The sequence below is a fragment of the Myodes glareolus genome, chromosome X (genome assembly GCF_982192425.1).
Source record: "Myodes glareolus chromosome X, mMyoGla1.1, whole genome shotgun sequence".
NCBI lineage: Eukaryota > Metazoa > Chordata > Mammalia > Rodentia > Cricetidae > Myodes > Myodes glareolus.
The window spans coordinates 2903507-3035451 of NC_142053.1; the positions used below are offsets into that span (position 1 = coordinate 2903507).

Below are 131945 nucleotides of genomic sequence, written 5' to 3' on the forward strand. Positions count from 1 at the left end.
TCCTGACGTTTCATGCCTTTTAAAACAAAAATGGTCCCATGCTAACTCACGATTCTGCATGGAGCCACTCGTGGTCCTGTGGTGCAGCAGCATTAAAAACAAGAGTGCCTTTGGCATCTCCCATTTTCTACAAGTGGGATTCGTTTCTCCACAGTCAATGAGAGAGCTTCCCCTCTGGCTGGAACCATGTTACTTCCTAAACTGTGAATTATCTAGGGGAACTTTCCCCTTTGTGAAAATATGTGTGAGTGTATGGACCTTCAGTACTGCTTCCAGCACTGAATATCTCCTATTCTTGAGATATTCTGACTATCAGTACCAGATGAAAAATACATTACCATATCATTGAATCCTGTGTTATTCGAATGTATACCCGTGTGTGTGTGTGTGTGTGTGTGTGTGTGTGTGGTGAGAGAGAGAGAGGGAAGAGAGGGAGAGAGGGAGGAGAAAGAATATTTTGGTATGTGGTACATGTATAAATGTGTTCCTATGTGTATCACTTGTGTGTGTGAATCCATGTGTGCATTATGTATGCAGGTGTGCGCATAAATCTTTTGGTATGTGGTTCATGTGTAAATGTGTCCATATGTGTAGGCACACTTGTTTTTAAATGCATGTGTACACCTCTGCATATATGTGCAAGTGTGTGTAAATCTTTTTATATGTGGAACACATATCTGTGTTCATATGTGTAGTACACGTGTGAATACGTGTGTGAGAGTGAGTGTGTTTTTGTATGTGGTACGTATGTTTATGTGATCATACTTGTAAGCGGAGACTTCACCTTCATTTCCCAGCCACCCAGACCCAAATAATCACACAAATGATGGAGGAGGGTTATCTGTCTATTGTGTTATTTTCATTGGTGAATAAAGAGACTGCCTTGGCCCCTTGATAGGACAGAAAATTAGGTAGGCGGAGTAAACAGAACAAAATGCTGGGAAGAGGGCTATGAGCCAGAAGCCATGGAGCCAGCCACCAGGTCAGACATGCTGAATCTTTTCCGGTAAGCCACCACCTCGTGGTGCTACAGATTATTAGAAATGGGTTAATATCAAGATATGAGAGTTAGTCAGTAACTAACTCTCTAGAGATAATGGGCCAGGCAGTGCTTAAATGAATACAATTTGTGTGTTATTATTTCTGGGACTAAGCTAGCCGTGCGGGAGCCGGGCAGGATGAAAAGCAGGCCTGCCCGCAGCACCCCTTACTACACACAAACACTTTTATTAATTACAACACAGTTTGACAGAAGGCTCAGGCATATTCCTAGCTAGGTCTTACATTCTAAATTAACCCATTTCTATTCATCTTTGTATCACACCGAGGCTGTGGCTTACCGGTAAGTTTCCGGTGTCTCTCTTCTTTGGCAGCTACTTGGCATCTGCCTTCTTTCTCCCTAGTTCTCCCACCTAACTTTGTTCTGCCCTGCCACTGATCAAAGAAGCTTCTTTATTAAAGAATGGTAATAAAACATATTCATAGCATACATAGGGGAATCCCACATCACATAGGTGTAGAACATGTGTATGAATGTGTGTGTGTGTGTGCACAAGTGCGTGTGCATATGCTGGAAGATGTGATTTTGCATGTAGAAGCCAGACATACTTCAGGTACCTAACTTATTTTGACACAGGGTAACTCTGTGACCATGGGGCTCACCAATTGGTCTAGAGCATTAGGCCATTGAGCTTCAGGATTCTACTCTGTCTCTCTTCTCCAGTGCTGGTGTTACAGACACTCACCATTGGCCTGAGATGTGGTATGTGTATCTCTCTGTGTGTGTATGTGTCTATGTATGTATGTGCAAATGTGTTTGTTCGGGTTCCCATGGAGGGTGTCGGACCCTCAGAGGTGGAGTTATCACTCAGTCTCAGGACACCTGATGGGGTCCTGAGATTTGAACTCAGGTCTTCTGCAAGAGCAACAAGTGCTCTTAAACACCGAGCCATCTCTACAGCACCCTGTGCTGAGGTTTTCAAAGGTTCTGGGGATCTGAACTCAGGTCTTCATGCTAGTTCAGCAAGCATTTTACCCTCTGAGTCATCTCCCCAGCTCCATGTACATATTCGTTTCATAGGCTTTGAACTCAGAAGTTTTATCCGTTCCTTGTCCACACTGATGATGCATACAGAACACATTCTGTGACAGTTCTCATTATTTCACTGTGTGGCATCTACACTTTGCAAATGTGGGTCTGCCTCCTGGAGTACATCTCAACTCCTATGTCCCAGTCTGTTCAGAGCAGGAAGGTCCTTGTACCCACAGATCTCCTTGGAAACCAGGAACGTTAAGCATACAGGATTGTCTTCTCAATGGAAAAGATGCAAAACCTGTTCTTCCATCCAGAATGCTGGGGATTGGAGGTGATTAACAGCCTGGTGATCTTCACTATCTGTTGGACCAAGCCATATCAAGCTCTTACAATCAGGATATGAAGGCATCTAGTAATCTAAATGGCTCTTATGGCCAGGGGCTCCCACAACCGGAAGCAGAGATACCTAAGAGTCTAAATGACCCTTACATTCTTTGTACAGCCACCGGCTCCCGCAAGCTCCCACAACCACGACCAGAGATACCAAATAGCCTAGATGACCCTCACATTCCTTGTACAGCCAGTGGCCCTTCCAAGATTTACAACCAGAACCAGAGTGATACCTAAGGGTCTAATTGGCCTCTATGCTATCAGTATGACCAAGACCAGGCCAGATCCTTCCTTAGGTCTTAAGATAGCACAGGTAGCCTGTCTGCAGAACTCATCTTCTTGGAAGACATGGCATGTACCCTGAGCTGAGTTTCGATGTAATTGTGCTTCCTCATGTACTGGGGATTGTATTACTCCAGGAGACTTTCCCCCTGATTATACTGTATTTAAATATGCTGGTAGCAAACCTGCCTAGAACCAAACTCCCTGAAGTTTGATCCAGGTTGACATAACAATCTGAACCAAATTTTCATTTAGTGACACCTGCAGAGACTCCCCCCACCTCCTTCCCTCCCTCCCTCCCTTTCTCCCCCCCTTTCTGTCTGTGTGTGTGTGTCCTATACAAACAAGTCACCACATATCCAAAGGTGAGTGACATCACAGGCAATAGGTGTGAGTTGGTGATTTTTACAGCTCACAAGCAATAGAAAAGCAATTACTCATTCATGAAGGTGGGTGCCCAGGGGCTGGGGTCTTTGGGCACACAGCTGAAAGTCAGCCCCGTGCGATGACACCACATCTGTCGCACAGCACTGTGTGAACCATAAGAAGATGGGTACAGCACATGTCCTTGCAGAGGATACAGACAAGACCAGAGCTGTGCTCTTTGTCCTCCACAGAAGTAGGACTGCAGGGAAATGATGTAGGAGTGGAGATGTTTGGGCACAGGCCGAATGTCTGTGTCAGAGGGCAACTGACACTTGTCATTAGCCTCTCTTCTGTGCCAGTTGGACATGCCCATCAACAGTGGCATGGCCCTGTTAGTGCAGAAATCTAAGTGATGCTTCCCAGAAAAAAATGCAAATGCCCAGGTCAGCAGTAAAGAAGTCAACTTTGCCCTTTCATGTGCAGATGATGTCCACTGCCACATAACACTGCAAGTACCCTGAGATGTAAAATTGGACTACGGATTCAGTACATCTTTAGGGTACAGACATTTAAAACCATCTCCATAGGCATCAGTTTCTTTTTTCATTTTTATTGCGGTTTAACTTTGCTTCTATGGGACATTTGTCTGCATGTATATTTTTATACTCTCTTTATGCCTATAAAGTCACAAGAGAGTGTCATATCCCTCTCTAACTGAAGTATTATATGGTTGTAATCTGCCATGTAATATTCAGAATCTAACCTGGAATCGGTTCAATTGGAATAGGAGCTAGTACTCTTAACCACTGAGGGGTAGAAGAAGCATAGGAGCCAGAGTCAGTGGATGATTAGAAGGAAACAGTGTTTTCTAAAGAGGTCAGTTGCTCCCATAAACTCACAGAAATTGTGACAGCATGCACCAGACCCATTCAAGCTCAAGTCAAACAAAATCACAGAGTGGATTGGGTTAGTGTCATCCCTCAGTGAGGAGCTATTGGTAAGTGATAGCTGTTGAGAGAAGGGGAGTTAGCTCTCTTTGTGAATATAACATGTGGTAGCCCTGCCATGCTCCAGTGAGTGACCACATACTTGATAGTATCTAGGCAGTACTCGAGGCAGTCAATGGATTTAAACCATTATACAAAGTTGGGTGGGTTTGGAAGTGAGTTTTGGAGTAGTGATGGGGAAGGAGACAAAAATATCCAAAATACAATGTATGAAATCCTTGAATAATTTATAGTTATTTCTTAGAAAATAAAACAATGGACTAAAGTCATGTCTCAGAGGTGAAGAGTACTTGCTGATCATTTATAGGACCCAGGTTCACTTCTCAGCACCCACGGCAAGTGACTCACAGTCACTTGGAACTCCAGTTCCAGAAGATCAATGCCCTCTTTTGACATCCCTGGGCTCTTAGTGTAAGTGATGCTCATACAGAGAAGCAGGAATGTGTGCATACACATAAATAAGAATACATGTAGATAATAAAGTATACTTAGAAAGTTTTGTTGACATTCTAAGAATGCCATTATTGAAATCAGTATGTATGTCAAAGCTACACCATTTTCCTGCTACGTCACCATACTGCAGAGATCCCTACACATCCATGTTTATTGTAAAATTATTAACAATAGACAAAATAGAGAATTAGCCTACATGATTATAAACTGATGAATATAGAAAATGTGGTATATTTACACAACTGAGTTTTATTCAACTCTAAAGAAGATTAAAAGTATGAGACTTGAAGTGAAGCTAGATGGAACAATAGGTCATACCGTTAAGTAAAACAAGGACAGTAGTTGGGTGGTGGTGCTGCACTCCTTTAATACCAGCACTTGGGAGGCAGAGGCAGGCAGATCTCAGTGAGGTCGAGGCCAACCTGACCTACAAGACCTAGTTCCAGGTCAGGCTCCAAAGCTACAGAGAAACCCTGTCTCAAAAAAAAAAGAACAAAACAAAACAAAACAAAAAAACCCAAGCACAATCGGAAAATATCACATATATGTAGTCTAGATTGCATATATGTCATCTATACAGCATGAGTATACAAGGGCATGAATACATATCTTTGTGTGTGAGAGAGAGAAAGACAGAGACAGACAGAGAGAGAGAAGAGAAAGAGAGAGATGGGACTATTTAGAGGGAAGAAGGAAAGCAGAAAGGAGAGATGTATGATAAGATATGGCAATTAGGACCTGGATTTGGATCCCTGAAGCCCATGTAACTGGTGCTACTGCACAAGACTATAATCGCAGAACTACAGACGTGGAGACAGATCTCTAGAACTCACTGACTAACCAGCCTAACCAAATCAGTGAGCTCCAGGTTCAGTGAGGAACCTTGTCTCAAAAAATATGGTTATGAGGTTGGATAGATGGCTAAGTGGTTAAGAGAACTTGCTGCTTTTCTGGAGGATCCATGTTCAGTTTCCAGTACCATACTGGGTGACTCTCAAACAGCTGTAACTCCAGTCCCAAACTATAGTAAATAGGAGCGGCAAGCTGCTTTCCTGCCGCCCGGCTCCCAACTGGCTAGTTTTACACCTAAAATAATTACATGGAAACTGTATTCATTTAAACACTGCCTGACCCATTATATCTAGCCTCTTCTTGGCTAACTCTCACATCTTAATTAACCCATTTCTAATAATCTGTATATCACCACATGACTGTGGCTTACCGGGATGAGTTTAATCTATGTCCATCACGGAGAGAAAAGCCATGATGTCTGTCTGACTCTGCTTTCTTTCTCCCAGCATTCTATTCTGTCGACTCCACCTATCTAAGTTGCTGTCCTATCAAAAGGCCAAGACAGTCTCTTTATTTAACCAATGAAAGCAACACATAGAAAGAACCCTCCTACATCACTAAACCTCCACAGATGTGCATGTGGTGCACATACATAAACACAGACAAAACACTCATACATATAAAATAAGCCTTTTAAAGTTAAAAAAATCTTTTAAAAATTAAAAAAAAATGGAGCACAAATGAGGAGGCCATCTGATTGAGCCTTCAGCTTTGACATGCATATATATCTCTATTCACAAACACGGCATCCACGCAAACCTCACAACCACAAAAATTACATAAATTAAAGACTGCCAGAACATACCATAATGGGAGTCAGGCGGTGGCAGTGCACACCTTTAATCCCAGCACTCGGGAGGCAGAGGCAGGTGGATCTCTGTGAGTTCGAAACGAGCCTGGTCTACAAGAGCTAGTTCCAGGACAGGCTCCAAAGTAACACAGAAAAACCTTGCCTTGACAAGGTTTGACCAAAAAAAATATATCATAATGAGTCATGCATGCAACAGATTGGCTAAAAGTGCAAAGCCGACAATATAAACATCTTTGGAGGACACATTAGAACTTCTGTAATCAGAGTGTAAACTGTCACATTAACTTTGAAAATCTGTGTGGAATTTCTTATATATAGCCTAACAATATGCCCTAGCCATTCTAGTCCTGACTGTTTACATAGAAGAAAGAAAAAAAAAATAACCACAAAGAGATCCAAGCAAGGATACTTGTACTGAATTTCAGCATTTCAATAACAATAGTAAACAGTGGAAGAAAAACTTGAAAACAAGGATTTTCCAGGACTGGCTTCCTAGTCTGGGGGCTACCATCATTAATTCACATACTCTGTTGAGTCTCAGTTGTACAACTGATTTTGTGTGTGTGTATTTGTTTTTGAAAGTCAGTTGTCTCTTGTTCTTTCCAACACCATTATTTAATTCCTTAAATAAAATAATTATCAACAAGCGTAATGTATTTGCACAAATTTGCACGCTTTTTTACATTCTTATATACTAACACACAAATATGTCATTCCTTCCTACTCATGCAACAACACACTCATATATGTCAAGCTCTTCACTCTCATGCACTCACATTCATTCATGAATATACTCAAAGTCCACAAATTCACAGATACACATTCATAGTCACATATTGGCATAGTACTATGCATTCATTAGCAAGCACCTTAATATTCCCATACACTCGTACAACAAACACAATTTTACCAACACTTGAAAATGTGTACTAAAACTTAAACATGTATATTCATTATATTGATACATTCACAGGCATCTCTCACATTTGCCCACATGTTAACAGATTCACTAACACAATACTGTTACACACTAACGTACAATCACTTGCTAGTCTGTTGAAATACACAGAAATCTAATAAACTGGACACTCACTCACACACAATCACTAACTGACATACACTTATTCATACATGATGTCATATCACACAGACAAGTTTGATATTCCAGGTCAGATACAGTAAGCCCCCAGTGCATTGTCAGGCATCTGGGAGCCTCAGGTCCTGCTTGTTGTCCAATGCCCTCCTTTAAAAGTCGAACCTACTCATTCCTGGGATCTCCCTGAGTGTCCTGGGGAAACCAGGAAAGCACTCTCCCTCCACCCATATAGCACCTAGTCACCTGACTCCCACTTACCCAGGGAACCACATAGGCCCACATGGGCTCTGCTTTGACCATATATTAGTGTTGCTCCCTCTAACTCACCCCATCCCCCTCTTCAGAAGAGGCCAGAAACAGCTGGAACATATATGAAGTTTATTGAACAGAGACATTTACTAAATATATTGAAGAGAAAGAGATGAGAACACAAATGCTCCACAGCACTAGAAGCAATGAAGGTTCTGGACCACCCCCATGGAGCTCCTCCGAAGGGTCTTGTCTGCCAAACACTCTGGGATCCCTCTGTTATTTTCTCCCTTCCCAAGGGCCCAAGAACTACCTCTTGCAATCCCCTCAGTCTTTGGTGAACCCTTACAAGGAATTGCCCACTGTGGGGTGGCCCTGTCATATTCTGGTACAAGATAGTCACAGGACACTGCAAAGCACAACAAGGAATACCCCATCAAACCTGGGAAACATAGTCACAAGTAACGACAGGAGTGGAACATTACAGCACAGTCCCCAGGTCCCACCCATCTCCGGTTCAGGTCTTCCTGTCTGTTCCAGATTAAAGTCAGTCATAAGAGAGTCAACCAGTCCCTTGTCGACATCCTTGCTTCCCGCTGGCATCCAGGACTGGGCCTGGGGGTTCTGGGGAGCACTTCATCGGGTAAGAACACACGCATCTGCAGGAGAGCAAGCAGAGGGCAGCTGGCCTAGATGTACACCAAGCAGACGAGGAGCATTCACAACACCGGTGGGAGGGGAGTTAGCGCAGCCTTGGCTGGCAAAGCAGCTCACAGAAGCTCACAACACGTGCCAGGGAGTAGGGGGCACTGACCAGGTAGTCAGGGCCTCGAGCTGCTCAAGTTAACACACACCTCACTCACAGCTTGGTACAGAAGCAACGGGTGGGGGATGAGACTCCACCAACCAGGGGAAAGGGACTCGGTGGACAGCTGGATCACTATGAGGTTAGCAGATAAGGGGGGGGGGAGGGTTCCAGAGGCGGGAGTAGCCTCCCTCGGGATAGCAATGGGGAGGGGGCATCCGTGTTGGGAGAGCCAGGCAGAACTCTTGAGGTGGCCTCTTCTGTAACTGCCACCTGTCTGGTGTGGGGGGGGCAGACGGAGGATGGCACCTCGGCAGCAGCGCCAGGCCACACTCTCAGGTCAGCAGGGTTGGGGGCCAGCCGTGGCAGCTGCCTGCTGAGTTGTATTCACCAGGCTCTCCTTGCTTGCTCTCTGGAATTCTCCAGCAGCCCTGGACAAAAGAGAGCAGAACAAACTACCGCCCCACCAAGTCCTCCTGCTGCTGCTCTTCCACCTCCTAGTTCACACCAATCTGTCCTGAACACTCACAGGCTCTCAGGCCAGCTGAGGGCACAAACCTTATGGTGCTGGGTACGCACCCCCAGCCCGGGACTCTTCTTGGGCACTGGTGTCTTCCCCCCACTCACAGTCCTGTCAGGGTGCCAAGATGGGATCTGCCTCCGGGTTGGCACTGGTCTCCCGGGGCCTTTGGGTCCAGGGACCCTGGTGTTTCACTCACGAAAGGACTCAAGGGTGCTGCCCTCGTGAGGCTCCCCTAGAGCAGTGTAGATGATCCTGAAGACAGGCTGGATCCTGCGGCCTCCTCTCCGGAGCACTGTCTCCCGGCCTTGCTGCACTTCCCCCCAGGCATTGGTTCTCTCTGGCCAAGACAGCCTGTGGCCTCCACACCCCATGGGGATTGGAAGTTGCTGGGTTTCTTAGAGTCACAACCTTGCTGTCTTCGGCCTCTGCTTTCCTGATGTCCCCATCTGAGTCCTCGTGGCTCCATGCAGTTGCAGCAGTTTCTGACTTCCTTCTATGGTACATCCTAGGGGCCTTGCATCTGGTCATTACTGTGCTGAATGTGGTGTACTTTTGCTTGTTAGAGTTTTCTCCAGCTGGCATTGGCTTAGGGGACTTAACTTGTGCCTGGTTATGTTGCCATTGTGCCCTACTAAGGTCCCCCGCCATTTCTCTGAACTGCTCTTTCCCCTCCTTCAAATATCTCTTTTGTCTCCTTGGCTTACGGGAACAATGGTTACCCTGTTCCCCAGAGCCTACTTGGTGCTGGGCTTGGGGTGGCTCTTGTCCCAAGCCCAGGCCCCGTTTCCCATCTCCATTGCAGCCCGTCTCTTCTGCTTCACTAAGGTCCGGTTGGATGGATTCAAGCAGTGTACTCTGATGTGGCCTTCTTCCCCGCAACTATAGCAGAATGTGTCATAATTCCGCTTTCTTGCACCTTGAGATCTATCTCTGGGCACACCTCCCCTTCGGTGCTGGCCTCTGCCCCTCCGACGACGGGAACCCTGGTAAGGTCTTTTCTCAAGACCACTGTCAAAGGCAGGAACAAATAGTGCTCTCTCCCTGCTGTCTATTTCCAGCCCCTGTAGGCAGCTATTCTCTGCCCCCCTAGTAGCCTCCCACTCCTCCTCCTCACGGAAAAACCTCATCAGGGCCAGGAAACCAGGTGGCTTCCGACGCTGTTTCATTAGCTTAAGTTTCTCTCGAAGTTTTCCAGTAAGGGTGGCCCCACCTAAGATTCGTTTAAGGCGGGTCTGATTCACATTCCTTCGTGCTATTGCCCTTTTCTCTAGGGCTTTTTGGAGTAGGGTCTCCAAACGGACCACAAAGCTAGAAAGTTTCTCTCCTGGCTCCTGATAAGCCTTACAAAATTTCATCTGGGCCATTCTGCGGCTTTCCACAGGCCCAAATACCTGCCGCAGGGCCTCCAGGCACTCCTTCACTGTGATAGCAGTGTTGTTGGCACGGAGCACATTGACCACTTGTAGAGCGGGGCCTCGCAAGCATTCCATCAGCCTCCGCCTCTTCTCCACCTCAGGTACCTGCCACATCTGTAACATCTCAGTGGTGTGCTCAAGCCAGGAATCAAAGGCCAATAACCCTGGGATTGACGATGTGTTCCCAGAAAAGACTCTTAGTTCTCGGTACAACATTTGTTCTAGCAGAGGCTGCATCACTGCACCAAGAGTCTCAGCCCAGGCCCAGAAATCTGCTGATATAGCTCTTTTGTTAGGTGAATAATTAGAGTATGTCCCAAGGAGCCTGTTCATGTCTGATACTGTGCGCCTCTCTTCCTCTAAGAAGTGGTTCAGTCTATTGAGAAATTCATCATCTGAATTAGGGGGTTTCACAATCACTTCCCAGGGCCCACCCTTTCCTTGTATTTCCCTGGGTACCAATGCATAGTCAAAATCACGTGCAAGTTCCACCAGAAAGGCCTGTGCGTTCTCCTCCCTCCTAAACATCCTGCCAATGATCCTATATCTTCCCAGATGCCTGAGAGCTTCGTGCAGAGTCTCCTCAAATTCATCCTCACTACAGTCCTCGGGGATCCCCAGGATCAGCATAGACCTCTGGGTGTTCAGATGTTCCCCCCTACACCAGTCCTGCAACAGGTTCAATGGCATGACTCCAACTTCAAGAGATTCTAATGTAGGGAGTGATTAGGGTTTGATGCGCATAAATTTGGGGCAAATTCCAGATCCGTAGCCCTCCCAGGCCTCCAGAGTCTGTAAAAAGGGTGAAAGGAAATTAATGAGCCCCCCCCCACGCGCGTCCCTTCTACGCCACCCAGCCTCCACCCACCTCCTGCGAAGACACTTCTACAGCCCACCCCGCTGCGTGCTATAACTCCCTCCTCACCCCAAAGACTGCAGCGGGGCCCCACCGGGTTGGGTCCCCGCTGTAGCCCCTTCCCCAACCCAAAGGCTGCGGCAGTACTACCCTACAGGGCGGAGGGGGCTGCCCAGACCAGCCGCTTCCTCCTGGGATCTGGTACCTCCTAGGTCAAGATGCTTCCTCATTCAGTGCCACAGTGAGGTTCCCAGACTGCTCAGAGTGGAGGCAGGGTCGGACACCATTCCTTTCCAGGGTCTCTTGCCTGCTTCCTTGCTCTCTCTCGCCCTCTGGTCCCGCACGTCGTCCAATGCGCTGGCGCGGGCTCGCCACCGCTCTCAGCAGTGCGGACTTGGGGCGGGGGTGCTGTGGCGCTGAAGCGCAGACCCTCTGCGTCGCCTGGGAGACCGCTGAGCCATTGGCGCATGAGGATCACGCGACAAGTCTGTTGCCTAGGCCTTGGGCAACCTGGGGCCTCAGGTGACGTCACCTGCTGCTGCCCACCCCCAACATATCCCCCGCTACTCCAGCACAGAGGACCCCACCCCAATTCTCTGAATCTGGGGTTTATGAATCAGTATCCAGTGTCCTCCTGCCTTTGACTGTCCCCAAGCTGTTCCTTATCGTGAATGCAGGTCAGTCCTGATCTCCCCGAGAACACAAAGTCAGGGCCCCAAAGTGCTCAGGGGTCTGCACAGAAGGGCACTAGAAATCTGTGTTGCCCCCTCCAGCTCTATTTCCTGATCAAGGCCAGGGAGCAGGGACTCTGAGGATTGTTCCCCTGGTGAGTCCTTATCTGGACCTAGTCTAGTGACAGAGCTGGACAAGCAACACCTAGTCTAGGTAAAGTCCCTGGAATAAACAGATAGCACATGAGCCCACACACCCCATCCCAGCACTCCCCACGGAGCGTGCACCATCCGGATGATGCCCATCCCAGTGGAAGGGGCTGCAGGCACTTTCACCACTGTGGGGCCTGCATGCCTTCCTACCCTTGGTGCCAGTGGCCAGCTCACAGGAGGGTCCAGCACTGGCAGGCCTTTCCTGCTCTGCATGCTGTATATCCAGGTTCTTAAAAAACTGCTTTTGAGATTTGAAGCCCAAGGCAGTTGTGACCCACAGGATGAGAACTACTGCTCCAAAAGTAGTGAGTCTCCTTTCATGACATATGGAATAGCCCCTTGGAGTGCCTACTTTGGAGATCAAGCATGTATATATTCCTTAAATAACATCAAACAGGTTTTTCCCAATTAATGTCTCCCACAAAACAGCTGCTGCCTTCAGGCCTCATATTTATCTCAGCTTTGTTACTCTAAAGGTTCAACTTGCTCCAAATCACATCTTTATCTGCTCAACCTACACTGTCATATGCCACACACGCTGGTTCTGGGACAGGAGAGATGGCTCAGCTGTTAAGAGCACTGACTATTCCTGCAGAGGCCCCAGGTTCTATTCCCAGCACCCACAGGCTGTCTTATAACTCCAGTTTAAGGAGATCTAATGTCCTCTTCTGGCCTCCATGGACCATAAGCCCCACAGTAAATGTTTTCATTCATCAGTTGAATTGGTCATGGTGTTTTATCACAGAAATAGAAAAGTAACTAAGACCGAGGGCTTTCACTAGAAGAAATAAGAATACAATATAGGCAAAAGGTAAACCCTCTGTGACAAGGCTATCACTAGACTCTCTTAGCATCATAGACTAGTAAGGTGCCACAAGAGGGAGATAATGGGAGAGTGACAATTATGATACCCGCCCCCAATGTGATAGCTAAGTCTTAGCTTCAAAAATCAGAGGAAGCCAAGCCTGGTGACTCTGGTGGTTTGAATGAGAATGCCCCCTATAAGCTCATATATTTGCATGAACTGTTTGTTAAAGACTAAGATGCAGGTTTGTTAGAGAAAGTGTGTCACTGGGAGTGCACTTTGAGGTTTCAAAAGTCAAGCGCTCTCGCTCTCTCTCTCTCTCTCTCTCTCTCTCTCTCTCTCTCTCTCTCTCTCTCTTTCTCTCTCTCCCTCCCTCCCTCCCTCCCTGCTACCTCTTTCTCTCTTTCTCTCTCTCTCTCCCTCCCTCCCTCTCTCTCTCCTCAAGGATTGGGATGTAAAGTTCCAGCTACCACTCTAGCACCCTGCCTATCTGCTTCTCATCACGATGATTATGTCCATAACCCTCTGTACTGGCTGGTTTTCTGTCAACTTAACACAAGCTAAAGTCATTAGAGAGGAAGAAGCCTCAACTGAAGAAAGGCCTCCATGAGATCCAGCTGTAAGGCTTTTTTTCAGTTATTGATCAATGGGCACACCCATGGTGGGTGGTGCTATCCCTGGGCTGCTGGTCCTGGGTTCTATAAGAAAACAAGCTGATCAAGGTCTGTGGTCCTGCTGCAGCTGGGGTCTGTGCTGATCTCCATGACCTGTGTCACCACAGGAGGCCATGTAACGATGTCTGTTGAAATCTGAGTGCAGCTGAGCTGTCTTTGCCCTTCACTGGCCCTGAGATAGCTGGCCCTACCCCTCCCTGGGCACTGCAGCAGGAGAGCTCTTCCAGACCCTCACTGGAGAGCTGACCCTCACCCCAGCACTTGGAAGAGATTGCCCCCACCACCCCAGCATTTGGAAGAGATGGCCCCACCCCTTACCATGGTCATGGGAAAGCTGGTTCTGTCCCTCACCTAAGGGGGGCAGTCCCAGTGGCCCAAAGCCCAGACTGACCAGCTCAGCTCCCATCCAGACCCACATCCTAGGCCTTGGGTTGGCCCACTCTAACATCTACCCCATCTATAACCTGCTGGAAAATGTGAAGGGACTGCTCATGCAGAATGATAGCTACAGGATCTCCAATACTCTGAACAACAGCAGGGTGTCTGAGAGGAGTTTTGGTGAGGGTCCAGTGATGATGGTGTGCCAGAGGCCTTGAACCAGTGATTCATTGTAATGAACATTTGCGGGTGGGTGGGGCTGATGTATGACACACGGCAGCCTCCAATGCACTAGGGCAAATGAAGAAGTATTGAAGAGGTGGGAAAGACGAGGTGTTTGTTTGTTTTTAATTAATTTGGGGATTTTCTTTTGGGGAGGATGCTGCAGGGGTGAGGGGCAGGTATGGAGGGACTGAAAGGTGAGTGGGTTTGGGGTGCATGATGTGAAATTCCCAAAGAATTAATAAAGAATTATGATATTTGTGTAATATCTTCTCTCTATATATGCATATATTTCTGAGCTATGATATATCATACACACACATACATATATATATATATATATATATATATATATATATATAGAGAGAGAGAGAGAGAGAGAGAGAGAGAGAGAGAGAATCAGAAACTGAAAGGCTCTGAGTAACGAAGAAGCACCAAGGCTTTCTTAACAACTTGTTTCATGCAAATCAGGATGGAAGACAGAGACCTGGAAGCTATAGCCTTTTGACCAGGTATATAGGTCTGTATCTTCAACAACATACAACACACTCATGGAATAGATCTAAAATCCAATCACAGAGTGGTTGGTTATGCCCAAATAACTTTCACTATTACACCAGTGATCACACATCCTAACTGGTTAGTAGTATAGGAGACATGTCGGTCTACAACTGGATAAGATCCTTGGTAACTTTTCTCCACCAGAAGTCTACACCAGTAATATGATCAATAGCCAGCAGTGAGAGAATCTCCAGCTCCTTCTTGCAGAGGATGATGTCTAATTTCCAGACACATAGCTGGTCAAAGTGTTGAGAATGAGTCACTGTTGCGTGCTCAACCCTGAACTAGACAATTATATCAACTTTTCCCTGTTCTCCAGGCCTAAGGAACATCAGAGAAGAGAGGAAAAAACTTAAAAGCCAGAGGATGGGGGTGAGGGGAGACTGTGATGAAATTCTGCCAACCAGATATGACACTGCATTTGCAACCATGCATACATACATATACAGCAGCTAGAGATAATTGTATGTAATTGGGCCTTCAAACTTTCATCCACGAACAGGGGAGGTGCTCATGTGGCTTCATTCTTCCTGCAGGAGCTATTGACTGTTAATGGTTATTAGAAGAGGAACTGTCTCTTCTCTAATAGGGCTAGGTGGGAAGAAGGGGGTCAGAGGGAAGGGAAGGGGGTAGCAGAGTGAAATGGAGGGGTGAATATAAGCACAACACAGTGGTGTGTGTGTGTGTGTGTGTGTGTGTGTGTGTGTGTGTGTGTGTAAAATTGTCCAAATAATAAGGGGTGATGATCTCTGCTAGGACCAAGTGGGAATGAATTCAGAGAGATGAGAAGGCATATAGCAGACTATAATGGGGAGTGGATATAATCACAGTTCACAATACACTGCAAGTGTGTATAACTTTTTTCAAAATGGTGTGTTTGTGTGTATGTGGGGAAGGGGTGTCTCTGGTTCTGCAATACCTGGACAGAACAATCTTCTTTCTGTTCTTCTCCTTTTTACATTTAAACAAAGAGAGACTCCATAACTACTGGGACTTGACAAAGTGTGACCCCACTGCTGGGCCTGAGTTATTAAATAAATGCACAGGGAAATTGAACTCCCCTATCTGGCACGGCGGAAGTTGGCTCAGTCTTGGGGAGTGGGGGAGAATCGGGTGTCCTTGAGATCAGCACAGTTAAGCACCTAAGCTGCCTGCCCAGGCAAGGACACCCTCTGGAACACCATGTTGGCCAATCACGGTCCTGAGACAGGGGAAATGGGAGTGGGGGGATGGGCAGTGGGAGAACGCTGGCGCAGTGGGGACTATTTGTGGTCATCCAGTGCCATCTTGCGTCTTGTGCGGGCACTGCCTCAGGAGAAGCTCTAAAGACACCAAAGCTGCCTTAGCAGCCTTTTCGCTGTTTGCACTGTAGCGTTCCCCAGGGTCCACCACTACTCGAGCTCAAGGCTGCAGGAAATGGCCGCTTGCGCAAGCGCACTCTTATCCAGGCGTCTGCTTTGCAGACAAGTCTCCGGACTGTTCATGAGGATACGCTCATACGGAGACTTGTAGATCACTAAAACTTAAGCATGCTTGATTACACTGCCGTAGAATTAACACACACAGTACACAAACAGATGTGTGTTTTCTGTTTCTGTTGCTTGTGTATCTGGAAATGTGAATGAAACATTGCTCCACTCTTTTCCATCATAAGTGTGTTTCCAAAGAGATCATGAACTCTAAAACTATAAACTAAAAAAAAATGTAAAATAAACTAGGAAACTATGAAAACTATGTCTATAGTGGGGCTTATATGTATACTTTCTGCCTTCCCTTTCATGTCTTATTTTTCTTTTTCTAAAACAGGCCGAGAGAGATTGAGTGTGAAGTTTTATTAAAAGGAGGGTATAGAGGGGAGGAAAGGAGAGAGAGAGAGAGAGAGAGAGAGAGAGAGAGAGAGAGAGAGAGAGAGAGAAACACCAAGACCCACTTTCCTAGGGTCTTGCTTGGTATCTTTCCTTGGAAGAGAGAAGACTGGGAGTGGGCAGAGCTTCTCCTAAAGGAACAAGGTACGATTTGCTATGCAGGCTGGTGCAGGGCATGAAGCACTATGATTCGGTGTGCCTGAATACTAACATTCCTTACTGTTTCTTTTACTAAAAAGCTAGGAGTTAGGAATGACAGGTTAAGGAGATGAGGGCGTCAAGCTCTCAAAACTACTTCCTGCTGATTTGTGAGTGAGCATGGAAATCTTGGGAAACCTGAGAAAGCTGGGATGCTGGCCATAGCCAGGGGTATCAGATTGCCCCACTGCTGTCCAGGCTCTGTGGAATTGTCTAGTGTTTCTTGGACCTGGTGAGGTGTTGGCAGAGCAAAGGACAAGGTTAAGTTTAGGAAGAAAAAAAATTTCTTTAGGTTCTGGTGATTGAAGAGGAATGTGTCAGGATCAGGGAAAGCTGGGAAGACTTGGGCTGCTTAGGGCCTGGTAATTGAGGGAGAAGCACATCTGACCTGTTTAAGGTGAATCCTCCAGAAATGACTGTGACAGATGTTTTTGCATAATGAGAAGTATCTTTTAGGTAGAAAATGACCAAAGAGAATATAAAATCTTGATCTTGCAATATAGTAGTGGAGGTATTCTGCCAGAGCTAGATTAATAGCTTATCAGAAGTTTATTGATTAGTGTTATGACTATAAATGACAGCATAATGAGGTGATGTGATGATTATGGGGTGAGTTGGGACTTTGGTGGGTGAGTGTCACAGGTGCAGGAAACAAATAGACTGTGGAGACAGAGCTTAGATATGAAGTTTATTGAGAAAAGGGTAATGGGGGGGGGAAGACCTGCTTGCTTCTTCAGAAGAGCAGTGAGAAGAGAGTGGGAGTAGGCAGGGCTTATCTCTTAAAGGGACCTGCATACAGTCAGCATACTTTTTGCCATGCGCAGAGGGGTAACTGCACTGTGCCAGGTTCCCAAGGGGGCAGGGACAAGATGTGCCTGGATGCTAACAGGGGAAACCTAATTTTTCTCAACACTCAATGACCAGATTCTGCAGGACCACCTGTGGATAGTAAAGAATAGACCACTTTGGAACAGACTGTGCCTGAAGGACTCAGGTTGGTCAGAAATTTAGTTAAAAGCACCTAGGGATGGTATGTGTGGGGCAGATGACTGGAAATCTTCTGGGACAGATATAAACTACGGACAGAAGTTAAAGTTAAGGAGAATAGGAGAATTTTTTTTTTATCTTGGGTTTACACTTGAAACTTCCAGGCCCATGGTTCCGGTAGATGGAGTGATTGATTCAAGTCTCTTGACTCCCTGAAGCTTATAAGAACTTTTTTGAGGGGCTGGAGAGATGGCTCAGAGGTTAAGAGCATTGCCTGCTCTTCCAAAGGTCCTGAGTTCAATTCCCAGCAACCACATGGTGGCTCACAACCATCTGTAATGAGGTCTGGTGCCCTCTTCTGGCCTGCAGGCATACACACTGACAGAATATTGTATTCATAATAAATAAATAAATATTTAAAAAAAAGAACTTTTTTGAGAAGTATTTTTATGTCTATACTTAGAAAACAACCAAGGGAAATTTAAAATTTTGAACTTGTGATAGTATCCTTGTTGCCAAACACCTGCACCAGTGCAGCCAGGCAGTCCTGGGCAGGGGTGTCTGGATTCTCTTCCAGAAGCTCACACAGGAAATCCAGGGCAGGGCCACCGACGCCATTCCGTCTCGGATATGTGGCGCCACACATATAGCATGTCATTGGCGTGGTCCAGCCAGCTCTCAAAAGACAGACCCCCACAGCCAGGCTCTTCCATCCCAGAGAAGTGACTCAGCTCCTGGTAGGCCATGTTTTCCAGGATGGGCTGGATGGCTTGGCTCCACTGCTGGGTCCTGAAGAATAGCCAGTCCCATAGCAGGGGACCTAGGTGGACAGCCCATGATTGGACAAAAGTGTGAGCCTCTGCAGTGGTCTGTGAGTGCAAAAGAGAAAAATGAACCCAGCCTCCACCATCTTCAGCAGTAGCCTGTGGTTGTTTAAATAAGAATGGCCCCCATAGGCTCATATATTTGAATGCTTAGTCAGGGTGTTGCAGAATATTCCTTTACACTGTGTGCAGATGTGTCACTGTGATTGGTTTAATAAAGAGCTGAATGGCCAATAGCTAGGCATGAAGAGGGAATTCTGGGAACAGAGAACTCTGGGAAGAAGAAAGGAGGTGTTGTGAGCCAGAAGCAGGGAGAACATGACATGCAGGAGGAGAAGTATATAGAACTCGTGGGAGGTGGGTGACGTGGAACGGCGACCCCCACAACCCAGGACCACCAGCCCTGGGGTGGCAACACCTACAATGAGCTGGACCCTCCCACATCAATCAATCACTAATTAATAAAATGCCTTCAGGCCAAATTTTATCGAGGCATCTTCTCAGTTAAAGTTCCTTCTTTTCACATAACTCTAGTTTGTGTGTCAGACTGACTTAAGACTAGCTAACACACCATCTATTATATCCACTATTTGCCAGTGTTAATCTCATGTCTTCCCAGGGTGTCTATTCTTTTTTTTCTCTTTTTTTCTATTACTTTTTTTTTCACCTGTTTAACATACCAACCACAGTTTCCCCCCAACTCTGAGTTCTTGAGAAAGTGAAACCTGCAGCTCCTTGATAATTTTCTCAGCTCTGACTCCAGGGATACTGCAGCCTTCAGATTGTGGAAATGATTCTGGAACTGCCTTAAAACCCTGAAGAGGAAATCCAAGAACACACTTAAGCCAAACATTCCAAAACTGCTGCATTTGGGGGAAGGAGAGTCTTCCAAATCTTCTGTGGATAAAGTCATGGTGGCGTATTGCTTCTAGAATCCCTAGGAAAATGAAAAAAAATCCCTGATATTTGTTCGGGGCTAATAACTGGACACATGCAGGTATCAGTGTTGCTATGACAACAGACCTGCATAGCAAAGGCTTTCTGTTAAGGTTTGGAGGATCTGGGAGAAATAGGTATATCTAGAGTCCTTCTACAAACAGAATGGTCCAGGAGATGTGGAATGGTTAGGGGCTGGTTCTGGCAGCTGGAAACTAGTAAGCAGCCAAGTGCTAGGATTACAGATTATGCCTCCACTCTTCCTCTGTATTTGCCAGACTACCTCATTATTCCAGGAACCTTCCTTAGGCAAAGGTTGCCTGTGTTCCTAACTCAGGTGCCATACCACAGCTTCTTATACTGCAGAGGCACTTATACTTTAACACCTATAGAGGCACTGAACTGAAGAGTGCTTATTTTAAGACAAGCAAAACTGCTGCTGAACATTCAGCCATCTTTCCTACTTTCTTAGTATTTTTTCAGAATTTTTATGAAGAATTCTGGAAAACATGAGACATTGAACAATCAGGCTTGGGAAATTGACATAAGATCACTGACTAAAATACATTTGTCTAATAATGAATTTTTATTCATATTTATTATCATAATTTATAAATAAGCATATATTCTCCTGCATGATAATAAATCAGCAGCACTGACAAAAACATTTGTCCTGCCTGGCCGTGGTGATTCATGCCTTTAATCCCAGCACTCAGGAGGCAGAGGCAGGCGGATCTCTGTGGATTCAAGGCCAGCCTGGTCTACAAGAGCTAGTTCCAGGATAGGCTCCAAAGCTACAGTGAAACTCTGTCTCGAAAACACCAAAAAAAAAAAAACCCATTTGTACTATCCTAGGATCATATAGTGAATTAGTTTATCATGGCACTAAATAGGGAAAATTAATAGAAACTGTTATAGTTTCCCTCACTATTAATTTTTAAATAATTCCATTATGATTTTATAAGGTACAAGTAATAAATCCCTATTTTTATATGTTAAGATTTGCTTTATGACCTAAAGTGTGATTTATTTTGGATAAATTTGGTTTTATTCCTGGAATGCAAGGATGATTAAATATGCAAAGCTTTAAGTGTACATATAATGAATCTGAGAAAGAGGCTAGGTAGTGGTGGCAAATGGTTTAAATCCCAACACTCCAGAGGCAGAGGCAGGTAGATCTCTGAGATTGCAGACAGGACAGTGACAGCTGTTACACAGAGAAACCCTGTTTTGAAAAAATTATAAAAAAGGAGGAGCAGGAGGAGAAAGAGGAGAAGAAAGAAGGAAAGGAAGGAAGGAAGAAAGAAAGGAAGGAAAGAAGAAAGGAAGGGAATCAGAGAAAACATGTCATAGCCATCTGAATAGATTATTTTATATTTTAATTGCAATATAATTACATCATTTACCCTCTTTCTTTCTTGAACTCCTCCCACGTCCCCACTCTAATGTTAAAAAGTCTTTAACAAAGTCTTTTTCTCTTGAAAGTGTATGTGTTTTAATACTAGACATCATACTTAAACTTTGTTGAGATTTATGGATGGTAATGTTTGTGACTTTAATAAGATGTGTGGAAATTTTCTTAAAATATTTTCTTGTACCTTCTCTCATCTTCTAGAATTCTGGCATTGTAGACACTAGACTGTTCCATGGTATCCTTAAGCTCTAGTCACTTTTTTCCATCTCAGTAATTGTCATAGTCCTATCTTCCAAGTGTACTGCTTCTTCATCTACTGGATCACATCTATGTGACATCCCTCTGCTGAGATTCACTAGAGAATCTTTCAGTTCTATGTTTTCTGATTAGTTTTAGATTTTCTATCTTTGACAAGTACAAATCTATTGGTTTATATTTGTTTGTTGATATATAAAAAATAACTGTAAATCCAGTGTTTCTCAGAGATATTTACTGTAAGTACATAATGAAATAGACACCATCATGTGCAAACATTTTGAAAACTTAGTCTATTGAAATTTACAGGTCTGAGCACAAAGTTTGTATTGTAAATTGTTACAACTAACAACTATTATTTTTCTTAATTTTTGGTCAACTATAAACTCAGAACTGGAAGATCTTGGTAGGGATTCGTTATTTCCAGGGTCCATGTTTGGGGTGGAGACTGGTGGGTGGACATCTGACAGGATCTTGTGTCCTGTCAAACTAATCCCTCCCTGTCTCTAGCTCTTGACTATTTTCCATTCTAATTTTATAACACATATGTAACAGTATATGATCATTGCGAGAAGTTAAGTACATTCCAGTATTCTTCTCTTGGACTTCCAGAACCATATACCCAAGTAAGAGCCATTTTCTGATAAATTATTCAAGCCTATTAAATTTGTTTATCACAACAGAACATGACTTAACTAGATTTCTAGTGTTATTCTCAGCCCACCATCTGAAAATGCTTCATATCTCAAAACTAGAAGAAATCTTTATGCCTTCTAATTGTTTATTTATTTATTCCAGTCTTAATGACCATTCTTTAAAAATTCATATTCCTGGGAGTATTGTGTTAAATGCTAGTAATTCCTTAATAGTTATTCATCCCACAGCACATTCAATGGCTGATGCCACTGGTCAGTTGGGTCCAGCCAAATCATTAAGGCCATCTCATCCCTAAAAAGTAGTTGGACAAATGTCAAACTCACAGTGACCCTTATTCTGTATCTAATAGTGTATAAGCACTCATTTGGACTGTTTTAGGAAACAAGAATGATTAAACAATTTGCACGTGGCCTTTCCTCTCCATAAACTCCCAAGTTCTCTTTGCCTGCAAGCCTGAACTTTTGGCGTCCATTCTTCCTATAGAAACCCATAGACTCTCCTCAGCCCCTTCTTGCAATCCATGACTTTCAGGCAGTGGGGACATCTGTCTTGAGGAAGATCACTTCACTTTCCTGGTAAGGGGTAAAGAGGGACATATTTCTCTGTGACCAGCCTAATTGTCAGCTTAGAGTCACATTAATTATGCAAGGGATCTATGACCCTTCTATAGAGCACTGTGTGATGCCTAAAACTGGGCTCTGGCAAATAATCTTCTTAAGACAAATACAGACCCAAAGACCACTCAGCATGACCAAAGTCTGAATTGAGAGTCCAAATTGAGCCAGGTGGTGACTGCCTGGAAAGAAACACTTCTCAGAGAGCAGCCTTGAATGCATTTTACAGGGTTCTTTTAAAGACAAAGAACATAGAGAAACTACTGATGTGGGATGCCCTTTTCTATGCTGTGAATATGTTTTATTACCATTGCTTAATAAAGAAGCTGCTTTTGACAATAACCAGACAGAATATAGCTAGAAAAGAAATCCAAACAAAGAGATGGAGGAAGAAGGCAGAGTCAGGGAGAGGCCCCCTGCCACGGGAGAAGTAGGATGTGAAGTAACACCACAGCCATGCAGCAATGCCTAGATTAATATAAATGGGTTCACTTAAGTTGTAAAAGCTAGTTAATAATAAGCCTGGGCTAATAGGCCGAACATTTTGTAATTAATATTAATCCTCAGAATGGTTATTTAAGAACTGGCAGGCAGGAGAGAAACCTCCAGTTAAAATTGTGCCCACTGTCTGGCATGGATCCACATAAGACCTACAACAACTTTATAAAAGAGGGCTTCTAGACCCTTAAAAACAAGAGTCAAGTGCAGTTTCTTGGTAACTGCATTTTATTCAGATAGGCTGTGTTTGCTGGTAGTGAACAGATGTGTGGCTCCTTTAAGAGATGACTTCCTGGTTTGTGCTGACAGCATGGATGGCTTTTTTCTGAGAGGTTGTGCTATAAAGCACTTGAATGAGGTTTCTGGGCAGCATGCTACAAGCTGCTTTATGGTGGTGTAGACCCGCTGCATTCCTAGAGTTGGAGCAGTAAGCATGGCTCCCAGAGCTGTCTGTGAACATACCTCCATCATGCTGGAAAGCTGAATGGGGTGGAGCCAATAACCGAAGCCACAGCCTTGGTCCTAGCCATGCCGGCTTAACATTTTTAAAAACTATCCTGGTCAGAAAATGACTACAGATACACAGTAAAGACTGATTCAAACAAAAAGGCCTCTAAACAAATCACAATTTGTTTGAAAAATATGCATAGGCTTCAGAGAGAGAGGATAGAGGATAGAGAGAGTCATAGATTAAAAGAATGATTTAAAAATAATAAACCTAGGTTCTTAAAAAGGAAATAAAGACATAAAGAGATAATAAGCCTTGGAAATGGAAAATATACAGAGATTCTGGATTATGTATATTATTGTATTTTCTTTGAATTTTTTAACTGTTAATGACCTAACTGCAGAAAGACATCATTTTGTGGGGGCTGCTAAGCTAAACCCACATAAATGTATCTTGACTTCAAAATTTGGGTCTACAGATATGTTTCTTTGGAAAAGAGGTTCTGCTTTTGTTTCCACAGAAGATGAGAAGCTGGGGATTACAGGCTAATATGATTTGATAGAACAAGAACTCCTGAGAAGTCTCCATGGGAGCAATGGCTCAGATGATCCAACATCTAAAACAGCTTTCAAACAACTGGCTGAGATGATACAGCTTCACAGAATACTCCAGTCAAGATTTAACCATAATTCTAAAATTTCTCAGGATCCCCATAAAATTGCCAGCACCCCCAGTCAGCAGGAAGTAATACAGAAAACTATTCCTAAATTCCCAAAATTTTGATTATAAATGTTTATTTTCACTTAAGACGGGTTAGTTATAAATGATTTATGGTCATAATCAATCTCTTTCTAAAGAAAAAAAGGAGGATATTATATAGAAATGATGGAAAAAGGTATATTATTGAATCTAATTTAATCCAAAAACAACTGTTAATCTCAAAATACATTGGTATGGATTTGGTTTATTGATACAAACTTAAGGTCAATATATATATACTCTTGTTGAAGGTATTATGTTCATACAACTCATTTAAAATACAATGTATAGGGGGCTGGAGAGATGGCTCAGTGGTTAAGAGCATTGCCTGCTCTTCCAAAGGTCTTGAGTTCAATTCCCAGCAACCATATGGTGGCTCACAACCATCTGTAATGAGATCTGGTGTCCTCTCTGGCCTGCAGGCACACATGTAGGCAGATATTGAATGCACAATAAATGAATAAATATTTAAAAAAAATACAATGTATAGTTAAGAGATACAAATTAAAAATCTATAATAGTCAAAATTATAGACATGTTAAATATGTTTTCTAGATATACAAAGATATATTTCAAATAGGTAATCTTCAAACACTTCAAAAGACCTACAGAATGTGGCATGCAAAATGTTTAAAAACTCAGACTTTTCTTAACAGTGAGAGTTGCCTGCTCCTGGCAACAACAACTGCTTCAAGAGGATGATGGGCATTGGGAAAGCTACTTAGGAAGTTTGCTTTCAGTGCTATAAGGGTAGCACTGAACTTGGGCAAGATACTGCTTTTGCCTGGACTGCTTGAACATATATAAACTGTATAAACTGTATAATTGCAGGACCCATAGGAAAGTGAATACTGAACTTGCAAAAGAAGAGACAGTCCTTCAGGGTTCTTGGTTCATGAAAGAGTCTGTAAAACATTCTGTAGGACACAGAAGAAAATGACTGATAAATTTTGCTAAAATAGGTGGGACAGTCCTTCTCATCTCTTCTTTCACTGAGAAATCTGCCAAACACTCTAGGCCTATGGACTGAATATGGATGCGCCAATGTTACAAAAGAACTTAGCTTGACTATCCAGGCAGTCAGATGTCTCTGCCAATTCTAGAGTTTTGGAAGTTTCTTATAATGCAATTGCTGTTTACTCAGATAATATATCCTTCTGGTTTTTCCTTTTCAGAGTAGATTGAATAATCTACCTTTTTATCCTATCCTATCTATATCCCCCTTTTTTTCTTTTCAAAGCAAGGATCTTGAATCTAACTTCATTGCTGAGCTTTTTTCCTGACCATTACCAATAATAATTTATAACCAACCCCCTAGACAATGACAAATATCAATAATCCATTGAATGACCGAAAACTACCCACCCCACCTCTTGGAAATGTGGATGTAGTTTTCCAGGATACTTCCTGCTCATTGGGGGCACTGATAATTTTATAGGGATCCAAAGAAAATTTAGAATTATGGTCAAGTCCTGATTGGAGTATTCTGTGAGGCAGATCATCTCAGCCAGCAGTCTTGAAGCTGTTCTGGATGCAGAACTCAGAAGACATTGCAACAGAGGTGCTCTGAAACATTGGCTCATCTTTGACAAATCTCATTAGAGATTTGTCAGGGGGTCTCCCTCAATCAGACATGACTTTTCTTAACCCAGAATGAATACACAGCTTCTCATTTTCTGTGGAATTAAAAGCAAAGCCTCTTCTCCAAAGTAACATTTTTTACTTAAATTTTGAAGTCAAGGCATTTTGAAAATATATATGTTGTATTAATCCAGCAGCATTTGTAATCAGATATGTTTTAGCAGCTGTTGCTCCTTCCTCAGCCATCAAACAATTCAAAGACAACACAATAGCATACAGTATCCAGATTCTCTGTGTATTTTTCTTCTTTACATGCCCTTTTTATTCTATTTTTTATTTTAATTTTAAGTTTTGAATTTTTTGAAACAGGGTTTCTCTGTGTATCTTTGGCTGTCCTGGAACTAGCTCTGTAGACCAGGCTGGCCTCAAACTCACAGAGATCCGCCTGCCTCTGCGTCCCAAGTGCTGTGACTCCAAGTGCCCTTGCATGTGCCACCACACCAAGCTACTCTATTTCTTTTTTTTAAGTACTTTATCTACCCTTTTTCTTTTCTCTCCCAAGTCTATGCATATTTTTGAACACACTGTAAATCGTTTAGGAGCTTTTTTTTTTCATTTGAATCTGTCTTTACTGTATCTTTTTCTGACCACATAAGTCTTTAATCTACTCAGTGTGTGAGTAGGATTAAAGCTGCAGCTTTGCCAGCTGGCTCTGCCACATTCCTTAACTTTTTGAGAGTCTAGCTTCATGGTGGATGTATTGGTGGGACCCACATTTATTGTCAGAACTGTGTAGAGTTTCTAGGTCTATGCCACCACCAAGAAGCTAAGGACAGGAGAGGAAGCTAAGCCGGGGCAGATGGGAACTGGGAGTGTTAGTTTTTTTCCGTACCCAAGTGGCTAGATTTGGATTTAGTTCTGGCCTGTGCTGGTGGCTAAAAACCCTCAGGCAAACAGCTTTGTAGTGAATTCATACCCCAAACATTGGACACCAAGTATAGCATGATTAATAAAAACCCAGACAAAATTTCTCACCTTCAACCTGAATATCAGAAAAGCAAAATAGCCAGCCACTGGCTCTTAACTCAACCTCAGTCTGAAAATGATGATCCTGCCTCCAGAAATCTCAGAATGAGATTGTGTCTGAAAGTTGTCTCCTCCCATCTTATATTCCTCTATAGGACAGGGATTAAGAGTGTACACCACTACTGCCTGCTTTCTATGTCAAGCTTGTGTGTAAACTAGTGAGGCTACTGGGATTAAAGGTGTGTTTCATTGTGGCTACTGGAATTAAAAGTGTGTGTCACAGCTGCCTGGTCTGTAAGGCTGACTAGTGTGACTGTTTGACTTTTCTGATCTTCAGGAAAGCTTTACTAAAAAAACAAATGAAATGCCATTACAGGGTGTAATTGTTACTCCAAATGCCAGTAACTTCTATCCAGACAGGAGAATCCCTGAAGCTTGCTGACCAGTCAGTTTTCAGGGATGGAGAGGGTAACAGGACACCCAGAGTCCACCTCTGGCTTCCCACTCAAGCATGAGTACATTCACCCTTCTACACATATACACATGTGTAATTGGATTATGGGATAATAGCTTTGTACTTGTGAGTTATTGTTTTTAGACAAATATATTGGTATTGATTCTTATATATTGATACAAACTTAAATTATGTTGACTATTTTAGGCATGCATGCTTCTACCTCTGTTTAAAACATTTTTATGTATTGACATATATCTATTGTATTGATATATGTATATTTTACCATATTGCATTGTACACTTCTACCTCTGATTAAGATACTTATATATTGTTTATATATTGATATATATATTTACCATATTACAATGTATACTTGCACATTGTTTATACTTGGAGGTCATATTGTCCCCATTTATTGCACAGTTGTTTACTATTTCAGTCTTTAAGTTAGATAGATATTGAGAATAATATAGATCAATAGTCATCTAAGTTTGTCATTTATAATTAAACTAATCAGGTTCTTTAGATACATAGACATTATATTCAGTATAGATAGATAATCTTCAACCTCTTCAAAGAGCTGTAGAAAATGGCCTTTAATCTAACTCAGAGTTCTGTGGTAGGGAGACACAATCGCTCCTGGCAACACTGATCTATTCCCGAGAGAATGTTGAGCACCAAAGACACTCCACCTGGAGCCTTTCTTCTTGGCAGAACTGGCCTTTGGGTAAAGAAATACCCATACCTCAACTACTGACAGAGTTACAGAGTATCCGTAAATGGATAAAACAGGACTGTCATATCCTGCCAAGACAGGATAAGATAGTTTTAAAAAGTTCCTTGCCTTTAAAAATGGTATGTCAGTTATGTTAGGCCTTAGCCAAAGTTGGTTGCTTCAACGCTGCAAACGTGATTTTGGGTGTTTGCCCAGGTAGCCAGTTGTCTATATGATTTGTTACATGTTCTGGAAGTTTGATTGCACTTCCTAATTACTCAGGTAACATTATTTCCCTTCTCAGATCTTTGATGGGATTAAAGATTATATAAACGTAGTTACTTTCTTTTCATGACATGGCCAAGTTATTTCTTATACAAGACTTAAGCTAGTTAGAATAGGATATTTATATTTATTGTATATAATTATGTAGGTTTGTACTTACTGTATATAATTTCATAGTAGGCTTAGAACTCTCTTACTTAAACAAAAGGGGGAGGTGTTGTGGGAGTAACTTCCGCTGCCTCAACCAATAGTCGCTGAAATATGAGCCCACAGTGCAGCGGGGAGCGACTTCCGCTCCGTCAGCCAATAGCTGCTGAAATACCAGCCCACTGGGGCGTGGTATATTTCTCTTTTAAAAAGAGAAGCATATCCGGACCAGGCTCTCTCTCGGTTCCGGCTCTTGGTTCCGGTGCTTGCTCCTGGCTCCTGCTCCCGGCTCCTGCGACTAAGCTCCCTTCCTGACGGTTTATGGTATATGTAAGTTTTACCCCCCAAAATAAATAACCCCTTAAAACATAACTGGTGTGGGATTGATTCGCCGATACACATGCATACACAACACACATAAGAGTAGGCGAGCTAATCCTGCTGCTGTTTCTTACTAACTGTAGCTCTTGAAAGAGTGGGCCCTGCACTTTGCCCAGGCAACATAGTACAGCTAATCTTTTTGACAAGGCCACAGGTAATTCATCCCCATGAAGGTGCATGGAAGATCTGGCCCTATCTCTCATCTGTCATACTGTGGCATGGGCAAGGGAGAGAAGACCTGCATTTCTCCCACCCCTCACCTGATGTGGTATTCCCTTCTGTATTCTGTCAATATGTTTTATTACCATTGGTTAATAAAGAAGCCACTTTGACCTATGACAGGGTAGAATATAGCAAGGCAGGAAATCCAAACAGAGATACAGAAGGAAAGAAAGTAGAGTCAGGGAGACACCATGTAGCTGCTGAAGGAAAAAAGTGCCAGAACCTTACCAGTAAGCCGCAACCTCATGACAATACATGGATTAATAAAAAGGGGTTAATTTAAGGTGTAAGAGCTAGCTAGGAATATGCCTGAGTCATAGACCAAACAGTGTTGTAATTAATATAGTTTCTATGTGACTATTCACATCTGGGTGGCCAGGAAACAAACATACAGTCTTTATTTAAAAAATGGCACCCAGAACTCAGCCTGGGTGGGCGTCGCGGCCGGGACTGGCGGGGAGTGCAAACGGAAGGGACTCCCTTTGTTCTAAAAGCCTGCCTGCAGCAACGAAAGACTGCAGGCAGGGAGACTTCTGACCAGCGAGTGGCTCTGATCCTGTAGCAGAAGATACAATGGAGGGGTAAGTGTGTTCCTGACTGCCACACAAGTTCGGTAAGGGAACACACAATCTTCCCGCCATCCTTATCTCCCTGGCTACTTCAAAGGGGTGGCTTCCCCCAGCTAAACCCTCTCTCCTCCTACGCCATCCCGGCTTTCTGCCTAGAAACCCTACCCTTCCTCTCTCCCTTTTTCGGGGCTTAAATTCCTCCAACTCAGCCTGGGTGGGTGCCACAGCCGGGACGGGCGGTGAGTGCAAACGGGAGGGAGTTCCTTTGTTTTAAGAGCCTGCCTGCAGCAAGGTAGGACTGCAGGCAAAGTGATTAATGGATAGCAAGGGGCACTAATCCGGTGGCAGAAGACCCAGCGGAGGGAAGAGCCATTGGAGGTCATCTGAAGGAAGAGATGGGCAGACACCAAGGCAGGAATTCCGCCAACAATCTGAAAAACAACATGAAAACACCAGATCCCAGCGATCTTACGACAGAAGGACTTGAACACCCTATTCCGGAAGAAGTGGAAAACAGTGTCATTATGAAAGCAATAGAGTCTCTTAAACAGGGTATAAATAACTCACTTAAAGAAATAGAAGAGAAATATAACAAAAAGATGGAAGAAATGAGTAAAGAAATGGAAGAGAAATATAACAAAAAGTTTGAAGAAATGAGTAAATTCGTAAATGATACCCTGGGAAACCAAGAAAAAACAATCAAACAGGTAATGGAATCAGTTCAAGAATTGAAAACTGAAATGGAGGCAGTGAAGAAAACACAAACCGAGGGCCGGCTGGATATGGAAAATCGAGGTAAACAAACAGAGACTTCAGGAACAAGCATAACCAATAGAATACAAGAGATAGAAGAACGAATCTCAGATTATGAAGACACCATAGAGAAAATAAACGCTCTGATCAAAGAAAACAGCAAATCCAACAAATTCTCATCACAAAACATTCAGGAAATATGGGACATAATAAAAAAAAAAAACCAAATCTAAGAATAATAGGAGTAGAAGAAGGAGAAGAATTGCAGATCAAAGGTCCAGAAAATATATTCAACAAAATTATAGAAGAAAACTTTCCCATCCTAAAGAATGATAATCCTATGAAGGTTCAAGAAGCATACAGAACACCGAATAGACTGGATCAGAAAAAAATATCCCCTCGCCATATAATAATCAAAACACAAAGCATTCAGATTAAAGAAAGGATATTAAGAGCTGCAAAGGAAAAAGTTCAAGTAACTTATAAAGGTAAACCTATCAGACTTACACCAGACTTCTCTATGGAAACCATGAAAGCCAGAAGGTCCTGGATAGAGATACTGCAGAAACTAAGATGTAAGCTTCCGCACTTTTCTGTGGACACCCGAACCTCGAAACAGGCGCGCGCTTTTCCTGACTCGAGCCCACGAGAACGGACGCATGTCCTAGGGGTTTGAACAGATGACACACACACAAAGAGACCGGCTCATCTGCCAAGGAGCAAGTGGCAAATGGCAGCTTTATTAAGCATAAGTTGGATATATATACTGTGGGGCAAAAGGACACCAGGCCCCATCAGGATCAAGGAAAGAGAAAACTCAGGGGGTCGCACCCAAGGTCGGACAGCAGCTGAACAGAGAAAAGAGGAAGCCAGGTGGGCGTGCTCAGGCTCAGAGAAAAGCTGACCCAGGAACCTTGCCTGCGGGCGAGAACCTTGCTTGCAGGTGGAATTACCATGATAGAAGAGTTCTCTCTGAGCTACACCCTTGGGCCGTAGGTGAAATTAACATAACAGGAGAGGGCAGTTCTATGCCACACCCTCAAGCTGATGCAGTGGAACCAGGAAGCAGAACAGCCCTGCATGGCGTCTTGGGAAAAGTGGGGAACTTGTGTACCTACACTAAGAGACCATGAATGCAAGCCCAGACTACTATACCCAGCCAAGCTATTGTTCACTATCAACAGAGAAAACAAAATATTCCAGGATAAAAACAGATTTAAACAATACGTAGCTACTAATCCAGCCTTACAGAGAATACTAGAAGGAAAATCACAACCCAAGGAATCCAACATTCCCAACACTGACTACAATAACTCAGACATCTAGCGATCCTTCACAAGCACAACTCAAAGAAGGAAAACACATACACTCTACTACCCCCCCCAAAAAATAACCGGAGTCAACAACCACTGGTCATTAATATCTCTTAATATCAATGGACTCAATTCATCTATAAAGAGGCACAGACTTAGAGATTGGATATGAAAACAGGATCCAACATTCTGCTGTTTACAAGGAACACACCTCAACCACAAAGACAGACACCTACTCAGAGTAAAGGGTTGGGAAAAGGTTTTCCAAGCAAATGGACCTAAGAAACAAGTGGGTGTGGCCATTCTAATATCTAACAAAATCGACTTCAAACTAAAATCAATCAGAAGAGATGGAGATGGACATTTCATACTCATAACAGGAACAATTCATCAGGAAGAAGTCTCAATCCTGAATATCTATGCCAATTATATAAAGGCACCCACATATGTAAAAGAAACTCTTCTAGAACTCAAGGCAGTCATCAAACCACACACACTAATAGTAGGAGACTTCAACACTCCTCTCTCACCAATGGACAGGTCAATCAGACAGAAACCAAACAGAGAAATAAGAGATTTATTGGAGATATTGAATCAAATGGACTTAACAGACATCTATAGAACACTCCACCCAAATAGGAAAGAATATACCTTCTTCTCTGCAGTTCATGGAACCTTCTCGAAAATTGACCACATACTCGGTAACAAATCAAACTTCCACAGATACAAAAAAATATTTGTAACCACTTGTGTCTTGTCAGATCACTATGGATTAAAATTAGAATTCAACAACAATGCTACCCCCAGGAAGCCAACAAACTCATGGAAGTTGAACAGTCAACTACTGAATCACTCCTGGGTCAAGGAAGAAATAAAGAAAGAAATTAAAGTCTTCCTTGAATTTAATGAAAATAAAGACACAACATACTCAAACCTATGGGACACTATGAAAGCAGTGCTAAGAGGAAAGTTCATAGCACTAAGTACCCAATTAAAGAAAGAGGAAAAAGCACACATTGGAGACTTAACAGCACACTTGAAAGCTCTAGAAAAAAAAAGAAGCTGATTCACAAAGGAAGAGTAGAAGACTGGAAATAATCAAACTGAGGGCTGAAATCAACAAAATAGAAACACAGAAAACAATCCAAAGAATCAATGAAACAAAAGCTGGTTCTTGGAGAAAATCAACAAGATTGACAAACCCCTATCCAATCTAATCAAACGGCAGAGAGAGAACATGCAAATTAATAGGATCAGAAATGAAAAGGGGGACATAACCACAGACACAAAGGAAATTCAGAGAATCATTAGATCTTACTACGAAAGTTTATATGCCACAAAGTTGGAAAATGTAAAATAAATGGACATTTTTTTAAATAAGTACCATATACCAAAGTTGAACCAAGAACAGGTGAACAATCTAAATAAACCTGTTAGTCGTGAAGAATTAGAAGCTGTTATCAAAAATCTCCCTACCAAAAAAAGCCCAGGACCAGATGGTTTCAATGCAGAATTCTACCAGAACTTCCAGGAAGAGCTAATACCTATACTCCTTAATGTAGTCCACAATATAGAAACAGAAGAGTCATTGCCAAACTTCTTTTATGAAGCTACAGTTACCCTAATACCAAAACCACACAAAGACACAACCAAGAAAGAAAATTACAGGCCAATCTCACTCATGAACATCGACGCGAAAATTTTCAATAAAATACTGGCAAACCGAATCCAAGAATACATTAGAAAAATTATCCATTATGATCAAGTAGGCTTCATCCCAGAGATGCAGGGCTGGTTCAACATACGCAAATCTATCAATGTAATCCATCATATAAATAAACTGAAAGAAAAAAACCATATGATCATTTCATTGGATGCTGAAAAAGCATTTGACAAAATTCAACACCCATTTATGATAAAGGTGTTGGAGAGACTGGGGATACAAGGATCATAACTAAATATAATAAAAGCAATATACAGCAAGCCGACGGCTAACATCAAATTGAATGGAGAGAAACTCAAAGCCTTTCCACTAAAATCAGGAACACGGCAAGGTTGTCCACTCTCACCATACCTCTTCAATATAGTGCTTGAAGTTCTAGCAATAGCAATAAGACAACATAAGGAGATCAAGGGGATTCGAATTGGAAAGGATGAAGTTAAACTTTCGTTATTTGCTGACGATATGATAGTATACATAAATGACCCCCAAAAACTCTACCAAAGAACTCCTACAGCTGATAAACACCTTTAGTAACGTGGCAGGATACAAGATCAACTCCAAAAAATCAGGGGCCCTCCTATACACAAAGAATAAAGAAGCAGAGAGGGAAATCAGAGAAACATCACCTTTCATGATAGCCACAAATAGCATGAAATATCTTGGGGTTACTCTAACCAAGGGAGTGAAAGACCTATTTGACAAGAACTTTAAGTCTTTGAAGAAAGAAATTGAGGAGGATACCAGAAAATGGAAAGACCTCCCCTGCTCTTGGATTGGGAGAATCAACATAGTAAAAATGGCAATTCTACCAAAAGCAATCTATAGATTCAATGCAATCCCCATCAAAATCCCATCAAACTTCTTCACAGACCTTGAGAGAACAATAATCAAGTTTATATGGCAAAACAAAAAACCCAGGATAGCCAAAACAATCTTATACAATAAAGGAACTTCTGGAGGCATTACCATCCCTGACTTCAAACTCTATTACAGAGCTACAGTATTGAAAACAGCTTGGTATTGGCATAACAACAGAGAAGTCGACCTATGGAATCGAATAGAAGACCCGGGTATTAACCCACAAACTTATGAACACCTGATTTTTGACAAGGGAGCTAAAGCTATACAATGGAAGAAAGATAGCATCTTTAACAAATGGTGCTGGCATAACTGGATGTCAACCTGTAGAAGAATGAAAATAGATCCATATCTATCACCATGCACAAAACTCAGGTCCAAATGGATAAAAGACATCAACATTAATCTGACCACTTTGAACCTGATAGAAGAGAAAGTGGGAAGTAGTCTACAAGATATAGGCACAGGAGATCACTTCCTAAGCAGAACCCCAGGAGCGCAGACAATAAGAGAAACAATAAATAAATGGGACCTACTGAAACTGAGAAGCTTCTGTAAAGCAAAGAACACTGTCAGTAAGACAAAAAGGCTACCTTCTGACTGGGAAAAGATCTTCACAAACCCTGCAACAGATAAAGGTCTGATCTCCAAAATATACAAAGAACTCAAGAAACTAGACACTAAAACTCTAATTAACCCAATTAAAAAATGGGGTACTGAAATGAACAGAGAATTCACTACAGATGAACTTCCAAGGGCTAAAAAGCACTTAAGGTCATGCTCAATCTCCTTAGCAATCAGGGAAATGCAAATCACAACCACTTTGAGATATCATCTTACACCTGTCAGAATAGCCAAACTCAAAAACACCAATGATAGCCTATGCTGGAGAGGATGTGGAATGAGGGGAACACTCATCCATTGTTGGTGGGAATGCAAACTTGTGCAGCCACTGTGGAAATCAGTGTGGCGGTTTCTCAGGAAACTGGGAGTCAACCTCCCTCAGGACCCAGCAATTCCACTCTTGGGAATATACCCTAGAGATTCCTTAACATACTACAAAAGCATTTGTTCGACTATGTTCATAGCAGCACTATTTGTAATAGCCAGAACCTGGAAACAGCCTAGGTGCCCCTCAATAGAAGAATGGTTAAAAAAGGTGTGGAACATATACACATTAGAGTTTTACTCAGCGGTAAAAAACAATGACATCTTGAATTTTGCATGCAAATGGATGGACATAGAAAACGCTTTACTGAGTGAGGTAAGCCAGACCCAAAAAGAGGAACACGGTATGTATTCACTCATAAGTGGATTCTAACCATAATTAAAGGTCTTTGAGCCTATTATTCGTGATCCTAGAGAAGCTAAATAAGAAGATGAACCTGATGAAGATTATTTAGCTATCCGCCAGGAGGTAGGAAACAGACAAGAGTCCCAGGTAACCTCGGGTGCATGGGGGGGTGGGAGGGTTGTCGGAAAGGGAGAGGGTTAGAGAGAAGGGAGTAGAGGAGGATTGGGGAAAGATCGGGGGACTGGGATGGGGGGGAGGGAGGAAGGATGGATATGGGATCAGGCAAGTATATACCTCAACTAAGGGAATCATTTTAGGGTTTACAAGAGACTTGATTATAAAGGGGATCCCCGGTCCAAGGAGAGATTCCCAGATGGTTCTCTGGACAGAGGAGAGGGTGCCTGAACCGGCCTTGGCCCACAACCATACTGATGAATATTTTGCATGTCACCATAGAATCCTCATCTGGCGATGGATGGAGATGGAGGCGGAGAACCACGTTGGAACACTGGACCTAGCTCCCTAGGTCCAAATAAGAGGCAGAAGGAAAGAGAACGTGAGCAAAGAAGGCAAGGGCAGAGGAAACCTTCATCCGACGTTGGATGGCGATACAGATGGAGACCCATATTGGAACACCGAACTGAGCACTCCACGGTCCAAATGAGGAACAGAAAGATGAAGAAAATTAAAAAAGTAATCAGGACTGCGAGGGATGCGAGCACCCACTGATACAAGGGAACTGATATAATGAGAGTTCACCAAGGCCTGTTGGACTGGGACTGAACGAGGACGTGATCCAACCAGATTCTCTGAATGTGGCTGGCCTGGAGCCTTTTTGAAAAGCCATTGACAATGACACTGGGACTTGCTTCCTCTGCATATACTGGATTTTGGCGCTCCAGTCTGTTTGGACTCTCACCTTTCCTGGACCTGGAGGGAGGGGGGAGGAACTTGAACTTCCCACAGGGCAGGAAACCCTGACTGCTCTAGGGGATAGAGAGGGAGGAGGAGAGGGAGTGGGGGGAGTGGGAGGGTGTTGGGAGGAGGGGCTGAAATGGAAACTTTTATAATTTAATAAAAAAAAAAGAACAGAGAAGTTGACCTATGGAATCGAATAGAAGACACAGATACTAACCCACAAACCTATGAACACCTAATTTTCAACAAGGGAGCTAAAGGTATACAATTGAAGAAGGAAAGCATCTTTAACAAATGGTGCTGGCATAACTGGATGTCAACCTGTAGAAGAATGAAAGTAGATCCATATCTATCACCATGCACAAAACTCAAGTCCAAATGGATTAAAGACATCAACATTAGTCTGTCCACTTTGAACCTGATAGAAGAGAAAGTGGGAAGTAGTCTACAAGACATAGGCACAGGAGGCCACTTCCTAAGTAGGACCCCAGTAGCACAGACAATAAAAGAAGCAATGAATAAATGGGACCTACTGAAACTGAGAAGCTTCTGTAAAGCAAAGGACACTGTCTGTAAGACAAAAAGGCTGCCTTCTGACTGGGAGAAGATCTTCACCAACCCCTCATCAGACAAAGGTCTGATCTCCAAAATATACAAAGAACTCAAGAAACTAGACACTAAAACTCTAATTAACCCAATTAAAAAATGGGGAACTGAAATGAACAGAGAATTCACAACAGATGAACTTCGAATGGCCAGAAGACACGTAAGGTCATGCTCAACCTCCTTAGCGATCAGGGAAATGCAAATCACAACCACTTTGAGATACCATCTTACACCTGTCAGAATAGCTAAAGTTAAAAACATCAATGATAGCCTATGCTGGAGAGGATGTGGAGTGAGGGGAACACTCATCCATTGTTGGTGGGAATGCAAACTTGTGCAGCCACTGTGGAAATCAGTGTGGCGGTTTCTCAGGAAACTGGGAGTCAACCTCCCTCAGGACCCAGCAATTCCACTCTTGGGAATATACCCAAGAGATGCCCTATCATACTACAAAAGTATTTGTTCAACTATGTTTATAGCTGCACCATTTGTAATAGCCAGAACCTGGAAACAGCCTAGGTGCCCCTCAATAGAAGAATGGTTAAAAAAGGTGTGGAACATATATACATTAGAGTTTTACTCAGTGGTAAAAAAACAATGACATCTTGAATTTTGCATGCAAATGGATGGAAATAGAAAACGCTTTACTGAGTGAGGTAACCCAGACCCCAAAAGAGGAATATGGTATGTACTCACTCATAAGTGGATTCTAGCCATAGTTAAAGGTCTTTGAGTCTATAATTTGTGATCCTAGAGAAGCTAAATAAGAAGGTGAACCTGAAGAAAATCATATAGTTATCCTCCTGGATAGTGGAACTAGGCAAGATTGCCAGGCAGGCTCGGGTGCATGGGGGGTGGGGGGTGGAAGTAAGGGAAGATGGTCAGGGAGAGGCGAGAGGGGGAGGATTGGGGATGGCTTGGGGGAGTGGGAGTGGGGGAGGGAGGAAGGATGGTTGTGGGAGCAGGGAGGTTTATATCTCAGCTAAGGGAGTCATTTTAGGGTTTGCAGGAGGCTTGATTCTGGAGGGGTTCCCGGTAAAAATTAAATAAAAAATAAAAAAAATAAAAAATTTAAAAAAATAAAAAAATAATAATAATAAAAAAAGGGAAACGCTTTACTGAGTCGGGTGAGCCAGACCCGAAAAGAGGAACACGGTATGTATTCACTCATGGATTCTAGTCATAATTAAAGGTCTTTGAGCCTATTATTCGTGATCCTAGAGAAGCTGGATAGGAGGGTGAACCTGAAGAAAATTCAGGTAGTTTTCCTCCTGGAGATTGGAAATAGACAAGAGTCCCAGGTAACCTCGGGTGCATGGGGGGGTGGGAGGGTTGTTGGAAGGGGAGAGGGTTAGAGAGAAGGGAGCAGGGGAGGAATGAGGAATGCTGGGGGGGGGGGCGGGACTGGGGGGGGGAAGGATAGATATGGGATCAGGGAAGAATGTATCTCAACTAAGGGAGTCAGTTTAGGGTTTACTAGAGACTTGATTATAAATGGGATCCCAGGTCCAAGGAGAGATCCCCAGATTGTTCTCTGAACAGAGGAGAGGGTGCCTGAACTGGCCTTGGCCCATCACCATACTGATGAATATTTTGCTTATCACCATAGATCCTTCATCTGGCAATGGATGGCGATACAGACGGAGACCCACATTGGAGCTCCGGACTGAGTCCCCAAAGGTCCAAATGAGGAGCAGAAGGAGGAAGAACATGAAAAAGGAGGTCGGGACTGCGAGGGGTGTGATCGCTCACTGATACAAGGGGACTGATCTAATGAGAGTTCACCAAGGCCAGTTGTCTGGGACTGAGCGAGCACGTGATCCAGCCAGATTCTCTGAATGAGGCCGGATTCTCTGAATGTGGCTGGCCCGGAGTCTTTCTGAAAAGCCATTGACAGTGACACTGGGACTTGTTTCCTCTGCATGTACTGGATTTTTGGGATCCAGTCTGATTGGATGCTCACCTTCCTGGACCTGGAGGGAGGGGAGAGGGGCTTGAACTGCCCACAGGGCTGGAAACCCTGACTGCTCTTGGGGATGGAGAGGGAGGAGGGGAGGGAGTGGGGGGAGTGGGAGGGTGTTGGGAGGAGGGGCGGAAGTGGAGACTTTTGTATTTTAATAAACTTTGAGAAAAAAAAAAGAAAAAAAATGGCACCCAATGCTGGATAGCATACATCCACATAAAGCCATAAAAATGGGAGTCAATTGAAGTTTCTTGGTAGCTACATATTTTCAGATAGGTTCTATCTGCTGGCAGTGAGCAGAGGCATGGCTCCTTTAAGAGAAGGCTTTCTGTCTCAGCATTAACAGCAAAAAGTGTGCGTCTCCTTAAGAAATGACTTCCTGGTTTGTACTGAGAGCAGAAATGGCTCTGGCTCTTTCAGGAGGTTCTTCTATAGGGCACTTAGGCTTTGTGAGCAGAGGGCTACAAGTTGATTAATGGTGACATAGACTTGTTGCATCCCTGGAACTGGGTTGGTGAGCACGGCTTGCAGAGGCAGGGAACATACCTCTGCCATGTTGACCAGTCCTAGACATGCCCACTTAGCATTTAACAAAAGTGCTCCTGATTAGAAAATGATTACAGCTATGCCCCTCACCAGTTGTAACATATAGGAGATCAGGCCCTACACCTTGCCTGGGCAATACACTAGAGCTGACCCTGTTGGCAGGGGTGCAGGTGAGCTGGTCCTGTTGATGTGACAGCAAGAGAGCAACACCTGCCTCCTCCCTCATATGCCACGTGGTGGCATTGGGTAAGGGAAATATGCCCTACACCCCCACTCCTTGCCAACTGCAACAGACAGGGAGAGTCCACCTCAGGGGCATGAGAACAGAAGAACTGGCCCTGTTCCTCATCAACTGCAGTAATTGGGACAGCAGGTCATATACCTCACTTGGGCAAAACAGCAGAGTTGGCCCTGGTGGTGTAGATGTGGGTGAGTCAGACCACAGGATGTGAGAGCAGGAGAAATAGTCCTGCTCCTTTCTGTCTACTGTATTGAGTGAGTTAGCTGGGGCAGTGCTAAAGTGTGTACCCTGGTGGTGACAACAAGTGAAAGAAAGTTGTCAGACTGACCAATCCAGCTACCACCCAGGTTCTGAACCAGGGCTATAAGGTAGCCCACCCCAACATCCACACTATCTATGAACTGCTGGAACAAATGAAGGAGTCAGTGCTGCAAATGCAAAGCTGCAGGATTTCAAACCCTAGCCCTGACATGAGACAACAACAGGACATCCAAAAAAAGTCTCAGTTATCCATTGGGTAGCAGAAGGCAGACACCTTGAGTAAGACCAACGATTCATTGCAAATAACACTTAGAAGTATAGCTGTAAGACTAAGGAGTAAACCGTGTGACTCATTGGGCTACATACAACTACCATACCAAAATTTTCTTTTCTTTTCTTTTCTTTTCTTTTCTTTTCTTTTCTTTTCTTTTCTTCTCTTTCTTCTTTTCTTTCTTTCTTGTTTGGTTTTTAGGATATATTTTAAAATTTTCTTTCTGTTTAGGGGGGAGGTCACAAGGGCAGAGGGTGGAAGCAAGGGGATGGGGAGATAAGTAGCATTGAGATGCATGATGTGAAATTCACAAAGAAGAAATACTTTTTTAATTAGTGTGTTGCCAGGGACTTAAGAGATAAGGTCCAAAGCTGATCATAATCACCATCGATTAGCTAACAACATCTCAATAAAGGTTGGAATAAATTATGACTTGATGACAAGATTTTACTTGCAAGAGAGAAGAAAAGGATGTTGCAACAATAGGAATAAAACTTGAATCATGAGATCTTCAAATGTCCCAAAGGTTAGGCCAAAAAAGGGATTTTTTTTCCCTTTAGTTTTACCCTGATGATATGTTATTGCCATAGTAATAAGTAATTTTTTTTAAGGGAAGAACAAACAGGCTGAGAGAGAACTCGTTATGGGCAGATAGATGATGGAAAGTTTTACCTGGGGTCTGCCTATTCTAAGAAGAGACCATTAAGGGTATCTGCTAGCTTTGGAGTCAGCAGGGCAAAGATCAAAAGTCTGGAAAAAGAAAATAATCTACCTCAACTGGGCAGGCACACAATATGCTTGTGTTCTGTGGGCCCATATTTCTTTATGGTGTAGCAGCCAGGCTCTGAAGCCATTGGGCTGATCTGAAATGATCACGTAGTCCTGCAGACAGCCTGTGTAGGCTTGACAAAGGTCAGGATGTTGGCTGCTCCCTTTCTTTGTAATTTAGATGCCTTATAGAGATGCTAATTCAAGCCTATGTGACAGCTAGCATACTCAGCAGACAGGTAGATGCGGATGTGACAAAAGGCGATTCACCTGGTTGCCTACATGACAGAATGCTGGTGTATTTTCCCGCTCAATTTATGTGTTGATATAAAAGCTGGCTGGAGAATAAACGGGAGATCTTCAGGGGAGATCTTCAGGAGAGATCTTCAGGAGGAAGACACCTGAGATGCCCTTTTCCGTAATAATGGTGTAAGCTGTGTCTGGTTATTCCTTGCTCCTCCGTATCAGTCCAGTTAGGGAAAATAGATATCTGTGTTGGGACCACATGGGCTCCTACAGTGTTTATCAGCGGTAACGAGCAGTTCAACTAATCATTTATGAGACACAAAGAACAGAAATTTAAAAGGCTTTGGGTCTGGCTTTCTCATGTGCAACCAAGGAAAGACTCCCTTGACTCTCTGTTGTATGGGGAAGGAAATTTCTTTGTGAGAAACCATTTTCTGTAACACAGAGGACTGACTTTGTTAAACCTTCAGTGATTCCAAGATCAATGGCTTAGGTAAAAGTCAGCATTGGTGCATTCCTCCAAAATGTTTTATTGTTGTTAAGGAAATATGTTGAGATGAAGCTATTTCTCTGCTAGTGAGAAGGAGAGGAATAGAAATCTCACCAGTAGAGCACTCAGTATTGCAGAAATGAGTGTAAACTCTTTATGTGGCATTGGCTGATTCTGGGACACACAATGTGCTGGTGCTCTGACAACTCCTGGGTAAAAAGACCTGCATGGATTTGGTACTCTCTAGCAGTATTATGTACCCCATGCATCTATCATCACAAACCTGAGGATGTAGCTTCAGTTTCACTTGCATTTACCGTGAATTCTAGTATCAGTCTTGTAAAAATAAACAAACGAGAGGTGGGGAGGCCGAAATGTCTGCGAATATATTTAGCAGTGACTCTTTTATTAAAACATTCCAGAGATGCCTATTCTGTTTATGTATTTTTTTTTGTTGTTTCAGGGTTTTTGAGACAAAGTTTCACAGTGTAACCTGGGCTGGGCACTTAGGCTGGCCTTGAACACATTACATAGCCTGGGTTGACTTTTCAAACTCTTCATCCTCCTGTTTCCATCTCCCAGATGCTGGAACAATAGGCATGAATGAGTCAATTCTTTTTTTTTAAATCTCAATTAAAGCAAAACAAATCTATTCTTCTGACAAAGGCCTGAAATATACATCTTGTTATATGTTTCCTATATCCTACCCATGGCCTTCTTTGGAGTAGAAATTTGGTGCTCCTGGCCAAACATTTCAGTCTTTCCACTGTGGAAGCAGACTTCCTTAGGAAAGGTTGGAAAAGTACTTAAAGTACTAGGTGAGCAATTTGTGACCAGGACGTATAGAAAATGAAGTGAATAGAAACTTGGAAGGGAGGGAGGGAGGGAGAGAAGGAAGGACGGAGGGAGAAAGGGAAGGAGGGAGGGAGGGAGGGAGGGAAGGGAAGGGAAGGGAAGGGAAGGGAAGGGAAGGGAAGGGATGGAAGAAAGAAAGAGACGGGAAGGGAGGCAAGAAGGAAGAGAAATAAAGAAAGGGAGAGAGGAAGGAAGGAAGGAAGGAAGGAAGGAAGGAAGGAAGGAAGGAAGGAAGGAAGGAAGGAAGGAAGGAAGGAAGGGAGGGAGGGAGAAAGAAAGGGTTAAAAAGTTTTCACTGTGTAGCCCAGGCTGAAACTCATGTTCCTCCTGTTTTTGCCTCCTAGTGAGTAAATGCTAGGATTACTGACACTTGCCTCCAAAGCCCAGAGAATGAAACATTTTGATACTTTATGTCTTAGTGAACCTGGAAAAGTTTTGTGGGCAGGAGAAATGCGAGAAGCTTTTGTAATATCAGCCTTCTAACTCTACATCACGGTCTAATAAATAAACAGGGAATATATAACATTCAGTTATTAAGTCCCCAATGGACATGCATTTTGTGTGAAGTCCTATATTCTACAATCAGTCAGCCTGTAGGGTTACGTGGTTACACCCACCGTTCACTATTTGAATATAGAAATAAGAGTAACTGATGACCATCACGTCACAGCTAGTAGCCAATGAGGCACAGACACATGAAACAGAGAAACCAATGGTTGCTGGGTCTGGCATCACACGTGACATGCTTGGTGGTCTCTACTAAGCCAAACTTCGGTCCACATCTCCTGCCACTCTTTTCAAATTCTTTGTCCCTCCTACTTGCTCCCCATGGAACCATCAGGATTGGGTGAGGCAACAGTATCCTCCTATTGGGGAGAGGGGGAGGGGAGGTGATGTCAGTGCGCAAAAGGGTCGTGCGCAACTCCACGGGATGGGGGTGGGGTGGCATTTATAAGATCTTCCCGCCCGGGTCTTGGAGCCCATTTTGTCCTGCAGCTGATGTGGTCCTACCATCTCCTGGAGTTTGGGTCTGGAGGCCTCTTCTGCAGGTATGGTACGGCCCTCCACCTGGCATCTTAAGGGTTTTTGCCATTTCTACACTTCGCCCATGCCATTAGTGTCCTTTCTTTTGGCCTTCTGCTTACTTTCACTATAGCCTTTTTGGGGGGAATATGAGATAAGGGATATGTGGAACAGAGGACATTTGTGATGGAGTGGGAAGCATAACAGATTTTTTTGTTTTCTGTTTGTGAGACAGCGTTTCTGTGTTTCATAGGTTTCTCTCAAATTTCTGGGTTTAGGTGATCTTCCTGCCTCCTAAGAAGTCAATGCACTGGATTTTATTTGGGTTTTAGGTGGGGGAGTTTAGGCATAAGTGAGGATGGTATTTGTCAGCATGAGTGACTTTGGGTTGTGGCTAGGATGTGGCATAGATGGATTGGGGCCTGGACACATAACTTGAAATGTATATTGGATGGAGCTAGGCCTGTTTCAGAACAGGAACAGAGTTGGCTATGGGTTCTAGGAATATGTCAGTACTGGGGGGAGGGGTATGCTTGGGACAGTTGCGAAGGTGCTGGAATTCAGATGGTTCAGAGAATAGTTCAAAATTGGAACTGAGATAGTGGATGGTCCAGGATGGCACAGGAACGGAGAAGGGGCGGTGCTTGGCATAGTCTCTTGTCGCCGGAACCAATGATATAGCGGGTGGTCCAAGATGTCACAGGAAAGAGGAAGGGCGTTCCTTGGGATAATTGTCTTGTCGCCGGAACCAATGAGATAGCTGGTGGTCCAATAATGCATGGGACAGGGGAAGGGGCGGTGCTTGGGGCGGCTGGCTTGTTGCCGGAACCAATGAGAGAGCCGGTGGTCCAATAGTGCATGGAACGGGGGAAGGGGCGGTGCTTGGGACGGCTGGCTTGTTGCCGGAACCAATGAGAGAGCCGGTGGTCCAAGATGTCACAGGAAAGAGGAAGGGCGGTCCTTGGGATATTTGTCTTGTCGCCGGAACCAATGAGATAGCTGGTGGTCCAATAGTGCATGGGACAGGGGAAGGGGCGGTGCTTGGGACGGCTGGCTTGTTGCCGGAACCAATGAGAGAGCCGGTGGTCCAATAATGCATGGAACGGGGGAAGGGGCGGTGCTTGGGACGGCTGGCTTGTTGCCGGAACCAATGAGATAGCGGGTGGTTCAAGATGTCACAGGAAAGAGGAAGGGCGGTCCTTGGGATATTTGTCTTGTTGTCGGAACCAATGAGATAGCGGGTGGTCCAAGAATGCACCGGACAGGGGATGAGGCGGTGCTTGGGACGGCTGGCTTTTTGCCGGAACCAATGAGATAGCGGATGGTCCAGGATGGCACAGGAACAGGGGAAGGAGCAGTGCTTGGGAAAGCTAGCTTGTCGCCTGAACCAATGAGATAGCTGGTGGTCCAGGATGTCCCCGGAAAGAGAAAAGGTGGTGCTTGGGACAGTGGGCTTGTCGCCGGAACCAATGAGATAGCTGGTGGTCCAAGATGTCCCCGGAAAGAGAAAAGATGACGCTTGGGACGCCTGGCTTTTTGCCGGAACCAATGAGATAGCGGATGGTCCGGGATGGCACAGGAACGGGGGAAGGGGCGGTGCTTGGGAAAGCTAGCTTGTCGCCTGAACCAATGAGATAGCTGGTGATCCAAGATGTCCCCGGAAAGAGAAAAGGTGGCGCTTGGGACGCCTGCCTTGTTGCCGGAACCAATGAGATAGCCGGTGGTCCAGGATGGGACAGGAACGGGGGAAGAGGCGGTGCTTGGGACGGCGGGGCTTGTCGCCGAAACCAATGAGATAGCGGATGATCCAAGAATGCACGGGACCGGGGAGGGGGGTGGTGCTTGGGACAGCTGGCTTGTTGCCGGAACCAATGAGATAGCTGGTGCTAGAGATGTCTCAGGAAAGAGAAAAGGTGGTGCTTGGGACAGCGGGCTTGCCGCCGGAACCAATGAGATAGCAGGTGGTCCTAGAATGCACCGGACCGGGGATAGGGGCGGTGCTTGGGACGGCTGGCTTGTCGCCGGAACCAATGAGATAGCGGGTGGTCCAGGATGTCCCAGGAAAGAGGAAGGGTGGTGCTTGGGACAGCTGGCTTGTTGCCGGAACCAATGAGATAGCTGGTGGTAGAGATGACCCAGGAAAGGGAAAAGGTGGTGCTTGGGACGGCTGGCTTGTTGCCAGAACCAATGAGCTAGCGGGTGGTCCAAGAATGCACCGGACCGGGATAGGGGCGGTGCTTGGGACGGCTGGCTTGTTGCCGGAACCAATGAGAGAGCCCGTGGTCCAAGATGTTCCAGGAAGGAGGAAGGGGGGTGCTTGGGATAATTGTCTTGTCGCCGGAACCAATGAGATAGCGGATGGTCAAGATGTCATAGGGACGGGGAAGGGGCGGTGCTTGGGTAACCAGGCTTGTCACTGTAACCATGAGATAGCTGGTTATCTAGATGTCTCAGGAACGGGGGAAGGGGCGGTGCTTGGGACAGCTAGTTTGTCGCCGGAACCAGTGAGATAGCTGGTAGTCCAATATGTCACAGGAAAAAGGAAGGACGGTGTTTGGGACGACTGGCTTGTTGCCGGAACCAATGAGATAGCGGGTTGTCCAAAATGGCACAGAAACGGGGAAGAGGCGGTGCTTGGGATAGCTGGCTTGTAGCCGGAACCAGTGAGTTAGTGGGGGGGTCCAGGATGGCACAGGAACGGGAAAGTGGCGGTGCTTGGGAAAGCGTTATTATCCCGGGAACCAATGAGATAGCGAATGGTCTAGGATGACACGGGAAGGAAGAAGGGGCGGTGCTTGGGAAAGCTAGCTTGTCCCCTGAACCAGTGAGATAGCTGGTGGTCCAGGATGGCACAGGAACGGGGCGGGGGGGGGGAGGGGGGAAGGGCGGTTCTTGGGATAGTTGTCTTGTTGCCGGAACCAGTGATATAGCGGGTGGTCCAAGATGTCTTAGGAAAAAGAAAGGGCGGTGCTTGAGACATCGGGCTTGTTGCTGGAACCAATGAGATAGTGGGTGGTCCAAGATGTCACTGGAAAGAGAAAGGGTGGTGCTTGGAACAGCTGGCTTGTCGCCGAAACCAATGAGATAGCAGGTGGTCCAAGATGTCACAGGGACAAGGAAGGGGCGGTGCTTGGGAAGATGGCTTGTTGCTGCAACCAATGATAACAGATGGTCCAAAATGGCCCAGGAACAGGGAAGGGGTGGTGCTTGGGGCAGCTGTCTTGTAGAGGGAATTAATAAAATAGCGAGTGGTCCAAAATGGCATAGAAATGGGGAAGAGGCATTGTTTGGGACAGCTGGCTTGGTGCTGGAACCTGGATAGGGGTGGGTTCTGGAAATAGGAGTGACACGTTGGGGTGGGTGGTGTCGGTGGAGGTAGGGTAGCAACTTTGTGTTAGCATTCTTTTTAGTGGAGCAGTTGCTCAAATCTTATCAAGGAATTTTTTTTAAAAGGTCTTACAATGTAGTGGTGGCAGGCTTCAAACTGACACATTTAACCTGTTTACCGCCTTCAAGTTCAGGTATTAAAGGTGTCTGCCACCATGCCGGCAAGGAGCTGTTTTTAGCTTCTTGTGCAGAGTCAGATTAGCACACCTTGCATGGGCAGGGACATTCAGAATAGACCGGATTAAATATTCCTATGCTTTGCCTTGAACAGATCAGTGCACAGGAACGAGCATCCCTGCATCACCTGTCTGAATAGAAGCCAGAAGACTGGCAGCATCAACTGCCAGTGCCAGCAAAACCGCTGTATCCAAACTTCAGCAAACATCAGGGTGAGCAGCTATTTTGTTTGCCGCAAAGAGCAGGTCAAGGGACTTCCTACCAAGGTTCACGGACTGCAGGATAGGACTATACTTAGGGTGACAGTGTCTTTACTTTTTGGGGCCTTTTTCTGCCTCTGATTGCAGATTTCATACAATTTTAAACCATAAGCATTTTTCAAATCAATGCCCATTCCTCAATCTCTGCTTACCTCCCCCTGAACCTGTCACCACCATCTTGTTGCTAAGATGCTTTATTGGATGGAGGACCATGACGTCACCTGCTGTTTCCCAAGGGCGTTAACCTTCCCACATGGCACTATGTGATAACCTATGGTAGAAACCCAGATCCACACTGGTCTTGTATCCATGGCAGTACTTTAGCTTGTCACACACAAACAGTACTTTGCATGTACCACTCTGATCATATCTGCTGATCTCCAGTCATCTTTGTCCTCTGCTGAACATTTCTTCAAGAGGAGAGTCTCCTATGATTGCCAGTCTTTTGGACACAGCAAAGAGTGGTCTGAACCCAGTATAGCCCCTAGTAGGTGGCAGAGTGCTCTTTTCCTGTCCTTTCCTCCACTGGGTCTTTTCCAATGTTTCCAGTTTTTGCCTTCTGACATTGACATTTTACCCACAGGTACTTGCAGAATACACGCTAGATTCCCCAGACTTCCAGAGAGGTTACCACGGCAAGAGGTCAGCAGGGTCCTGCGATTTTCAGAGAGCTTTGTGTGGGAAGACCCTCAAAATGATTTCAAGCCTGGGAAGGAAGACTGAATCTCTGGGAGTAGTAAAAGTGCCAGGAAGTATTAACTAAGCTCTTCATTTGCATTTCAGGTTGTGGGAAACCCAGGCCATGCTGCCCTTCTACGTGGCATTGGTTTTAGAATCTTTTGCATCTTAGGAAAATTCTTAGCTAATAAGTACCTTAGAATTTGGTCTTCTATAGAGAGTGGGAGCGATGGCTGTGGCTCTATTAGATGACTGGTGTAAGGGGATGGACCTGGATCCCAAGAAGGCGGTGCTCATTGTGGGCATCCCTGTGCAGTGCAGTGAGGCTGAGATAAAGGACACTCTGAAAGAAGGCTTACCTCCTTTGTGTGCTCACAAGGTGATAGGTAGAATGTTCAGGAGGGAAGACAAAGCTAAGGCAGTCTTAATTGAACTGACTGAAGTTGTCAATTATACTATGATGCCCACTCATATACCAGCAGCAGGGGGGGCCTGGGAAGTGGTAGTCAAACCTCGTAGCCCAGATAATGAGTTTATCAATAAGCTGATCTACTTCCTGAAAGATGAAGGACGGAGACTGGTAGATGTGGCCAAAGCCCTGGGGTTTAGCACTGCCCCTACAATGAGCATGGAGCTAAGGAGTTCAGACCAAGACAAACCAGAAGGCTTGAAGTCTCTGTGCAATACCGTGTGTTACCGAAAACTGAAAGTGTTTTCTGGCAGTCCCTTTCCAGGCCCAGGAGAGGAGACCTTTGAAACCTGGTTAGAGGAGGTAACTGAGAGGATGCAGTTATGGCAGGTGGGTGAGGAGGAGAAGAAGCGGCGCCTTCTAGAGAGCCTGCGAGGCTCTGCCCTGTCAATTATGCAGGCACTATGGGCTAGCAATGACTCCCTAACTATGGAACAGTGCTTGAAAGCACTAAAGCAGATCTTTGGGAATAAAGAGGACTGTAAGATCTTACAGTTCCAATGCCTTCAGAATCCAATTTCCTCTCAGAAAGCTGCAGAGAAGCTGTCTGACTATTTGCTGCGCTTAGAGCCCCTCCTGCAGAAAGCAGCGCAGCAGAGCCCCTTGGCAGCACACAGCACAGACTCGATTCGGCTCCAGCATGTCTTATCTCGAGTCTCCCTGACCACTGGCCTTAGGAGCAGGCTGTCCCTCTTAGATCAGCAAGGATGCCCACCCACTTTTCTGGAGTTAATGAAACTCACTCAAGATGAAGAAGAGTGGGAGACCAGCATGGTGGCAAAGGAGGAGCAGAATCAGGCTGGGAAGGAAAGCAGGATCTGTGAGGCAGCCGCAGATCAAGTTACCACCCAGGCAGGGTTCTTTAGGGAGATCAGCACTCAGACCACAGGAGAGGAAGTCATATCAGTGAAACGGAGGCGACTGCTATGGAGATCCAGTGCTGGGGAGGAGGGACCTCTGGGGGAATCAGGTTTTGAAGCTAAAAATGAACCTGAGGAGCAGAAACCCCATGTTGTAGCTCAGGAGTCGGGAAACGAGAGAGGGGCTGGGGCTATGAGCCACCCCAACCCCAGGGAAATATAGGCTCAAAAGATCCAGGAATTCCTTCTTGTAGCAGGCAACAAAGATACCTTGACAAAATGATGGGGCAGCCCAGACAAATGGCAAGGGACTTAAGTTGTACAGAAGGGCAAGATCGCCAGGGCCAGGATAAGGCTCCTCACAGGCCGCTAATTAGAAATGATTCTAAAAAACAAAAACAAGCTCCACCTAGCTCAGTGACTACCATATCCCAGGTTTGTGGAGACTACCAGGAAAAGAAATGGGGAACTACTATAGCCAAACTTCAGGGTGATCCAGACTCCAGTTGGGATGCTAGTGAATCGCAGGATGAAGGTAGTCAGGGTGGTGACTCTGAGCTAAGGATGCCCACTGGCAATGAAGCAAGACAGGGCTTGAAGGAACCAATCACAAGGCTGTCTTGGCCAGAGAGAACCAATGCCTGGGGGGAAGTGCAGCAAGGCCGGGAGACAGTGCTCCGGAGAGGAGGCCGCAGGATCCAGCCTGTCTTCAGGATCATCTACACTGCTCTAGGGGAGCCTCACGAGGGCAGCACCCTTGAGTCCTTTCGTGAGTGAAACACCAGGGTCCCTGGACCCAAAGGCCCCGGGAGACCAGTGCCAACCCGGAGGCAGATCCCATCTTGGCACCCTGACAGGACTGTGAGTGGGGGGAAGACACCAGTGCCCAAGAAGAGTCCCGGGCTGGGGGTGCGTACCCAGCACCATAAGGTTTGTGCCCTCAGCTGGCCTGAGAGCCTGTGAGTGTTCAGGACAGATTGGTGTGAACTAGGAGGTGGAAGAGCAGCAGCAGGAGGACTTGGTGGGGCGGTAGTTTGTTCTGCTCTCTTTTGTCCAGGGCTGCTGGAGAATTCCAGAGAGCAAGCAAGGAGAGCCTGGTGAATACAACTCAGCAGGCAGCTGCCACGGCTGGCCCCCAACCCTGCTGACCTGAGAGTGTGGCCTGGCGCTGCTGCCGAGGTGCCATCCTCCGTCTGCCCCCCCCACACCAGACAGGTGGCAGTTACAGAAGAGGCCACCTCAAGAGTTCTGCCTGGCTCTCCCAACACGGATGCCCCCTCCCCATTGCTATCCCGAGGGAGGCTACTCCCGCCTCTGGAACCCTCCCCCCCCCCTTATCTGCTAACCTCATAGTGATCCAGCTGTCCACCGAGTCCCTTTCCCCTGGTTGGTGGAGTCTCATCCCCCACCCGTTGCTTCTGTACCAAGCTGTGAGTGAGGTGTGTGTTAACTTGAGCAGCTCGAGGCCCTGACTACCTGGTCAGTGCCCCCTACTCCCTGGCACGTGTTGTGAGCTTCTGTGAGCTGCTTTGCCAGCCAAGGCTGCGCTAACTCCCCTCCCACCGGTGTTGTGAATGCTCCTCGTCTGCTTGGTGTACATCTAGGCCAGCTGCCCTCTGCTTGCTCTCCTGCAGATGCGTGTGTTCTTACCCGATGAAGTGCTCCCCAGAACCCCCAGGCCCAGTCCTGGATGCCAGCGGGAAGCAAGGATGTCGACAAGGGACTGGTTGATTTTGATGTGGGATTGTGCTGTGATCTATGCCTCATGTTACTTAAGACCATTTTCTAGGTCTGGTGGGGTGCTGCAAGCAAGGCTCCCCACTTCCCTGTGACGGGTCTGTGTATGCTGTAAGGCAGCACCATCCTGCAGTGGTGAACCTTTGAGAGCATTCCTTTAAGCAAGGGGCATTACCAGAGCTCATCTTGACAAGAGGCAAATCTTGGGCACCTAAGACAGTATATTGTAGCAGAAGGTCCTTGTGTAGACAGGACCCAGCAAGTGGGGAAGGGCAGGGCCTGTAGCTTCTAGTGCCCGTTGAAAGTTTCTGTGTTACCTCTTTTTAGTGGTTTGAGTACAAGTTTTTGTTGAATAAATTTCATGCATGTTCCAGCTATGTTCTGTTTCTGCTGGGAGAGTTGGAGGGCAACAGTGGTGGCTGGGCTGACACTGGCATATGTCCATGTTGAGACCATGAAGGATGACAGTGGTCTCCTGGATGGGAAGGAGTCAGACTACTGGTAGCCAATGGGTGTGGGGTACAATAATTATCTGTCTTCCTGGGGCACTTGGCAGGAATGGGAATGAAAGGGCTGCATGCTGAAGGGAGGGTGCACTACAGAAGGCATGCTCCAGGATTCCTGGGGCAGCAGTGTGCCTGTGGAGGGGGGATCTATGTGACAAATAGGGAAAGGACTCCAAAGGGGCCAGGAAATGATGACTCTATAGATGCTGTGCTTTTCCTCCCACCCTCTTCAATGTATCCAAACTGGGTAGGTGCTAGCTCTGTCTCCACTGAAGGATGCTTGGCAGACTTGGATATCACAGGAAAAAGGGCAAATGAGAGTCTCACTCCAGACAGTCATAGCTGTTTTTTCTGTTCTTTGGTGGGGGTGTGTATGTTGTGATCTCTAAGCAGGTATGACTTTTTATGTGCACTTGTACTCACATGTGTATGTGTCAGTGTGCATTTCCGATGGAATAAGAGTATTGGCCAGTGAATAGGTGTGGATGTGAGTCGCTGTGTGTGTGGAGGAGCATGTGTTTGAATGTTGGGAACATGTGTGCCCATCTCTGAATGTGACTCTGTATCACTGAAGGTGAACATGATCACATGTCATTGTATGTGAGAATGGGTGTGTTACAGCATGAGACTGGACTCAGTGAGGGTCCACTGTCTTGAATGTATATCGATGAATGTAAATAAACGTGTTACTGAATGAGTGTGACTGTCAGGTGTCACTGCAGAGCTTGTGAACCAATGTTTTATAAGGTTGGTGGCTTCTGACTTGATTAAGTATCAGGAAGCAGAGCCTGCTCCCCCTCAAGCCTAGTTTCATTTTCACAGATTTCATGCATCACTCTCATGGCCCCGTAGCCTCTATGGTGGGCACTCAGGAAATATTTATGAATGAGTGAGCAATCCTTTCTCTTCCTTTAGGCTTATAGTTCCAAGGTTACCTCCTCCAACTCAAGAGTAACTTGCCTCTCCCCAAACTTTTGGTAATCTTTGTGTCTCAGTCTCCTGAGCAGCAGCATTACAGGCATGACCATATCCAGCTTGCTTTTGTAGCAAAAATGGCTTCTGGTAAACCACAGGCCTAAATTCACCAAGTTATTATACTTACGTGCACACATACACAAAAAAACAAGAATAGTTTTTATAAAGGAAATCATACTGATGTGTAATATCTTAACATTTATTATAATTTGCATACATTAATGTGATTAAGCAAATATAGCTAGAAACTAAGCAATCAAAAAGAAAATAATGAAAAACCAACCCTCTTTTAATCGCAGAATTTTTTGTCGTTTAAGAGAGAAAAGGACTATTTTGAATTCAAATCAATACTAACATTGCAAGCTGTCTTTGAGAATTTTCTGTATTTCTAAAACTGCTTAAATGATAGAGTACACCTTTAAGATAGGGAAACCATTCCATCATGGCCTCTTTACTTTGGATCCCATCTTTGGGGCCTGCAAGGAGATTCCCAAGTAATACCTCTAACCAAAGGGGAGACTTTTCTCTTACTAATTCATTTGGCACCCATATGTTACTGCCCACCATCTGCCAAGTCCCATGCTAAAGATGGACTTGAGAAAGACTAGTTGATAATTAGTGTGGGGATGTGACATACTGTATTCTTTCTCCCCTTCAGAGTACATGCAGATAAATACACAAATAAATAGAACGTTCTCTGATAACTTGATAGGAAGAACAACTCCATGCTCAAATGTGATTAGGACTCAGAATCTGAAGAAAGAGAAGAGCTATTTTATAAGTAAATCAAATGAAGCTTCAATTTTGCATCCCCAAATCTTGAAGGCTATTACTGGTTTCAAGGATCTTACACTTTATAGCTGCATAGTGAAGCTGAATCAGAGCAGTCTATGAGCAAACTGCAGGGATGAACCTCCCTTGCTCTGCCAGACATCGGCTTTTAAGGCTTTGAGTACCTGGGGACTTAGAAATTGATGTTGGTTTGAAACAGGAATAGAAAATAAGTCACTTTATATTCAGGATCCAGAGCCTACTGCATCTCCACCGTCTACTGGATGGCAATTACATTATTGTGATCTTTCAAGGAGGGATCCAAGAAGTCTGGAGACGAGTGAATTTCACACTTGCCATTTCTAAGAGTATGTCTCAGGGCAAGGTGTCATGGTAGGTATTGGGACCCTCCACACAGCCTGGCCCACGCTCAACACTAGGTCAGTGTCCCGACTGGAAAAAGTATGGGCTCCAGAGAGAGACAACAGTGGTTCTACAGGATTCTTTCCACTTCTCTGAGCCATTAGTATCTTTATTTCTAAGATGAGAATCTTAGAGACTATTAAAAAGTTTAAGAGCCAGTGCTTTGTGGTAATGCCTGGTGTGTGGTAAGGTCTCAAGAAACCTTATCTCTTTTTCTTTACTCTTTTGAGGTCTACACACCCGAAGCAGCTCAGAAAGTTTCTATGTAAAGTCAAGGAAGAAGGATACTGGGGGTAAAGACTTGAACTAGCTGTCAAAATTCAAACACAGATATCCCTTTTGTTAGAAGCCTCCTAATATTGTATCTTATCAAATTTAAACCTGGGTAAACTTTCCAATATGTACTGACATACCTGACTGGAAAAACTCAGAGAATGGAAGGAGGTAATTTAAATCGGCTACATAATTCAAAGACAACTATTTTAAAAATTGTATGAGAGAGTAAAATACACACACATACAGTGAATAGACAAGCTAAACATTAGCCTATTTCCAACCCTTAGCATTCAATGCCTATAATTTCCCTACCAGGGATCGTCAACAGCATTTGGTTTGGCTCCTCAGAAGCCTGCAAAAGTCTGCATACACTGATACCTACACTTGTGCTCATGTCTAAGATACCAGGTCATCTGCACTCAATAGAAAGCCAACATATCTTAGGGAAGTCAGAGGGGATTCCTTTATCCTGGGAGCAATTGAGATACGGATTTGCATTTCTAAGGTTTAAGAGGCCATACACGTGTAGCATCATCATTGAAATAACTGCTAGATGTGTTACTTCAGTACAAGGTGGATAAGTACAATGAAACCAGTTGGGGGAGGATGTAAAGGAAGAAGAACCAACAATTTGGGGACAACTAAACAGCCAAATGCATCTGGGACTCATCAGCTTCTGTTCAGCCTGGAGGAACCAAAAGGAAACAGTAATGAGATAAAGTGAGCATCCAATACCTGACCACCCAGGTCCTTGGGGTGAGTAACTGTTACAGTGAATGTCAGCCTACGTCCAACACAAAGGCATTTCTTGGAGGGAAGGCAATCTTTGTGTAGCTAGAGAGGGAAAATATGCTGTGTTCAGACACTTGGGACAATCCCGCTTGCTATTGGCCCAAAGGCTGCTTTATTGAACATCTTTGTTACTAAGTCTAAAGCTATGCAAACAATGCATAATGTGCAGAGAGCACAGTACTAGAATTTGAGACTTGGGATGAGGTCACATACCAACCAACTAGGTGCTTGTCCAGAACCATTATCCACCTACACCATTATTTCTTTGTCACAAAATAGGCCCAGTTGTCCCAGGGTTAGAGGAGTTTGCTGAGGTTCTGGATGGGAGAGGTATTTCTTTAGAGGAAGATACTATGACTCTAGCAACTTGGAAAGGGACCCTAAGGAGGGGTTTTGTCCACATTGCTTAAGATCTCAAAGTAGCATAGGTCACAGAACAAGACTTGGGATTCTCTGATGAGCTGATGGTGAGGAGCTGATGGAAGCGTATCAGGGTCCTGAAGTAAAACCCAGGTCCAACCCAGGGCAAACTTTTGTTCCTTTAGTCTAATGGGACACTTGGCGGCTTATCCTATGGGCTTACCACACTCACCTAGAAGAGTTTCTCATAGCATTTTCCACAGTGGATGGTGTCACGGTGAATGAAGATCTGATCTACGAGATCACCCATCGGTTTACTGCAAATCCCACACTAACAGAGAGAGCAAAGTGGAGGTCAAGACTCAAAGCAGATACTATGAGCGGATGGCACATCCCGGACTTCAAGGAGATAACAAGACATTGCAAACATAGATATAAACCCTGATCTAGAAAGCAAGATAAAACAAACAATAAAACAGCGAAAGTAAGCTCAGTAAAGCACGTACTGTAGATTTCATTTCCAGAACTCATACAAGCTGAGTGCAGAGGCACAAACCCATAACCCCAGAGTCTGGGTACCAATTACAGGAGGAGTCCTGGGGCTTTGGCCACTCCAAGTTCACTGAGAGACCCTGTTCCTGATCTCAAATAACACAGAGAACAACTGAGGAAGGCATCCAGTCTGGCCTCCACACACACATGCACCCACAACCCCCCCCCACACACACATATGCACACCCTTGTTTCACAATTCAGCAGAGGTTAAAAATATTTTTTGTTTTTCAAGACAGGGCTTCTTTGTGTAGCTTTGGAGCCTGTCCTAGAACTTGCTCTGTATACCAGGCTGGCCTCAAACCTACAGAGATTGACCTGCTTCTGCCTCCTGAGGGCTGGGATTAAAGACCTGTGCCACCAGGTTAAAATCTTGAGTGAGAGATGGAAAGTTACTAAAACTTTTCCCGCTCCTATTTCCTTATAAGATTAGGAGAATCTGGAGGATGTGAAGTTTAAGGTCCGGAGGAAGGTGATAGTGCCCCACAGAAGAGAAGAATGTTTTAGTAGGCCAGTTCCTCCCACAAACCTGTGTCCTCAGGAATGTCAGTGGCAGGACTTCCTGGCACTGAGAGTTGCGTAAATGAAAACCAGAAAGTGCTTGGTTTTTCAGAACTCTCAATGTCTCCAGCCTGGGGCTTCTAGCTTCAAGCAGTCAGGTGCTGGGAAGGAGAGGACGCCTTTAGACAACTCCACGTCCCATTGCTCATTCTCGGCATGCACTCTTGTGATTGCAACCTGGCTACTTTCTCCTGGCAGAGTATTCCTCAATGTGAATCAAGTATGCTTCTGATTCCTGTATAATGCTTCTATCCTTTTAGTTACTGGGTGCCAAACTGGAGCATAGACTTAGAATGATGATGATCCATTTAGGGGTCACTTCTGGGCATGCAGAAAATGAACAATGTATACAAATGACTCTAACCAGTGTGATCACTTTTCCCAGGACAGTAAAAAGCAGCTGGGTAGTGCCAATGATAGAACTTAGTAGCAAAGCACTAATAGAACACATGTAATAGGTCTGATCTCCAAAATATACAAAGAACTCAAGAAAATGAACACCAAAAGATCACATAATCCAATAAAAAATGATCACATAATCCAATTAAAAAAAATGGAGTACAAACCTAATCAGAGAAGTCTCAACAGAGGAATCTAAAATGGCTGAAAGACACTTAAGGAAATGTTCAACATCCTTAGTCATCAGAGAAATGCAAATCAAAACAACTCTTGAGATTCCATCTTATACCTCTAAGAATGGTCAAGATCAAAAACACTGATGACAACTTATGCTGGAGAGGTTGTGGGGAAAAGGGAACACCCTCACATTGCTGGTGGGATGCAAGCTGTCACAACCCCTTTGGATGTCAGTGTGGTGATTTCTCAGATTCCTCAAGACCCAGTAATACCTCTTTTGGGTGTATATCCAAAGGATGCTCAATTGTGCCACAAGTACATGTGCTCAACTATGTTCATAGCAGCTTGCTTTGTCATAGCCAGAACCTGGAAACAATCGAAATGTCCCTCGACTGAAGAATGGGAAAGGAAAATGTGGTACATTTACACAATGGAGTACTACACAGCAGAAAAAAATGACAGCTTGAATTTTGCAGGAAATTGGATGGAGCTTGAAAACATTTTGAGTGAGGTAACCCAGACACAGACAATTATCACATGTACTCACTCATAGGTAGTTTTTAAACATAAGGCAAAGAAAGTCAGCCTACAAACCACAATCCCAGAGAACTTAGACAACAATGTGGACAGTAAGAGAGACTTACATAGATCTAATCTACATGGGAAGTAGAAAGTAGAAAAAGATAAGATCTCCTGAGTAAATTGGGAGCATGGGGACCTTGGGGGAGGGGAGAGGCAGGGAGGGGAACAGAGAAAAATGTAGAGCTCAATAAATATCAATAAAAAAAATGAAAAAGAAAAGAAAAAAGAGAAAACATGCAAAATCCTAGGTTTAATCCCCTGTACTGAGAAAAACATGTCTCAGAGCCCTCTAGCTTCCTTGTCACAACCTAGAGTTGAACAGGTTGCTGTTGATGCTGAGCAACTCTGTGCCCTTAGAAAAATAATGCTGGACTAGGGAGATGGCTCCGTGGGTAAAGCACTTGCCATGTAAGCATCAGGACCTGAATTTGGATCCTTAGGACCCAAATAAATCTAGATGTGGTAGCATGCATCTGTAATTTCAGCACGCCTATAGTGAGATGGGAGGAAGAGAGATGACTCCCTAGAAACTCGTAGGCCAGCTACACTGGCATACAGTAGCAGACAAGAGACCATTTCAAACTAGGTGGAAAGTGAGGCCCAACACCCAAACTGTCCTCTGATCTCCACAAGAATACCATGACACTAAAGATAAATGAACATGTGAAGATACATGAACACCTACACATAGATACATCACACAAGAAACAAAGAGAGAATGCCTCCCCAATCCAGCATTTAAGGCCCATGGGCTACAACTTTTGGTTTATGTGGGATTTCCCTCTGAATGCTGTGATTACCATTGATAAATAAAGGAACTGCTTTGGGCCTATAGCAGAGTTATATGGGAACAGAGCTAGGCTGGGAGTAGGGGGAACTAAGCTGAATGCTGGGAGAAAGGAGGTGAAGTTAGGAGAAGCCATGGAGCTGCTGAAGACAGATGTGCTGAAACTTTCCTGTAGGTCACGACCTCGTGATGCACAGATTAATGGAGATGGGTTAAATCAAGATGTAAGAGTTAGCCAATAAAAAGCTAGAGATAATGGACCAAGCAGTGACTTAAACAATACAGTTTCTGTGTGATTATTTCGGGGCTAAGTGGCCGGAAACTAACTAGTGGCCTCCTTACAACTCTTGGTCATTCTGCTCACCTTCCAAGGATCCCCTAAGCACAGCAGCTTCCTGCCACAACTCCAGCTTTGTCATACAGTATGGGATTCCTGCTTGAACCAGCTTAGAACTTACCTGACAGTACTTCTCCCTATGTGCCAGTCAGATGTACACATAGCGGTTGCCTCCTCCTTGCTACTTTACAACTAACTTGCCTTTCCCTCTAACTCATAGTCATCCTCCCTTACAAAGCTTCTCTGGAGTTCTTGCCTACTTCAATTGCATTCTCCCTTGTGAATGATCAGTGCTGTGTGACCACATGTATTCGAGAGTAGCCTAGGTCTTAGGTTCTCCATAATTTTGTTGTATTTTATGTAAATGGTCTATCATTAAGCATATGACCTCATCAACTCTTCTGGTACTGTTCATAGAAGTCCACCAGTCAAGGTAAACAATATATTTTGTACTGACCAAGAAAACAAAAGCAACTATTAAAGAAAAAAGTGGATTTAATCTAAAAAATTAGAGTTTATATCAAAATTACACATACACTTTGAGATAACTGCCTATGTTCATCTCTTTCTCTGACTTTGCCTGTTCATCCTTTATCTCCTAACATTGAGATTCTATACCAAAGGGAAGGGAAGTGACCTGTGTTAAGATATTAAAAATTCCATGTGTAAAGATCACTTTCACTTGGGAAGCTAGACTCACACCTGCATAGTTTTCCTTTTGCTTTTGTTCTTCATGATTAAGACTGTACTAAAATATTTTTATTATATGAGCTAGTCCTAAAATTCCTTTCCATGCTGAAGCCACAAGTCCCAGTTTGGTCTGAGGTAAAGTCCATAAAGCTTAGGGGAACACCTCAGTCTGCTAAGTGTTAGATATCAAAGAAACCCTGGCCAAATACCTGAGGTTCCTATTAACATATCAATGCAGAAGCTGCCAGGCTTTCCCAGTACCTGTAACAGAGTTCTTTCTGGCTTTTCTCAGAACTTCTCTCCCCCATCCCCTACCCAAAACCTCTGTAGCTTGAGCTTTGCTTCACACACACACACATACACCCCACAGCTTATCTTTTCCTATAAAATTCAGCCATTTTGGCTACACTGTTTTGGTTCTCTTAGCTCCTGGTTTCTCTGTTAGCCTCTTGATGTGTAGCTCCTCTCTTAGACCACTTTCTCCTCTCTCTTTTCTCTCTTCTCTTCCTGTCTTGCTTCCCCAACCCCCACCCCTGCCATTCCTCTGCTCTCAAGGTTCAGTCTGGACCCTTCCAGATGCCTCTGACTGTTTTCTCTCTCATATCTACAGTAAAACCTTTTCCTCAAGCATACCTACCTAGGAGCTGTCATGTCATTTTTCATTCACCTGGTGTTGAAACCACAGGAGTGACATATATGAGTTCTTTTCCAAGGGACTTGGCCTCTCCAAACTAAGCTGCTGACCTGAGTCTCCTAAGGTATGTACAGCTCATTTGTTTCCACTGCCTTCTTCCACCCACCAAATCTGACTGCAAATGCATCATCCTCCCTCCACCTCTTCTAACCATTCGTCTGTACTTTTCTACTTAGTGTCTCTCTGGCTCCTTTCTACAGCCTGCTACACCTCCTATGCACTTATCATGCAACTTTTGGTCTCTCTGGCTCTTGGACCCTCCTGTCCCCTCTTGGGGTGCCTATCATCTGGGCATCTCTCTGGCTCACAGTCATGCTAAATAAAAATATAATTCACTTACAGGAACATACTTTATTTAGTCTCCTGTATGTGTTTTCAAGGTTAAGCCTAAAACAAGTAACTAAAAACAAGTAAAGTTTGCTTAAAAACAAGTATAATTTTTTTCTTTTTTTTTCACATAAGACCAGCTTCAGGGAAAAAAAAAAAACAGGTATAATTAATAGATAATGATCCTTAAACTCTTCAGAGATCTCCTGAATATGGCATTTAAAATGTTTAATGAAGGGCTGGAGAGATGGCTCAGAGGTTAAGAGCATTGCCTGCTCTTCCAAAGGTCCTGAGTTCAATTCCCAGCAACCACATGGGAACATTTGTAATGAGGTCTGGTGCCCTCTTCTGGCCAGCAGGCATACACACAGCCAGAATATTGTATACATAATAAATAAATAAATAAATAAACAAATAAATAAAAATGTTTAATGAAAAAAAAAATCCTGTGATAATGCCAGCTCCTAGTGGCAACCCTAAAGTCTCCAAAGAAGAGGATGTGGACAACCACGTATGTAATGGATTATTAAAAATTGCTGCGGATCCCCGAATAGCTTGCTGCAGGATCCTTGGTGGTGGCAGGTAGTGCACAGGGGGTCCCAAAAGCAGTCAGTCCCAGGCAGGGATGGCACACGAGACCACATAGCAGGTCTCTGAAGGTGGCTGGTCTTGGGCAAGTGGGTGAGAGACAGACAGAGGCACAACATGCAGCGTGAGGTTGGATGTTTATTTAGTGGTTGTGGAAGGAAAGGGAGAAGGGGAGAAAAGGAAAGAGAGAGAGAGAGAGAGAGAGAGAGAGAGAGAAATGGCACATCCAGCTTTTAAAAGCTGCCTAGCCCATGCGCACAGGGGGTTGGTGTGACTACGTTATACGCTGATGACGCAGATGGGTTTTAGCTGAGTCATACGTGTGTCCCACGTTTCCTTCTTACTCGTACCAGGTAATTTCAATAACTATTTGCATATGTGCTCTTAATCTCAAGTCTTAAAAGTACTCTTTCTTTCCTCACTGTCTCTTCCACTTTTGTTAGGCTAATAGTTTAGATGGGGGGGCCACTGCTGACTCCCATCCCCTATGATGATCTCAAAAGGGGGCTGACTTCTATAACTATTAAGCTCACAACATATAAATTTAAAGTAACATTGAGGAAAACATTTTCATCAGTAAATGAATCTCCTCTCCCTCAGCTATTTAGTTTGTTAAAGGAGAAAAAGATATGTCTATATGACAAAATTCATATTTTGATATTTTTCTATTACTAAATCTTTCTTATATCTTAAAGAGATAGGGATATAAACATTCTACCTTCTTTTTGCAACTAGGTACACCATTTATAAAGGCTACTTTTACTAAAATGTGGTTATGGATAGAACCACCTTTCTGATTCCAAGGGGAAATTCACATCTGGTTCAAGGAACTTAAACAAAACCTGTGCTGCTAAGGAATGTAGTGATATTTTATTTGTATTTTAATAAATAAACCTTGACTGAAAATCAGAGAGTAAAGCAGCCACACTGGTCAGCCTTACAGACCAGGCAGTGGTGACATACACCTTTAATCCCAGTAGCCACACTCATTGCCATAGAAACCGGTCACTAGTCGTGCATGCCTTTAATCCCAGCACTAGAGAGGAATATAAGATGGGAGGAGACAGCTCTCAGGCACAATCTCATTCTGAGAGTCCTGGAGGCAGGATGGCCATTTCAGACTGAGGTAGAGGTTAAGAGCCAGTAGCTGGCTGCTGTGCTTTTCTGACCTTCAGGCAAATTTCATTTATTAAAATACATATGAAATATCACTAGAAAGGAAGCCATAGGCCCAGTGGTTAAACAACTGCCATTACCTTAGTAAATGAGTATGATATCCTGGGTAAGATAATATCTATGCAGGCTGCTGCGGGAGAATTGTCACCAAGAGTTGCACCTGGATGACAATCCTACATGCTCTACTATCGATACATGCGATATATGCACTGTTATAACCAAGAACATTCCAATTGGATTTAAGGCCAGCTCCATGGAAGGTAATTCACATTTTATACTGTAAGCCTTGTTAAAGGCACTGGCTGGGGAGTGCATAAGTTCTAGTGTGAAAAGTACTGCTTTTGTTTCGTTAAACAGGCATTTGTTCTTAGCCACAGATTATTGCTACTGTTAATTTCATCAGGGAAGCTTCTCTTCTGGGAAAGAGGTGGTTGCTGTAGATTTCTAACTGGTCTCAGTGCTGAGTGATATGACTGTTGCTTAGCCCCAATTGGGAGAAAATAATCATGTATCTGTACCACCCCCTTCCAAGACCCAGGAAACATCAGAGAAGAGGGAATGGAAAAATGTAGGAATCAGAGGGAGGGATTAAACCCCTGTGGAACTTTGTTCTCCTGGCAAGGCATGACTTGCATCTTAAAATCTTAGTGTCTGTGAGTACCTATGTGAGATCTTCCCAAGATTGAGCCCAATAACACTCCCTTGTGGGATTCATGAGGCACTCAGGAAAGGGTTACTGGCACTTAAGGAATAGTAAATGAAGCACATTAGACTAGGATGCAGTAGGCCTCACCTCACCCCAAGAATATATAAGCAGTTAATGGTTGCTATGGAGATGATACTTTTCTTGGTCATGTAACTTTGTCATGAGTTACCCATGTTCCTATAGGCACCTCTCACCTATGTTCCTGTAATTAACTCTGATTAAACTCACTGTTTCACCAAACTAGACTTGAATGTAATTATTTCTTTCATATATTTTTGGTGCTCTATAAGGGTTGAAAAGGACATCTGTTCACATTGTCCCCTAGGAGAATTTAATCCAATAACCCCCCATTCTTGCCATTCTATTCATGCCACTTAGAATGAGCCATGTTTCTGTGTTCAGACCTTTGCACTACTGACCCTCTGTGAGAAATAGTCTCGCCCCGAACACCATTATGTTACTATTGAGCCTCTAAGATTGTTCACAGCTATGCGCAGAAATCCAGTCTCCTCTCTGCTTCCATACTCTCATCAGATCTGTGCTCTGAAAACTGTTCACACCTCTGTCTTACCTTAAAACAGTACTCATGGCAGCAGATGCCAAGATGTTCAAGGGTAATCTTTGGACAATCACGGATCTCACGGCTGCAGTAAGTACAGGCGCCTTCAGTTGGTCTAGGAGATAGAAACAAGAACCAGGTACTCAGGCTCTGATAGGATGCAGCAGATCTAGCTTGGTGCAGGCAGACCTAGGTTCGCCAGTATTCCCAGCTTCCCATTATGTTGTGTTGTATAACTGGTAGCCAAACCTGTATACTATCACCTATGCCAAACTGGTTCTCAAACTTGGAACTATTCTTCTGAACCAGTGCTGACAGCCCTCTTCTGCATGCCTGGGACCACGGGGCACACCCTTTCTCCCAGTTACTATCAAGGCCACCCTATCTTTAGTCTGATTGTATAGGCTGCTCAGAGCTCATCCGAAATTCCCTAGAAGATTCTGACTTCTGGATCAGTTGTATCCTCTTTTCTAAGGCTCTTTTTATTTCTGAGAATCACCTCCAATCCTCCCCCCTTTTCTTTTCTACTCCTAACAGGAACTGCTGAAAGAGTCTCTTTTCTCTGATTCTACAGGCTAAAATTAAGAGTTCTATCTTCCAGAGATGTAGACCTGATTCTAACAGGAGCCAGGGTGTCATTAGCAACCAGAACCCAGCACTGCAATGAATATTAATAGTTTTGCCCTGTGTGGTGGTTTGAATAAATATGGCTCACATAGGCTCACAGGGAGTGACACTATTAGGAAGTATGGCCTTATAGGAGTAGGTATGGCTTTATTGGAGGAAGTGTGTCACTGGAGGTGGGCTTTGAGAGTTCAGATGCTCAAGTCAGATCTGGTACTCACTCCCTCTTCCTGCTCCTAGAGATCTGGATGTAGAACTCATAGATCTTTCTCCAGCACCATGTCTGCCTGCATGCTGCCATGTCCCACCATGATGATAATGGACCAAACCTCTAAACTGTAAGCCAGTCCTAATTAAATGGTTTCCTTTATAAGAGTTGCTGTGGTGAGGCAGTGGTGGCGTACGCCTTTAATCCCAGCACTCAGGAGGCAGAGGTTGGAGTATCTCTGAGTTGGAAGCTAGTCTGGTTTATAGAGCTGAGTTCTGGGACAGCCAAACTTAAGCAGTGAAGGAAATCATCAAAAACAGAAAGCCAGTGAAAATATATTTGAATGAGGGGGCCATGTTCCAGCCCCAACAAGCAGCAGAACTTGGCAGCTTCTGCCACATGGTTCTGGTTTTAGAGTCAAGGACAGAAGAAAGGGGCTATGGAATTTCCCTCTGCAACTAAGGAAAGCTTCTGAGGACAGGCATGTGTCAGGGGTGTCCCTGCATGGAGGTCCAGAGAGGCCATTGCGTGAAGCTGTGAAGGTGAAGCTGGATTGCCCTGAAGACCCCAAGATGTTGGAGATGCCAGAGCCATGGGATACTTGCCCAGGAGAACTGCTAACAGGGAGTAGAACCACCCCAAGAGAAAGAAGTGTGTCATAGTCAACAAAGCTGAAAGGAGTTGGAGATCTGAAGAACATTTTGATTGCAGACATGGAGATGCAGAGTTTGGAGTTTGCCCAGCTGGGTTTTGGTCTTCTTTGGTCCAGTATTTCCTCACTATGCTCTCTTCCCTATGTTTTGGAATGGTTATGTATATTCTATGTCATTATATGTTGGAAGTATGTGACCTGCTTTTTGATTTTGATTTTATAGGGAGTTACAATTACGAGATTGCATGAGTATCAGAAGAGGCTTTGAATTTTGGACTTTTAAATATTGTTGAGACTGTGATAGACTATGGGGACTTCTGAAGTTGAACTGAATGCATTTTGCATTATAATAGTGTTACAAGGTTATGGAGGAGTGGAATGTGGTGGTTTGAAAAAAAATGGCCCTTATAGGCCCATATGGAGTGGCACTGTTGGGAGGTGTGGCCTTGTTAGAGTAGCTGTGGCTTGGTTGGAGGAAGTGTGTCACTAGGGTGGGCTTTGGGTTCTCAGATGCTCAAACCAGACTCAGTGTCTCACCCTCTTCCTGCTGCCTGTGGATCCAGATGTAGAACTCTCAGCTCCTTCTCCAGCATCATGTCTGTCTGCATGCCATCATGCTTCCTGCCAACGTGATAATGCACTAAACCTCTGAACTGTAAGCCACCTCACTAAATGTTTTCCTTTACAAGAGTTGACATAGTCATGGTGTCTCTTCACAGCAATAGAAACCCCAAGACACCTGGCCATTTTGCTGTTAGCAGACTCTCTAGACTTAAGAATTGCTTGAGAATCCTCTCCTCAGTGCATCACTCTTTCTCCCTTGTTTTTTGAGTCTGTGCTTGTGCATGAGTGACCGGGGCTGTCCTCGGAGAGAATTCCTGTTCTTTAACCAAGTCCAGTGATTAATCAGAAATGTTAGATTGAGATTTAATATTGGAACAATGCACGCAAGCTAGAGCTTCAGGGCATTTGATCTGTCATGCTACCGGAAATTGATATTTCACTTGCTCCTATATAATTGAAAATTTTCCTGGCATCTCACCCATCTGCCTTCTGTGATTTACACCTAGTTTGAGTGTGTCCCACAAGGATTCATTGATGGAGGAGGGCCATCTGTCTATGTGTTACTTTCATTGGTTAATAAAGAAACTGCCTTGGCCCTTTGATAGGACAGAAAAGTAGGTAGGTGGAGTAAACAGAACAGAATGCTGGGAGGAAGAAGGCAGTGAGGCAGTCGCCATGACCCTCCTCCATCAATTCATGTATTAGAAACTTTGTCCTCAGTGTAGCAATATGGCATGTAGTAAGATTTTAAGAGTTGGGGCCTATCTACCCCTCAGGGGAGAGTTCACCTCTGGACTCAGGAAAGATGGCCCCACCCCTCACTATAGGTATGCACCTCACTTGGGAAGCACACTAGAGCTGACCCTGAGATCAGGGAAGCAGGTGAGCCAATCCTGAGGGCAAGAGAGTGGAAGAGCTGACCCTGCTCCCCTTCATCTGCTATGTCGCTCCCCCTCATCTGCTATGTGGTAGCATGGGTGAGGAAAAGATTGCCTCTCCACTCTGCCCCTAGCTTCCTGTGGCAGATGAGAGAGCTGGCCCTGGGGTCAAGACAGTAAGAGAACTAGTCCTACCCTACATCCGCTACAGCACATAGGAGAGCAAGCTCTGCACCCCATCTGGGCAGCCCACTTGAGCTGACCGTGTTGTCGGGGTCACAGGTGAGCCAGCGCTGAGGGCAGGAGAGCAGGATAGCTAGTCTCACCCCCATATAGTCCCTATAGCATGCACCTTGTCTGGGCAAAACAGTAGAGCTGACCCTGGTGATATGTGGGAGGGGGACTCAAATCTGAGGCCCGAGTGCAGGAGAAATGGCCCTGCTCCTTGTTGCAGGATACATTGGCTGAGATAGCCAAGGCAGTGCTGGCAAGCTCATCTGTGTGGTGGTGAGGGAAAGCCAGTGAGCTGACCAACCCAGCTACCACCCAGGTCTAGAACCAGGGCTGAGTTGGCCCACCCCAACATCCACCCCGTCTACAAACTGTTGGAGCATGTGAAGAGATCCAGATCCAGAACAGCATGCTCTCCATGACACAGGACAACATGAGGCTATCCAAGAGGAGCCAGAGGCCTCGAGCCAGACCAATCACTTGTGGCAATGGACACTGCAAGTAGAGATGAATGGACTAAAGGGTGAATTGTGTGATTCAACAGGCCACACTACAGCTTCCACAAGATTCTTCTTTTCTTTTTCTTTGTTGTTGTTTTGTTTTATTTTTTTGTTTGGTTTTGTTTGGTTTTTCTTTTATATTTGGATTTGTTTTGGGGGGGTTGCAAGAGCAAAGGGTGGATGTGAGGGGATGGGGAGATGAGTGGGATCAGAATGTATGATGTGAAATCCACAAAAAAATCTATAAAAATTAAAAGGAGTTGGAGCCTAGCAGGAGGTAAATGGTTCATTGTAGGTGCTTCATTGGAAGAGAATGATTTAGTTCTTATAGATCAGTTTAGTTCCTGTGAGGATGTAATAAAGAAGCCTGACTTTCCTTTTCTCCAATATGCCACTCCTGTGTGTCTTCTAGCCTATGTGATACCATCTGCTATGAGATCTCGAATCACAGCCAAACAGATATTAGGTCCATGCTCTTGAATTTCAAAGACTGTGAACTAAATAAACCTGGACTCTATGTACTTGACCCCTAGTACCCTGTCCTTTATAAAGTAGGCATTTAGGTATTTTCTTTGTATGTTTGTTTTTGAGAACAGGTCTCACTGTGTAGTCCTAGGTGCCCTGAAACTTGATATATAGACCAAGCAGACCTCAACTTCACAGAGATTCCCCTGCCTTTGCCTCCTGAATGCCAGTAGTAAAGGCATTCTCCCATGTCCAGCCTTGGGTATTTTGTTAAGCAGCATGTAACAGACTATGAAGTCATCTGATGAGTGACTTATCAAGTGATTTGTGATTGTTCAGGATTCAGTTATCTGGATTTTCCTTCAAATATAATGGAGGAGACATCTGTAACCTTACCTCTTTACGAGCCTCTGTCCTTGTTTGTATGGGTGAAGGGGAGTACACTGGTAGGATCTGCTTCATCCCACTTTCTCCCCAGTCTAACTGTGACTTCTGAGTGTAATCCTCAGTAAGACAGATCTCATAATAAGTGAGAATATTTGGCATAGGTGAAATATTCATAACCTGTTAGCAGTCAAGCCCCAGGATTCATTTTTGACTTTGCCAGTAACTCCCTGTAACTGCCCTCCTAACTTGAATAGATTCATTCTCTAATGTAGACTTTTTCTTTCCTATTCCAAGAATTTAAAAATAGCCCTTATTTGTCCTTGAGACCATCCTATGGTTGCCGTTATCTAGTGTGCTATGCTCCTAGTTCAGTTCCATGGCTCCAGGCCATTGTGCACCCAAGAAGACCTTGTGTCTTCTTGAAGACACAACTTTGTTTTCTCTACACAACAATCTCTTGTGTAGTTGTGTTTTCTTTTGGTAGCTGTCAAATGTGCAATTGAATCAAATGAATCATTGGGTTCTATTTCTAAAGAGTCTATCCTGCTGTCAAGAACCTTCTTGTGCTTTCTTTCAAACAGTGAAATTTCCTTCCTCGGCAGCCTGTTGTGTCTATGTTTCATCTGGGTTTACAGGCTTCATTTAGTGCAGATGTGTCCTGACTAGAGTAGGACCACCTTATGCAGTGTCCCACTGTGTGATCCACAAAAATATCAAAAGTTTCAAAGTAGCAGTGAAAAGACCCATGTGAAGCTCTTTCTTAGTGCTCTCTCATCTAGGGAACTGGAAGACCTCTGTCGAGAAAGCAGACGTACCTCTCAGAGGGTGGGGTGCCTTCATGTGGGGGTTTCTTCTCCAGGTTCAGTGAGTCCTCAATGCTGCTGCTACTGCAGAGCGAGTAATGGAGAAGAAAGCACAACATGAGCCAGTGGAACCCTCAGTTCCTTTGACCATCAGGAAAAAATAGAGAGTTTCACTTCTTGTACATATGTGTGGGTTTTATATGGGAACTTCCAGGAGCCCAGATTCCGAGGAAATCAGAAACTAAATGTGCTGGCTAGTTTTATGTCAAGATGACACAAGCTAGAATCATTTGAGAAATGGGAACCTCAGTTGAGAAAATGCACCCATAAGATCAGGCTGTAGGAAAGTCTGGAGGGCATTTTCTCAATTGGTGATTGACATGGAAGGGCCCAGTCCTTTGTGGATGGTGCCATCCTGGGCTGGTGGTCTTGGAGAAAGCAGACTGAGCAAGCCATGGGCAGTAAGCCAGTAAGCAGCACCCCTCCATGGCCTCTGTATCAGCTCCTGTCTCCAGGTCCCTGTCCTGACTTCCTTCAGTGGTGGACAGTGAATAAGCCCTTTCCTCTCCAAGTTGCTTTGGTCATGGTGCTTGGTCCCTACAATAACTCCGACAAGGGCAGAAATTGGTACCAGGATAGTGGGTATTGCTGTGACCAACCTGACCATGTTTTAGGGAGGACTATGGAAGGACTATGGAAGCCTGGGTTAGAAAAGTCACTGAGTGTCCAAAGCTTGGTGGGCCATTATGTGGGAGTGTGGACAATAATAATACTGAGAAGGGCGTGGATAATGGAGGCCTGGCCTGGGAAGTTCTAGAGGGAAGTTTGAGAACATGTCCTTAATGACTCCTATAAGGGCTTTTGCATATTCTGAGCTGAGAATCTGTGGTTCTGGTTAGCTGGGCTGAAATATCAGCGGTGATTAGTAAGAAACCAGAAGTACTGAACTGAAACTTTTGTTTTGCTGAGGTACTTGATGCTGACCAGCTGTGGCTGAAGAAATCAGCTCCGAAAAGAGAGCTGCATCACTGAGGTAAAATCTGGTGGGAAGTGTTTCTTCTGAGTTGGCACGCAGAAGCTGTGTTCCAGAAGAGGCCAAGGCTGTAACTCATGCTGGTAGCTGAACTTGGCAGTGTAAGAGTCACCCAGGTGCTACTGGATTTGAAGGCACGCAGGGCGTAGGTCATGGAGAACAGCTAAGGCCTGGCAATGTGTGGCAGGGCTGCAGGCCCTGAAGAGAGCCCGGAGAGGCTGTTGGTGAAAGTGCAGTCCAGTTGCAGCTAGAGACCCTGGTAGTTCTGGAGATTCCAGTACCATGAAATGAGTACCAAGGACAGCAGCAGCTGTAGAGTGGAACCAGCTAGAGCCGTGTGTGCTGCAGAGGGTAGTGCTGGAGAAGCAGCCCAAGCACTTTGGAGGACCCCAGAAGATGGCAAGTGGATCAGATACTGGATACTGAGTTGTTAACAGTTGGAGTTTGGTTTTGCTTTGATTTGATTGTGACTGTGCCGTGGTTCTTCCCTCTTGAAGTAATAATATATACATTTATTTATTTTATAGGCACCCACGGTTGAGACATTGGGTTTTTAAAGTTTGTTTTAGAAGAGACTGGGTATTTAAAAGGATTGAATTTTTTAAAGACTGTGAGATGCTTATAATGTAGATATTAACATGTTATCTAGAGGATGGATAAGAAAGGAAAGGCTACGGCTTACTAGGGATAGGCTTGTGTATTGGTTTGACAAGGGATCAACCATGCTGATTAGAGAGGTGGGTGGGTGGTGTCACACTGAAAAGAGGAAGTACCTTCCTGCATGGCATCAGAAAGCAAGCAGACAAGGGGATTATGAAAGAGCATGGGGGCTAACAATGATTTTCTGTCACCTAACTAGAGAGAAAACCTGCAAACCCTTAAATCATGCATTAGGGGGCATCTGGATTACTCGGTAGCTACCCTCCTCTGAGTCCTGAATGAAGGAATGGGATGCAGGAATGAAGGCAGCATTGGGCCTGGTACAGGCTATGACAAAGCAGCTGACGCTTGTTCTTACCTGTCATAGTGCGAAAACACTGGCTTTCCTGAAGACACTTCGCAAGGATCCATGTACTCCTTCACGAAGAGAATCCCTTTGCTGTAGAAGGAGCATATCAGAATAGGACGTGTACTCAAAGATTCCAGGGGACTGGGCCTGGCCCAAAGAGGAGGGTCAGTGCCCCTGCCCAGTTTGATGAAAATGCAGAAGCTCACAGGAAGGGTAGAGGGGCTAGTGGGCTCCACAAGCCAGGCTGCAAGGGTAGCCGCAGACAGAGATGCCAGGCTGTTGATGCCATTGTACACGTGGCCTCAAATCTTAGCTCCCGGGTTCATTTTGTGTTTGGTTTCAGAGATGTAAAAGGTGATTCCCTGAAACCATGGTAGCACACCCTCTTCCATGGAAGCCTCAAGCCCCCAGCCCTCTACCAGACTTGAGTGTTGCCGGCCCTCCGCTTCCCTTTCCCTCCTCTGTGGTTGAGTCTCCTTCCCCATTCCACCCACAATCAGAATGTTGTTAGTGGCTGAGTGACAGACAGCTGACTCTTTCCACTCAACACCTTACCTGCAGCACTGACCCACTACTTCGCATTTCCTTATCAATCATGTTCCTGGGACCTACAAGTCACCTCACTCTCTGCTTCTGGGAAGCCTTCCAAGCTTTGGAAGCTAGTTCTGCTTTATGATGGCTCAGTGTAGTCCCATTGTTGACCCGTAATTCCATGCTCCCAAACCATGGCCTGATTCAGCAGAGAACTCTTTTGGTATCTCAGTACATACCTCTCACTCAGCAGGCTACCTAGAATGGCATCCTGTCTTGTAAGACTAAAAGGTGAAAGAGTGGGGTTAGAGAGAGACAGACAGACAGACAGACCGACCTGGCCTCCCTGGCTTTCATGGGTCTTCTCAGGCATGTCCTTCAGGGATGCTAGCAAGGTCCTGCAGATGGCAAAGCCTTGCCACTGGCTGCATCTCCTAGTGTCCTATATGTAGCTTCTTGTTGAGATGAGGAGAAGGAAAGCATGCTACAGGACCATGTCCAATCCTACCAATAGGCTTGGGAAGTATAAGGTTTATACTTGAGCAACTAAGAACTGTACTATATCTGCCCATTTGCTACTGGGATGCCAGGAGTTGGAGGAGACATCACAGAGAAAGCAACACAGAACAAAAGTGACATCCTTTAGTTGCAAGGAGATTATGGGAACCTCCATGACTAAGGACATCACAGCTTAGTTGCCCCTTCTTACATAGTCGAGCTGCAGTCCAGCTCACTTGAGGCAGCTGGAATACGTAGCTCTTCAGCAGCGGCAGCAACATTAACAGTGACTGTGAAGCTTGAAGGGCTCTGCACCCTGAAAGAAATGGAGAAAAGGGTGAGCTTATCTCTACTTTCTGAGTTAAATAGAGCTTTATGGACTAACCTCAAGTTTGCTACCTCAAGGCCTTTGAAAGCATGCCAGTGTTTTGGTAACAGTAGCTGCAAATCTTATTATTGCTCTTGAATGTTTCTCAGAGATTAGTGAATGGAGCCTCTCTCTATACAGATGAGAAAACTCAGGCAGGATGGGAAAAGACACTGCCTAAATCAAAATGATTCAGGGGTGAAACTTCTTTCAATCTCTACTGTGATTTCTGGACTGCAGCCTAGAACCTTGGCATCAGTAATGTATCCATCAGGCTACTGGGAATGTGGCAGCCAGGAGGGAGCAGCCAGGGAAAACTGTAGAGTGTGCTAGCTTGGAAACCAGAAAAGACAATTTTTCTGTAGGATTAACTCCCTCGCCCCACATCAAACTCCCTGAAGAACTGCAAGCCATGGAAAGAGAGTTGGACTCATGCATTAATGGGGAAGGTAGATCAGATGCACCTCATTCTGCAAGTCACCAGTCACCTTGGCTGCAGCGCATGGCCCTGGTCCTGGATGTCAGCACCTAGGTAGCTCTCGAGGCCTTTCTTTGGCCAGCCCTTACTGACTCAGTATGCATATCACAGTGATTAACAGTTCAGGCTCTAGACTCTTGACGGTGTGCATTCAAATTCATGTTAGGACCCTTCATACCGAAACAGTATAATCCAGGAGTTATGAGAGACCCTGTCTCAAAAATAAAGTAGAGAGGCTGGGGAGAATAAAAGCACTTGCCACACAAATGTGATGACTGAATACGCATAAAAACCTAGGCAATGTGGCAGTCACCTATAACCCCAACACTAGAGAAGTAGAAATAGGGGATCCCTGGGGCAAGGTGGCTAGCTATACTAACAGGAATTGGCAAGCTCCAGGTACAGCAAGAGACCCTGCATCAATAAAAAGAATTATCAAAGGTAACTGATGCCAATTTGGACCCACATACATGCATCTGCACCCACCTTGTATGCACACATGCACACACATGCACACACACCACACACACACACACACACACACACACACACACAGGATGCCAGCAGTAAAGAGACAAAATAGAAAGAAATAAAGGAGACAGTGTAAACACCAAGAGGTCTCCGAAGTTCTTCATCCTTTCCAATGACTCCTCTCCCTAACCTACAAGGCCTGTCCCTGATCACCTTCCTCTATTCCCAACAACCACAGGGCCCTTCTTTCCTCTTCTCTTCCAGTTGCCACAGGCCTTCCCTGTTAACAACACTTTGCCTGACCCTCTCTGTCCTAGCACAGGATTTTCCTAGGCTTATAACAAACAGAAAAACCGTATGCACACCTTGGCGATTAACAGTGCAGGCTCTGGCCTCTGACTGTATCCTAATTCCTGTTAAGACTCTTGAAACTGAGAAACACAGAAAAGCAAAGGTGAGAACAAGACAGTGGCTCAGAATCAAGCCAGGACAGCCAGGACAGATAGAGAACAGTCATACTAGATTTCGGAAAATAAAGAGTTTTTTGTTTGTTTGTTTTGTTTTTCCCAATGAGAAAAAAAATATTGTATAAGCAACCTTGGTGTAGCCAGGTCCTGCTTTTCTGAGGCCAGGAGTCAGAAAGCTCCCACTCTGACCATCTTGGTGGGGGTGGCAGCCTTTAATTATGGCAATACGTTTCAGTCATACCAGGTTCTATTTTTCTGAGAATTTACAACCCCATGAATGCAAAACTCCCCCATGCCTTTAACCCCAAGCCCACATTTGCAGGCTTCAGTGGCTGCTGCCCAGCAACCCTGTTCTCACATATGATGTGATGACTCTTCAGGTCACTCTGCTTCCTGCTGCTCTCTAGCCCTTTAGACCTGTGCCGTGGGTGCAGGTGGCCACTGCAGGCTCTTACTTGATATTATCATCCAGTTTGATTTGCTGCTCGGGTCTGCTGGGGCTGCTCTGTGGCTCTATGGTGCTGGGATCTGCAAGTTCTTGAGTAGACACAGCTTGGTCCCCTTGGCCACCTTGTAGGACCTCAGGTGTCTCCTGCCAGGACTCACATATCTTGCTGGTCACGTTTTCACAGGCAGCCGGGGTGCTGAGAAAGAATAAATGCTGCATATATGATGCTGAGAGGAGCAGAAGCCTGACCTTGCTGGGTCTCTGGGGTCTGCCTATCATTTCCCAAGGGCGTCGGGTAACCCATCTCAGGAGCCAAGCAGACACCTAACTCTCAGAAAGCAGGCAGTATCAAAGTGCCAATCAGAGGAAAAGGTTTGGTTTCCATGGCTTCAGTCTTTACTAATTCTTCCATTTATCCAAACATTTACTTCTTGGTACCACACCCAAATCATCTTCATTTTCCCAGGCCCTCCAGTATTTTCCTTCAAATTTCTGGCCTAAATGGCTTCGTGTCTCTCTGATTTTTACCGTTGTGATGGTTAATCTTGACCACCCACTTGATGGGGTTTAAAATCATCTAGAAGGCATTCCTCTGGGCAGATATATGGGGGGGGGGCTAGAGAGATTGACTCGAGGAAGGAAGGTTCTCCTTGAATTGGGGTGGCAGCATGAGTTGACACCCTGAGCCGAATAAAACAGTAAAAAGGAGGAGCAGAGCTGAGTGGCTTCCTGATTGCGCGCGCAGTGTGAGCTGCCATCTCGTGCTCTGATGCCTTCTGACCATACCGGACTGTTTCTCTCAAGCTGGGAGTTCAGATCAATTCTCCTGTTGGGAAACTGCTCCTTGTAGGTGGCCACCGCAAGGAGAAAAGCAATTAATGAAACTTTTTTTCCATTTCATGTCCTTGCTTAGGACTTTAGAAGAGAGGACACTCAATTAGTACCTCTGTTTTTCTCATTTCAAGTTAAAAAGAAAATAGAAATGGAGAGAAATGCCTACCGATGAAGGTTGGGAGCCTACAAGTTTGGAACCAAAAGGCAGGCTCCTTATATATCCTCGAACCACATGGATTTACCCATCAAGCTGACAGCGACAACTATCCAGACAACTGGGGATTTTGTGGAAAAAAAAAAAAACAAACCAGACCTGTTCTCAAACACTCCCTTCATGTGTAATCTATAAGCTGACAAGTCTTGGCACTCTAGACAGAGGTCACATCTTTACTCTACTCCAGCTACTCCAGCCTACTGGGCTGACTTGTCACCTGGACCCCCTACAGGCACTTCAAAGTCAGTATGACCAATGGCCTTAACATCACATCTGCACAGCAACTCCTCGAGCTTCCTCATCCTCAGCTAGCTCCTTAGCACCCACCCTGTCATCGCAAACAGAAATCTGGGAGCATCCCTAGGCACTGCCTTTCTAGCACCATTACCTCAATTAAAGTCAGCTCACCTGCAGCCTGAGCCACAACCTCCGCATGGGTCTCCTGCCTTGTGCGCTGTGCATCTCCCTGACCTGATGTCCCATGCACCTTATCTCCTACATGAAACCAAGGTGGTTGGCCCTTTGGCTCCTCGGGAGCAAGTGACTGCCTAGCCCCCTCCCAATGCTTCTTGGCAGGCCAGCAATTAGTTTTCATTCCCTGTGGTCTCCCTACCCTTTGCCTCTGGTTTCCTCAACCTGGAATGCCTTCTCCAGCATGTCTATTGGGGGAAATTCTCCTTAGCCTTCAAACCTAGCTCCACCCTCAAGCTTCCTGGAAAGAAAGCCACACTACTAATGCCCATTCATCACCAAAGGAAAGGACAACAGGACCAATCACCTTCTCCTGCATCTGTCGGTTGCACTTTATTTTAAAATTTATTTTAAAATATTTTTTGTTTTATTTTAAATTTTTTTGTTGTCTCTTTATTGTACCTGGTAGTACTGTGTCACATAAGGACAATTTTTTTAAAAAAAAATTAAATTGAAAATTTAAAGCCTTTTGTATAATGAGCACATTTCCCCAGAAACCTACCATTTCACAACTAATCCCCTTTCTTCCCCTAGACGGTTTCCTTTCTATTTCATGTCATTGATTTTATGTACCTTTTTTTAAAAAAAAAAAATCTAGGAACCATAAAAGAGAGAAAACATGATTATTTATCTTTGTGGGACTGGCTTAGTTGATGGCCTCCAGTTATACCCATTTTTCTGCAAGTGATGTAACTTTTTTTATGGCTAAAAATAATTCCACTGTGCACACAGACCACATGTTCTTTATCCACTCCTCTGTAGCTGGATACCTAGGCTGCCTCAATCCCTTGGCTGTTCTGAATAGTAGGCTGCATGTTGTATCGCACTGAAGGAGGCCACATGATTTGACAGTAAGTATGAAGCTGTTTAATCAATGTCCTTGCTCAATTCTACCTTCTCCTGTCTCCCTGGTTACAAGAGTCTTGACTCTTCTCAGTATCTCTGTCTTCTCTGAGGAATCCTTTGCTTTGCTCCTCATGACTGGCTAACACTTTTGTTTGCGCCCTAGAAATCACCAAGCAGCACAAACACTCTGCATGTAATGGTCTATGCGCATGCCCAGAGATGTGTGGGCTGGCAGGCGAACAGCGTTCTCGAGAGCCTGGCCTTCATAGTCACCTCTATCCCAGTCCTAGTCCCCGTCAGTCATGCAGACACAGACACCAACACCAACATTCTTCACCCTTTTTCTCCCTTCCTCACAGTGTATGGAACTCATACTCTATGTAATACTTTGACACTATCATTGTATAAATGAAAATAGTCTTCATCATCCCTAGAACCCCACTCATGTACTGGGAAATGGCCAGGCTTCTTGCAGTGATCACAGCCCCATCCCAGCTTCTTAATCCCAGGAAGTTGTCAGTGCTGCCTGAGAAAAGAAGTCAGGCAGTGGCTGTGCCAGTGTGTTACACAATGGCCTGGACTGAGAGAAGCAGTTCCCACCTACCATGTGGCCATCACACAAACCTTGGCCACAGGCATCAGAAGGCCAGGGGAAGATCTTACTTGCTGGCACGGGCCTCAGATGGGACGAGCTGACTGGGTGCACTGGGGCTGTTTTTCAGCTCCGGGGTGCTGGGATCTGCAGGCTGTTGAGGGGCCGCAGCTGGGTCTCCCTGGCCGCCTTCTGTAGTACCATCTGTCTCCTGACAGGCCTGGATGGTCACGGGAGCCATGTTCACCTCACCATCAGCTGAGGGGCTGAGGAAGAACAAGTATCATAGAGAGAGAGTCCCGGGCGACTGTTCCACTGCACTCTGACTGGTATCTCCCATGGCCATAGGATGGGATACTCTCATCTAAAGAGAGGAGCCAGGTACTGCTGCTCCCTTGTCACTAAAAGGGGATGCCCCCATGTGTCACAAGCACAGTAATGCTATCCCTGAAGCCGGCAAGGCGGGAGCGCCTTCCTAAGTCTTCTGCACTGGCCCCAGCCATCCACCTGCGCTGCACACTCCATGGCAGGGGCCACAGGAAAGACAGCAGATGCCCTACGATGGTGTTCCCCTCCTCCCACCCTCCCTTGTCTCCAAGCACAGAGACAAGGTCAGATTACTGAGACTGGAACCCTGGTATCCCAGCATTCCCTCCTGAGACCCTTCTAATTCCACCCTCCCACAAGAGAAGAACATGACCACTATCCTGGAACACATCTGTGCACATCAAACCCATAGCAGGCAGGCTCTAAGCTGCTGTAACAAAGAGAATGAGTGGTAGCCATGGTTTTCAGCCTCAGATAAGGAGAAGCTAAAACCCCTCTGCAGCGAAAAGAAAGCAACTGTCATGTCCAGCTCTATCGGGAAGAAGCAGTAGTAGAAACAGAGGTTGTCTTGGCCAAATCAGCCAACAGAACAAAGACTCTCCAATGCAGCTAAGCCACTGCAACTTCAGGAGCTGTAAACTTTATATGTCATGAAAAAGAGCAAGCCACTCTGACATGCCCAGGAGGCCTGTGCAATATAGCATCCGGGAGGGGGTGTCTTAGTTTCCTGCCGAGCTGCTTGCAAGTCAGGTGGGCTGAGAGAAAATAGCAGCAAAGGAGACCTTTGAAGGCCTTTGAAGCCTGCACAGAATCTGGTGGCTTTAGACAGCCACTGACAACTCCTGACTTAACTACACTGTGTATGGAAGACAATGCCACTCTCTCCATATGCCTGCTTCCACAGTGTAACCCACTTCTTGGCAACACTTGCTAGCAGTGAGACCCTCTCATGTAGGAGGCAAACAATAAACAACTCAGGCTAGAAGGAAAAAGGCAAGACAGTGTGTTATTAAATGATCGAATGAATACATGGAGAAAATAAACTGTCAGGGGGAAAGCGAGGTGAGCTCTCTGAGTATCCTCGGATAGTTTCTCTACAACTACTTCATTTAGCTTGAAGGCTTTATAAAATGAGTTTTTGATAGTATTTTGTGCCCCCCAAATGTCCTGCGTGCTTTACATATGTAAACCCATTTAACACTCTAAACTCTATTTTAGAGTTTAGGAGCTATTTTCGTTATTGTTCCTGTAAGAGCTGAGCAACATGCCAAAGGTCCCATAGAGTTAAATCAAAGCTTCAAAATCCAACCTCTTAGCCCACTATGCACAATCAAATGGACATTGGGCAAAATCCCTCCAGCTTCTGACAGTTAAATTAACTCTATGATCTGGGCAGTTTTGCCCAGTGGCCGGTCTTGACCTCATGCTCCTCAATCTGTTTATCAAATGTCAAATGTACAGGGAACTGTGAAATCACACAGTAGAGTCCCTGTCCAGAAGAGAGGGGTCAGTCATGAATGACCTTGAGGTCCAGCCAGTACTGTAGTAACTCCCTGCAAACAGCCTAGGTGAGGCCATAAATTGGCCACTATAGCCAACCGCACCCCTCCTCCCGCCACGCAGAGATTTGTGTGTGGGGGATGGGGTGGGAAACCGGCGACCAGGATCATTTGTGATCCTCCAGCGCCATCTTGTGGCTGGCGCAGGATATGCCGCAGGAGGAATCCTGTTGACGCCTAGTCTCTGGAGCAGCCATTTCGCTTTTTATGCTGTCTCATTCCCCAGCTAGCTCGCGGCTGCAGGAAATGGCTGCGCGAGTAGGCGTATTCACACCCAAGCTCTGGCCTAGACACCGACGCCCAACGCATGATGCGCATGCGCATAGCAGCAGGCACTGCACCAAACTGTAGACCTGCGCAGTTGAAGTATGCGGCAGTCTAGTTAGAATAGGTACAGGCACATGCGTATCTGCCGTGCGTGTTGCGGCAGTCTGATTGTACCTATGGTTCACTTTGATATTTTCAGTGTGTGTCCCCGAAGAGATGGTAATAGAGGAAGGCTTGTCAACCTTAATACAATGAACATTTCAGACTGGATAAAACTAGTATGTGTGTTGAAAAGAATCAGGCACCATTTTCACTTGTTTAGCAGCACCCAGCTTCCTATCCTTTAGGACCCACTCTTGGTTGTGGCACCCAAAAATACCTCCATGCAGGATGGTAGGGGGTGGGCAGAGCAAACCTCTGATTAAGAATTGCTATTCTAGTAATTAAAGACATGGTGGTGCATGCCTTTAATCCCAGCACTGGGGAGGCAGAGGCAGCCGGATCTCTGTGAGTTCGAGGCCAGTCTGGACTACATAGCAAGTTCCAGGACAGGCTCCGTAGCTACAGAGAAACCCTGTCTCAAAAAACCAAAACCCAAAACAAAACAAAAGAACTGTTACCCTTAGATTGGTCCTCAGTGTATACTGGAGAAGAGAGGAAATTGGTGAGCTTAAGAAAAATACGGGAGACATACACTCAGAAGATTAAACAAAAATCTCACAGAGTGTTTTGTTATTAACACTTTCCCAGGCGAGGAGCTGGAGAGCAGGCAAGAGCACTGTCTGCTCTTCTTCAATTGCCAGCACCCACATGCAGCTCAAATCATCTGTCTCTGGGGACCCATTGCCTTCTAACGTCCACTGACATGCAGGTGGTGTGCAAACATGCATGCAGGCAAAACATCCATACACAAAAAATTTAAAAATTTTAAATGGAAAAAACCTAAGAGATTCTTAAGCACAGCCAGAGTTATGAAACCCTGCCATCAGGAGCATTTGATTGATTTTTCAAACTAGTAAACAGCAAAGGAACCTGAACTCTACAATTGGTCAGATTTAGACTTTATTTCTAGTTCTGCTCATCACATGAGTGGACCCAAGTTTTCTTCCCTTTCAAATTGCATAATTAGAAATCTTTCTTGCTTGGGGAATGATAACACCAGATCAATACACAGTTGGAAGGTGACATTTCTGCTCCTGACATTGGGCTCCAAATAAATCTCATCAACTAGCTTGCTGAAGTTTCTCTTAGGGTTTATCTTTAAGCCATTTTATTGGGACTCAGCTCTGCCATAGGTATGGTTTTGGATAAGTCACAACCTTTCTGTTTGCTTCTGCATTTACCCATCTCACAGTTATCAGAACAGCTTACAACACATAAAGACAACATACTGTGACTATCATCAGCTAATATTTTCAGTGAGTGCTAATTGTCAGTGCAATCTAAGAGAAGGAACATTATATAACAAGGCTTGTGACTTAGAGGGACATTGTCAACACCACTTTAGAGTAAAAAGACAACGGTAGTGTAATGCGAAAATCTAAACACCCATTCACCTTTAAATCCATAAGCCACGGCAGTCTCTTTGGATTAAAACCTGATTGGTAAAGTCACCAGCTACTCTATGCTTTGGAACATGCTAGGCACATTTCAGCCAGTTCTGTAGCTTCAGCTGCCCTCCTTTTTTCTAGGGTTGATTTTCTTTGTGCCCCACACATCCCTTTAACAAGCATTTCTATCTTAGAACCATGGCTGTTATCTTCAGATATCTCCAGAAGACATGGAGAAGGACCTGGCTTTCAAGCCTTTGCTCTTCATACAAACTAGGCACAAATCTGAAAGGTTCCATGGAAACACAGCAGGAGAATGGATCATGGAGAAAGAGGCATCGAGATTAAGACAGCAAAGAAACCACTGTGAGAATACCGGATCTCTCCACACATACATCGCAGGTTGCATGTAATAAAATAGGATGAATGAGAAAAATTTCATGATTCAAATGTGTGAGTGTGTGGGCCTATGTAAATGACCCATAAAGGATCAAGATTCTTCTTGTCCAAGGCTTTTGGGATTCAGAACATTCCTAGATCTGGTTGACTTCCATTCTCTTTTCACTGTATGTGCACACACAGACATACACACACACACACACACACGTGTATCTGCACATCTGGAGGTTAGAGGACCACCCCAGGTGTTACTCCTTAGTTACAGCATTACCTCCTTTGAGACAGGGTCTCTCTCTCACTGGCCTGGAGGCCACCAATTAGGCAAGACCAGCAAGACCCAGAGTCTCCTGTCTCCACTTCCCCGATGCTGGGATGCCAAGCATTTTGTGTGAGTTCTGGAGGTGGAACACAGGTCTTAGTGCTTACAGTATAAGCACTTGGCCAGCGGAGCCATCCCCTCAGCTCCCCACTTCTCTTCTCAGGAATGATCTCTTTCTTAATAAACTGTCTCTACTTCTACTAGTTCCCCGGTTCTATTCTCATTGCTCGAGAGGCTGCCGGAGAGTGCCACTCTCCACTAAGCTATCCCAAAGACCCCTCCTCTGTAGCACTGATTTCTTAGGCAGTGAGAGCTCATTGAAAGCAGGAGCACATCTTCAATGTCTGTGGCCCAAGTGCTACACCAACAGCGGAAGGAAAGTGACCTCGCTGGACTAGATAGTGCTTCTTCACTGCAAGCAATGGTATGTAATGGAAGGCTTCCTGGCACAGACAGGCCAAAAAGTTCCAACTGGAGCTTCTGTCTCTTCATATATTTCAGGCCAGCTCACAGACATAGCTGGCTTCATCTTCCTAGCCAAAGCCTGCTAGCTACCCAAGCTGCTGGGTTTCTAGCACTGTCTGCTAATGCCTTACCCTCTGGGGTCTGCTGCGCTGTCGCTCTTCTTGTCGTTCAGAAAAGAAATTATCATGGTGCCAGACCTGAGGGAAGAAAGCACAAAAGTCTGCTAAGGCTCAGAATGAGGAAACTGGGCAGATGGCTTCCCCTTTGCCAGGTGCCTTCTCAGAGGAAAGGGAAGGACTGAGTTTCCTGCTGGTTGGGGCAGACTACAGTCTGTACAGGAGGGGTTCACCAAGAGCAGCTGCTCAGCCTCCTGATGCCCCTTTTCCACAAGTCTCCACCACTACCCTAAGTGGGTTCATCTAGGCTGATGCTGAAATTTCTGGGCCAATAAACTCATCACATGTCCCTCTTGTAGTGCTTTCAATGTCGGGGACGCAGTTCAGGGTCAGCACCCTAGCAGGCTTTTGGTTCAGCTATGACTACATGATGGGGCAAAGGTCTGAAGATGAGTGTGGGACCCTGTCCTCCCTGATCCTTGAGACCAAAATACTGGATGCAAATAATGTTTACGCTAACCAGCCAAGCTTCCTGCTAGTTCCTTCCTTGGTTCTGCTACAGCCTGGTACATTAGCCTGAGGGATCTATTTTACTTTAAAATGGTAATTTCTCAACCTGCCTTAAAGAAGCTCAGGCGCCAAGGCCTATCTAACCTGTCTGACATTGCCTTAAACCCTCGACCACCTGCCTGGGGAAAAACTCCCACAGAGGCCAGTTTCCCCAGCCCCCTCTGGGTGGGAGGAGTTTTCCTTTACTGGGGCCTTTATTCTCCTTCCTGCTTTTGTTGGGAGGAGGCCTTGCCCTTTTTGATCCTGGTTGCCCACTGGTATAAATACCTGACTTGAGTTTAATAAAGTGGCCATTTACTCTGGTAAATGAGCAAAGGTCTCTTTTGTGTGTGTCTCTTTTTTAACCCTCAGGACAGTCGTCCATTCTCGTGGGCCCGAGTTCGGGAAAGCATGCAGTCTGAATTGGGCGTGGGTATTCACTGGAAAGTGCAGACTCTTACAGATGAGGGGATCTTTGGCCACTGGAACTGAGAAAGAACAGGGAGGGCTCTGTATGATAGCAGGGTCAGTTCTTGGGGTGCTGGCTGCACAGTCACTGGGACAGGCTTGCAGGGGTGAAGCCAGCAGCTTAGTTCAACGCTAGTGGAACCAACGCTAGTCTGAGGTCACAACTCTATGGCTGCATACCCTCTTCTGAGCGAGTGGCCTGTTATCTGGGTTAGTGTAGTATGGACTCAAACCACAGTTTTGATGTCTCTAAGCTCTGGGATCTTGTTTGGTCATCAGTTTTATCAGTTAATAAATTGTGAATGATAATCATATCTGTCTCATGAGTATTCTCAGTTCATAGCCAGCTACTTCAAATAACACTTGGGTCATAGTGTCTGCTAACATGTTCTCCACTCCTGCTGAGTCCTATCTATGGGTCATTGTTAAAAGCACAGCCCTTTTACAATCAATCTGTATCTGCCCAGTTGATCTGGTACACCACTCTCTTACCCAGGCTTTCCAGACCTAGGCCCCGTCTTCTTTCCTGGCAGACTGATGCTCACAGTGCACCGATCACTTACATAAGCCCCCGCCTTCCATAGGAACAGGGTCCTTTATGTTTGCCCCTAAGCCTGTTTATGCTAGTTGTGTAATTATAAGAACTAAGTTCAACTAATGAGTAATCTCATACAAATGACTGGGAAAGGAGGGTAGTGCTTTCCAGGAGGGGCAGCTTACAGTCTGGAAAGATTGTAAACCATTTTCTTAAAAACAAACAAGCAAACAAAAAAAAAACAATTGGGTGGAAGGGATGGCTTAGATGATGATTAAGAGTTTGCCTTGTAAGCCCAAGATCTGGCTTCAATTCAATGCCTAGGACTCATATGCAAAACAAAAAGCCAGTTATGGTGGTGTGCATTTGTGAGCCCAGCACAGTGGAGGAAGAAAGTCAGACCCCTGGGGCTTGCTAATTGGTAAGGCCCAGGTCCTGGTATGAGACTCTATTTCAAAACACAAGGTGTATGGTGCCTATGAAAGAACGCCAGAAGTTGATCTCTGGCCTGAACACACATGCACACACATAAGCATCCACATGAACACACATATACTTGTACACACACATATACACACAAAGTCAAATTAGTATAAGTAAGACGACTATGATGGACTACACTAAACATCCTACAAATCTAGAAGATTCTTCATACTATTTTGCAAATGACTTTGAGGTTTCGTCTCATTCTAAAGAAGTGGATTTGTTTTATGGGGGTATATAAATAGGAAGGATGATTCCAATAAATAGTCAAGGAGAAAGCCACCCAAGCCATATCCAATCATACTGGATCAGATGTCTTCCATAGTAGCCAGTAGCAACTGAACCAGTCTGCAGCACTCTGGTACAGGAGAAAGAAAAGGCTGGATATGGAGTCCCAATGCCGTGCAGAACTGTATGAGCTAGGGAAAGGGGTTTGGACTTAATTTCAAGGAAGAGGGGAGCCACTGGGAAATTGAAAGTGGGGATAAATATATCCTGGTTCATTTTGGGAAGATTTTCTGATGCCTGCACAGACAGCAGAATGATACATTAGTGGCAAAAAGAACAGAGTCTGTGGCCCATTGGCCTTTCCTAGACCTACTCAGAAGCAGATTTTAGAGGTGGTGCCTACTATATATGGTTCCACGCACCCATTGCAAGTAGTTAGGTTAGTGAGAAAATGAACCTCCTGAGAAATCCAGTTGGGGAAGCAGTCAGAAGAGCATCCTCCCAGGATCCTTCTGGGTAGACTTCAGGAGGTCATGAGGTTGGGCCAGCCCTCCAGCAGTTTCAGCAGACCATCCATAAGGTTGTTAGCACAATTTGAAACTGTACTATTATTTTGCCAGCATCTGTATAACTGGTCTTTGTCTCCGGGGACAACTCCTCAAATCACCCGCTAAGCATGGCTCATGACTCAGCCAGGGCAGGTTTTTCTCCTAGCTTGTTTCACTCATCTACTTCTTTCAATGACTCTCAGAACATTTGATCAGTGAAGAGTGTGAGGCAAGCAAGAAGAAGCAAGAGGCTTCTTCCTCTTCTGGAAAGGGAGAAAGAGACAAAGGGACCCTAGATTTGTCTTCAGAGCTCGGCCATGAAGGAAGGCGACTCTGATTCTTCTATTTTTATGTCATTTGTTAGTTTGTTTCTTTTAGCTTCCTCACGCATTCATTCCACCCAAGACCAGTCCTTGCTGAGGGCTAGGCCTTTAGTTGTGAGTTAGCAAGGCTTGCATTTGCTCTGGAGGAATTTGAGAGTCAGTGATGGAGGTGTGGCCACGGCTAGACTGAAATGGAAGTAAATCCAAGAAGCAGAAAATCCAAGAGCAAAGGATGGGGTGGGGGTACCGGAGAAAGGAGTCCCAATCCCAGCAGTGCAAGCAGTTTGGCTGCTTGAACCTTGTCTGTCACCAGGGATTAGGAGAATTGTCTCCCACTAGAATCTCACCCTTTCTGCTCTGCACCAAAGCCTGCTCCAGCCAAACCTTCTGGTGGGGCTTCTGTGGCTTCTGGTTCCTCGCTGCCACCATCCAATTGTGCAGGTGATCTGATATTGGATGAGAAGCATTTGCTGACATTGATCAGGTACAACCTTGTATAATTTCAATGTCTTGAGCATATGTCGCATGACTTGGGAACAGAAGTCTTTGCTTAGCTCCCTAAACTGCTCTGATCAGAGTCAACCCAAGCCTAAGTGGACTCTTTCAGCAAGTATTTCTGTTTCACGCAAATTTAATGGGCAAGAAACATGAACAGAAACAAAAATGAGCTAGAAACTCAGGGGGAGGTAGCCATATTAGTGGCCAATGTTCACCAGAGCAAGAGACAGGGAATTTGGGGCTACAAGCAAGTCAGAGAGGGCATATAGGAAAACTTCCCTTCCTCATCCATCTAAGGCCCCCTTCCCTCATTCTCAGGGTTCAGTCCACACTAGGGGTCTAGAGATCCCAAATGAAAAATGGGTGAGGGGGAATTGTGAGAGGGACTGGTCTGGAGTTGGTGCTCCTCTGCAATTTGCTATTTGGGGAACTACTACAGCTCTGCTCTCTGTAGGCCCACCCTCTCTCTCCCTCTACTTTCCCTCTGCAGACAGGTAGCAATAGTATTGTGCTGATCTTTATTTCAGCTGCTGACTTTGGATCCAGGCCCATGGAAGCCCTTTGGTTGCATGCACATGGGCTTTGTATTCTGGGGAAGGTCTATTCGCTGCAGTGAGTTACCTTTCCAAATCTGTGTTGCAATTCTTAAACTTAGCCTCACAAGCTGAATCTCTGTTAAAGTCTTCAGAGCGTGGTACTTCATTGGTTTTGTGGGAAGGCCTGCAGAGGAAAAAAAATGACTTAACTACTCCTCAACCACCCACACTCTGATGCTTACCTCATCTGTAAATGTTAGTTGCCTCTTAGGTGCTGAAAATTTGCTAATGATGGGCTGGCCAACTCACAAGTCCTCATTATTACTCACTGTTATCGACTATGGGCCAGACTCTATTCTTCCAACTTTCCGCATGTTAATTCTCCACATCAGTTTCAAGACATGGGTAATATTGCCATCCATGCCCATTTTCCAGATGAGCCACTTGATGCTCAGAAGGCCTGAGTGGTGTGCTCCAAGTTCCACAAGTAACAAGAAGAGCTGGAGCCCAGGCATCTGTCCTGAAATTTCTAATCCTAATTCCTCATCAGGGAGCTGTGTTATCAAGTCCAGGAGTCAGTCTCGGCTTTACTCTGGGTCACCCAGCAGTGGGTCTTTCTCTCAGACTTACAATCTCTCTTCCCTCAGCCCTGTGATACCCTCTGTTTCCTTGGTTACATATTTCTGGTATCCTTTAATCTTCTCCACCTTATCTGTCCTTTGCCAGTTCATGTTCCAATGTTCTTTCCTGTCCACATACTCCACCACCTGCTAGGCTACTCACACTCCTTTCCTGTCATCTAATGACCTCCAAATGTCCCCAGGCAGGAATGTGGAAGACAGCAGGGGGAGTCGGACAGAAAGAAAGGTGGCAGAGTGTATGGTCAGCACTGTAGGTTGATCTTTTCCACTTTAGTATCTGTCTCCTTTGTCAGAGTCACTAGTTCTGTCCCAGGGAGTTCCAGTCACCATTGGGTCTCAGGGCCAGGTCTTTGGTCTCACAAAAAACAAATACTCATTACATAATTATTGTTGAATAAAATATGGAGACACTGATGGAAAACACAGGTTGGCCACACCTCCTACCAACTAGTTATCCCCACAGTGGTAGACCGAGCCTCCTGCCTCCTGCTCATCTTGAGAAAGGTGCAAAGGGAGGCAGGACAGCAATGGGGCCTCAGTACCTCAGGGCTTCCAGGTCTGGGGTCACCAGGTGGAGTCCTGCTCTGGGGGTCGTGATCTGCAAACGGACGATCTCCTCAATTTTCAAACTGCGGGCCAAAGGAGACACTGAAGAATTTCTAGGAGAGAAGCTTCCTCTTTCCCTCTGTGTCAGCACCCAAGAGCATTCTCTGCCTGGTGTTTCGCTGCAGTGTGATACACAGACCCATCGTCCCCACCTCTCTGCCCTCATCTGTTCTTTGTTTGAGTCTTCTTGGCACTGTAACTAAGTTCAAGCCACTGACTGTAGGTGGGTGAAAGGGTATTGCCAGTCTCCTAACTCGGAGCTGACTCTAGGCCACTGTTAGAAAGTAAAGGGGCTTCTAGATGGGCATTTGAACGGATGTGTCTGGTAAGAGGAAGCTGTGAGACAGGTTTGAAGTAGAGACGAGGGTTTGACATGGTTGGGTTGACATTTTAGAAAGGCCATCAGGGCATAGGAGGCAGCAACCTGAAAGTGAGACAGGCAGAACTTAGATGACCTGGCACTGTCACCGCACTGCTAGACCTTCCTAGGTTGCCAAACACAGCCAGTCAGACCAGCGGGAAACCATGTTACCAGCTCATAGTCTAGAGATGGTTCTTGAAACCCACCTGGGCTCCTGGCTTCCAGAGGGGCTGGGAACACTTGGTATGCACCCAAGTCGAATTGCTTGAGACACTTGGGCTCTTCCTCCATTTACACTGGCAAAGAACGCAGATGTGAGAAGTGCTGAAGACAACAGGCCTGTCCCCTAGGTGGGGTAAACTTGGCCAAGTTAGAGAAGTACCAGGAGCAAGTGTAACAACGGGACGCCACTGCTGCAGTGGCCCGTCTCTCACAGCTAAGGAGAGTGACTGTTACCTGCCAGAAACAGATTGTGCTAGAGCAGGGGGCTCCTGTTTTTTCTCGGGAGGCACATCCTCATCCACATCAACCCTGTGGGCAAGAAAAGTGGCCCTTGTGGTTTTCTCAGCTACCTTGGTGCTTTCACCGGTGTCTTGGCCACTCCAGCTCAGGGGAAGTGGGTAGGACATTACCATTGGGCTAGCCCCTGGAGCCCAGGGAACTTCATTTGGAAATAGGTTCTTAGGAGATATAAAAAGGCTAAGACGAGGTCCTGCTAAATTAGGAGAGGCCCTGAATCCAATGGCAATGTCTTTCTGAGACTAAGAAATCTGGACACAGACACAGAGTCGATATGAATGAAAATGACATTAGCTCGGTGAGGCAAATACGATTTGTCCCAATCCTTCCAACACCCCAATTTCAGAGTTCTGACTTCTACTTCTGGGGTTTTAAACTATTCTACTCCATTATTAAGAGCTAAGAAGCACACACTATTGTCCAATACTTTGTGCTGCTGCTCCCTCACCCTGCAGTGCTCACTGTTTTCTTGTCAGCTGCTGTCACTCAGCAGTACCGTATTTCCACTCTGCTTTTTGCACTGCCTAGGTATTGGCCTAAACACCTGGAATGCTGGTTCCTCGTTGACTTTCCACCTACAGCTTATTATGGATGCCACCTTATCTGGAAGGCCTTTGATGTCCACTCAACTAAAGTTCTCAGTCCCTCAGATTCACCTTCACATAAGTTTCTTCTCTATCTTCTATCCATCATTTTCCGCCGACAGAAATTGACCCTTGCCTTGCTCAGCTAGTAGTCTCCTGACAAAGCAATCATTCCCCTTTTCACCCTGTTTGCCCTATAGGACCAATTCATAACATCATCATCAACTTCTAGGGAGTATCTCTTGGGGGTTCTGGGTAACAGGACAGTACAGGGCAGGGCAAGAGCTAAAGGACTCATGCTACGACTGGGGAGGACTACTCTCGCAGCCCTCTGCCTGGCTAGCATCTGGCTCCTCAGGCTTCCTTCCCTTGGTGACACTCACCTCTTTGCAATAAATGGGGCCTGCAGCTCCTGGGTAGGACTGCTAGAAAGGAAACAGAGTGGCAACATGTTGGGAAAAGCTGAAGGGCAGGTGCCATCTTAGAGCCTCTCCTATTCCCAGTACCTCCTGCTTTTATTCTAAGAAGTACATCTGAGACTCCCCAGAAGGTCAAAGCTGGTATACCCTTATTCTTTCACCAGTCAGAGGAAAGTTGAAACCCCAGTAGAGGAGAAGGACCTCAGGTCATAGAGTCAGTAATGGCCAAGGCAGGCTCAAGCCCATGGAGCCTCGTTCCTGGACAACTCACCTAGTAGACTTCTTAGCTGCTGAGAGGACATAAGAGTGTTCCCGTGGGGTCGTCTTCCTCAAAACACCACTTGCAGCTTGTGACCTGGGGTGGTATGAGGTGAGGGCATCTGACGTGTGTCAAACTAGCCACTCTGTCAGTCTAGCCTCGGAGATTCACGGACTGACTCAAGGGAGCTGAGGAGGGTAAGCTAGGGTAGCAATGCTCTAAGAACTATTCAGAGGAACCATGGACACTGAGGGAAGGGTCTTTACTTAGGGAGCATGTAGCACATGTCAAGCCCAGCCCTGAATGCTAACATTCTCACACTGGTTCATTGACCCTAACAACCAGGCAAGTAGGTGCTGATATACTCCATAACTGACAGAGCCTGGCCACTGCTCTGGTCGTTTACCTAAGTGCAAAGTGTCAGAATGGCAGTCAATGTGAGGCACCTCTGGAGTTTCTTAATCATTCCCCTGGCCCTGCACTATCCAGATTTCAAACCTCATGCAAATGTCTGGTCTTTTTGCACAGAACTGCCATCCAAGGTACTGTCACTATGCTTCCTAAACCACATATGAGCTGGGCTCCTTCTTTGTAAGCAAGGAGCACTTGAAACTCTGGAGACCATTTCTGCAACCAAACAACATTGCAAAGACAACACACTCAGAGATGGCGGGTGCAGACAGCCTTTCCCAGGGCACTTTACCCTGAAAATTATTCAAGTTTCTTGGGACAGTTCGAATCTACACATGAGCCTTATCCATGGTACTGTGTTTCCTAGATTTTACCCATGCAAGGTTCTCAGGAGCATCTCCTGAGCTGGCCCAGCACTGAGACATTCACAAACTTCTGGAATGCCAACTGGACCTACATACCATGAGTGTCCTCATGGATTATATGCTATGCACTTTGTGCTCTGACTGGTAGAATCCTTTCCAGCTCAGGCTCTGACCCCTGCCGTACTCATGGCTATGTTTATAAGGGTTAACATTACCTCCGTCTCTGTTCATCTGAGGTGAAGGGCACCTCCACTTCCTCAGTCCCTGATGTGGAGCTGCGCCTGATGTTGTACGGTGCCCTGTGGGGGACAGAAAGTTATGAATCTTCTTCCTCCATGTCCTTCCTGTTCTCTGTTGCAAGTTACTCCCCTTAGCATCATGGCTTCTTGACTGCCACTAACACATATTGCTGTTGCAACCTTGAGCTTTAGCTCCCACATGTTCCTCCTTAAAAGCCAGCACTCCTTTCTCCTGTTCTGTCCCTCAGCAGCCAACAGTATCACTCCTTCTCTAGAAATATCTGCCAGTTGTTCCATGAAACAGGACGATGGGGCAAGGAATAAGCTGTATAAGGATGTGGAGTCCTGGGAAGTGCTGGCACAATCCAGATATTTGTCCAGAGCTCTCCTCCCAGGCCTGGGGCCCTTGGAAGGAACCTCAAGCGAAGTGAAGCTTTAGACACAAAATGCCCACACCAATAGTCTATGGGGACAGTGACAATGTAAGAAACACCATGCCTCCAAGCATAGCTCAGCTGAACCCAGCCTTGCCTGAAAACCTGAGACCTGAGAAGGGGCACAGTGAGCAGCAGACCTCATGGCCGTTGCTCATTGTCCATTTTCTAGAATGTGCTCCTTCCAGAAGCTTCTTACAGCTTTTGCTTTGCATCATATAACTGTATTAGAAATAGCCATTCAATTTTCTAGAGCTGTGTCACCCTCTGCTCCAGGCCACAGTTATAAGTGGCAAGGATTTTCAAGCCAATAAGACTAGATCTCCCCAGATAAGTGACTAGTTCAGAAATAAGTGTCCATCTCCCCTCGATGGGTTCAGTGTCTGGGATCACTATATACTCACAGCTTCTTATAATCTTCCGTAGTCATCTTATAACCAGAGGAGTTAGGAGTAGAACCAGAATTAGCTGGTCCCGGCAGTCCCGAAGCACTAGAAGAGCAAGACATTTCCATCTGCCCAACCACAGGTCAGCTCTTGCCTCTAACTTTACCCACACAGCCCCAGAGAGACAGGACACGGACCACTAGGAGATTTTCTTCTTTGTTGTCAGCCCTGCCAGGCACTTTGAGCATGACAGACCCAGCTCCATCACAAGGAAACAGCCCAACAGGCTCTCATTTGCATCTTCTCCAATGGAGCCCCAGTAATGACTAATAGCAAGGTGTTTACATAACATGCCACCTTGGCATAGTAGGAAGGTGTAACTAAGCACATGGCTTTAATATTCTCAGCAAGGTGCCAGCTGTGAGGCCAATGGGACATGGGGGTAAGTAAAATAAAAGCCTGTGAGCACTAGGAAGTATAGGCATAATCCACATCTCTATGCAGAGCGCCCCTCCCAGCCACTGCCCCTGGCCAGTCGCTAGAGTCAGGCAGGACATTCTCTTACTCCTCTGCTAGCCCTAGGTTGGTCTTGGCTCTGGATAAGACTCCCCCACCTTTCTATTGACCATCTGGCCAGCACACAAAGGATGTACCTTCTAGGAGCTCCATTGGTCTTAGAGTGGTGCTGTTGGGAGTTAGATGAGCTGTCTATTGTTCGGGTGAACACTCCCCTACAAGAGACACCGAAAGGTATTGAGAAGTCTGGGTGTGGCCCTAGTGGTATGAGGATGCAAGTAGAGTCTTGAGATCACTTACCGGATGATGTAACCAGCGGGAGCCTTTGTGTTTGGAGAACTGCCAAGAGAAAAGGAGACATGAAGGGAACAACAGCCTCGCTACAGAGCTCAGGCCATCTATTTTTACTGGTTCCCAACTACAGCTGATGGGTATGCAAGTATAGTGGTCAGGTATGTCCCAGTATAGTGGCCAGGTGCCCATTTTGCTCCACCTAGCTTTCCTTCAGTCTCTCCCAGGAACCTTGCCATGGCTGAGTCCTCCACAGCCATGTTCAGCATAGTCCTGGATTACAACAGGGTGCCAGGCCAGCTTGCTCTATAATTTAACATTTACTGCAGAGTTCCCTCCAGCTTGCTCTATAGTTTAACATTTACTGCAGAGTTCCCTCCAGGCACCAGGGTACTTGAAGGAGAGCTCTTCCTGTTCCCTCCTGGGTCAGACTGAAAGTCCCTTGGTCAGAGCCCAGGCTGACCTCAGTCTGGGGCTGAAGCGAACAGAAGGTAAAGCTCTCTGGCCTTCCCTTTCCACTCCTCTAGAATGTTTCCTCCTCTGCCCCCTAGTGGTGCTTAAAGTGTAAAATGTTAGTTTCTGGGCACTGGAGCTTGCCATGTGTCTACAAAAGATGATGTTCAGAAGACTTAGGGGGCACTAAGGAGAGCATGCTAGAAGTAGTGAAGGAGGGGATAATCTTGGACTCAGGGAAGGCAAGGAGTTGACAAAAGGACAAGGGCTCAGCAGATAGTCCTATTAAGAAATATTAGAGTCCTGGGCTGGAATAGTGGGGCTAGGTCTAAGGGTACCACAGAGCCCTAGCTAGCATTTATTCCTATAGACCCTGATTTTATCAGGGAGCAGCTTCTTGGAGATGGCCAAGTTGCAGAAACATTAAAAGGGAAGCCCAAAGAGCCTGTCTTATCCATGTATTTCAAATGACTCAATTCAGCCTCCCTATGTGCTCCCTATGTGATGTCCACCCCTCCTTGTAGCAGAAGAGCCTCTGGGGTCCGTTTAAGAGTCAGCTAGGTACCACCTCTTACCTGGCATTTGATCCCTCTCCAGATGATGAGGATGTGGCGCAGTTTTGTCCCGAAGGAAGTGCTCTGTGGAAAGACAGGACTTGAACATAGTGGCTCCCAAGTTCCTTGCCACCTGTCAACCTGTGGTTCCATCCCCAAACTGGCCTGCTATGCACCACCACTGCATCTTACCTTCTCCTCTGCCAACCTACTTTACAGGTGTGTGACCACATGCACCTCAGTATTCCATCTGTGGCTGTGTTCAGGTTTCACCCTCACCTGGCTGGCCAGTGGACACAGCCTGAGCTAGCTCTAAATGGTGAAATGTTCTCAGCATCCCCAGCTAGGGTTGGGTCCCATGCCCCCATCCTCAATGTTGATTGCTGCCTTCCCTTCTGGCCTCGCCTCCTGGACTTACACAGTATGGTCGTCTGAGTCTTCGTGCTTAATTATCCAGCTCTTGTCACCCTTCAGTGTAGTTCGTACTTTCATTTGCTTCAGGACATTTTTCCGTTCCTCTTCACTGGCTGACAAAGGTTTCCCTGGCAGGGGCAAACCTTAGAGCCTTAAAGGGGGAACCCCAGCCCCTAGTCCCAAGGCCCTTGCCAGCCCTCCCATTATAAGGTCATCCATCAGCTGCCTGGGCAATGTTCATGTTCCTCTAGGGGTTTGCTGGTGATAATTCAGGCAGACATGTAGCCCAGGCTCACCTTTTCCATTACCTCTTGAAGTGCTCATGATGTTTATTTTTCAACAAAGTGAGCTCCTGGGGACAAAGACAAACACAGATTTGTCAATACATAAATTTCTGAAGGCTTATTGGTCACCTCTAGAGTGTGAATGTGGTTTGTCCCCACTAAGGGCTCTTATGTTGGAAGCTTGGTCCCCATATGGCAATATTAAGAGGTACTGGGACTTTTAAGAAGTGAAGTTTGGGAGGATGTGGAAATGGCTCAGTCAGTGCTAGGCATAATAACACATCCTTATTGCTAGCAGTGGGAAGGAAAAGATAGCAGGATCCCTGAGGCTTGCTGGACAGTCGGTCTAGCCAAATGGGTGAACTCTAGGTTTATGGAGAGTTCCTATTTCATAAAGTAAGGCAGACAGTGATGATAAAGACCCCTGCTATTGACCTCTAATTTCCACATGTGTATATGAACATGCACACACAGGTACATCCATACTCATCCCCTCTACCCACACACCCACCCATCCCTATCCCCATCCCCCACAAAAAGTAAGGTTCAGTGAAAGGTAATTAGATCACTGGGACAACTGTTGTATGATAGAATTAATGTCTTGGGATAACTTGGTTAGTTCTCATGGGTGTTTGTTACCCAAAAGCAAGCCTAGTCCAGCTCTGGTTTCTCCCTGGCTTCCCAGTTCACCATGTAAGTTATCTCTCTGACACACAGATTCTCCTGCCTGCCACTGTGACACCACCAGCCATGAGTTCCTTACCTGAGCGACCGCTCAAACCATGCCCTTGAGTCTCCAGAACTAAATGAGAATCTTTTCTCTCCAAAGCGCCAAGCCTCAGCTACTACATTATGACAGAAATTGAACTCATAGAGGCCCTTTGTGATCCTATCATGCCAAGATCATGCAGATTTTCCTTCAGGGATCAGGAAGGACAGAGGCAGTAGAGTTCTGAAATGCAGAGAGAGCCAAGAGAACAAGCATACACTCCACAGCTGAATGCCACACATACCCGTACAGCCATGGCTGCTCACCTGGAGAATACGGAACTTGTTGCCTATCAGGAACTGTGTGCTCTAGTCTGTTATTATATTAAGGGAAGATCACAGAGAGTGCTAATGGAAAGAGTCTTAGGGAAGAGAGTTGGCAGCAAGGAAACCAACAGTGTCAGGGAGACTAGTACGGAGTTGATCCAGCACTGGAAAAATGAGAGGGTAGGATTGAAGCATATCTCAGGCAAACACCTTTGGGGGTAGGCTTGGAGATAGGGCAAGGGCTCAGGGAACCCGCTGCTTTAGGACTGAGAGACCCAAAGCTGAGGACTAGCTGAGGACTAGGGAACATCCTAGACTGTGACAGGTTTGGGTGCTACCCTGAATAATCACAGCTGATCCTGCAAACCCAAAGAGAGCCTGGGATGTTCAGAGGTGTAGGCATGACAGAAAGCAAGGCCTTGGCTATGCTAAGGAAAAATCCTTCCTTTCTAGGGTCTTCTACCCTCTGGGTCTCTCCAGGGCTAGGCTTTGACCAGCTCAGTAATGGTGCCAGCTGGCAGGACCTGGACATGTTTCCATGGAAGTCGGGGGCACACTTAAAGAGGAAGTGAAGGGGGCAAAGACCAGACTAAATTAGCCACATCAGCAAGAGCCTGCTCTCTCATAAACTGTACCAAGTGCAGTCCAGGCAGGCTGAATCTTCTGCATGCCAGGAATGACACCTCATCATGGCATTGAAGCTGTAGCAGGAGGTGAAATGACCCCATGAGCCAGAATGCATGGGTACAGTTAATGCCTCTAGGCAGACCACTGAGGCCTGAGCCCTTGGTCCCTGGGTCTTTTGATGCTATCAAATGTGAAAAACTTCAATAGTACCTTACTTCTTTGCCTGAAAGCACCACTGGCAACTCCCCAGGCAAAGGAGCAAGGGTATGTACCTCTGGGAGGCACAGATAAGCTCATTTTCCCACTCCTCTCTGGATCACAACCTAGTCCCACCTGGTCATATTGTACTAAACATAGAGGAAGAGGAAACCACGATAGAAAAGAAAAGTGTGTCCAGTGGCCTGTCTAAGGAGCTAACCTTCTTCTGACCAAGTTCAGGCTCCTTGATGCTCTAGTCTGGATGTAGGAATCTCAGGGGAAATGGGCTTGGAGGGAAATCTTCCCTAGTGGCTGTGGTATCCTCTGGGTGCCACCCCACCCTGGGGCCCTCACTCTGGCCCCCTGCTGTTTTCATATCCACCCACCCCAAGAAGAAGGACCCATGTCTTTCTGGGCATCTTGCAGAGAGCTGGAGCAGATGTTGGGAAAAGGTAAGAAGGACTTAATCCAATTAGCAGCTGGTCCTCCGCTCTTGGCTCAAAGATCCCTGGAACTGGATTGCTCCAGCAAGGGCTTGGGTGAGAGTAAAGAGCAGACTGGTTGCCTTCTCAAGTCTGGGCGGTAGGGGGGTTATGGGGTCTGGAACTGCTCTGAGGTTGGAGCCAGATGCCAAGCAGAGGTAAACTGGGAATGAAAGATGGAAAGCCTCTAGCATTATTTCGTTTTCTTTCTCTCATTTATGAATGCATTATTTATTATTCCAGGCCAGCCTTGAAGACACTATGTAGCCAAGGAAGACTGTTAGCTTCTGCTCCACTTGCCTCCATCTCTCAAGTGCTGGGAGTGTGAATGTGGACCACTACACATGCTGTGAGCAGTGCTGTGGACTGAATCCAGGGCAAGCATTCCACCAATTGAGATAAATCCCCAGCCCTAGCACTGACTTCTAAGATCACAGAACAGTGATCATTTTAGTGCAGGGTGACAAGGACATGCCACCAGAGGGCAATAGCGAGGCAGGAGGAAGGATGGGGGACCTGGCAGACAGAGAATAAATAGGAGGGGAAATCTGGAAGGAAAGAAGGAGCAAGATAGAACAGGGAGAGGAGGACGCTAGGGGGCAGTCACATAGCCAGCCACGGAGTAAGAAGAAAGATAAGACATTTAGAAGTAGGAAAAGGAAAGGCCCAGAGGCAAAAGGTAGATGGGATAATTTAAGAAAAAAAAAAGCTGGCTAGAAACAAGCCAAGACCGGGCTTTTATAGGTAAGAATAAGCCTCCTTGTGTGATTTATTTGGGAGCTGGGTAGATAGCCCCGAGCATCCTCTTCTTGATCTTGCTTGCTCCTCCTTGTTTCTCCTTCTATTTATTCTCTCTGCCTGCCAGTCACGCCTATCCTTGCTCCTGCCTCACTATTGGCTATTCAACTCTTTATAAGCCCATCGGGTGTTTTAGGCAGGCAGAGAATCACAGCTTCACAGAGTTAAACAAGTGCAGCGCAAGCAAAAGCAACACACCTTTACATCATTAAACAAATGTTTCAGAGCATAAACAAATGTAACACACCTTAAAAGAATATTCTACAACAAGAGGACACAGGTGAAAGTGCTTGTTTGAGTGTTTGTGTGCTAGGAACTGGTCTCAGTGCAAGCAAGAGCATAAAGAGGTGTGTGTGTGTGGGGCTTCATTCCCAAGGATAAACTGTGATTCCTAATGCCCAGGACTGAAGAGGAAGCTCAGCTCCAAATCTGCAAGCAACCATGCAAACCTTTTGTAGGACTCAATCCTTGGCTTTGCCAGTTTTACAGAGTTCATAACTCAGCCCTAGATGGACTCCCTAGGCATGAAACAAAAATAGCAGGACAGAGCATGTGACCTAGTGGCTAGAGACAGATGTAGCGAATGACATCTGTATGAATTCAATAAGGCTGGAGATTTCCAGTGTAGGTGCCCATGTCACCCTAGAAAAGCTTTGCCTGCAAGTATTTCTCTGTTGTTTGGGGGCAAAGGGTCCACCTGTTGTGACAGAGCTACAGGCTTGGAATGTAGCTGGTCATGAGGACAGCAACAAAGTGACACTGAGTCCCAGTCTCCAAGGAACTTGCTATTCAAGATGGATGAATGCAGCCAAAGCTAATCTCTTGGATGGGCAGTCTCAGATAAAGACAGTTGGTCTATGGGAAGGAGAATGCATCTTCATACTAGCTCTGGCATCCTGGGAAAGCCCTCCTTTTCCCCACATGTCACTTTGGTTCCTCACTACTGTATGGGTACAGGTTCAAACTTGGAAAAAAAAATCAAAATCTGCAAGGGAGACAGACCCTTGATGTTACAGCTGTCCTCTAAGGCTGTCCTGCAAGACCGTATTTGGACTCTTCAGCTCTGAGTCTCCAAGCTTCCTAAACCCCAGAGTCTAGTCAGCCTAGGTAGCTCCTTGGCCAGGGTCCTTTCAACCCTCCCTTCTTGTCCAACCCAACCTATGCCAGCAGATGCAGGATGGCCTTAGGGAAGCCCTGTTCTCAAAATGTACCCAAGCCTGCATCTGGTTTTTCCTGTGGGGAAAGCAGAGTCATCAGAACTGCTTCTCTGCTCATCACCCTGTCCACCAGAACCCGAAGAGTGTTTGCTGCTTTGTATGCGTGGTGGAAGGCCACCACAGCAGGTAGTCTTGGCTGCGGCAGTCTCCCTCTAGAGGCTGCAGAAAGAAGTGCAAGGATGAGCAGGTACCTGGGGTTTGCCAGGCTGAAAAAAACACTGGTTCTCACTCCAGGTCCCTTCCAGGAGTTATGAGGGGCTGAAAATGCTAGAATTCAGGAAACACGACCTCTATCCCCAACTCACACTCAACATACTTAGCTGCACTGGTTCGATCCTTTCTCAAGGAATGCACTTGGTCCACGAAGTTTGAACCCAGACTGACCTAAGCTAGCACGCAAACTGCCAACTTGATTCTCTAGGCCAAAAGGACTGGAATGATGAAATGTTCCATTTGTAAAGCAGCCTCCTGTAGCCAGGTTTTGTAACCTTGGGCATTCTGAGTCCCACTGTCTTCAAGTGGAGCCCCAGCAGTAGTCAGCAGACAGGTTGCTTTCCACCCATAAAGATCCAGAAGAGACACTGCTGTCGCTGGTCCAGGAGGTGCTGAGATCCAGAGCTGGGATTGGGAGGGGAGTTGCAAGTGATTTAGAGATCTTGGACAGAGATGGCTCTGCCAGAGCAAAGGCTGAGCAGCAGCTGGCTCCCGTCTGAGCTCCTGAGTCTACTACTCAGTGTACAGATCCTAGGAACTGAAGGCTGGGCCCCTCTGGCAGGAGCCTGCGACCTGTCTGCATTGCTCTAATCACTGGAGCTCCTGCCTGCACGCCAACAAGGCAGAAGGAAGGAGGGATACTACGTGGAAAAAAAGTTGGAAGAGACTTGGGATGCAGAAGGAAAAATGTAATATGGAAAAAGCAAGCATGGGGGTGTATTTTTAAATGTGCTTTACAGGTAAATGACTTCTACATGAAAGTCTGGAATTTCACCTCCTGCCATCTCATCTCCAAACTCCAGATTCTAGACATCTTGGCATCTGTAGATCCTGGGAGGAAGATGTCTGACGCAGCCAAGTCCTTCTCAACTGGGTAGGGAGCTGAAACCCCAAAGGGGAAGGAGTACTGTTAGCTATCTGCCATTCCCAAGACCCTAGACTTTCCCTGGCTCTCCTGTATTCATTTTCTGATTCTCAGAGGAATGGACTCAAACACCTGCTTAGAGAAACTGGGTCACTTCAGGGGTGCCTTGGTCTACAGGACTACTAAGGGATGCTGGGAAGAGCTCTCAGTGACACCTCTGAGATATCTGGGTGAGGCCAGCCTGCTGAGGGTAGCAGGGACCATGGGACCTTTTGCTCCCAACAAGACCCCCTTTTGCTCCCAACAAGACCCCTGCTGTAATTCCCCATGTGAGCTATTTGCATCATTACCATTGTTACCTCCGCAGTACAAGAAAGGGACTGAGGAGCTCCTAGACCTTTCTCTGCAGTCCAAGCTACCTGCGCACTCTCAACACCTTCACATCCCAATAGCCTTCTGCAACATGAGATTTAAGGTCTCAGGCCAGCCCTAGTCACTCAGAGATGCTATCTCCATCTGCAGATGGGCACGTCACGAGGTCAAAAGGGACTGGGGACTTTGGAACCCATCACCACCTCAACATTTTCTCCCCTGCGTATCCCGAGTCCTCACAGCAGCCACCTGTTCATCCTTTGCCAGAGCACAAGGTAATAAGAACTCAGCCCCACTTGCTCCTAACTTTGGCCCAGACTGCTTTTGTCCTTTTTTCAAGTGATCCTCTAGTGAGAAAGAAAAGAACTACCCAGCAGCCCCTCCAGCTCCCAAAAATGTTTCTCTCCACAGGCTTCCTCACTCCAGGTCCTCTATACTCTCTCTCATACTTTCCTGCCCAGCTTAAACCCAAAGTCCCTTTCACTCCATTCTTGCCTCTACAACAATTCCCATTTTGGGATAAGAATATGAAAGCCAAGAGATGAGAATGCATTTGCCCAAGATCACACTTTTCTTTCTGCAACAAGCACCTATGGGAAACTACTGGTCAGGTTGGGTGCTAGGGAGATACACAGGAGTCAGAGAAAGAGAGACAGGCCCTGCGGGCCTTGCCAGAGTTCTGCATTTCTCAAGGAGGCGCCCTTGGATCAGGTCCTAAAGTACAAAAGAATGAGTAGGAGATGGACAGAAATAGTGAGGCAAGGTCTATTTTTTTGGGTTTTGTGGTTTTTTCTTTCTAGGCTAAACCAGGCAGTGCCTGATGTCAGCATTTTCAACAGGGCTCCCCATTCCTGTGACTGGAATCCTGGTGCCTCTTCTCTCCATAGCAACTGTCTGCCACATCAAGCTCTCTGGGAAAGTGACTTAGTCATCACAAAGTGGTGTTCTGAGCCAACCATCACAGGGATTAGCCTAAGGGGGCTGAACCTCAGGCCTGAGATGTGCCCACAGACAGATCCAAAGACAAGGACCACCAACAGGCACCACCAGTAGCTTGGGCTTGCCCACCACTGCCCCAGAGGCCAAGACTCCTCTGAATCCAGGGTGTGTCTCCAGAGCTCCACAGCCTCCCCCCCCCCAGGCCACCAGTAGTAGCCTCAAGGGCAACTGTACAAGAGAGGGGCTACAAGTAAGTAAAGAATTGCCCGTCTTCTGCTCTACCTACCCCCTAGGTTCCTAGCTCTCCCTCAAAACAAGAAGTAAGCACTGCCCACAGGAAAAGCCCAGAGCGTGTTTCTGAGAGCAAATTCCTCAGGGACATCTGCTTGAGCTGCAGATCCCTTTCCAGCCTCCTCGCCTCTGAGTCCGAGTGTGCACATCAGCCCAGGAAAACGACACACATGAGGCCTCTTGGCACTGAGTTTTCCAGCCTCTTTTCCACTCTGACCCCTTTCCCTGTCCACACCCTCTAACTCTGGTCATTCTAGCAGGGAAAGTGAACTGAAAAGACCTGCCAAATGCTTCCACGTGCATCCACAGAAGGTAAAAGGGCTTCATTCCATGTCTCAGTTTCCCTTTGAGAAAAATGAACTGACACCAGGCATATCAATGGAGAACCAGCTCATACTAGAGCCCAGGACAGTGAGCTACAGGAACTGACAGCAGATCAGGGGGATGAACTAGCCAACATATTGTCCCTAGCAGGGTGTGCTGTCAGTGAGAATAGTGTCTTTACAGCCTCATGGGTAAGAGAAAGGCCCAGAGGCTACACTGAGTTCAGAATCCGGTTCAGCAACTATCCACTTGTACAAACCTGGGCACTTCTTATGGCCTTGATTGCCCCCCACCCAACACCTTTTATTTAAGAATTTTGGTACAAGGAGAGGGTTTAACTGGGGATGATGATTCCTTTTCTAAGATCATGGGAGCAAGAGGTGAGGTAGGGCCTGACTTGGGAGAAAGAGGCTGGACAAGTTGTGGGCACCCAGGTCCATTCCCAACCATGGGTGTCCAAAGTCTGGAGTGCAACACAGGAAGTTTCTCTGAGCACCAGAACCCTAGAAAGCAGCTTTCTTCTTTCCTGGCAATGATCCTGTCCCATGTCACCACAGGACTGGCAATGAAAGTGGCCTCAGGGCTCCACAAGCAGAAGGCAAATTTGTGTTATGTGTGACCTGGCACAATGTAGGCTATGGCTTGAAGCAACGTCCAAACTAAAGGGAGACGTCAGTGAGAGAGGAGAAGGGCAGGCTCTGGCTTTCAGAATGCAGCAATCCAGAATTGGGGGTGTTTTCTTGGCGTGCCGAAAAACTTCAGCAACAGGTACCATTGCCTACCTTAGCCAGGTCCAGAATGCTGAGAAACCAGAGTCCATGCCCTAGCAGGTCTCAGAAGGCTTCACAGGCCTCTGGGAGCCCAAAGCAGTTTGAGGAAGGGTTATTCTAGGTTCTAGCTGCTCCTGGGACCACGACCCTCAAGTTGGGAGGGCTTTGTCCCAGCGGCACACAACTGCTCCTGTGATGATTCTGGAGGGGCTGACTTCTCTTTGTAAAATGTCGGGCCAATTTTTCTCCTACCCATCTTGATCTGGAAGCTGCTGGACTCTCATTCAAAGTCTTTCCTCTCCAGGGAACCAACCTAACCTTTCAAGCTGGGCTTGCATCCCTGCCCCAGGTGTTGCTCTTATGCCTCTCAAAGCTGCAGCACCCTCTGGTCATGAGCCACCTTTGTCACTGACTCATGAGCATCCAGAGGATGAAAATGAGCAGATTTTGAGCGCTTTCTGTGCCTGGCCTTGACCTAGGCACCTTCTATCAGTTCCACCCTGCTGACTGCAGAATCCCAGCCAGGGCTGAGAACCCATAGGAGCAGAGCAGGTGAGATGGCGCTGTTCCTTCAAACCCTGCAGTGAGTGGGCCTGAGGGTGGTGAGGTGAACAGCACACACACGAAAGCCCTCCAGCAAATCAGACCTGGTGAATGCACCTGGGCCCTGGAGACTTGTTGGCACCCAAGCTGGCACTGTTTGTTCAGATGAGCCAGCTGAGGCTATGGGAAGATAACCTCCTAAGCCTCCACTGATGCTCTGGGATTCAGAGCCCCTTACCACTATTCAGGCTCATCAGCTTGTGGAAACCTGCTTCCTACCCCAGTCCAGGTACCATGACCAGAACTCCAAGGAGCCATGAGACCAAGATAAGACCAAGAGCAGGTGTCACCAACCGCCTTAATATCAAAACTCAGTCCAAATGCCTTGTGGGGAACACAACTCCCAACAAACTGCAGAGATTCAATGGCCCAGAAGGGGAAGGTGGGCCTGGTAGGCTTCTCCCTGTGATCAGTGGAGCTGCCAGGTGCCACAGCTTGGAAGGAAGTGGCATAGCAGACAGGAGGGCCTGAGTTTTCAGTCGTTCTGAGGCCAAGTATCACTATGCAGTTCCAAAGAGGACGAGGCTCTTGGCTCCTCCTGCCCCCACACAAAGAATCCAGTCACAGAGACTGTATACGGCAGATCCCACTGATAACACCACAGTGACACTTGATTCGGCGCCTTCTGTCTGAGTATGAGCAGCTCCCTTCCAGCCCTGAGATTGCCCAAGGTCCAGCACATGTCTATCACAAACCACCATCAAGTCCCTTCGCCCTAGGCTCCAGGCCATTAAGGGGATTCTTGGAGTTTGCCTCTGCACCTCAGTTTCTTCATCTACAAAATGGGCACATTTTACTGCCGATGTGAGATTCCGCGATTTTTGCAAAACACCAGCTCTAGGCTTACCCTGCCCCCTCCCAGCCGGCACTCTACCAACAATCAGTCTCATCCTCAAATGATTAGGACAGAGGGACAAGACTGGCCAGAGGCCACTTGCCTTTCTTGATCACACTGAAGTACCCTGCCTCTCAGTTTCTTCACTCGCAGTGAAAAGCAGAAAACTGCCTCCCTAATGGGAACCCCAGAAGGGATGCTTGGAGCGAGTATGAATTATGAGTAGGAAAACTGAGGCTCTTCCTTGTGTCCAGGACACAAACCGGGTGCCCCTTGCTGCCTCCCGATCGGTCGCGTCCTTCGGACGGCAACTCGACAACCCTACCTGATACAGGTGCCTGGCTTGTGGGATGGGCAGAGGGTCAGGCGGGTGTGGTGCGCGGGCTCCCTCGGGTGGGCAGCGCCTGACCCTACCGGGCCGCGTCGGCGGGCACGGGCCGCAGCGGGGAGCGCAGGGAACCAGGGAGTCACGGACTGGGCTCCGCCCGCCCTAGAACAAACAGGTTTTCTCCGGCTGCAGAGAGCCTCGCCCCTCGCCCCTCCCCTCGGCCGGCCCCCTTCCTCTGCCCTCTCCTGGGGTAGGTAGAAGCGCCTGGCACATTCCGCACATTCTCCCGCCAGTGTCCTCGGTCCTCCCACCCCTTCCCTGCTCCGTCCCGCGGGGATGCTGGAGAAATCAAGGCTGGGGCTCCACTCGTCTGGCTTGGAGCGAGCTCCAGAAAGTTTTGCCGCCATGGAAAACATCCAGGCTAATTCCTCTGGGCACCCGGCCCCGGGGCCGGGAGGCCTCCACCGCGTGAAGGGCCCCACTGCCTAGTGGCATCCCCGCCTGCGCCCGGTGAGATCTGGCCCAGGCTCTGGGCCAACGACTTCCACAGATGCTGGCGGATCAATTTTGTCGAAAACTACTGTGCCTAGATCCATTTTACAGATGGAGATCCCAGACAGGGGCGGGGAAAGGACCGGGGTAGGGGGTGGCGACTGGTGGTTGAGATCATGCAGGAAGTCAGGGAGAGGAGAAAAAAGTGAGCAAGAAACTTCTGTCTGGCGCCTGGGAAAACTTGCACCCTGGAAAGTCATTCTTGGAGGGGGCAGGGCAGAACGCTGAAATCAGGACCACCTCTCAGACCAGGCCAGAAGATACACATTCAGTTTGATAAGTGACATTCTTTCATGTTTGTTGGATACTTAATGTGTGCAAGGCACAGGGTGGGAGGGTGTAGGGGGTTGTTGAATTTAAGAGAACATCTCACAATGGCTCCTAACCCTACCTGTGAGATCAGGGAAGGCCTTACAACAGAGGAGATAGTTAAGGCAGCTCAAGCAATAGCCTATCGGGTTGACAGCCTCAGAAAAGAAAGGGGGGCAGGCAATAGGCCCTACTTCTCAAGTCTTGCCAATTTTATAGCCACAGCCTTCAAATCTGCCCACTGGTGTCTCCTTGTAACTTACACTTCCTTCCCACCCAGCTGTCACACGGGAGTCTGCTTAAGCAGCTTCATTGAGTGAACATGATCAGATGCTACCTGCTTAGAGCTCTTTTCTACAGTTTCCTGTTATTCTTCAGATCAAAGTGGATGGATGTCTTTAGAAGGATGTCTTTAGAAGGTGTAAGGGGTTCCCTGTGGTCAACCTGTATGCAAGACCAGCCACTCCCCTGTACTCACTGTGCCTTCCTCATGTCTTCTGAGTACATCACAGGTCCTCACACCTCAGACTGTTACTCACACTCTAGAAGTGTCCTTCCTCTATCCCTCTGCTCGTGAACTCAGTCATTCCTCAGACTTCATCCAACAGTCTCTAAATCCTCTGCAGCCTGCCACCTAGTCAAGTTGAGCACTTCCTTCTGTGCACTCACTCCCCCAGTTCCCTTTCTTCCCGATGGTGAGGTTGGTGCCCTGTTTGATTATCTCTGGGTCACAGAGACCAGACCAGAGAATCTGGCGCATTTGTAGAAGGAAGAGGTGGGAGATTGCAACTCTAAAAGAAGGGCTCTTCTCTTCGTGCAGTTTATCAGACAGGAAGAACTCCGCATGTTCTGGGGGAGCGGTTACTCTTTGTCTTCTGCTAACAGATGGTTTTCTCCTTTCAATTCAGTTGGCCCCAGACTAGTGACTAGCATCTAATGCTTCTTCCCCTTCTTCCACAGAGGCTACTGATGGTCTTGCATTTGGCTTGGCATCCTAGCTCCCAAACGTACTAACTATATGACCTAGGGTAGATCACACACCCTTTTGAACCTAGCCTAAAAAGAGGCAGAATGTAAAATGAAGTGATACACCATGAGTAGGGACGAATAAGGGGGTGGCACTTGTCTCCCAAGGCCCTCCAGAAAACAGAAAGCTCTGCCTGCCCCAGAACCTTGAATCAGGATGGACCATCTGAAAAGCGTGAACAGGACTAGTGTCCAAAAGCATAACTGGCCGCAAGCTCTTTTCCTGTCCGAAGTGACTCAGTCCCTGCCCAGGACAGATCCCTCATGACAGGTCTAGCCAAAGAGACCAGTCTTCGACTCCTCCCTCTCAGCCTGGCTGCCAGGCCCTGCAGTGGATCTTGCCGTAAACGGGTTTGACTCGAATGGTAGCTGCCCTGCCCTGCCCTGCCCTGCCCACCTGTTCACTGCCTCAACAGACACTTCCAATGATGCTTTCCACTCCCACCCTCTCCCAAGGCTACCTCCAGACATCTCAGCCAGGCACCATGTCGGGAGGAGGGATGCTATGTAGCCCATGCTGGCCTCAGCCTCCCAAGTGCTTGGATACAGATATGTACAAGTAACATGGACTCAGATAAACCAAGTGCTGTCATATGACCAAGTCCCTTGGTTTGGGATGACATTTCTTCTCTGGGGACATCAGGTAATCTTTTACCCATTCTCAGCTGTCAAGTTGTTGTCTTCATGAACCTTGGACACCCCACAAGTTCTAGCCCAAGGTTTCTGTGGCCTTCCTTTCCACTACTGTGCCTTGCAGCCCCTGGCTCAGCTCTGAGACTAGCCAAAATGTCTCCTCCTTTCAGAGTTGCAGTTTTTCCCTCCACCTTTTCTTTATAGCTCTGGTATATAAAGAATCCTTCGAGCTTGGGTAGCAGCGCCCAAGGAGACTGGGCAGTAGCCCCCTGGCATGCCATCAACAAGGCATTACTCTGAAAGCACAGGTGCTACTTCTAAGTGTAGAAGGCTCAAAGAGCAGGCTGGATGCCAGGAGAGGAAAGGGGTGGTAGGGAGTGGCCCTGTTCAGCGGGGGTCAGAACTCAAGAATAGACAACCAAAATAGCTTCTCTGGAAGACCAGAGTGAAGTCAACAGATGGACCAGGGGACAGGTGGCTGTCTGAGAGAATGGGCTAGCAGGATCACTAATCTTCCAGGGTTGCCCCTTCCCATCTGCAAGGCTGGAAGCAGAACCCACGCAGGCCGATTTAGCCGAAGAGTTCCCAGGCTTGGAAGAGAACAAGTGGAACCCTGAAAGCTATCAGAACCCAGAGGAGGCCCAGGGAGGATTCCTATACCAGAATACACTGGCAACAAATGGCCTGAACCTGCAGCTGTACACATGGAGAAATGGAAGCCGGGAAGAGGACCTTAAGATTGCAGCCAGTCTGGTGCAGAGTTGAGTCCAGAGGCTCTAGATGAACTATGTTTTCAACTGATAGAAGCTGGGGTGCTTGAGTTTGTGTACAGGGAGTGCCACGTTCCTGCTTGTACCCTAATCCCCTTTTCCCCTCCCTCCTTCCCAGGTCCCGCCCTGGTGCCTCATCCTTCTAAGTTCTCCAACCAGTTTATACTTGCTGGGTGACTCTGCTGACTCTCAACAGGGTGGGTCCCCTGGGGCTAGGGGTCCCTAAGCCAAGCAGAGCTACACCCAGAAAGAGACCTTAAGGAGCCCTGAGTTTGTGGCACTAGGGATCAGCTCACCTGCTAGGAGGTAGCCCAAACTCTTAGCATTTGGGGTGAGTTCCTTAGCTACAAAACAGCCTTCAGGGACCTCCTACAACTCCAGCAGTTTGCACTGTCCATTATGAGGGTCTGCCTCTTCCTCAGCAAGGACAAACACTCTTACTTGTCAAGAACACTCACTACACTGCACTGCCACCTCCATCTTGTCCAGGAAAAGGTAGCTCCCAGGGTGGTGGCAGAGGCAGAGAAGTCTCTTTCTGAAGACCAACTTCCATGCCTAGGAATTGCTTGCTCCACAGGCTGTAAGCCTGCTGGGAGTCTTGAACTTATCTTCCAGTAAGGGGACTGGGATGCCATGCGCTTCCTGAGATGGGTCACTGTCACAGGACTTCCAGTGCTATGCTGGGGCTGTGCTGTCTTGCAAATACACTGTTTTGAATAAGCAGGACACACTCTACCAACAGTCTCTGTCTGAATGACCTGATGCCCCAGAACAGACTCTGCCTTTTCTCTCTGGCTCTGAAGTTGCCCCAGGCCAGGCCTCCAGGGCACGAATGCACAAGCTGAGCCAAGGCCTCGCTGGCAGATAATCCCCACATGCCCTGAAGAATGGCTTTTTGCTGCTTTAAGAATCATCCACAGATCGGAAAAAGAATGTTCTAATTGGAAAACCTCCCCACCATGGTTTTCCGGAGTTTTAGTACAGTTGGCCGGCAAGGAGGCTCCTGGGATGAGGAGGAAGGGAAGTCATGAGAAGGAGACAGTGGGCTCCCTGCCCAGCGCCCCCTCATCTCCAGAGCTAGCTCAGCCACTGCTGACCAGCATGGGGCCATGCTGAGGGCCTGGGCTTGTCAGTCTTGAGAGTAGAGAGGCTGTCTGGCTTTAACTGTGAGCTTGTTCCTGGAGTCCACTCCAATCCAACCCCCAGGAGGTCCCATTGCTGCCTCAGAAGTATTCCAGACTCTTAGGACCCTCTCACAGGACTGATGGGCGTTGGGCACTGTGAACCAGTGTCTGGAAGAGGAAAACTATGGAAGGGGTCACCTGCTCAGAAACAGGAAGGCATAGTCGATACTGGGGTTTGTGGGGCCCAAGGCTCTAATGGGCCCTGTACTAGGAGGCCTGGCAGCCTGCACTTGAAATTCTGAACAGCCCCATCTGTTGCAGGAAGTAGGGAAAGAGGTACTTCAGTCCCTGGTCCTGCTAAGCCTCGCCTAGTAAGCCACTGACTGACAGAGGAGCTTTCAAGTGCCAGAGCTATAGATTTGCTCTCTTGAGTAGACCTCTGCCCTTCCGATTGGAAAGAAGCACCCAGGACGAGTGCGGCACATCCCTGAAGCCCCACTGCACTGTCTTCATCCAGGAAGGGCCAGGTTACTTGTAGGCTCACATCTTGCAGGCTGTAGATGTACTCATCTTTCTCTGACACCTTCCTGGATTCTTAGCTGTCTTGACTACACCAAGGGTGGCAGCCTTTGGGAGAATAGAAGGGAGAAGTGTAGGGAGTTGCTCCTTGTCCATCCAAGGAGGAGCATTACTTCCCTCTCCCATCTTTCAATTGAGATGAGCATCTTTCTTCTTCTTGCCCAAGTTGCTGCTGGTCAGATTCCTGGCCCAATCATGGAAAGCCAGGTTCTGGGCAAAGGCCTGGCTGTCATCATAAAGGATCAGACTGACCAAGCTGGAGGATGCCCTTGGCCCCTGTCCATGACATGTAGTTTTAGTAATCTGTATCTGTGGTCTATGAACTGACCATTTGACTCTAGGCTGGCATTGTGCCTTCCATTCTTCTTTTCCTCTCGTCCCATTTCAGGCTTAGTGGTCTGTGACTATATAACCTGAAACCAATATATATCTGTAGAGCTATACTGGCTTACATAGGCATCACTGGCCATTGGAGATCGGGGGGAGGTCCGTGGGACCCCTGACCAGACAGGGATCCTGGGCTGGGAGGTCTGGCAGAGAGCTATTTCTAAACAGCTGCATCTGTCCTGCTTGGGGGCCCAACTGAAGTTTAAATGAGTCACAGTGAAATACCGCTGGAAATTCTGTTCCTCTGTCATCCTGGCCCCATTTCACGTGCTCAGGCACCCCATGGGATTGATGGCTACTGTGCTGGAGAGCACAGACAGTAGTTGCATCCATCATTACAGAAAGTTCCATTAGTAGTGCTGCTCTGGGCACCCCACTTCCCCTTTGACAGATTTCTCTCTACTTCATTCGCAACTGAAGCTTGCTCCCTCCACCTAGCAAAGACCTCCTGGAACCCTTTCCAGGAAGATCTCTCCCAGATTCATTTTTCTTGGAATGGGCCAGTTTGTTCCTGAATGAAAGCTCAGCTTCACAGTCCTCTGACACAGCTGTGGGAAGAGGGGTAGAGGCAGCAGCAGTGGAGCAGGGCTAAAGTCCTCACATCTAGGGAGTAGGCATCCCCAACCCGCACCTCCCAAGTTTATGTATGTTTGTGTCTTCAAATACTATCAAGTCCACTTCAGGTACATGCCATGGTGTCTGGACTTCTACAATCTCTAATCCAGGCCTCCATTTTTTACCACAACCTCCTAACTTTCTAAGGGTTTGTTCAGTTGCTTCTGGGACAATACATCAAGCTTCGCAGAGCTCCCATCCTGATTTATCTACTTTAGCCCTTCACAGACTTCCTCAACTGTTCTATATATGTCTGTCTGTCTGTCTATATATCTATCAAGATAGGGTCTCACTATGTAGCCATGTGTAGCCTGCAACTTGCTATACAGACCAGGCTGACCTTGAGCTCACAGGAATTGACCTGCCTCTGCTTCTAGACTGCTGGAATTTAAGATATTAGTCACTATACTGGGCCATTTTATTTTTTGAAATAAGATTGATAACTGAACCTGGAGTGTGCTGGTTCAGCTAGACTAGCTGGCCAGTAAGATCTTTCTGTCTCCACCGTGATCCCAGTGCCAGGATTACAGGTGTATGAAGGCACCTGTTTTTAAAATGCAGAGGTCATAGGGATTGAATTCAGGTCCTTTTATAAGGCGGACAATTTACTCATGGAACCACCTCTTTAGTCCTATAACTATCTCCTTTTCTTTTGTAGCATAAACAATGTCTGTCATTAGCTCAGTGATATAATGCCCACTTAGCATGTACAAGGCCATGACCTCAATCCCTAGCACTTCAAAAGAACTGTCCATTTTACCCATCAACATTATTATTATTATTAATTTTAATCTCACTGAACCCCACTCCCACCTCTATTCGCTGTTCCATTTCTATTCCTCTACTGGGAAAAATCCTAAAGGAGTTTTCTAGACTTACTGTGTCTACTCCCATTCTTTCACAATCTCATTCCCATCAGGATTTCAGCCTACTGCTTGCTTAAGATCAGTCTTGTCACTAATTCAATTGCCAAACTCACAGCTCACAGGTAATACTGACTGCTCCTTCTTTCTAGAAAAACTTGTCTTGGCTTTCCTGACACCCCGCTTATCAGGAGATATGAAAGTTAGATGCTCAGGCTCCGGAACCAGATTATCTGGGTACAAATCCTGGATATGCAAATTATCCAAGTTACTTGTCTGGGTTTCAATTTCCTACCTGTGCATTTGAAGCAAGAGTACCATTACCTTCCTTTGTGGGACACTGTAAGTGTTAAGTACAGCAATGCATACACAGACTATAGCTTATTACTTGGCAATGCTCAACGAACGTTTGCTGTTGCTGTTGAATTCACCACATGGATGTTTAAGAATCAACTGAATAAAAACATGTTCGAAAAATTTTTGTCTTTCCATTTTAAACCTTTGTTTTGTGCTAGACTTTTAGAACACACACACACATTTATTCATCCCAGATACAGAGTCTACAACAAAACCAATGGGCTTTGTTGAGGTTACTTACAGGAATATGGGTGAGGCTTACTAACTGGAACAAAAGTGACTCAAAGACATCCAAGCACATGTGACAGTTCACAAAAGCTGGAAACCTGAAACATTCTGCACAACCTGCAGTTGATCTAAACCTCTTCCAGGCAACTCAGCTGGTTTCTCCTTTTTAGGCAGCTGGTCTGGTCTGAGAGTGACTCTTGACAGTCTTTATTGTTTACTCTTGGGAGGGAGAGACCTAGTAAATCTGTTCAGTTTTAGGAAGTTCCTGAAGCTCTTTTGAATGGTTTACCTTCTGTCTTAAGGAGCTTCCCTGGAAGGTGGAATGTTTTAGTCTCAGATTAAACTGCTCCAAATAAACCTTAACTCCCTGACCAAAGGGCTCCTCAACATCCAACCAAACAATCTGCAAGTCTTGACTGCAGCTCTGCCTTCCTGAGCATTTCCCACCCACATTCACTGCCATCTCCACCCCTACACTAGTGTCTGCATTCACCTCTTCTCTGCTCTTTTGGCTGCTGCTGTTAACTCATTCTGTCTACCCATTGCCAAACAGCCAGAGTGCTTTATCCCTCTATCCAAGCTGGCAATAGGGCATTATCTGAGACTCTGTAGCTCCTAACCCAGCTACAGCCCCAGCCTCTTCAACTGCATGCACACTGAGTTCATACTGAATGTCTTCTTGTTCCCATCCAAAACTCATCATTTCTTTAAGTTTTAGTGTTGACTGATGTCTTCCTTACCTGCCTTACCACCACTCTCAGTTTTCAAGGCAAGGTCATTACCTCTAGCAGGAAGGCTTTATGTTTGTTTTTCAAGATAGGGTTTCTCTGTGTAACAGCCCTTGCTGTCCTGGAACTAGCTCTGTAGATCAGGCTGGCCTTGAATTCTCAGAAATCTGCTTGCCTCCCGAGTGCTGGGATTAAAAGAGTGTGTCACCACTGCCTGGCAGGAAGTTGTTTTTAATCACTAGGATCCAGGGCAAGTTCTCATCCATCGTCTTTGCCACAGTACTTACTACCTGGCATGGTCACTGTTTCCTGACTGTCTCCTTCATTCCTCCTGAATGGAGAGCATATCCTTTACACCTGACCTTTTACTGCGTGAGCCCTTGATATCATGCCTGAAAACATCCAACGGATACTTGAAGGAAGGAAGAAATACAAAGTTCATTCAAATGCAGTGTGTGACCAAGGTAGCACTTCAAATAAGTGCATTAAAAGCATATCATCCAAGAAATTACGTTGGAACAAGTTAGGTTTCGTACTTTACACTCCACATGAAAATAAACTCCAGATGGCTCAGAAATTTAATGTAAAAATGAAACCATAAGACCACCAGAAGGACTCTTGGGGTGGGAATAGGCTGTCTAAGTATGTGATGAAAACCAGAAACCATAAAAGAAAAGATGGAGAAATGAAAAAGTTCTATATAGCAAAACCCACCATAATTGTAATTACAGAAATAACAAATGGGCAATACTTATTTGCTGTGCATATGACAGCTTGAGCCCTCATCTTAAAATTAACCTAACAGGAAAATAGGCCAGTAAAGGAATAAAACAGACAATCCAAACCAGAGAACTCATCAACTGACAATTAACACACAATAGAAGACAAAAGAAACTGGCTGTTTCTATCTCTGCCTCAGGTATAAAGAACTGAAAAAAAAAACCTGTAAAACATGGGTAATTTGGGGTGAGGGAAAGTGGGTTCACTCATGTTCCAGTAGGTCCTAGGAATGGGAATATAGATCAGTGCTGTCTTCTTCCTTCAACATGATCCAGGTAACAAAATGGTAACTTCCTTCCACCCAAGAGTACTAACATATAATATACAGATTGCTTTTACTGTGTGATATAATATATGCACATTTATATGTTATATAAAACATGATGCATATAAGTATCTATCCATGCCATCAGCATTAGCTAGGCACTCCAGCCTCTGTTCTGGTGCTTGGGCATGACATGTCCTTACTCAGATGAAAGGCCTACTTATATATGCTGTAGATCCCATCTCCTTCTCCATACATACACGTCTTCCTTCCTCTTGGGATAGCAATTAGCCCCCCTTCTTTTTAAGAGATTTTATTTATTTATTATATATACAATTATATATACAGTGTTGTGCCTGCAGGTCAGAAGAGGGCACCAGATCTCATTACAGATGGTTGTGAACCACCATGTGGTTGCTGGGAATTGAACTCAGGACCTCCGAAAGAGCAGTGAGTGCTCTTAACCTCTGAACGCTCTCTCCAGCCCTCCATTAGCCACTCTTAACCAAGTCATTCTTCATTCTGATCAGCATTCTGTAATTCTCCTCACCATAGGAAGCCAGCTTTTTCTTGACCCCCATTTTTCTTCAGAGACTCATCTACATTTCTTGCTCTGGCTCTTCTTGTTTCCTTATTTTACTCATTTGTATCACTATTGGCTCTTGTCAAGGTCTAAAGTCTGCTGTGTTGCTAAATCCAATGGCTATTTTTAAAGTTCATATTTTACTGGACACCAGTGTCATTTGAGGCCAGTTGCTCCAATTTCTTGTAGTCCGTATTGCACTAAACTCTGTTGTGTCTAACATTCCTTTCCAAGCTCTCTCAGGTTTTATGTGGATGTAGTTGTCTTATGTTGGTGTCATTTTGTAGGTGGAGGCCGCTCATTTGTTTACTGGCAGCCCAGATGTGAAATAATCACAGAGAAACTATATTAACTGCAACAACTACTTGGTCAATAGCATAGGCTTCTTATGGACTAACTCTTACACCTTAAATTAACCAATTCCTATTGCTTTGTATTTTACCACGAGACTCGTGGTTTACTGGCAAGGTTCCCCGGGTGGGCGCCTTTCTCCTTCAGCAGCATCTCCTTGACTCTGCCTTCTTTCCTCCTCTACCTCTGCTTGGAATCCCTGCCTTGCTCTATTCTGCCCTGCCATAGGCCAAAGCAGCTTCTTTACTAACCAATGGTAATAAAACATATTCACAGCATACAGAGGGGAATCCCACATCAGGCAAGTGGAGCTATAGGAGTTCAAAGACAGACTAGTATATATAGCATTTGGATACATAGTGAGACACTGTCTTAAAAAAAGAAAGAAAGGGAGGAAGGAAGAGAGAAAGAAAGGATACATGACAACATGGTGTGATTTTATTTCTATAATACAGTACAAAGGCATTGAGAAATGCCTTGGAGAATGTTACTATGATCTATAAGCTAGAATTCCAGGCACATTTTGTTTCTGCTTGTTGTTTTTATATGTTATATTTTGTATTTCCTATAATGTTTCACTTTTTAAAAGACTCGCTTATTTTTATTTTATATGTATGGGATTTTTGCCTGAATATATGTCTGTGCACCACGTGTATGAAATATCCATGGAGGTGAGAAGGGCACCAGATCCCCTGGAAATAGAGTTATGTGGACTGTCATGTAGGTGCTGGGAACTAAACTGGGTCCTCTGGAAGTGCTCTTAATCACTGAATCTCCCCAGGCCCTTTGATTTTTTTTTTTTTAAAAACCATGCCTGTAATGCAAGCACTTGGGAGGTAAAGACAGGATGATCAGGAGCTTAAGGTCATCCTCAATTAAAATCAAGTTGAAACTGACTGAAAGCTTCTTTTCTACTGGCTAGCTTTCATAGTGCCTGGAAGTTCTGTGCAGTCCCCGGGGAAGAATACTCATCAGTGGTCTTATCTAGCTGTGGACCTTGCATGACCATTAGTATAATGGTGGCATGACTTTATGTAGAACTGATCAAAAGACTGTAACTGGGGAAGTAACATGCCTTAGAGGACAATGTACTATTAATGCTTTGCTACTTGAGACATGTAGCCAAATTACATTCTAAGTAGTCTTGATTACACCCACAGACTAATGCTACTCTCCACCTTGGGCAGAGAAGCATCTTTTTGTAGTGGGTGGTGGTTAATGCCAAGACTCATAACTTATCAAAGTGCTGAGAATAAGTGACTGTTGAGTGCTCTGCCCTTAACAGGACATCTACACCACCCCTTCCAAGGTCCAGGGAACATTTTGGAAGGGGCAGAGAGACTATGAGAGCCTGAGAATGGAGTGGAGTGCTGTGGAAGGGTTGCTTCGGAATGTGTAGCACTTGCTGTACAAGCATGAGGACCTGGGTTTGAATCCCTAGAACCTTCATAAAAAGCAGGGCATGTCGGTCCCTTCTGGGTCTGACTGGGCAGAGGACACAGATGCCCCCCCATGACTTCTTGTTCTCAGACAAAGGGGCACAATCAACCAGGAGGCTGTCTGGAGCTAGAGGCACCATCACACTGTCACCTGAGATTTCTATGCTGAGGGAAAAGAGAGAAAAGGCAACAGCTCCATGTCATGCCTTGTGGCTGGGGCAGGCAGGACTCAACCAAGTGCCAAATGTGACCCAACCAAGAGCCCTGGTGCTGGGCTGTTGGGTACCACTGTGGTGAGAGAATACAGGGTGGGGAGATGGAAGAGAGGGTGTGAAGGAATGGTTTGAGAAAAGAGGCAGATCTGGAGAGGAAAAGGGTGATGGGGAACAGGCTGACATGAATGGCCATTGGAGTCCAGGTTGATGTGTTAGGCCTGGGCTAAGATCAAGGGTCAAGACTTGGTCTGGAGCCCTAGAGCAGATGACAGGGCATGTGCTGATATCTATGGCTCCTTTTATTGCTGGGGGCCATGCCAATCTGAATGGCCTGTGCAACTCACCTGGAGCCATGGTGACATCCTGGCCTGGGCTGCTGCCAAAGACCATGTCTAGGTCTGTGGTCCTGCCTCAGCTTCCCAACTAGGAAGACAGCATTTCAGAGCACACCTCTCCATTCTCAAGCCCTTATATTCTTTATGTCCCCCTTTCCTGCATCCCCACAGACTCCCATATGAACAGCACAGACACACGCACACATGCACACACACACACACACACACACACACACACACACACATACAAATACATCCCACTCATATCCCTATACACATACGATGACCACGAAGAAGACACAGCAACTGTAGTTGCTTGTTCAAGACCTCCACAAGATTGAGTCCCTCAATAGTCCACCATGGATCAGAAAGGGGCTCATGAGGCCCTCACCCTTCCATAGCAATCTGTTCTCAGTTAATGGTTGTTGGGGGAAGGGTATCATTTTCATCCGTAGTGTAGCCATGGGTAGGTTGCCCCTGTACTAGGAAATAACGCTTAGCTAAGCTCATGCAAAATTTAGGTCCAGGCTGGTCCTAGACCTCGACATACAGATTATACAATGCAACTGATCCTAATTAGACTCAGTGATTTCAAAAAGAAGACATAAAGGTTAGAGGGACTAGCTGTGAAGATGACATCAGCAGGAGAGGGTAACATGATGAATATGATCATAATACATTGCTTGTATTCATATGTGCACAACTGTCAAAAATGATGCTAAATTTGTCTTTTTTAAAAAAATTCAAAAATATTTTTACTTTATCTCATATCTCCATGTATAAAGTATCTAGAAGGTTTCACAGAAAAAATTATCACAGTGGCTGCCTCTAGGAAGTGGATTTGTGTGGGCAGGGTAAGAGGGCACTTTAAATTTTCTTTGTTCCTTTCTGTGTGCTTTTTTTATATTTTTATGACAGACAGTACACTACTTTCATAATAAACACAACCAATAAAAACAAGAAAGAAAGCTGTTCTTAGCATGCAGGCTATCTTTAGCAGTCTCAGAAACTTTAGGTCCAGCTTGAGCAGTGACTCTGATGCCCCCAAGACTTTACAGAGTCAATTTAAGCCATGCCAGGCCACTCTTTGGGGGGAACTTGTGAGATCCAGAGCCAGTGGCAGTTTTTGCTCCCGGGTAATATCTTAAGCCAGAAACTATGTGTTACCCCCATAAAATAACTGATTATAGGTTTTTCCCTCTTTGCTGGGAGGAGAGGTTATTACCCAGAAACCCAGAAAGGAAACGTTAACACAACCATGGAGCCAACAGATTGTCAAAGGCCAGAAAGCTCCAATAGCAAACTAGCCAGTCTTTTGTTTTCTTTTCCTTATGATTTTTGAGACAGGGTCTCTTGTGGCACAGGCTGGCCTGTAACTCACTTTGCTATTTAGCCAAGGATGACCTCAAACTTCTGATTTTACTGTTTCCACTTCTAGTGCTGGGATTACAGGTGTGCACTGTTGTGTCTGGAGGATGTGGTGCTGGGCATTAAAGCCAGGGTTTTGTGCATACCAGAAGCCTTCTGTTACTTGAGCTGCAGCCCAGCCCCATCAGACTGTCTTTCTAACCAAGCACTGTCAGCCTATAAAGGTGACAGGAAGGTATAGTCTGCAAAACAAGTAAATGATCATGTACATGACTCTCCTTAGTCTATACTTGAAGACAGAATTTGGAGTCACTCTAAGTTGAGCTCCCTCTTTTCCATCCATAGCTCATGAGCTCTCAAAGGCAGAAGCCATTCCTTTCTGAGCAGTAAGTAAATGTTGGGGACATTTCCACAACAAGCAGCACACAAAACACAAAAGTGACAGTTTGTGAATGCCCATGTTTCTAAACTCAAGGTAGCAGGTGACACGTGGCTGTCTCCCCGCATTTCTGGTATTTGAGTCTAGGCAGTGGCCCACAGAGCTCAGTTCATGTTTCCTGATTCTAAATTATTGAGGTGGCAAAAGCTGTGGCCAAGGCAGCCTTCTTGGACAAATGGATTTGTCGCAAGTGGGTGACTTTTGAAGAGACAATCTCTAGATTGTAGTTTCTGGCTTTCAATACACACACACACACACACACACACACACACACACACACCAAATAAAACAGCAACCCAGAATCATACTTTACAGATCATTCCCTCACGATAGCACACAAAACGCCTTTAGCGCTCCTTGCACGAATGTGTTTTCCTAGTTTTTTGTTCCTTTGTCATTTTAAGACAGTGACTTACTATGTCCCCTTCAGCTGTTCTGAAATTCACTATGTAGATCAAGTTAGTCTTGAACTCACAGAGATTCACTTGCCTCTGCCTCTTGAGTGCTGGGTTTAAAGTTGTGTGGTACCATGCTAGACCATGCTTTACCACTTCTGATGTTTGCTCAAAAGCTTGAGTCTGGTGAGTTTTTTTTGCTTTGTCGTTTTTTAAGATTTATTTTATGTGTCTGTGTACATATGTCATAGTGTATGTTCTCTCTGTCTGTCTGTCTGTCTGTCTGTCTGTCTCTGTGTCTGTCTCTGTGTGTGTGTGTGTGTGTGTGTGTGTGTGTGTGTGTGTGTAAGCAACCTTGCATTCATGTGCCCTTTGAGTTCCAAAGAGCTCCTCTGGAGCTGGTCCCCTGGAGCTGGAGTTAGGCAGTTTGGAGATGCCCGAATGTGGACCCTCTGGAAGAGCAGCAAGCACTCTTAACTGCTTACTCATCTCTGCAGTCTCACTTCTATTTCCTTCCTTCCTTCCTTCCTTCCTTCCTTCCTTCCTTCCTTCCTTCCTTCCTTCCTTCCTTCCTTCCTTCCCTCCCTCCCTCCCTCCCTCCCTCCCTCCCTCCCTCCCTCCTTCCTTCCTTCCTTCCTTCCCTCCCTCCCTCCCTCCCTTTGTTCCTTCCTTTCTTTCTTTCTCTTTCAAACAAAGTCCCATTCTGTGGTCCAGGTTGGCTTGGAATTTGTAGTTATGCTTCTGTTTCAGGCTTCCCAGGATTACAGATTTGAGCTACCATATCCAGAAATAACTTGTTAAAACACCACATTAATTTATGTTTTGAAGTGCTATTTCAAAAGTCATGCAAGCTGAGCAAGGTGGCTCACTCCTGCAATTCCAATACTTGGGGGTAGGGACTGAAGCAAGATGGTTACTGTGAATTTGAGAGCAGCTCTCTCTAACCTTCTACCCATGAAACACAAGCATCCTGAGTTCCTGTCTTGACTCAGGCCCAGATCCAGGGGTCTCAAATGCCCTTGAACATGGAGGCAGGAACAAGAACCTAGAAGAAGGAGTCCCTGTAAGTGGGGGAAGGGTCAAGGAATCCAGTGGAGGAAGTGTGTTATAGAAAAATAGGAATGATCTGTCATGGAAGTGTATTCCCTATGTTTAACTGCTGGACTCATGTCAGAGGGTTTTTTTTGGTAATTAAGTATTCCTTTATTATGTGCTATTTTCCCCAGGAAAGAAAATGGTAGAGGAGAGAGGAAAATGTCAGTATATACTTCAAAATAATATAAAGACAAAAAAATCCCAAATGCCATAGAGTTGCTTAAATGGGGCCCCATATGGTTCAAAGAGGGGAAGGGAACAGGAAAATGGCATAGGTAGGCCCCTCCCTTCCTATAAAGTCTAGATTCCACATAAAGGGCAGTAAATGTAGAGTCACATTCGTCAATCTTCTATTAGCTCACCCTGTGGTCACTTAGATGTAGGTTTCCTGCAACAGCAGAAATAATTCCTGTGTGGCTGGTACACTTTCATCTCCCTTTTCCCTGATCCCACTCCCAGCTTTGACCAGGGAGGCTTGGGAGTTCAACAGTGAGCTAAAATCCACACAGGACTGGTGTTTGGTATGCATCACATGGATGAGTATGCTTAGCTCAAAAGGCATTGAGCCCAGTGAGAGGACATCCAGCTTGTACCAGCTGCTTCCATCAATCACCTTTACTTAGGAGTCAGAACTTCCACTTGACACAACTTAGGGAAACTGTGTGATCTTCAGGACTGGACAGCCAGGAAAGGAATGCACAGTCTCCAGTTACAAGACTCCAGCAGGGCACAGTCCATAACTGGATTTCTTTCTGGGGTCTATGACCTTAGGTTCCTGTTGCTGTGTCCCTTACTAAGAGTTCAGGCAGACAGACCTGATGTGGGACATATGACTGTGTTTCCTGCCAACTGCTTCCACTGGGGCAGGCTGCACCCTGAACAGTTGAAAAAGGACCATACCTCCGATTTTGGGTATGGCTGACAGGAGGATACTGAGGCTCAGAGTAGTGAGGGTATATAGCCATATAGCTTTGAAGTGACTGAGCCCAGAAAGCAATCCCAGGCATTTGGAGCCCTTGAGAAAAGTGATTGTGCGGGGTGGGTTAAATAACTTGCCCCAAGGACACAATTCACTTTTGTAGCAACTGCTCCTGTACACTCAGGCTTCTCCATGCATTTGGGCAGTGTGGGCGAGTGATGCAGGGCTCCAGTTTAACTAGGGAGCCTCTGCTGCCTGGTATCTTAACTTTGGGTCCTGTAGCATGAAATATGTCAAGGGGTAAGGCTATAACATAGTCAAAGCTTGTTGTCAAGTGTGTTTTCAAAAGTTTTATTGTTGACCTGCCATTTTTGAACTCAATTCTATCCTGCCATGTATTAATGTAAGTTAACTAAGCAGCTGTACCCTGGCATCAACACCAACCTTATGACACAAGACTATGCCTGTATACCTTCATTACTCAGGACTTTGCTGAGGTGGTGGAGTTTTATTTTTGGTATCTATGTTTATGTTTTGGATTGTTATTTTCTTGTTTTCTTTACCTTTCAGGGAATGTTTCTTCTTTTCCTAGGTTCTGATAAATGGTTGAGAGAAATCACTACCCAATTCACCTAAGCCTGAAGATTTTGTTAAGAGGATGAGTTGGGTGTCAGTTCCAGCAGGTAAGAACCACCAGCAGATCCATCCTAATAGATCTATTGACAGGAACTGGCTTGTGTGATGGCAGCAGCTGCCCAGGGAGGTCTAAATTTCAGAGCACAACCATCAGGAAGAGCAGGCTGCAAACCACCATGACCATTTTTTTTCTTCCATAGAAAAGCCCCCTTTCTGCTTTTAAACCTTCTAGCTGATTGGTTGAGGCCAAGGCAGATGCTCTAGAATCATCTTCCTACTTGGAGCCAAATAATGCTGAATTTGAATCACCACTGCAGAATATCTCAAAGTAGCACCCAGATTAATGCTTGACTGAATAACTGGGCTCTCAACCACTTTGACTCATTCTGACCCACCTAGCTCAAATGTGCACATGTTTTCCTCAGTCCAACAACTGATTTTCTGACTCTCCGGATACCAACCGCATGTTCTGTAATGAGATTACCTCTTACACGAGCTACCTAGAGATAGCCCACCTAACACGTCAAATGCCGGTTCATGTCCTAGGTTGCCGCCTGCCCTTCCAGACACTGGCTATAAATTTAGAGCTCTTATCAACCCTTTCTGAAGTTCAACAGTTTACTTGAGTGACTCACAGAACTCTGGGAATCACTTTACTTGCTATCACTGTTTATTATAAAAAATGTAACTCAGGAACAGCCTTGTTTATTATAAAGAATGTAACTCAGGAACAGCCCAAAGAAAGAGCTGCACAGGAGGAAAGTTGATGAGTTTCCGTGCACTCTTGGGCAAACTATGGTGGGTTTTGATACTGAGTGTTCCCCAGAGGCCCATATGCTAAAGGCTTGCCCCCCTGGGGTGGTACTGATGGGAGGGAATGACAGTCTGGGTTCTCATGGAAGGTTCTCTGTTATAGTGGGGAGGACCCCTGACAAGAATGATTTACCAGCCTCTTTTCCTTTTTCTTTTGTATTCTAGTGACAAAATGAATAGTTTTGCTTTGCTGTATCACAAACTCCCATTATGATGGCTGCTTCACCATAGACCCAAAGCAATAGAGTCAAACATTCATGATCTGAAATCCCTGAAAATACAATGCAAAAGCAAAGCGTTTCCAGGTCTGGATGCTTTTACACGGCCATGTTTGTGTGCAGCCATCAAGATGAAAACTCATGCATGGCTGAGCTCTTCTTTCCTGTGTTATGCTTTAATACAGAGTGCAAAACAAGACAGTACACGGTTTTGAGGTTTGAGTTGTAAAATTTTTTCTTTCCCTTCATAATATGAAGGACTGGAAGAGAATCCAGTAAGGATGGACTTCCTTTTTTTGCTTATGAACAAAGACAGTCTTTGTATCACCAATGATGTTCAGGTCTATCTGTTGAGGCACACAAGTGAAGTTTCAGTAGTTGGGGCCAAGCGTGAATCTACCTGGCACAAAGTGATCCAGGTTGATGCATGGGGCATAAAGGGGAAATGGCTTGGAGTCTGGACATCCTGGGATTGGGCTGCTGCTGCCATCAGCTTAATTAGTGGCAGAGTTAAAGGCAGTACTCTAACCCCAGTTTTCTGTCCATGGCACACCCACTGTCTGATTGCAAAGGATTATGGCACAGTGGGGAGAGCCCGAGCCCTGGTACACTCCTCAATAGGACCTGTGGGTTCTAATCTAAATATCCCCTAATTGTGGATTTTGGCCCAAACTGCCTCTGGCTTCCAGCAGACTCCTGCTTCAAGGCTTTGCAGGCAGCTACTTACCCACTGCAAGTAATTCTTGCCTGTTGGGATTCTGCACAGAAACACCAAGATTCTTCTTCTTTTGGTTCTATTAGGCAGGAGCCACACAGGTCCACGGGGTCCCAGTGCTTGGGCTGACCGTACAGAATAAATTAAAGGACATGTGTTTTTGTAGATGTAGAAGTAAAAGCATTTTGATGATGTATGGACAAGTGTAGTACATGTGGTTAACATCCCTGCACTCCCTCCCTATCATCCTCAGTCCCAGAAACCACTTGTGTGCCCATAGCTGGCCATTTTTAAGTCTGTGGAACTGAACTGAGTGGAGGGCCCTCCCCAGCCATGTTCTGTGGGACAGCTGGGAAAGGCTCAACATGTTACCACAAGACAAGGCTCAGAGCCTAGTAGTCACCAGACTGTGCTTGTGGCTAGATCTGGGCACAGAATGAAGATGATGTCAGTAGAGCTTCACATTATTTCACCCAATTAACTGAGAGTTAATTAGTATTTCCAGGGTGCTGTTTCTTCACTGCCGGAGTGGCAACAAGAGGATCACTCACTTAGAAGACATGGAACACTTAGATCCCTGAAGACATGTGGGAAAGCTTAGTTTGCCAGGGCTGCTGGACCAAAAAAACCCACAGAACTGGGGGCTAAAAACAAGAGAAGTGGATTCTCTTTCAGTTCTGAAGGCCAGAAGTCTCAAATCAAACTGCTGGTAGCGTTATCTATCCTCCTTAGCAAACCTCTAAGGATGGTCCTTCTTTGTGTCTTCCAGCCTAAGTAGTCCTAGGTGTTCTGTGGCTTGTGACTACATGGCTCCCATCAGTTTCTTTCTCCAAATGGCCATCTTCAGTCCTGTATGTGTCTCTAGTCTCTTCTGAGGACACCATCATATTTGAATTCAGGCTCTTATAATCTTACCTTACCTTGATTTTATCTACAAAGACTCTTTACTAAAAAGGTCACAATGCAGGGGTTTGGACTTGGATAGGGAACTGAGGTCATGAAATCAGCTTGACAGTGTCTATCTATCTGTATATTTTCCTGCCTCGCTCCTCCTTCCTTCATTTGAACATCCTCCGGTGACATTTGGCATCTTGGGTCCTACTGCTACCACTGGTGCTGGGCCTAGCCTTCACAGTCTTGCCCTTGGGGTCACATCTATGTTGGAAGCCCCTTCAGTTAAAATATATAGATGGCTGCCAGCTGAAATCCATTTTAGCTCAGCCTCTCATCTTCCTTTCCCTACATGCTAATCACAATCCCAAATAACGTACAAAGGGGTATTCCCAAGTCTCTGAATCCAATCCTTGCTGGACAAAGAGACGCAGATCTAGTAGCAGATGTTCCAGTTCAGAGCCTGAAGCAGTGCCGAACCAACACTTGCACCCTGGGCCCCAGGATTCTCGGGAGGATCCACCCACATTTCTCAACACCATCCTCTTGGTGACCTCTATACAGGTTTCCACTAACCAGCTGGTGCCAAATGAAGCCAGGGTATGATCTGAATAGCTCTGGTAGACAGGGCTGAACATATCTAACCATTTCCTCAAGGTCCTAGGCCCTGGAGGAAGGCAAGCAGAGGCCCTTGTGGGGCAAAAAGAAGAAGGTAGGCAGTCCTCAGCACTTTCCTCTGAACCAACTTGCCTGGCTGCCCCACCCCAGATTTGGAGAAACTGAACCTGTTAGGACTTGCCTGCCCTTTGACCTCTCTTCCAGGTAGAACTTAGCTTCAAAACTGAGCTCCAGTGTATTTCATGCCTCAGCAGGTGGCTTGGTACCCTCTTATGTTGCTTCTTCCCCACAGTTTGGGCGCTTTAGACTCAAGTGTAGGAGCGGAGGGCTGCATCCCACCACCCGGCTCCACACTGCCTGGCCATTAGTTTTAGCCTCTTATTGGCTAATTTTCACATCTTGCTTTAACCCATATTTAGTAATCTGTGTAGCACCATTACCAGGAAAGATCATAATCTGCATCAGTCTTGGAGAGGAGAGTCATGGCGACTGCCTCATTGCCTTCTTCCCAGCATTCAGTTCTGTCTTCCCTGCCTACCTATGTTCCGACCTATCAGGTCAGGCAGTTTTCTTTATTAATTAACCAATGAAAATAACAAATAGACAGAAGACCCTCCTCCATCACTCAAGGCTGCCTGGCCCCACCCACTTGAGCTGCTTGTCTCTACATTTGGAGAATCAAATGCTTGCCTGGTTTTGTTATGCAAAGATTAGAGGACCAGAATACTTCTGCCCTGCAGTCCCACCAGCCAGAGGAGCCCTTTCTAGGTCCCAGTCGTTATGGTACCTTGAATAATATTCCCCACAATGATGTCCATCTTCTAAGCCTCACAGCTTCCTGTTTCTGTTATATGAGCAACAAAGACTGCAGATGTGATCAAGAATGATAATCCTGGATCACCAGGCTGGGCTTAAGAAGGATCATTAAGTGTCTTCATGAGAATAAGTGAGAAAGGAATAGCACAGTATAAACAGACTGGAGTAATATGCTTTGAAGACAGAGGAAGGGGCCATGAGCCAACAAAACAGGTTATCACTAGATGCTGAAAACAAAATGGCAAAATGGATTGATACCTGAGGCTCCAGAAGCAACCAGCCCTGACAGCAACTTGTCTTTTTTTTTTGCAACTTGTCTTGAACCCTCTGAAATAAAATGAGTACCTTACCTATGTCCCCAGAACAAGAAAGTCTTTGTTTATTTTTTCGAGACAGGGTTTCTTTGTAGCTTTGGAGCCTGTCCTGGAACTAGCTCTTATAAACCAGGCTGACCGCGAACTCACAAAGATCTGCCTGCCTCTACCTCCTGAGTGCTGGGATTAATGGCATGGGCCAATACCGTCCAGCTAAGAAAGTCTTTTTTAAAATATTGTTTTAAGCCATTGAAATGGTAGTAATCTGGCAGAGCAACCACAGGAAATAAATTCAACCAGGGCTCTCATCCCATGCTGATGTGGGATTCCCCTCTGTATGCTGTGAATATGTTTTATTACCATTGGTTAATAAAGAAGCTCCTTTGGCCTATGGCAGGGCAGAATAGAGCTAGGTGGGAAAACTAAACTGAATGCTGAGAGAAAGAAGGCAGAGTAAGGGAGATGCCATGTAGCTTCCAAAGAAGAAAGAACCTTACCAGTAAGTCACAGTCTCATGGTAATGCATAGATTAATAGAAATGGGATAATTTAAGATGTAAGAGTTAGTTAATAAGAAGCCTGAACTAATAGGCCAGTGTTGTAATTAATATAGTTTCTGTGTGATTATTCATGTCTGGGTGGCCAAGAAATGAAACACCATCTCTGATTAGACCATGCTGTGTGTCCTAGCATACAGACCCGAACATCAGTGGTGATTCAGAGACTGCCTTTGTTTCATTTGAGAGAACAGGAATTCATTGGGCAAAAGGTTATGGAGTTGTAGCTGCCAGCCTGGGGCCAATGTTCAGCTCTACTAACAAGCTGTATGTCCGAGAAAGTCTGTTTTTTTCTATGATGCTTCAGGATTCCTTGCATGAAGTGGGAAAAAAAATTCCTTGTTGGGGAAAAAAAAAATCAAAGGAGAGAGTGAATTTGTCCCTCTGAATATTTGAGAATGGATGGACCTGTTGGTTTAGAGGAGGTGCCCTGCTCCCCATAACCCCTATGACCCCAAATCTCGTTCACGCTGCTGGCCATCCTCATCTTCTTGACCTTCTTCCTAGGTTCCTTTGGTTTTTGGTTCATCTCTTATTTTTTAAGGTCCTATCCTTCATCTTCTTATGCTCCTACAGCTTCAAACCGCAATAACAAGCCAAGGTGCTATCTCTTGTCTTCTAGGTTCTTACATCTAGAAACTCCAAGGTTCAGAAAACTTGGCAAGGCCAGGAATTTGATCTCTTCTTTACCACTACCCCAAAATTGCCTCATTTTGGGTGCCTAGCCAAGTTAAAGGAACCACCAGCTACCAACTTTTTGAGTGACCCTCCTAGATATTTTAGCCTCATCACTCTTCTTTAATCCCACATTCAATTAATAACCCATTAAGTATTGTGCATTCTAGTATCACAGCATTCCTCAAACTATGATGCCATCTCTACACTTATCACCGTGCTCTAGGTCAGATACCCTTACATCATTTGCTCCCCAGCCTATATTTCCCCTTTTTGCACTTGCTCCACCTCCCAAACACAAACGTACTGTATCTCTCCTTCTCCTCCAGCTCCTAACTCTGCCACTGTTCTACTCAGTACCACTGACGATCTACTTATTATAAGTAAAGTTAGAGGTGATTTGTCCTTTCATGACCAACTTATTTCACTCAACATAATGTCCCATAGTTCATCCATGTCATAGCATGTTTCAAATTCTCTTCTCTTGTAAGGATGCCTACCATTGTGTTGCATGTATACCGCAATTTGGTTATTTGTTCTTATATTGATAGACACTTGTGCTGTTTCTACTTTTGGGGTATTCTAGTTAATGCTGCTATAAAGCTGAGTCTACAAATGCATCTTCAAATTTTTGCTTTCAGTTTTCTTGGGTATGTACCCAGAGGTGGAATTGTTGGATCATATTGTAACTCAGCAGCGTACAAAGATTCCACAAGCTCACTAACATCTTGTGCTTCTGCATGTGTATATGTGTGTGCACACACATGCAGGTACACATGTATGTGGGAGTACACATGTATGTCCTCTGGCTTGTACAAGCATGTATATGATGTACATGGTATGATTACTCTATTGCTGTCCACCTGTGTTTTTGAGAAGAGGGTCTCTCATCGGCCTGATAGTTAGGATTCACCTGTCTTTACCTCACCAGATCTAGAATATCAAGAGTATGTGTCCTGACATTCGAACTCACATCTTCATGCTTGTAACACAAATGCTGAGCTATCATTCTTTCCCACTTAAAAAATACCAGCAGTCCTGATATGTGTGATCTGATGTTGATTAAAACAATAGAGTTATTGTTTTCATATAATATATTTTCACCATGTTTTCACCTTCCCCCACTCCTCCCAGATTCTTCCAAAGTTCCCTCCCCCACAGGCTATATTTTCAAGTGTCTTTTGTCCTATCAGTCTTAAGCAGCAGTTCATATATCTTTATTGTGAAAGACAGACCATAAATATTTTAGGTTTTGGGGGCCAGAATTAATTCTATCATTGTAGCAAAAGATGCCTATATAAGTGAATAACTATGGCTGTGTACCAATAAAATGTTATAAAAGCAGTGTCAAGCAATATTTGAGACCAGGTTCATAGTTGGCCTATCCTTGCCCTTAAGAGGAGGAATACTTAGGCTAACTTTGGCATTTTGTCTCTTTAATGGGAATGTAAATTCCTTGAGGGCAAGGGCTGTATTGTTACTTCCAGTTTCCTTTGACTATAGCTAATAATTTCTCTCCTCATCTAATGAAGAACAAAGCTGGTAGTGTGTGTTTCTTAGTACCTGCTACAGAAAGCATCTCAACATAGTCACTGACATACAGACTGCCTTCACCTTTTTTCTTTCCTTTCTATCCCTACAGAAATTTTCAGAACCCAGTGAGCTGATGTGAACCATCCTTCTGAGCATAAGCATGTGAGAGGCAGACCTGGCAAAGGGAAATCTCTACTTTGGTCATTATCATGAGGAACCCTCCATAGTCAATGGCTAAACATGTTGAAGAGAGGAGCCTACAAGAATGGGAGATTCTAGTCTCTCATAGTGCTTTTCTTTCTCACAGTTTCCATCTGTGTTTATGTGTGTTACAGACATGTGCATGTAAGTGCACATTCCTGTGAGTGCATGTGTGGAGGCCATGAGGACATCAGGTATCTTCCTTTATTGTGTATCTTCCTCAATAGATTTCTACCTTATTCTCTTGAGAGAACCTGAAGCTCATTGTTTTTTTGCTAGGCTAGCAGCCAGCAAGTCCCAGCAATCCTTCTACCTGTTCTCCACCCCAGGCACTAAGATTACAGGGATTACAGGGATGTACAACCCTGCCCAGCTTTGTATGTGGGTGCTGGAGATTTGAATACAGGTCCTGATGCTTGTACAAATAATTACTTTTATTCATTGAGCCGTGTCCCCAGGCCCTATTTGTTCTTTTTGAACCCTTCAGGTTAGAACATTTCCAAATGAAGCCTGCTATCCTGTGGGTTTAGGAACTCTTAGCTAGATTAGATTGCCTAAATGCGAATGTGAAAGGTGGGGTTTACTGGCCTTGAGAGATCCAAAGCAAGTGGTTCCCTCCTGGTTCAGAGAAGGATCTTTGGGGGCTCCCTCAGGTGGCCAATGCGGGAACTGCTGGCTTTCTTTTTGAAGGTCCTCAAGTCTTAGCACACTTTTGGCTACCTTCCCTGGAATAAGAAAGGAATAGAAAGCCCCTGGGCTCTGAGGAGTAAGGAAGTCTATATGGGATGGTGGGGAGTTGGGCCAATGGCTATTATACGATTGAGGACATAATTAGATGGGCACACAGGAAGAAATTATGCTGGAGATAGAGTTTGAAAGAATCGGCTGCTGCTGCTTCTCCCACCCCACGGAGAGCAGTATGATAGGCGCAGGAGAATGCTGCTGAGGAACTGCATGCAAGTTGGCATAAGCTACACTCCTGGGGATTGAAGATGGGAGTTGGGAGGGAAAGAGGATCGGTATACGCCTTCTCACAGCATACCTGGAACCTCTGAATGGCAGGAGGTTGCTGCTGTCCTTTGCACGGGTTCCATGACTTCCATTTTGGAGTCATGGATCCCATAGTTGAATAGCTAGTTCAGAGACTTGCAGACAGGGGTGCCTACTGTCTCTTAGTTTCTGTCTCTTGGATCTCTCTCCAAAGCAGGTTTCCCCACAGCTGCTGAGCCCCAGTTCCCTGGCTTGTAATTTATTAGGTCCCAGTCTTGTCTGACATGCTGCTGAAAGACACATGTCGAAGGGCTAACTTATGGTGCTCAAGAGGCTGCAGACCCCACACACATATGCTGGGACTTCTGCACATATGCTGGGTTCTGCACTGCCCTAGCCTGGCTGGCCATTCCTTTTTGTGGTTGCTGTTGTTCCTCTAGGATGCCAAGTCAGGAAAGATGGTCACCTGTGCTTACTGGACCCCCACTCTGTGCTGGCAGGGAAAACTGGTTGGCTCTGCCCCTCAAAGAACTTCTGGCCTGGCGGAAGTAAGAGAAAGTAAAGGTAGGGAATACTTGAAATGAGGTAAAGGTCAAGAGCCACAGGCTAGGGAAACAGAAAGGAGACAGAGAAAGCTAGGATCCTGGGAAGGAAAGAACTGGTCACTCTAGACCTGCACACAGAGCCTGCAAATACACCATCAGCAAGAAGGACAACCCGAGGAAGTGTGTGGATGGCAGACAGGCCATGAGTCAGAGTCAAGGCGCAGCTGTGCTGGAATACAGCACATGCTAGCCTGGTGGGAGACGTGGAAAGAGAGGCTGTGAGAACACAGAAACCTGCTAAAGTACTGCTGGTAGTTAAGCGGAAGCTAGCATTGTTTTAGGTCTGACAGCAAGTGTAGAGACTGGGCTGGAAGAAGGATCGATCACTCAGCTGTTACAGCACACTTGACGGTCCAGGAAGAACTAGGTCAGCAACCACAGAGAAGGGAAGAAGGGCTGAAATGGGAGCTCACCCCAACAGACATACCGGGATCAAACTGCCTTCCTCTGGCCCCGTTTCTCCAGAGAGCAAGAATCACGCGGGAGAGGCAGAGGCTAAGCTCCATGCTCTAGGCAGCCACTGGAGGCCTTCAGTCATCAGGAGTGGAACAGGTGGGGTAGCCCCTAGGCCTTGGGCCTGTGATGAAAGCAAGTTGTGTCTTGTAGTGGCTGCAGAGAGGTTCTAGCTGCACTCAATGATCGGGGGGAGGCTACTTTAGTGGTTGAAACCATCAGCAGGGCTTGTGGACATAGTGCCAAGCCTGAGGCTGAAATTTCTTGGCACTTGTACTTCTTCCAAATGGGAATAGAGGGTGAATAGGTCTGAGTGAGGAATGCAGGGAGAGTGGTCAGCTGGGTCTGTCTGGAGGACATGCATGCATATATGTTTGTGCATCATATGCATACTTGGTGCCTATATAAGTCAGAAAAGGTATTGGACCCCAGGAACTAGAGCTACAGACAGCTTGTGAGTCTCCCTATGGGTACTGGAAACTGAACTGGGTCCTATATAAGAGCAACACATGCTCTTTACCACTGGGCCATATTCTTAGTCCCACTTTTTCCTTTTTGGAATTTTTAAGTTTTCTGTTATATACTAGTTGGGTGGCCCTGCTACAATGCCAGACAGGCAGATCTATGCCTGCTGTACTTACTGCAGGAACTTGGAGCAGCACCCAGTCAAAGTGTGTGGACAGCACAAGTGAACAAAAGCCATAGCTTGAGTCTTGACTATCTCCTACAGAATGATGTGTTGAAGGCTTGGACTCCATCTTCTGCTGCAACTGGGAAGTGGTGGATCCATTAACAGGTGTGGCCTACTGGGAGGAAGTTAGGCCTTTGAAGCATGAGCTTGAATGGGATAGGGCACCGCCGCCCCAAAAGCAACAGAGCCAACCTACCACAGAGTAAGTTCTTTAAAACAGTTCCCGTTTTCAAGTCGTTTTTGTCAGGTATTTGGTCACAGGGACAGAAGGAAGAATGCATTGGACAACTGAGTTTGACAAGGGACATCTTTGGTCTAACAGCTGTTAACATTTTGAGGGAGTTTTAAGGCATTGGTGTTGTCTGTTGGCTAGGTCTAGTAGCTTCTCATCTAACAGTTCTGAGAAATTCCTAAGCTTTGTTCCCATCTAAGGTGATTCTTTCCTTTCTGTGCTAAATTCTGATTTCTTTCAAAGTACATCCATTAAATGTTCAGTTCTAACTCATGTGGAGCAGTCAGGAGGATTTTCTTGATCTTTGCCCTCTACTGAGTAAATCCTTAATTGTATGAACCACCACAGGTATCCAGACCTACAGAATAAAGGTTATTCCCTGCCTTCCTCTTTAGCCTGACCAATGTCCTACTGATTCCCAAAGTAGCCTTCCACTTGTGTCCTCTACTGAACTGAAGCTACACCAGTAAGTGCAACATACACTATTATTTCATATACGATTAAGAAATACAACACTCTGCTCAAAGTGGTTGGCTATGAGACTGATCTCTTTAGTCTGAAATGCCATTTGGTGGGTCTGCATCAGTGATTATTTCTCCCTCCTTCAAGTCCAACCTCAGTGCATCACCTGTTCTGCAGAAAGCATGTCACTTCACATTGTCCTACATAAGTACATAAAATGCATCAATTTTTATTATACTTCAGGATATTATGAATGCAACTCCATTACTGTAAGCCTCATGAGTAAAGATGGGATCTTATTTACATTTATATCTGAATGCCTTGGCAGCTCAGCATGGTCTCTTCCCAGGCAGAGCTAAT

The 131945-nt window shown here is 45.7% G+C and overlaps 3 protein-coding genes across 19 annotated transcripts; 1 reads left to right on the forward strand and 2 right to left on the reverse strand.

Moving 5' to 3' along the window:
• Positions 1-7653: 7653 nt before the first annotated feature.
• Positions 7654-11608, reverse strand: Pnma3 (PNMA family member 3). The gene is made up of 2 exons (XM_048457650.3): positions 11346-11608; positions 7654-11076 (listed from the first exon to the last, which is right to left on the reverse strand). Exon 2 carries the CDS (start codon positions 10972-10974, stop codon positions 9604-9606), a length of 1371 nt encoding a protein of 456 aa, XP_048313607.2. The 5' UTR covers positions 10975-11076; positions 11346-11608; the 3' UTR covers positions 7654-9603.
• Positions 11609-43536: 31928 nt separating this feature from the next.
• Pnma5 (PNMA family member 5) lies at positions 43537-51572 on the forward strand. 2 transcript variants are annotated; one of them, XM_048457514.3, is made up of 4 exons: positions 43537-43657; positions 47290-47407; positions 48039-48097; positions 48239-48364. In XM_048457514.3, exons 1-4 carry the CDS (start codon positions 43608-43610, stop codon positions 48303-48305), a joined length of 294 nt encoding a protein of 97 aa, XP_048313471.2. In that variant the 5' UTR covers positions 43537-43607; the 3' UTR covers positions 48306-48364. The 2 variants fall into 2 exon arrangements, with proteins under 2 accessions (XP_048313471.2, XP_085540720.1); XM_085684594.2 differs by lacking the exon at positions 43537-43657 and adding an exon at positions 45843-46294 and having other exon boundaries at positions 48239-51572.
• A 1291-nt stretch (positions 51573-52863) lies between these two features.
• Positions 52864-103962, reverse strand: Znf185 (zinc finger protein 185 with LIM domain). Of its 16 annotated transcripts, none has more exons than XM_048457505.3 (24): positions 103809-103962; positions 93939-93982; positions 93635-93758; positions 93238-93300; positions 92219-92257; positions 92056-92133; positions 91421-91507; positions 90559-90642; positions 89580-89663; positions 89273-89314; positions 88243-88317; positions 87993-88082; positions 87362-87448; positions 86264-86362; positions 85492-85590; positions 82026-82091; positions 77080-77274; positions 74059-74247; positions 72032-72136; positions 70801-70881; positions 68762-68833; positions 63450-63552; positions 55535-55633; positions 52864-54835 (listed from the first exon to the last, which is right to left on the reverse strand). In XM_048457505.3, exons 2-23 carry the CDS (start codon positions 93952-93954, stop codon positions 55535-55537), a joined length of 1977 nt encoding a protein of 658 aa, XP_048313462.1. In that variant the 5' UTR covers positions 93955-93982; positions 103809-103962; the 3' UTR covers positions 52864-54835. The 16 variants fall into 16 exon arrangements, with proteins under 16 accessions (XP_048313462.1, XP_048313461.1, XP_048313459.1 ...); XM_048457504.3 differs by having other exon boundaries at positions 89273-89311; positions 93927-93982; XM_048457502.3 differs by having other exon boundaries at positions 93927-93982.
• Positions 103963-131945: the final 27983 nt, after the last annotated feature.

Coding starts and splice junctions, on each gene's coding strand:
- Znf185 (XM_048457502.3), bottom strand. CDS start 93,954: ATGAGCACTTCAAGAGGTAATGGAAAAG. Junction 90,643..91,420: donor ACGGAAGATTATAAGAAGCT/GTGAGTATATAG, acceptor TGTCCCCCACAG/GGCACCGTACAACATCAGGC. Junction 86,363..87,361: donor CCAGACCTGGAAGCCCTGAG/GTACTGAGGCCC, acceptor TTTCCTCTGCAG/GCCTTCCCACAAAACCAATG.
- Pnma3 (XM_048457650.3), bottom strand. CDS start 10,974: ATGCCATTGAACCTGTTGCAGGACTGGTGTAGGGGGGAACATCTGAAC.
- Pnma5 (XM_085684594.2), top strand. CDS start 48,363: ATGGCTGTGGCTCTATTAGATGACTGGTGTAAGGGGATGGACCTGGAT.